This window comes from Calypte anna, chromosome 1 (genome assembly GCF_003957555.1).
Source record: "Calypte anna isolate BGI_N300 chromosome 1, bCalAnn1_v1.p, whole genome shotgun sequence".
Lineage (NCBI taxonomy): Eukaryota > Metazoa > Chordata > Aves > Apodiformes > Trochilidae > Calypte > Calypte anna.
The window spans coordinates 29,418,465-29,562,643 of NC_044244.1; the positions used below are offsets into that span (position 1 = coordinate 29,418,465).

Sequence of the window (144,179 nt, forward strand, 5' to 3'; positions counted from 1 at the left end):
TATAGTGGCCTTCCAGTACCTGAAGAAGGCCTATGGGGAAGCTAGGGAGGGACTTTTTACAAGAACATGTAGTGAGCATGAGAGGTAATGGCCTTAAACATGAAGAGGACAGATTCAGATTAGACAGAAAAAAATAAATCTTAATTATGAGAGTGGTGAGACACTGAAACAGGTTTCCCAGGGAACCTGTGGATACTCCATCCCTGGAAATATTCAAGGACAGATTGGGTGGCGTTTTGAGCAACCTGGTCTAGTAGAAGGTGTCCCTGCCCTACATGATCTTTAAGGGCCATTCCAGAAGAAACCATTCTAATGATTCTATGCTTCTGTGATCCACCTACCCACGTTTGGCACCCCCTGATAAGCTGAGGAATTGCTCTGAATACTTCTGTTGGCCTTCTTAAATGCTGCCCTTGGTGTTACTACACTGTTAATACAACTGGCACTGGAGCAGTGACGGCAATAGGAAGAGTGACCATAAATTTTTCTGACTTGCTGAGTAGGACTTGTCACCCTAATTTGAGCCTATCTGGAGCCAAGCACCTGCTCTATGTCAGGTGTCTCAGCTCCCCCAGCCAGTGGACTGTAGAGGCCCATGGGCTCTTCCAAAAACTGTGGGGGGGACCTTGAGGGTAGATCAGACAAGATACCCACCAGAGGTTCCAGAGAATGCTTCCAGCTGATTCCCATATGCTTTTCCATTCTGCATCTTCAAAACACCTATACTGCAAGACAAGCAAGTAGAAGTCAGAATAAATTATATTTTCTACCTTTTACAATCGCTGACAGAGAAGCTGAGCCAAGTTATGGTCATCACTTGAAACTGGCAGCTAAGCACAAGGTGAAGATAGTTTCAAAGTGAAACAAAAAGATCCTGGATGTTTTCCTCATGATGAAATTATTTGAATTTGTGAATGCCAGTTATTTCACAAAATAGGTCAAAACTTATTTTCTATTTGACTCAAGGTACTCTGATTCCTCCAGGAGCTGAAACAGAGCCTGACACACGTCAGTCACCCTGGCCAGAAAAAGCTTCAGAACAAACAGCAGAGCTCAGAAACCATATCCATTGGGCTCTGGCCAAACAGTGCCTGTGATAAGGGAGGTGACTGAGTGGGAAAATTAGTTTGATTAACTTTATCAGCAGGAAGGTAAGGAGTGGAAAATCCCTAAGCAGGAGAACAAAGGGGCAGAGGTGATAGAGCAGCGGTTGAAGAGCGAGGCAGCTTTGGGCAAAAAGGAGGAACAAAGGCACATGACTTCATAGAGAAGGCTTTTCTCCCCTGCACCATTAGACAAAGAAAGAGAAAACTAGCTAGAGAGAAGGGGGATCCACAGAGAAGGCAGGACAAGAGTGTCTGCGTTCTTCAGGGGAAAAAAAAAAACATTTGAAGGTTGGGGAGAAGGGGTAGGTAAAAGGAGATAAGTGTTAGTGGGCTTCTTGATGATTTTCAACCAAAACATCTCTGACTTTTTCCAGATGTATCTACTTTTCTTCTCAACCGAGAAACCTTGTCAGGAGAAAGTAAGACAATTTTTTTCTCTATTAAAATGGCTGTGCAAAGAGGAGAAAGAGAAATAATACCAACATAGCTGCCAGATTTCCCAAAAGTCCTAGACACATGGTTATTGCACATGGCAGATTGACAAAGCCCCACATAAAACATGTCATTGAGCTATCCCAGGCACATTAAACCCCCTGTATGGTTACCCTGCATACATACACCACCAACACAACTCATGGTCCAGAGAGTGAAGATATTATATGCAGTGCCTGCCCTGGAAGATGTTTAGAGTTTCTTCCAAAAGATGGCCCAGAAAGTCACAAAGTCCCAGGTGTTGCTATGTTGAGATCTGTTTTTTTCCATGCAGTCTTATCTTTTCCATGCAGTCTACAGCCAAGCAGGATTGTACTGAAGTCCTTTGCAGAGCCTGGGTGTCATCACTTACCTACTAGAAATTGCTTCAAATATTATCTTACTTCAAATATCAAACATCTGTTAGAAGCTAAGCTATAAATTAAGACTGGAATGCTATTTTTTTTTTTTCACAATGATTTTGCTTTCCTACCAAATGTACCAGGATAAGACTTAGGATGGACAGAGCATTATGGCTCATTTTTATGAGTAAGACACAAAGATTGTGCCCAAGAAATACAAGAGAGACTAGGAAAAATGAAAATAAATAGTACCTCAGCATATCTGTAAGCAGGAGAGCACACAGATCAAGCATTGTCTCAGTAGACAACAGTCTGACAGATAACTAGGAAGGGAAATTGCATTAAGGCTTAGCTAATTGCTTTTCATCAAGAAATATTAAATATCTCTTCCTACAGATGAGTGACTGAAGCAAAGAAAGGGGAAGGGACTCCTCCAAGGTGACCCACTAAGTGAAGCACAAGAGATAAGAATAAACTCTGCCTCTCAAATCCTCACACAGGCAGACCTGCAAATATCCATCACTTGTGCAAGGTTAAGGACACCTCAAGTTTGCTGCCTGGAACTAAGGCTGACTTGCAAGAGAGCACTGTGACTACTGAGGCACAAGGCATTTTTTCAGGGACTGCCACAAGAAAGGATAAATGTGGTTAAAACCGGAGTGAAGTGTAGTGTGTTAACACAAGAAACAAAGAGAAGAACATGGAACAAATGAGCTGGAGAATGTAAACTTCTGTCATGATGTCTTAACCTGCTTCAGAGGAATGTGAGGCACCATCCAAGGCAAATTGCTGCTCTAATTGGGATGCGCTGTGTCTCAAAAACACCTTTGCCAAGAAGATTCCCCATCTGAGGAGGACACTGGTACATGGCCACTGATGATGTGGCAGTTTCCAGGCCACAGTTTCCAGGAAAATATTACTGTCTTTCACCCTTCACCTTCACAAATGACCACAGCACTGCAACTACCTCACTTCAGTACTTTTGAAAAGACATTTCACCCCTGAGTAATTCTTAACTGGCCGTGCACATACCTCACATCTTTGCCAATTCGCATGCTGTATTCTACAAACAGAGGGTTTTTGACACAGTTCTGGTTATACAAAGAAAGAAATCTTGTACTCTGCTACTGCTGAGAATAAATCCTGTCTTTGGAGGCAGTGAGTGGCAGATAACTGGTACAAAATGTGACAGAGTGGACAGTGAAAGCAAGAATGCATTCTGGACTAAGACAAAAACTAACAACAAACTGCCAGCAGCAGCAAGCCATGAAGATACAGGTGGACATTCTGCTGTTCACAGTTTACACCTCTGTGGCTCCTGTGGTTGTGAGAAGACAACTGAAATAAACGTTACCACTCTCCAGTTTTGATAAAATGGATTTGACACTTAGAGGAGTGTAAAAGAAATTCTCTTAAGAGACCAAGGACAGCAAAATGATGGAGAGTGAGCCCCCCAGGACAAACCAGAATAGTAAATGACTGGGTGCAACTGAGGACTCCATCACTTCATAGAAGAAGGAGATGAGGTCTCCACAGTGCTCATCAGCTGCAGTGTGCACAGATCTGCAGCCCTGTTCTTTTTCAGTAAACAGATTACTCCAAAAGATTGTGACTGCTTACTGCAGTAAGGGAATAAGATCATTTATTTCAGCAATGGCACTGCATACCACCACAAGGATAGGGTTCCTGCAGCACAGTATCCTTGCAATACCATTCTGTTATCAAGCATCGTCAATCTTTTTGATGAAGGGCAAGCTATTAAATGTGTGGAGCTTAGCTAGTAATGTGCTAAAAGTGTATGGGTGATGTTTACTGCTTCCTGAGCTCTTTCTTGGGATGCCTGTGTAACCTTTCCTGGTGTCAGATTCCTTCAACCTTGCAGTATCTCAGCAGCAAATAAAATATTCCAGAGTGACTTAATTCATTGCCCTTTACCTCTGGGAGTCTACGGTGAATTTGTCTCACGTCTTCGAAGACTCTGTTCTTGGTGGATGGATGGAGAACAGGTGTACTAAACTCACCCTGTTTTCCTTTATGTGCTTTATCCTACAGCTGAAAGTGTTCAGCTTGGGGCTGCATGTCAACATCTCCAACCACGAAAATCTGACAGGTTGGGAATCACACACGCTCCCAGCATAATCAGTTAGCCATAGAGATTATGTCAATGCTGTGGCTGGGAAAGGGACTTATAAGGACAGGGTCTGGGAACACAGATGGTCTTCTAGGAATCACTCAAATGCAGAGTTAGTGCTGAAGAGGAAAGTCATTTTAATGATGTCTTTGGCTTCTGAGAATGCAGTCAAATAGCAAATCAGCCTTGGTCCAATGCATCACCTAATTTACTCTGGTTTTGCACAGGTGGGAGTTGAGAAGGATGGCAAAAATAACATTAAAATGATTCTTTTCACCTCTTTCATCTATTCTTCATTCTTGTGCAAAAGCTAATGGATTAATTTAAAGCACTGGCACTTTCCCTTTTAGCCTCTTTGGACTGGAGTGAAATATGTAAGACAAAAAAGTGGATTCAGAGGAAATTTCTGCCCCATAGCTATTACTGGCAGAAGATTAACACAGCTTGCTGTGCATACTGCACAAGGGAAATTCTCCTGGCCCTCTGCTGATCCTTGGTGCCCACTTGCTTAGCAGGGACCACGAAAGTGGGTGGCAGGGTCAGAGTTCAGAGGTTGAGGAGGTGTTTTGGCTATGAGGGAGCACCTAATCTGGGGCTTAACCAACACTATGGACCTCTCTGTAGCTTCCAGTGAGCTACAGGTCCATGTCATTAACAGGGATTTGTGTGAGAGGGAGCTTGGCTCTTGCAAATGGAAATGGAAATAAACAATTGTAAGTAAATCTTGGCCAAATGTAAAATAACACAACAGTGTCAAAATACCCTGCTTAGAGACTGGTAATGTCCTCCCCTAAAAAATTAAAGGAGCTGCAAAATTATTATTAGAGAATAATTTTGAAAATTTAGCTTTAAAATTACTTTACCTGAATGTAAAGGGGTCCCCACTTTTACACCAGGTTAGCTCTTGCCTGGCTGCCAGTCAATGGCCTGTACAGCTCTGGAGGGGCAGGAAAGGGAAGGAAAACAAGAAGGACTCTAAACCCCTGAGATGATTTCAGTATTCAGTATAAAAGAGAGTAGGCTCTTCTCATCCTGTAAAGGTGATCACCAGGGCATAGGAGTCTCCCGTATTTTTCATCTTGGTGTTGAGTTGGTTGTGGGATGCATTGTATTTGTGGAGAGGCCATAACCTTTATAGTATTTAGAGTCTTCTAGATAAATTTTTATGTATAGATAAATAATTAAAATTTCTGGATAAAATATAATCTAGAGATTTATCTAGAGTAAAATCATCCATTCATGCCTGTTCAGGTCACAGACATTTGCCTGCTCTTTTCTGAAGGGAAACACAATGTCATTTACAGCTAGCCACATTTATTGTACAAATGAATTACTTAAAATTTTAAATGGGAGTAGTTGTATTAAACAAAATCAAAGCTAGAATCAATTCTACCATCACATGGTTTCAATGAAATGCCTTCATAAGTCACTGAGCACAGCTATTGCCCACCTTCCTATCGTGATCTTGTTCCTGCAAGGTCATAGGGCAGCATGTTGAATTTGGGAGGCACCTGCAGGGAGCCCTAAGTGATGTGAACTGCCTTGTTTCTCCACCTGATTTATAGTCTTTCATTCCACTTTCAACCTGTGTTATGTCTTTACTGCAGCTGAGGGCAGGGATTGCAAATTTTTAAATTACGTGCATTCCAAATTATTTTGGTCTCATTTTAAAAAATATTAACACACTCTTTCAATACTTTCAAAACCCATACCCTTTCATTATTTGCTGCTTGGATGCTAATTTTTAAGAATGACAAACAAATATGACAGCCCTGTGAAAAAGAAAGATGGTTAAAAATAGCTCTAGTGCTACATCCATAAATAACAATCATTCGCTCATCACCTCCACATCCAGCACAACAGCACCAGGCCAGCCACATCACTTCAGTGCCAGATGCCTTATGCAAGCTCACTCCTGTGCTGGAAGAGGAACAGAGTCCCAGTGGAAAGGGAATCCCACAGATGAGGGTGGGAATTGCACTCGGGGAAGATAAGAGGAGTGATTTGTACGCTGAAAGTGCCAGTGGGAAAGCAGAGACTGGAGCTTGGCAGAGGGCACTGACACACAGAGGTGGGGAAGGTGATGTTCTCCTACTATAGGCAAAGTTCCACAGGAAAAATGATAGCAAGGACTGAGGTGCTGGGGTTTTTGTGTCTGCTCCCGCGACAGATTCCCCCATGTGCCTCAGACCCTAAGCAACTTTGGGATGTAAAGCTCCTTGCTGAGGTAGCTTATTGTCTCACATGTCTATGACAGGGGAGGGACACAAAATTGTCCCTTCCAGTGTCAATAACCACTAGATCATCTTCCCTCTCCACAACAAGAACAGTGATTTCTTGCTTCAAAACACTATTGAGTAGTTCAATTTTTTAGCAGATGTTCACATGCTAGCATTGAGGATGTTCACATGCATGTACAAACATAGGCAGAAAACAGAACCGTGTTCATTACATTGCTTGGATATTACATTTTTTTTAATGGGCAAATTATTTGGCTTAAGGCTTTTTTTTGTGTGTTTCCTATCCCTTATTGCTCACTGTTCAGGGCATGCCAAAGATACCACACTGTTTAAAATACTAAAACTGTGAAAACTGCATACCTTACATCTAATGATCTATCTAATGATCTAACAAATAGATCATTAAGAAAACCTACTGTAGGCATTAAGGAGATGGAAATTGCAAACACAGTCATTTGCATTTTGTTTAGTCTGAATTGAAAGTATTCCCCCTCCCCCCTCCCCTTTAAACACCAAAGAAAAAAAAGCCATATTATTGCCCAGATATCAGAGAGTAAGGGAAGTTAGCTTCTGGTCAAAACCTGCTTAAAAGATTTATGTCATCAAATACACAGACGGAGCTTGGGGCAAGAAAATGATGAGTTGTAGGAAAGGGTTGGTTGTAAGAAAGTGTTAACGCATTTATTATAGCTCTAGGGAAAGGTGTATTTTACATTCTTATCAGACCAGCTGTTAGACTATAAAGGTACTAAATTTTGCATCTAGTTTTGAAAACCCAGACAGAGTCACATGATTGACACAATACTGAGCTGATCAGATCTATTTTTAAACAATAAAATTCCTTGTTATATTAGACATATAACTGAGGAGTTTGGTCATTATGGCCTATACACACCAGTGGTATTTTGACTTGTATTTATTTTGTTGCTAAAGATACAGCTGTTCAAGGAAATATTTTGAATTTTTAGTACCATCTGGCGTGCTGAAAGAAGAAGAAGTGCTTTAAACGTTGGCATAAATCCATTTTCTAAGTGGGTAATATTGGTGCTTTGAAAAAGGGGCTGTCAGAGCACGAGATGAGAGGAACTGTTAATCAGGGCTGTTTTCATTGCTCGATCACACTACAAACCCTACCCTACCTCAATTAAAACAAACAAGTTTATGACTCTTACAGGGTCCTCAGAATGGCTTATCATTATCAAATACGTTTGCATTATCAACCATTTTTTTCAGAGTTTGATAGGCTCTGCTGGGAAATGACAGGCATGAGGATTGCATAAGGCAGGCAGCAGAGGAAGCTGAGACCTTACTCTGGAGATGTAGTTAAAGTTATAGTTATAGATCCATGTGGGGGGTAGGAAAGACCTTTTTGAAGCCCATCTGTAGGGCTTGTAACTCTGTTTGCCTCTCCCCACTGTCAATGTTAGTAAAAATGTCACTGCTTCATCTTGCTTTTGTTATGCAGATAACTTCTTGAGGTTGACCTTTGTCATACAGTTAGTTCAGAGAGAAATCACTGAGCCCATGCAGAAATGTTAGATCACTGTCCATATGTAATTTGTCCTGAACAAGAGTCATTTCCAGTCATGATGACTTGGTTTAGAGGAGAAGCAGCAATTCTGATGCAATGGTGCATTTCTACAGAGGAGTCCTGACATCTTCATTCTCTGGTGTAACTGTGAGCATTAAGACAATCCTAAAACCACAGAAACTGAAGATGCCTAAAAAATAAAGCAATTTGTTCCGGGGCAAAAAATGGTATGAAAAGCCCCACATAAATATTTTCATTCAGTCTCCTTCTTTTGGAGGCAAAACACAGATCTTGCTGTCTGGGTCCTTAAATCTATACAGTCGATGCTGTAAGTGCCTTTTCAGTCAGGGAAATGTTGCAGTTGCAGGCTGTCAGTGTCCCTCCATTCCTACAGAGTTTTGGGGGAAAGCTGCTGTAATCCCAAGAAGACAAGGCACTATGTGTGTGGAGATGCAGCTCCACCGCAGGTTGTGTGTTTGTCTGCCTGTCCAGGGCTACACTCAGAAGCATCATCACAGAGTTGAAGGGGAGTTACTGGGGAAAATAATGTGAAAAGGAATTTTTCTTTCTTTCTACAAACTACCAGTTTTGTACACCACTACCTTGTTGCACAATTAATCTGACCAAACCATTATATTATTTTTTCCTTAAACCTGTTCGTATCATCTCTTGCTGTTCCACAAATGATCCTTTGGGCAGACAACTGGTTTCCTGAGAGACACTGACTTATATCCTTCCTCCCTGTGGGATACTTTCTCTTTCCCCTATACTGGGCTAAAAGTTAACTTTATTGAGTCTACAGTACTGAAGATCTTCAACAGTCGATGGTGAGTATATATTTTATTTTTCCTTTTTATTCCTCTCTTTTACAAAGCCATAATTCAGATACACATCCTTCTTCTCAGGCAAACCTCTAAGGTGAGGGCAGAGAAGACATTTTCTGTTTTTACTCTCAGTGCTCACTACAATTTAAAGTCGGCCCAAATGACAGCTGTATCACCAGACTACAGAGTGGAAATCATGTCCAGGAACTGGAAACAGGGCTAGAACACATCATAATTATCTTCCCTTGGAAAAGCACTTGGTTTTGCTCTGGCATTTTGCAGCAGCAGGAGGCCATCCTGTGATGATATGCCTTTCTACCAGCATTATCACTTAATTCCCTTCTTTTTGAAGGTTTTTATAGGGATTGGGTGCAGCTGTTCTTCATCAGTCCCTTCTTATTAGAGTTTCTAAGACTCCTGATTAATTTAGAGCCTGTTTCATCTGCTGTTTAAGAAGATTGAACATTTTGCCCGTACCCTTCTCAATCTGCTTTCCCAATAGCGTTTAAACCATTATGTGCGGTATTATGAATTTCTTCCAGTTTTCTATCAGCAAATACATGCATAAATTTCTCCTGATTGGAGACATTTGTCTTATTCTCAGGAGCTTAGCTGTCTCTTTCTTCTTCCATGACTTTTAATTTCCTAAAATGTGTCTAATTTGTAGCGTGGTACAATGATGCGTGGGAGTGAATTGAAGCTCTGAGGAGACTGTTACGTAGCCCAATGCTGGAAGAGGCTGAGTAAGAATAAACTCTGCCTGAAAGGAGGACACTCAGTACCTTGCAGGACTTCCCATGGTTCTTCCCCAGCTGGTACTTGTGAGATTTCAGGGATTTATCATGAAATAGTTCTTAAGGAAAAGTGTGTCTCCTCTCTCAAAGAGTCATGTAGCAATCCCATAAAATATTTCAGACACCCTTTTGTGTTACTTCCCTACTGAACAGTTTTAATGTCCCTCTTTTTGGGTGTTGCTATAGTTCTGCTTGTTGCTGCAGTTAAAAGCAAGTCTGAGGACTCCTGGTCTCAGGGCTACCAGCAGGCTTGAGCTATGAGGAATGTTCACCATGTTCTGCACACTTTCCTTTACTCTCAAAGCACATGGGTGAAGTGGCAGTGTTTTAAAACACCTGAGGACTTCATTCACCAATAAATTTCAAATGTTATTTCCTTGTAATCACAGGATCACAGATTTGTTCTAGTAGGAAAACACCTTTAAGATCTTCAAGTCCAACCATTAAATAAATAGTGAAGTAATAAATAATATTTCTGCTACCATTTACTCTGCTTTTGGGGCAATGGGAATTTGCAGCAGTGAATATGAACACAGTAAAAAAATGTTAGAGGAAATGTTCTGAGAAATAGCCAAATTATTAATAATTATGTGGTGTGATGGAGCCCATGGGCTTCTACATAGTTCTCTGCTGTATAAATTCTGTATATTGCATGACACTTCTGCCAGCTTCTGGAGGGAAAATGCTGATCAAGAGAGAACATTTTTCTTCTTAGATTGCTAAAAGGGCTGTGCAGAACCATCAGATTCTTGGTTTATATACTGTTTATGGTTTTCTTAAGTTGTCCATGTAGTTTGTAATATTTTAGTTTTATACAGGGTATCTAATCAGTCTTACACAGTGAGTATATTATACAAAGAATACACATTGCCTCTAAATGAGGGGATAAGATCACGGAGCTTGAAGTTTTGTAACCTTTTAGGCCACATTTGTGTTTCACAGTAATCACATTTCAGTCTTTTCTCCCCAAACAAGAGTTTACCTCTGTTTTAAAGTGCCCTAAATAAACATCTCAGAGTTACTGCTTTCAATTTCTCATCAAATTGCTCCTCTCACTTTCACATTCCTGTGGAGTTTCCACCAAGAGTTGTGGAAACTGAGTAACACTAAATTTAGTTACATTTCCAAAGCCATCTTGTTAAAATAGGTCAGAAATTTGCTAAAGCAAGCCTGATGTTTTCCCCTTTCCAAAGGAAAAATATGATTCCTTGAGGACCTTACTGCACTTGTGACTAAAAAATTCTAGGGGACAGTCTGTGATAGGACTTTATTGTCAATGATAGAGTAGCTCAAAGAAAAATCCATTTACATAGGGCCATTAGTTTAAAAAAACAAACATCAGATCTGTAATGATATCACCTCTATGCTGTATGAGATTCACTTGTCTAATCTAATTTCATCCCCAGGTAGTGATTTGGTGTCTAAAGTGAAGAGCCTGGGATGATGATGATGGTGAGACCAATTGGGGATACTTACAAAAATAAAAAAGATACAAACTAGTCTCATTTTACTGCTACAAAAAGAAGAAGCTGAGGAAACCTGATAGCAAGCTGAGAGAAGAGAAGGGAAGCTTACTGAGCAAGGCAGCATTTTTGATTGACTGATGCTTCGCTTAGCTGAGCAAATGAATGTGGGTTTTAATAAAAGAATTAGTAATGCTTCTGGTAATATCACTCTTCAGTAATTTTGTTAAACTGTGTTAACTGAAAGTTAATTCATGTTAATTGACTCTGCTGTTTGCAGCAGGAATATGGTTCAGTTCCAGTTGGGGTGCCCACGGAAACATGGGCAGCAGAAGGGATGTGCAGTGGCACAGCAAACACTGTGAGGTCTGTGTGTGGCTCCCGTAACACGCTTGCTGCTCCTTACAGACTTCTGCAGGTACGGCTGCTGGATGATATTTACACATGATAAACTTTATTCTTCTGTTTGAGTAGCTTTGGATTTTCTGCTGCTAAATCCAAGGGCAGCTCAGAGATGCAGGACTGATTTACTAACTGGATGTTTATTCTCCCTCTGTCTTTTTTTTACTTTGCTATCAAAACATATTTTGTTTCTGCTAATCTAGAACATTAAGCTGTAATAATCTAAGGCTATTTACCCTGAATGAAACTATTCACATGGAGTTTTAATATGCTATAACTTACATAAGCTGACTTCACACCTTTAGCTGGTTGATTTATTTAACTTTCCTGAGTAACCCTGTGTAGGCAGCTCAAACTGTTTCATTATTAAAACGAGGACTGCCCTGGAAGCTGTATCTCCTACAGCTATTTTCACCCGCCTGCCCTTTTTCATTACTCTGAAAATTTAAAAGCTTGTAAGGGGCCTAAGGCCAGCTTTAGCTCATTGCTGTGGACTACACTTCAGACCAAGCTCCACAGGAGCTTTGCTTCCACCACGTCTGCTTCTGCAACGCCTCCTCCTCCAACCTAAGCAGATTTTCAGGGTCAGGCCTCCCAGCACGGGGCACCAGGATGTCTTCTAACATTACCCACGCACCTCCATTTTTCTTCTTTCCCTTTCTGACAAGTTTTCTGCTTCTTTATGGTGCTGTGTTAATTTGTTGGGTTTTTTTTCCTGCAACCTTTTTCGTCGAGGAATCTCTCAGATATCCTCCCAGCTAAAAAAGTGTAAATCAGGAGCCCTCGTGTAGGAAATGCATGAGTGCCCCCTCTTGTCTGCTCTCAAGTAAAACAGCTCTGTCACCTTTTCTGTATACAGAGAGGAGAATAAAGTAATTTTGCTTAATCAGTCCATTTTTTATTTCTTTACAGACTGAAATGGAATAAATTAGAGACTTCCATCACCTGATAAATGTAGATGTGTGCACATACTTGCAGACTGAGGGGCTGTGCTTTTCTGCTTCTTTGGCGTGGAGGGAGTTCAGAAGTACAGGAACACACACAAGTATTATTGAACGAGCATTACGTTTTCTGCCTGCTCCACATTCTTCATTGTTTCCTCTGTAGACAGAGAAATGCTTTTGGTATTGCTTTGATCAGAGAGATCGTAGATAATAAAATATTCTCTTTTTTCTTCAGCCCTGCTTGAACCCTGGGATTCGCTTTTCCTTGAGCAGCGATCTTCAAAATGGTTGTGCTGTGATACGCAGAAGTCTGATTTCCCAGCTAGTCAGACCCATAAATATTAATATTTTCACAGCCCCTCTAGAATAATTTAGGAAAAGAAAATATGTCTACCCTTTTGAAATGTCCTAGGTGATGAGAATGGAAGCTTTAAATGAAGACCATAAAAGAAATACCAGGAGGATCCATCCATGGTTACTGTCACTGTGCTGTCATCTTCAGGACATCTGCAGTGCTATCAGAGCTGCTGTCAACACTCTGCCAGGTGGGTCTGAACAGAGAAGGCTGTGGGGTAGAATCCAAGGGGATGTAGATCCATGCAATGATCTGTGTATTCAGGGGCAGCCCCCAGCCTGGAAACCATCAGCTTTTCACAGTTAGATGAATGGGGAGGACTTGAACTTGAAAATTATGATCTGTGGGTTTATGTATCTCCCCACAAAGAACCCTGCAAGGTTTTCATATCTTAAATTGAAGGTCTGCAACACAGCCTGGTTTTTTTTGTCTCTCTTTGCCTTGTTTTTGTTCTCCTGCATAGCTTTCAGTTTCCTGGCTGGAAAGTGACCCCTGAGACAAAGTTAATCTTATTTCAGGAACAGTGCCTGCAAAACAGGGAGATGACTGTTGAGTTCTGGGTAATATTAAAGAAAAACAAAATGCAAGGCAGCATTGAAGTCTCTGAGAAGGCAGTGCTTGCGAGCAGTGCCACGCTGACATTCACAGAAAATAAAGGCCCTTATTTATCCCAGTAACACACAAGCCAAGAGCTATGCTATCCTGCTAGCACTTCTAGATGTCAGGGCTGTGCCTCTCCCATTTAATCAATATCACAGAATCACAGAACTACAGAATGTTTAGGTTGGAAGAGATCTCCAAGGTCACCCAGTCCAACCTTTGACTAACACCACAGTCAACTACTAAACCATGTCCTTAAGGACCAGGTCCAAATGCCTTTTAAAGGCCTCCAGGGATGGTGATTCCACCACTGCCCTGGACAGGCCATTCCAATGCCTGGCCATTCCATTCCAATGTTGCACCATGCCTGGCTTAATTAGTTTCATTTCTTTAATTAGGCCAGGTAAGATGTTACAGTGCTGTGGCAATGCTGCTTTGGGATCTCTGTGAGTGTGTCTGCAGGACAAGGAGGGAACTTCACCACGTGGACCTCTAAGCTTTCTGAGGCTTGAGATCACACCACAGGTTGTGTAGATCTTCTAGTGGTGATTGATCAGTGTTCAGCCCCTTGCTGGCCCCCCAAGATGGTCAATGACTTAGGAGATGGTGTGCTTTGTCCATGCTGGAGACCTCTCTTTGGGCAGCAAACCATCCTGGAGCAAGCAGTGGGCCCTGCTCTGCAGCAAGAACCTTTCAGGGCTTTGCTTTATTCACCTCCAAATCATTGACTCCTCGGTCACAGTTTCTTTCTCCTGGGGAGAGTCCACTGAGGACAGAGTTCATACCTCACTCTTATTAGAACTGAGTTAAAAGTCAGTCAGCCATGAAACATGAGTCCACCAGAGAGAGGGCTTGATGAGTCCCAGAAGCTGAAGAAGGGATGTCTCTCCCAGGGCTGCCAGCTGGGGTGGGCTGACACCATCCTCCTCCTCCTCTGCCCTGCTGCTCAATGAGCAGATTCACTTAGCTTTGATCTAATTCAGTTTTTTCATTCAATGTTAAGTTATTATTTTTATTTTCTTTACAGCTTTCGGGTATTTTTCCTTCCCTAGGATTGTGTTCCGAGATGAAACTATACTGTATTGCCTCAGTTCTCTGCCAGAAAAAATTACAGATGTTTCAAAGGAAATGTGCAGAAACTATGTGGCTGAAACAGAATAAATTATGCTTACAATAAAGGAAATGTCCTAATAAGTGAGAAATGCACCAGTTTCTCTGTGAGCTATTTTCTCCTGCCTCTACCACCTGTGTTTATTTTTGATTTTTTTTCTTTTTTTTTAACTTTACTATGTGGTACAACAGCTGATTCTTCCACATGAAACAGTAAGGCCAAAGTTTTAAAAGACTTTTAGAATTTCTGAAATATTCAAACTGCAGAGTACTTTACTAAAATGTGCAAGTGTATTTCCTTGTTTGTACAATAAGAAAATGTGGTTCTGGAGCAGCTTTTGGAACTGCAAGCCCACCTTGACAAAGTACAGATTGAATGTTTCACCCAGTCACCAAGAGCTGGAGTAAAGGTGAAAGAAATGTTCCCACCTTGAACCAGTGGAATGAAATGAGGAAATGAGTCCTTTCACTTAGCTCCATGACATATCTCATTTTCTGCCTATAATGTGCTGCATTTGGAGAGGAGCATTTCTAACTTTCTCCTTTAACTTCATCCCAGGTGAATCTGCAAACTTTTGAGGACAGGCAGTAAGTGGTGTGCCTTGGTTCCTTGCTTTACAATGAGCTTTTCCCTTACGTAGCAACACCAGTCACTTACACATATGGGTACTAAGGCAATAGCAAATACTTCTGTCTGCTAATTTTAGGCTATACCTTAACAGACCTTAGAAACAAAAATACTCCTCAAAAAGTTGGCCTGAAATCTCAGAAAACCTGGTCCAACAGAATGTACCAGATTTTTACACCTTCCTTGACAAACAACAGCTATTAATCAAATACCTGATAGGATCTTCACCTAGTCACCTGTTTCAGCATTTGCTCATTCCCCTCAGTTGCTTCTGAAGAAAAGTTATTTCCATCAGTTTCAGGCAGGAAAAGTAGATTAAAGTTTATCCAAAGAATTCAAGGTATTTTTCTACACAGTTGTTCTGTTTGCTGGATTTTCCTCTTCTGAGTTTGGTTTATTTAATTTACCATATTCTCATACTATCAAGCCATACCTGAAGCTCACTATCTTCTGAACTTCCCTGGAGAATTGTGGTAGTCACAGTATTAACATTCATGAGATGAGATGAGATCATCTGGCCTGTTATGGAAGAAATATGTAATTCCACAGGAATTTTATTGTAATTTAACATGCATTTCTGTCTGCTTATTTGAAAGTTTATCTGGATAATGAATTGCATCCCTAAGGCATTCCATAATAGTTCTTATTTTGGTAATACTATATCTTCAGTGCATTTCTAATTCCAAAAAGCCCTTGTCAAGCAAAATGATCAAAACTGAATGTAGTTTCCTGAGTGTAATTTAGCCCAAATTTGAATTCCTTTCTAGTTATGTATTTTAATTATGCAAACGAGGGACTCAAAAGTTTTCTTCAGTATTAATGGAAAGCACAACAGATTTTCCCAATGCTGAAAAATGCAAATCCCCTCAGCTTTTGCTTGGCTCCCAGACTTTACTGCATTTCAGTTCATCTTGATCCTTAAAGCTCATGCATAACATTGCCTCTCACACAGCCAGGATCTTGCTGTCCTGCTTTTGGTTTGTAAATATGTAGTTTGGTTTTTGTAGCTCATGAGTAAGCCATAGCCACCACGTTGTGATCCCTGGTCTGTGTTTAGGAAGAGGTTGAGTTTTCCTCCCCGAAGACAACTGTGTTGGAAACTACTGAGTCAAAATTAATCCTGAGCCTATTCCCAGTGCTCCTCCCTGTTCATAGCACAGCTCTGAGCACTGGGCCCAGTTGGGGCTCTTACGTTGCTGAGGTCTGAGCATGACCCATGTCACTTCACACACTGCAACCGATTGTCTCCCTGTGTCCCCCTCCCACAGCAGCTGCAATCACACCATCCCCATGGCCACACGGATTGTTTTCCTTCAGACTCCAATAATAAGTCAATTAGAGCAGGATTAGCCTCCGGGAAATGAAACCAGTTACTCTCCCTCTCCCAGAATGAGGACCTTAAATGATCTGCCTGAACATTTTGATTTCCGTCCTTTGTTTTTCCTGCAATCCAGAGAATCCCTTTTCTTCTAATTAGCTTGCCAGTAGGCATTGATCAAATGTTTCTCATGTTAACTTACTGCCAGAAGAGTGCTTTGTAGCATCTTGTCAGGATACAGCCAAGTCTGGTGTCTGGTAGGGCTGGAAAGAAAACAAACAATCCCTCCTGCCCCCAAAAACTCTCTCCCTGACTCAGTGCTGAGTTTCCACACAGGAACAGGCTCATTTTCTTCCCTGGCTGATGCTCTCATTTCACTCTGCAGGCAATTGGGAAGACTCATGGTGGAGCCCTCTTTCTAAACACTGACATGCCAGTGTTTAAACAAGGGAACTACAATTCTGGTCACAATTTTCATTTCCTGGACTAAGATAAGTTTTGCTCTCATTATACGATGATTTAAACACATTTAAAACATCAGCCAGCCTGCTGTGTCTAGAATTTAAAAGATCAGCACCAGCTCCTTACCATCCCACCTGACCCTTGGCCCCAACCCCAGGAAAACACAATCCTCTTCCAGGCCAGGCTGATCTTGCAGGATATTGTCCCAGTGAAGCATCATTTGTGCTGGAGAACCCTTGGGATTATGAATTATCCAACTGCAGTGTCCCGCAAGCCTCCCTCCATCCAACCCCCTGCCAGATGCAGCAGCTGAGACCTGGAGAAGCACCTACAGGAACAGCATGGAAACAACCAGACAGGCATTCCAGCTGTGAGCACAGCTGTGCAAGGTCTCCCTGCTCCCCTTGATACTGCCCTAAGCTTCTCCATGGCATTTAGGACTTTCTGCATTCACTTTACATGAGACCCATGATGCAGGTTTTGCCTACGTGGGCCACAGCCATCAATAAGCAAGAGGGTGAAACAGATCACAACAAAAAAAATCTGCTGGCAAAGGAGTTTGTGAGAAGCTGTAAGAAAAAACCCTGTCTAGACTCTGAGACCTTGATGTGGACCCTTTAAACCTAGAAAATGCACATCATGACCCCCAAAAAATCACTATAACTGTAGTGCTCTAAGAACTGGTTGTAATGTTGGCCTTAATTTTTGCAAAGAGCATAGCAGAAGAGTTTTAGATTAAGAGAACCACAGCATGGATTTTTGCAAGACAAGCTGCTGAGAAACCTATTGGCTCTCAAATCTGGAAATACAGCTTCTGCTTTTAGCTTTTCTACTTGCTGTCCTCTGCCTGCAAGGAGATTTAGCTGGATACTCCGGCTGTTTTGCTTGGTACCCTGCTCTGATTTGCAGAGTCATGAATCTTCATCTTCTGAAGTGTGAAATGTGTCCTGTATTTTAAAGTTAATAAAGCGAATATCCATTGGCAGGGCGTGAGAAGTTCAAATCAGGTGGAGCCAGTAAGAGAGACAGATGTAAAGAGTTGCACACAGAAAACATTCAGGCAGTCACCAAGCACCACTTAATTGACTCTGATGACAGCTTTGCCCATGGCCTTCAGCAGAGTTAGTGCCCAGAATGGCTGCCTCCACCAAAGAGCTCCCAGGTGTCCAGGCTGGAGTCGCCAAGCATCAGGCTCTTCTCAGCATCCTCCTCCTGGCAGTGGGACTGTGATTAACAGCCTGGCCAGGCTGGGCCAGGGGCCTCATGATAAATTCAGTGCTTTTGAACAAAGCCATCATTCTCCAGAGCAGTTGAATGTGCTGTAATGAACTGAAATAAGGCAGAATGTAAAGGCAGGGAGATACAGGCACTCTGCTGGAAAGCAAAGTCATTAAAAATAATGAGCAGTCTTTCACTTCCTTCTTTTTATGAACTTTCTACAGAGGACAGCCTGGCACTTTATTCTTAACACAGTCTCCACTTTACTAATATCCGTTAAACAGATGACTAAAAATTTTTCTACAACATGCCCCATGATGTTTAGAAAAACAGTAAGAAAAATAAATGTCAAAACTTAGCACCCCCACCATTCTTCTCCTGTGTATTACTCAGCTGAATATATTTCAAGAACCTCTCTGAATTTGACGACTCCTGCCATGATCTGTAGTAATCACCTGAAAAGGGCTGCACTAAGGTGCCACATCCAGCAGAGATTGAAGCCTGTGAATACTAACCAGCAGTAACAATTAGTGAAAATTTGAATTAATAAAGTTTTGCAAGTCTTTCCTTGGGATGAAGGAATGTTTGAAGCTACTGACAGAGCCCCAGTGTCCTGATTCAGGTGGGGTAAATCAGTCCTGCCCTACAGACCAGGGGTGACGCAGGTGACAAAACTCCCCAAAGGTTGCACAGTTCAGGGTCCTTTTTAAATGACTGCTTAGGCACATCTCCCTGGCCCTTAGAAAGGTCTGCTTGCCAGAAACCAGGATGTATATAGCTCTAGCAGGTCTCTCTTCCCTTATCAGCACAGATACCTTCAGCCCCTGCTCAGAACCAGAAGTTCTGATCCAGTCCCCATTCCCTGGACCAATGCTGCCTGTGGGATGCTCTGCCCACACCAGCTGCCTGGGCTTGTAATGCAGAGATTGCCCTTTGTAGACACTGAGGTACTGAGTGCTGTGAAGGTTAAGCTTAGTTACAAGCAACCTTAAAATATGCCATAGCTATAATCAGACATATGGCTCAAATCACTGCCCCAGATCTTAAGGGCTGTCAAGTAGGATTTAGGCTTCTAATTTACACTAGTAACTTATATTTGTGGCAGATGTAAACTGAATTTTGTATTTATAACTGTGTTTCTACCACCTAGGTCAGGGCCTATTGGGCTCCTAAAACCCAAACCTCCCCTTGGGTGTCACCGGTCCCTGCTGCCTCTCAGGCTGAGGTTTTGATTTCTGCTGCTTCCCTCCATGCACCCCCACACAGCAGTCCTGCACTTGGGTTTTAAAAGTCTGCAACAAGGTTAGAAATGAAAATTCAAGGAGGCTGTGAGATAAACAGAGTGCGACATCAAAATTAATAAGCAACACCTTGACATGAGGCTTCAGAAGAGAGTAGATGGTGAGGGAACTGGCTGGAGATGAAGAGCAGTATCTCACAGCCCTGCACTACCTGCTGGCTGCAGCCCAATGCATGAAGAAAGCCATGGATTAGGTGGGGGAGGCAAATGGACTCAGCAGCAGCTCAGAGGCCCCCTGAGAGCATCCTTTACAGGGCCTTTCAAAAGTTGTTGCATAGCACTTTGGGGCTCTGGCATTATGCTCTAATGAGTTTGTATAACTCACAAAGTCTTTGTGATTTCTTTGGTGCAGGCATTCAGAGAAGTGATTGAAACACTGTGTCTGCCCTCAGACTTTGGTCCAAAAGCTGTAGTGAAGTAATGGATGGTAGCACTTACCCAGAGGATTTCAACTATTTTTTATGTAGCTCTGACATGTCAGTTCCTCTAGACCTTGCAAACTCTGGGTTGTGTCTCACATCTGTTAACTGATGACCAGTCACTGGTTACTCTTAGTCTCCTTCTTCTGCCTCTTCTGTGAGCAGACCATGATTTCTGCTCCCTCAAAGCTCTTTGTTCTTAGCAGAAAGAGTGAGCTATAATGCAGGAGGAAACCATTTCAGAACCATGGGATGAAGACACATCTGCCATAGGCTTTTCTCTGAGGTGAGTTTGTGGCTGGGGCTGCTCAGATTTCCCTGTCAGTGGCAGGTCTGGTCTAAGCATCCCCCTTCCTGAGTGACATCTCCAGCCCTCTCATGCCCCTCCTTGCACCACCAAGGGCTGATGCCAGCCAGAAGAATGTGCTGATGCCTCTAAATAGGGCAGCACACCAGGGATGCTGAGACCAGAATCCCCTTAACACAGACCATGACTTTTCTTAGCTGTCTCTGTGGACCTGGGGCATCTGTTAAATATTTGTAGTCCTTTTGATCTGTCATTGCCAGAGAAGTTTTTGGAGCCTGGTGGGAGCCTGAGGGATGGGGCTTTCACAGTCATGGCTCAGCTACTAACAAACCCAGAGTGTGTGCTTGATGAGGATGTCTCTCAAGTCTTTGTTTCTCAGTTCAGCGTGTTTTCAGTCCTTCTCCAACATTTTAAATGCATGTATTTCTGCAAAAAATTTCCCAGTACTTGTCCCAGTATTTTGTATAACCCAATTCCTAATCCACACAACTCTTTCCTACACCACTTCAGGGCAGCTACCTATTGCTCATGTTAGCTCTGATAGTCAGCATTTACATGGCTGATGCTGATCAGATAAAATATTTAGCAGATAAAATATTTAAGTTGGGGTTGCTGGCAAATAGAATCATAGAATCACCTTGGTTGGAAAAGACCTTTAAGATCATCAAATCCAACTATTAACCTAGCACTGCCCAATCCATCACTAAACATATCATGAACAACTAAACATATCAACACATCTGCATACCTTCTAAATACCTCCAGGGATGGTGGCTTCACCACGTTCCTGGGCAGCTTGTTCTAGTGCCTGACAACCCTTTCTATGAAGAAATTTTCCCCAGTTTCCAATTTAAACCTCCCTTGGCACAACCTGGGTTCATTTTGTCCTGTGCTGTTTTTGTTATTTGGGAGAAGAGGCTGATCCCCACCTGGCTACAGCTCCTTTCAGTAGTGTAGAGAGCAACAAGGTCTCCCCTTTGCCTCCTTTTTTCCAGGTTAAACAACCCCAGTTCCTTCAGCTGCTCCTTGTAAGAATACTTGCATTTGATCTGTGTTTCCCAGATGTAGATGGTAAAATGTGCACTGTCATCTCTGTCAAGGAAGGTCTGAGGACTTTTTAATGTTACCTTCCAGTGGCATTTCTGTCTGGCTTTGCTATCCATACTCTGTCTAGTTTTACAGACACTGCCAGCAGCACCAGAATGGACAAGAGCATTCACCACCTCTGCATTTCATAGTGGACATCTGGTTTTCTGAATAAAATATTTTTAGAATTTGCTATTGGGATCTGCATTTAGACATACAGCTATGTATAACAATTATGCCTTTCCTGGTTGGGACTGAGTCAAATTTCCAAAAATCTCATACTTTCATGAACAGAATGAAACAGCAGAGCCTTTGTTTCAGTCAGCTCACTACAGAAGGCCAGAGGAAATTCAATTAAGAGAAAAATACTCATTGTGTTTGAATATCATCATATATTAGTCTTCTTCCTCCTGTTTTACAAATTGCTGTGGGCAATACTGTTATACAAGGTAGACAGCAGCTGAGGATTTGTTTTCGTAAATCCCTTTTGGGTTTGCACTCCAGCAGGACCTGTGCCAGTGACTCTCTCTGACAGCCCAGAAGAGATATCAACTGTAATTGATTGTGCCCCTGAGAGCTTTTCTTCCTGTTTGTCTCTGTGTGTGTGAGAGAGAGACACCCTTTCATCTTTTGCCAAAAGTGGCTTTAATCCAGCACTGAGCTTTTCTTCTTCACGCTCGTTCCCCAAAGCTGCAACATTTTGTGTTTTCAGGGTGGGATCAGCAGAAGGCAACTCTTGGAGAATATCTTGCTCCAGAAATTTCAGAAGGCAGCCTTTTTTCTTTAGAAGAAAGGTGAGGGAGGCTGCAGAAGTGATGACAGAAAGAGCTCAGTTTTGGAGACATGAAGGAGATGGCATCGCTGCAGTGCCATGCCAAAAGGGCTTGGGCAGCAGAGCTCTGTCAGATCTTGATGAGGCACTTAGAGAGGTCACAGCTTTTCCCCTCCTTGCCCTTTACGTTCCCTTCCCCTGCCAGAAGCCTTCACCCAGGTCCACGGGACGCAGCAGAGAGAGCTGCATTTCACACTCTGCCTGCCAGCTTGTGAGGAGGAGGAGGATGGTCTTCACCAGGCTGAGAAGAGCAGTTGAGGGATGGGAGCTGCTTTCCTCTCTGCCATGTCTCCCCCAGAGACAATAGTGATTGGAGTGACCCACCATTCCTCAGCCCATGCCTGCTCCCCTCATCATCACTGCCTGGGGCTTGGGGGGCTGCAGCCATGTGCTGCCTTGCCAAAGCAGCTCATCAGCACCCCCCCAGACTGGAGTTGTCTCCTACTTCAGCTCTAATTAGCAATTTCCAGCTGGAGCAGACCTGTGCTGAGAGAAACAAATATCAGGAATAACATCCACTGGAAGCTAATAGACTATGTATCACACTACCCAAAGGGAGAACAGAATAAGGGTCAAAATCAATTTGACCTTGTACTTGGATAAAGCAGTGACACAAAACTTAAGATCTTATCTTTTCCTTATCTGGGCCAATTTTACTCTGTAATTTTCTTAAAAAATCATAAATTAGTACCTGAAAATAAAATGATCTCTTAGTGCCTGTAAATTAGAATCAGAATTACAGGACAGGCCTGGCTGGAAAGGGGCCTCAAGAGATCATCTGATCCAACATTTTGTGGGAAAGGGAGACAAGATCTAGCATCCTGTCCATTTGCATCTTGAACTTTGCCACATCCTCCTGTGGACGTAGTTCTAGTGAATGGCTGATCACACTATAAAAAATTTCTTTCCTATATATCAAGATGAAATCTCTCCTTGTAAAACTTGTTCCTGTTGTCCCTTGTCTTACCTAAGTGGCTCCTTCTGAAGAGAGATCCTCCAGCCTCTTTACAGATGAACTGTAAGTGCTGGTATCAAGAAGAGATGGCTCTGTAAGGAACATGACAGTAATCTCTTCAGAAAGAAGAAGAGACCTAAATCCTTCAGTCTTCAGAGCAGGTGTTGCAGGCTTGTGATCATCTTTGTGACTCTCCTTTGGGCCCCATCCTGCCTGTCTGCATATTTTTGGAATTGTGAGGACCAGAAATGGGCACAATATGGGGAGAGTTATGCACTGGAAGAGAGTGCCCAGAGACCATGGAATCTCCATTGTTGGAGATGTTCAAAACTCAATTATACAAGGACTTCTTGAGCTACCTGATCTAGTCATCCCTCTAGCTGGAAAGCCAACTGAGAATGAAGGGTTGGGGTCTGAATTTTTTGTGGCATTTTTCCATCATAGCTTGACTATTTTTCCCCCTCCTTGCTTTATATGGTCCTGTGGGGTCTGACTAGAAAAACAGTCATCTGAGGATGTTTCTCTACTACAGTTACATTTTTGTTGTTTCTGCTAATGAAAAAACTCACTATGGTTGCATTAAAAGCCCTGCAGAAGCCTAAATAAATTTTATCCTTTTACAATTTTAAACCTTTATCAATGAATCTTACTTTGTTATATCATCCATATTAAAATGGCCTAGCTTTTCCCAACAAAACCATATCAAGTGGTATGGCTGATACTATTCTGTTTCAAAGAGAACTCTTTATCAGTAACTGATGCTTTGCCCAGGAATGATGGTAAGCCTAGAACCCTGCTTTCATGTCACTGTATTTATACCTTTAAAATAATGGCAGAAAGTTGAGCTTTCTTTCAGGCCTGTGGAAATGTAAGCCAAAACTCTCTCAGCTAGCTGCCAAAGACTGCACATTTGAGTAATACCTACAAAGGCCATGGGAATGGCAGATGCCTAAAATTAGGTCATCTTTACTTATATGTTGCACATGGATTTAGGCATCTAACTTATTATATGAAAATTATACAAGTGTGAATATCCCAGTTCCAGACAGGCACGGTTGTGCTTGTGATCATTCACTTTGCTTATGTGAAAAACCTTCTAAAAGTGTGTGCAGACAGAAGGAACTCGTTCAGTGTGGCTGTGCTGGCAGGGAAGGACAGGTTTTCCTCTACTTCCAGGTGTCAGACACAGCATCAGACAACAGTGGAGGTGTGGAACAGTGTAGAAGATGAAGATGCACCTGCGTGGGATTTTGCCACAAACCAGTCTGGGCTGGAGATTACATTGTGTTTGAAGGAAGAGACACAGAGTGGGAGGGAGGGAGAGACAGAAGGTGGGAGAATAACACTTCAATTTACAACTAAAGTGGGAAAATTGCAAGTCCAGCCAAGTCCTGCTAATCTGCTGCTGCTGAGGACAGGGCTGCCCTTGAGTTCAAAACATCTCACTTGCTGCTGCTTTCACTGCCATCAAAGCCTGGTTTTCCAACTGGCTACATCCCATCTCCCAGGGCAAGAGCTGACCAGTGCCACAACACATCCAGCTGAATCTCACATGTAGCATTTAATATCCCAAGTGCATTGCAGTCAGCCTGTGTTGATTCTGGCCAAAATCCATAGGGAAGAAATTCATAGCAAATGCCTCTGCAGGGCTGAGGGTGGGAGGTGAGATTTTGGAGATGATTTAAGTACATGCTACAGCAGGGCTGATTTTCCTGGGCAGGATGCCCTGCCCATGTGGGTGCACCTCTCCTGTTAGCCAAACAAACTTGTTCAGAACAAGCTGGGTGCCTCTGCACAGCCCTGCTTTATCACAAAAGCTTTGCGTTTAACATTGGCTGAATGCATAAATCATTTTAAGTAGTATTGCTAGCCAGAAATGGGACATATTTAGACATCAGATTCATATTTAAATCACTGGGAATTAGATGTCTAAACACCTTTGAAAATCTGGTCCTATGACTTTCAAGTCACTGAAATTCATCTGTAAGTCTCCTCCAAAGGACTAGTCTGATCTTGCCATCTATTGAAAGAAAGCCACAGCTACAGCTGGGAATGTATTTTCTTTACAATCTTTTTCAGGCACCTGAATGGCTGGAGTCATTCAGTCTATGAAAATCATCTTCTGCTTTCACTGAAATAGGGAGCTAGCATTTACACAGTGTTTCTATTGTCCCTTGATAGGCTAAAAAAAAAAGACTTTGGTTCCTCTATTGTTCCTAAAACAATAGGACCCAGGGAAGCCACTGCTTCTAATATTGGACAATACATTTACCCCCAAAAGACAAGCAGTTTGTAATGTGGGATGCCTGCTCTGTCTCCAGTGCCCAGTTTGAGGGCACAGTTTCCAAGAGGCAAATTCTGTAGTTCAGGCCCCTTTCAGGTTTCTCAGCTTCATTGCCCTAAAAGAAGCAAATAGCCAAAACTGATAACAGTGTAAAAAAATTTAAAAATAACAAGAAAGTCTGATAAACTATTTGGAGGCTAAGGGTAGAGGAGATGATTTCCAGCCTTCCTGTGTTTCTGGAGCTTCAGTTCTTTCTCACTGTGTTTCTTTCCAGCCTTGCCTCTGGAGAGCGTGTACCTATTCTACAGCTGTCACCTTCCTTAAGCTTAATTTACTAAGACTTTGTTGTTGTTGTTTTGGTTTGGTTTTTTGGGGGGTTTTTTCATGCTGAATTCAGAAAGGAAAGCATTTATGTACCATAAGACCTCACACAAAAGAAAAAAACACAAAAGGAGGGAGGGGAAGCAGTCTGGCAGGAGGACAGATCAGAAGTGATATAAGTGCTTTTCTTCAGCATTTAGGGACCTTGTGACTCTTAATGTGGGAGGAATGGAACTAACTATGTAGTCCTGAAGTTAATTTAAAATACAATCACCAAAGTACTTAAAAGAATGAACCTCTGCCAAATGAGTAAGACATTAATATATGACTAAACTATGTTATATGAACAGAGTTTAATGTAGCTGATGGCAAGGAAATATTTGGAGTCACAAAGTCTGTATGTGCCACAAATCAAAGTGTTGTGAAATTAGAATTGTTTTGTCACCATCTTGTGGGACATTAGAGTAACATCTGGTGTGCTCCTGATTTCAGCTTGTGGCTTCAATATGTGCTGAAGAAAATGGTAAGGAAGTGATTGCTCTAAATGTTACACTGGTGTTAGTGCACACAATACTGTAAAATGAGCATTTTAGAGCTCCTGGAGTTTTACTGTGCTGCTGAACAAACTTTCCAGATTGCAGGCCAAATATTTCTTCCAAAAGCTGTATGCAGATTCTTATAAAAGTTGGCACAACAAAGGGGGGACAGAAACCAGATTGCTAGCAAAAACAGTTACATCTTCTCAGAGAATGTCTCTGTTTCGGTCATTTTATTTCAAATGGTTTCCTTAAGCCTTAATTTATTACTTCAAGTTCAGAAACTGTGCCTAGTCTGAAGATGCTTGAGAAATACACTCCCTCTCTCATCAGCCCAAGCAGTTGGTGTCGGATGCAAACTTTTCTGGGTAAATGTGAACCAGATGTCCCCTAACCCTGATTTGTGAACTTCTGCCCTGGGTTTCTACCCTGAGCCAGTGTGAGTCACTTGGAGAGCTTCACAGAGGCTGCAAGGCTCCAGGCCCCTGTTTGCTGAGCTCTCCTACAGCTCTTCCCTCTCATCCCACATCCTTCAAAATCCAGAGCACATTCTTACCAGGGCCACTCTGCAGCACCCAGCATGGCAAAAGATATTTGAAGTGAACAAACACATGGGCTGTGAGTTTCTAGGGAAGGTGCTGCAGCAATCCCCCTGGGCCAGCTCTGCCCATGGGTGCCTCCCAGCCAGCCCTCTGGCCACTGCTGTGTATCTGAGGGGTCTGTGAAAGAGAAATCTGGAGTCAGATTCCACTTCCCAACTGTTCATAAAATTTCTCCTGGAATAAAAGTAGAGGAGCTGGCGCCACTTTTTGTTATTCAAAACCACAAATTTCCTCTCCCTTGCTATCTGCCAGAGTTACAGACTCCTTTGTAACTTCTTAAAAATTCGAGATGTTTTCCTACAGTGACCATCCCCCTACTTTACTTCAGCACCCAGGGAAAATTAGTGATGCCATTTAGTGTTGCTGCTTATGGGAAGAGGGAAGGCTGAAAGTGAACCAGCACAGCAGCCACAGACACGGGAATATATTAGCAAGTATTTCATTCCTGCATCTTCTCTGCCTGGGGATGTTAAAAGTTTCTGCATCAAAAGGAGATGTTGGTGCAAATGATGCTGCTGGGGCTGAGGTAAGGAGCACAAGCTATGTGTGAGAGGGGTGAGAAGGTTCTCTTTCCCCTCAGTCTCAGGGATGCTCTGAGGCTGGCAAATTGAACAGGCTTGGGTCATGGGGAGGTTCAGACTGGATATCAGGAAAAAATTCTTTATGAAAAAGAGAGTCAGGCATTGTGATAGGTTGCCCAGGAAAGTGGTGGAGTCACCATCCCTGGCAATGTTAGAAAAACCCCACGTGGGCACAGCACTTGAAGACATGGTTTAGTGGGGTGGTAATATTGGGTTGACAGCTGGACTTGATGATATTTAAGATCTTTTTCAGCCTTAATGATTCTATGGGCTGGCCTCTGCCTCATTGGCTGTGGCATTAAACTTTTGCCACATTTCTTGGTGCTGTTTTGGCCTGTACATCTCTCCAGACTGTATGGTGGCAGGGGACAAGCCCATACCAAAGGATCCCTTTAGCAAGCAGGGGCTTGTGCCCATAGCCGTATGGAGGTGAATTACATCATGCCAATACTTAGCAGATGTAGCTATGATGGCAAGATTTTATTTTTAAATTCCTCCTCTAGAGATAGACCTTTAAAGCAAAATATACCCTCAGACTTGCATGAAATTTCTACCTTCAGAGTAAGTGAATCCTGCTATGAGGAGCTTAACTGGCAACATTTCTTCTGAGATGAGAATTTTGAACAGCAACTCCTGATTTAAAAAAAAACCTCAGCAGTTGCTGTGTTACACCACATCTGTAGTTGAAGTACTAATTGCTCCAGAAAACTGTTTTAGTTAGAAAAGTCAGGCTCCTCCAAAGTAGGAAACAGTGTTTGTGGTGCACAGAGTAAAACATACAAAAAGAAAAAGACACTGCACAGTGCTCACTGCACAGGAAATGCCTGTGGATATATATTTTTATTACAATTTTATGATATTTACAGCTTATATATAATTTGTTACGGCAGTAATAGAAAAAAAAACAACAAAAAAACAAACAAACAAAAAAACCCAAACAAAAAAACCCAACAAACAAACAAACAAACAAAAAAAGGCACTGGTAATAATGGTGGATTTTTTGTTTGATTATGGGCTAAGTCAGTTTTTCAGGTATCCAGGAGCTTGTTTCCATCTTAGAGATGGAGCCCTCCCTGTCCCTCTGCGTGGTCAAGGGTGTGAGTTACTGCTGGAAACAGCATTTCAAAGTTCACTTCCATTGCAACTTTGAAAATATTTTGAACACTGAATTTCATACGAAGCAATGCTGTCCACAGCTGGCCAGGCAAACACATTGCAGGAGGGTGTAGTTCCATTCCAAAGAATATCTCCCTCTTTTATACCTGCCTATTTGCGTTATCCATAGATCTGCTTCAAAATAATCCTTCTGAGTGAATATTTGGCAGCAAAATGCCAAAAATACAGCTCACCCCATCAGAACAGCAAAAAATCTCCAATCTTGGCAGGGCAGAGAGAAATCTAGAAGTAAAAGTACATTGTTTTTACTGTCTAGTACTATCTATGTTTTTCTCTCCTCTTTCAGAAAGAGAATTTAGAAAGCAAGAATTTAGTTAAGGAACCAGGGACGATGTTACTTTTATGGCAAAAGTAATAATAAACCTAACACAGAAAACAATAATTGCAAGGCAAAAGAGTTCTTAGCTAAATACCTTGTAAACCCTGATGAAAGGGGCTACTGGTTGCCATTTTCTTCTCCCTTACTCGCAGACCTTTTAGGAACTCAAATACAAGCAGAGCTGCTGTTTTCTTTACTGAGGTGTTAAATAAATATTTTTACACCAAGGCTTTTCAGCAAGTCATTTGAAAATCAAAGCCCTAAAATGAAATTTTCTGCCCCCTGATTTTACAAGCACAAATTTCAACTTGTTTTCCATCCAACTACATTTTTAATTATTCCAGCTTCCAGAGGAGCATCAGAAAAATCATGAAGAACGATGAAATGGCCAAAAATTTCATCACCATGATCAGTGAATGACTGTCTGGGACAACTAAAGTGCAAAAAAAGGATTTCATCCCCAGGCATAAATATATGCTTCTGCTATGAATCATTGCAGTCTTTTGCATATAGAAAATTCATGAGCTCTCCTTGACTGTTCCTTCCTCCAGTAAATCGGACTGTAAAAGAAGACCATGCAGTGATTTCAAAAGGAGTCTTTCAGTATTCATAAATGCAGGGGTTTGCTTTCCAAAAACAAAATAGTAATGGTGTGCAAGACAGAAATAGCTTGTTTTATTTCAACTACTTGGAGAGAGAGTAATGCTCTGCCATTTACAGGGTGGGCTCTCCCTGTTGCATGCTTTGTTTAATTATACAAATAAGATTTGACAAACACATGTGGACAAGAAAATCATGTTGCAGGAACAGAGATAAAACTCACACACAGATTAAAGAAGAAAACATTTGTTTATTAAAAAGGAAAAGCTTCTGGATGGCAGCACAGTCAGACGTGAGGCAGATGAATGTATGCACAGCTGTTCATGTTTAAAGGCAGAATACAGACATAAATACAGTTAGATCTTTGCTCTGCTATGCTGCTACAGTATTTTTATACAGCCAATTCAAAGGAATATCTGTCATAACTGAACACAAGGAGAAATTTATAAGAAACAGAGCACAGATTGCTTCTCTAAAGCCAGGATAAACAAAGCCCAGAGAAGCCTCTCAAGCTATGGTATTGCAAAATAAACTTAATTGTGCAGAAGAAAACCACCTTCTGTGGATGAGAGGATTAAATATCAGATTCAACCCCAAGTCAGACAGCTTGTTCTTCTGTTTGAATAACATGCAGGTAATTTTCCCCTGGTATCATCACAGTTACTGTTCTGTCTGAAGGAAAGCCAGTACTGTAAAGCAGGAATGCACTTTAAAAGGAATACTTTATTTTTAATATCTATTTAGCCTATTTTCAAAGCACTCCAGAGAGAGAGAGGCTGATGAGGGCCCCTTCAAAGCTTTTGAAATGTGCAGATACAATGAGACCATCCTGAAAAGTCAGAAAGGCTCAGGAAAAGATCATCAAACACTACAAAGCAAAGCAGGGCTGAGAAGATTTGTTTTAGTTTTTAAATAAAGCCAACAAAGATTTATTTGCAATATGGATTACTATGAAATACCAAAGGCAATGTTTATATGGAAATTCTCATTTTAACATTCATTTTATATTTAAATATTCAATTGTCTTGCTTCAAAACTATTTTTGCACAGAGTTTTCCTGTTCTCTATTTTGAAAATTAAAATATTACAGCCTATTTTGTTTCACTTCTACTAAGTTCTGTTTTCATAGCTTTCAGTTTTCAGGAATCTATTTGTTTTTTTACAGAAACAAACAAACAAACAAAAGCCCAAACCCTCATTAATCTTACATAAAGCCTCAGCAAAACTGAGAAGTTATGCTAAACATATTCCAAGTTACAGAACTGGGACAAGAAACCCAAAGCCTTCACTCAACTTTTGAATTAAGTCTTGTATATTACAGCCTTTCAGTTAGAGAACAGAAAGAGGTGACCATCCATCAGAAACCTGTGTAGACACATAAAATCCCAGTCACAACACAGTGTCACCAGTCAGACACCTGGGCAAATTCTGTTCCTCCGTTTAGGGAGAGCAGCACAACAAACCATGCCAGGATTAATTTAGCTAGGATGGAAACCTCTTTGTGGATGCATAGCTTGGATTTCCAGCTCCTCTGCTCCCTCTCAGATATCACCATAGAGAAATACAGACAAAAGACAACTAGATGATCACTGAATGGTTTGGTTTGGACCAAACTGGTTAAAGACCATTTAGTTCCAACCTTCCTGCCATGGGCAGGGACACCTACCTCTAGGCAAGGTTGCTCAAAGCCCCATCCAACCTGGTCTTGAACACTTTAAGGGATGGGATATCCACAACTTCCCTGTGCCAGTGGTTTTCCACCCTCATAGTGAAGACTTTCTTCTAATGCCTAACCTAAATCTACCATCTTTCAGCTTAAAACTGTTCCCCCTTTTCCTATCACTACAGGCTCTTATAAAGATTCCCTTTCCAGCTTTCCTGTAGGACCCCTTCAGGTACTGGAAGGATGCTGTAAGATCTCCCCAGAGCCTTCTCCTCTCCAGGCTGAACAAGCCCAGAACGAGCCCAGCTCTCAGTTGGCCCTCACAGGAGAGCTGCTCCAACCCTCTGATCATCTTTGTGGCTCTCCTCTGGACTTGGTCTAAGAATTCCATGTCCTTACTGTGTTGGGAAGCTCCAGAGTTGGACGCAGCATTCCAGGTGGGGTCTCCTGAGAGCAGAGCACAGGGGTAGAATCACCTCCCTCAACCTGCTCACCAGGCTTCTTTTCATGCAGCCCAGGGCACCATTGGCTTTCTGGGCAGCAAGCACACATCATGAAGATGTGACCTCTTCACCAAGAGATGTCACAGTTACTGCCACCTCCCAGTATACCCTTTCATAGCAGTGGCATTTTTGTTAGACTAATGTGAGCAGCAATGGTTTTTTACATCTAGTCCATCTCCAGCATTTGGGTTTCACATGAGCACCAGATGCACTTGAGTGTTTGTATACAAGTGTGTGCAGTTGTCTCTTCATATTTGATGCTATCATAGATGGGACTGAAAACATCCTAGAGGACATTTAACAGGCAGTATTTTTATAATCATCTTCAACTATCAGTGTTCTGTAGTCATTATTTTCTCTATGGCATAGTGACAGGACTGTTGAGTGCTTCATTTTTTAAGCATTAACCAAAGCTGAAGAGCTGCTGTGACCAGCTCAGCACATCAGACCCAAGAGGTGGAGCTTCCAGTGCTCTCACAGACTTCCTGCTGCTCTCACACACATCTCAGCTGTCCAACACAAAGGAGATCCACAGCCATGTCAATTAAAGGAGATGGAAACATGGTAATCCAAAGTACAAACCATAATTCTCAATTGCACACACCTTCTAACATGTCAGCATCATCCCATCTCCAAACTCATCAGCTCTGATTACCAGGCACATGCTATCCTTAAATTGCTCTCAAGATGCAACTACATAAACTACATAAACTGAAATAGAGTGACTTTTTTTTTTTTTTCCCCAACAGCACAAAATCCTAACACAAGGAATTTACAAAATGCCAGAACACACAAGTACTTTCTCCCTACACCAGAGCTGAAACTTCAAAGCAAGTATAAAATAAAGGATGCAAAAACCTACATTATAGTGTTGTTTTATGCAGGATTGATGTTGGACCACGTGGTTTATTCTAAGTATAGAAAATCAGTTCCTATTAAAAATGCCTTCTCTTACCCAATAAAAACATTCTGTATTTACTGTTGGGTTAAATGCCACTTTGTTTGCTAGTGGATTTTCAGTGACTGTGTGGCAACTGAGCTGAGTGCTTCCTAGCCCTTAATGGGACTTTCAAGGCTGAAAAGAAAATGGCATAGAAGGAACTGCAGCTTCCCTTCTGCCAATGCAATTGTTGAGGCACCGTGCTATAAATTAATTAATCTGAGTTTAGCACAGGGAGAAGGAGGATTATTTCATATTTCTATTTTATTTCAGTGAATGATTTACAGGTTAACTTCCCAAGAAAGGTATAAGTAAGCACTTAGGGGAGGATGATTCCAAAGAGCACACAGACATGGATTTTGTGCCTCTAAAGTAGGATTTGCCTCCATGGGAAATACTCATATGACTATAATTTGTGTTATTATCAAGTCTATGCATATTACTGTAAAGAGCTGTTACAAATACAGTGACTCTGTGTATAAAAAAATCAAAATGTCCTAAGCATTCAATAAAAAAATCAAAAGTACTCGAGCATCATTCACACAAGCATATTTATTATATAAATATTTTATAAATTACACAATTTTAATTAATGTAAACATTTCTAGGAAAATAATACTTTGTATTCTTATTAACGTTTACAACTAATACAAGGCACATAGTGCAAAAATACATTTCTGATGCAGAGATCACAAAATAATTACCTACACATGTTATCTAAAAAAGTAGCTGCTTACACTTCTGTGGCACCATATTGTTTTTAATTAATATATATTGCTAATATATGGCTGTGTGGGTAAAAATATGATATAGCTTCCACTTGATCTATCAGTTTTACTGGCATGCAAAATAGATATTTGGGCTACAGAATGCATAGTGTCAAAAAAAGCATGTATTGTTATCTGGTATGTAATGTATGGATTATGCATTTAGAAAATTTTACTCTAAATACCTGAGAGTTGGCCTTGAAATGCATTGTGTTGACATGCAGATATTCCTACAGTTGTGAACTGTAAGTACAAAAACCACAAATCAAAGAGCTAGATGATATTTTAAACCTTACAACTCTCATACGCTTGTTTTTCTGGAAGAAATAGTTTTAACTAGTGGATGCTAGAACTGCTTCACAACCACTGAAAAATTAAACTGAGCCAATGGTGGACACCAAATACACTGTGGGATGCCTCTGCCCAGATTCTTCTATAAAGGTTATTGAAAATTATGCTGAATTGTAGCATAAGAGGGACACACAGTACAGCCTTCAGGAATATGGCATTAGCCAGTATAAAAGGGTAAGGTTTATATGGAAAATGTTTAAGTAAATGCATATTGATACAATCAGATGCAAGATGCTACAGTAAACAGAACAAACTGCTTTTACAGTATACTTGGATGAGAGTCAGGGATTTAAAGACAGATTTCCAAGCAATTTGTTTCCTTATTTTCTTTTCCTGTAACCACAACAGAACTAAGCCAAAATGTTTAACATATGCTATAGAGACTGCAAAGGTTAAACCACACTCCAGAGGATTACTGCTAGTATTTGAGCACCAGGAAGAATATAATGAAAAGGATGAGGGGGAAGAAATGGTTGGACTGACAGAAACACCAGATCCATAGAATCTCTCTCAAGTTTGTTGGCTATATACTTTTCTTCCAGAAATGATTGACAGAGAATCCCTAAAAGTTTTCACAAAATGGAAATATTACCTGTCTTCTCTAGAAAGTAATAGCTTTTTTCTTTCTATATTTTAGTACAGTTGATCAAGAAAATCAGTAGAATAAAAATTTTACTGAATACTGCAAAAGGAATTGCACTGATTAGTTGCAGGTACAGTATTACAAGTATCATACAATTTAGGGTATTACCCATAGTAATAACCTCAGTGCAATTTATTTTCTAGTGTATGCTGTTCATTAAATTAATATCTCTCCATGAAAAACTGAAGTTTTATGATTGTGATTTATGCATTTGCTAATCCAGAAATATTATATATCCCTGAACAAACACCAAAGACAACAGGAATTATTCTTAGTAGTGAGTATTACAGTAATGAGCATTGCAGAGATGAAATAATCAATACATATATACACACAGCACCTACAGTTTGCACCTAAATGGCGAATGTCCCAGTTCTGATGGTCTTACCACATCAGAGTTCTCACTGTATTTGAAGTTGGAGGCCAATAATTGTGTTAGGAACACATTTTCCACAAAATCCTCCACATCTTCCATATATTTTAGTACCATCCTAGGAATTAGACAAAGAGGACAGTCAGTCAAGAAATATGATTGAAATCACAGTCCTATAAAAAAGGCCCTCGAGGTTTGCACACCACAAACCTTTTGACAGATTGTACCTATAAATACTAAACCAAGAGACATCATCAGATTAGCAAAGCAGGCATGGAGATCCTTATATAATATATATATATATGTATGTGCATATTATTTATTTATTATATACCTTCTTTCCCAGCTTACCATTCACTGTTCTGACACTGTGCATGTTAACTTCTTCTTCAGTTGGGTCATTTGGTTTCCCATACAAATCAAGTTGGAGGCAAGCAATTGGTAAGAAACCTCTGCAGTGGGGTATCTTTGATAAAATGGAGTTTTCAGGTGTTGTGGTTTCTTTTTTGGGTTTGTTTGTTTGTTTCCTTGGTTGTTTTTTTAAAGCATCATTAGGTGTCTTCAGAACTTCTAATAAACCTGATTACCATGATAATTGGCTCTTAAAGTCAATAAGAGAAAATGCTAGACAGGCAGTGTCGATTTGGATAATATTCTGGGTGCTGTGATTAAATGTGTCACAAGATCTTTAAGAGTAAATTATCAGGCCTTGTTTTTGCATTATCTCTGGGAGAAGACTTAGATCTGAGCTCTACACCTTGAGTGCTATTTTTGATTCACAACAAGCTTGCATTAGGGAGTCATCACTTGCACCTCTGGAGGCACAAAATTCCAAACTGTAAAAAGGAGGTGAAGGAAAACAGCATTGACTTACATGGGATTTGTGTATGTCAGAAGTTGCATAGTTGCCCTGAGCAATCCATCTAACTGTACTGGATAATCTCAGACCTGTGCCAGCCAAATTAATGCTGAATTGTCCCTAAAAAAAAAGAAATGTAAGATACAGAGTTGATAAACAGGGTTCAAAACACTAAAATACTTGACACTAAGATCACCTAGGATATACTACTATATACACTAAGGACTGAAAGGTGTGTACATAACCTGGATTGGTTACACTGCATTACACCCTTTTTTGGACACTCATGACATGCACACAAACAAGTTATTCTGCATTAAGTTGCATCTGTAAATCAGAATCTGTCTGCAGAGTGTGAATGCAGAAATAATATCAGACAGTTCAAGTTATTTTAGCCTCTTAACTCCATTAATTTTAATTTGCAAAACGTACAGACTTGCAATATGCAAGAATGAGACTGAGTTTCTTGAAAGACTGCTGTGGTTTGGGTTTGTTTTTTTTCCAAGTGCCTGAACGTTTTGGAATTAACATCACCAGGACCTACTGCTACCTGGAAATCAGAGACTAATCACTTCTTAGCTACCTGATTCCCATTTTTTACAAGCACACAGTTCAAGCATCATTATCTCATAATCTTCCATTTCTTTTTCAATACACCAAATAACATTGTTTAGCATGAACACAAGTGGAGGTTAAAATAAATTTATGGCTAAATGGAATGTTCTGCAATAAAAAACATCCAAAACAGTTTATTGATTCTAAAATATTTGCCCACACAAATACATAGTTTGAAAACTAGATGTAAAAAAGAGTCAGTTCATACAAGAATAAGAAATACATTAACAACAAACTCCACTGCCTTTGTAAAAAAAATGGTGAAGATAAAATGGTTAAATTGCAGTCACATAGAAGTGCAGTATGTCGGAAAGCAGCACTACCTACACAAAGACCCAAACAGTCAGTTTAGGCAGCATTACAACCAGAAAACACTTGCACAACTCAGCCTCAACTTCTGTATTCACACCTAGTTAAAACAGCCTAACTCTTGAGATATCAGCTTTAGCAAAGATTACATTTCTATTATATATGGTACCTTCTGCATTTTATTACTTAATATTGTCATGAGGAGATATATATATATATTTTTTATATATATGTAAATATTTGTGTGGGTATATATATGTGTGCATGTATTAATGTACAGCATTCAGCCCTTATTATTATCCAGCCACTGAAATTCCTTCAAACTGAGTATTATATTGCTAAAGAGAATTGATTTCCTCTGGTAGTCTCCAAAGATATGAAGAGTCAGGAGAGAAATGGAAAAGATAAAAATTCTGCAGGATTATAAAAAAGGAAAGGCACTTGAAGAGAACAAAGACCTAGAAGGGATTAGGGGAAACAAAGGATACATTATATCCACAGGGAAGGAAAGCAATACATGAAATAGGTAGAAAGATAGTTATACATATATGGATCCTAGAAAGAATAGAGGAAACAATTTGAGGGAGAAACGGGAAAAAAATACAATGGTGGAACAGGAGAGCAAGGAGTAAAACTACTCATTAATTTAGTAGATTAGGCAGAATATGAAATAAATTAGAACTGTGAAGCTCTAAACCAGTTCCAAGGTTTTTGTTTGTGGGTTTGGTTTTTTTGTTTTGGTTTTTTTTGTTTCCTCTTACATGCACATATCGAGGGGATAAGAAATCAAATACCTGAGGACATCTGGCAGCACTGTAGCAATCTCCAGCTGTAGCAAATGGAACTGCTCTCCCAAGTAGAGTCTGAGCAAAAAGAAAATCTGTGGCTAGAAAACAAAAAATTACTCAAGACTGAAACTGCTGCAATAGAAAGTCAAGTGAAGACAGCATGGAAAGGCAGGAACATGCAAGGGGTTTGGGTTGGTTTGGGTGGGGCTTTGTTTGTTGGGGTGTTTTGTGTATCTTGGATTGTTTTTTAACAAAATATGTTTTTAATAGTCTGTTTTGGTTAATGCAACATCAAAACAACATATAGGCCCTGTTTTCTTTCTGAGCTAGGAGTGGGGTAGGAATTGGGAGGATGTGCACTACATCCACTGCTTGTGGGCCACCTTGGCACCTTCAGGCACCTTCAGGCAGAGGCTTGAAAGTGCTGCAAGATTCCCTCTCTATCTAGAATATCTATCAAGGTCCAAGACCACCTTCAGCATAGCAAGATTTTCTCCAGAAAACTATGTCAGGCACCAGTAGGAAATGGCATAATGGGAATATAAACTCAGAAGCTGAAGGTAGTTCGCATGTAAAATACAATTCTGCAAGATTCATGCCACTTGAGACAAGCTAACAAGGGAAGCTGTGGTTTCTATTTTATTTTCTTTAAAATTCCCATTGAGCTCCTAAAGAGGATTTTTGTTTGTCCAAAAGTGGCATAATTGGATCTATAATTAGGTCAAATGACAGTTTCACATTCACAATGTTGACTAATCACAAATTTCAATTTAATGCTTAGAGTGGCTAAAACTGCCAAAATGCTTACTTTTAATTTGCATGGACGTTATATCAAATCTTATTTTGCTAAAAACTGTGAAGCCAGCTGCAAGGTAATCATTTCGACAGGCACAGTCTTGCCTTCTGCTTCCATTGAAAGGACATTCGTATGGATTCTGCAACCTAGACAGCAGCAAAGATTTAGTTTTCCTTTGACATTTTTACATAACATTGCAACACAACACAAAATCATTGCATTGCATTATGCTGCATAACATTAAACAACAACTACTGAACAAAAAGCTCAGCTGTTAATATTGGCTCAGCTGAAACAGTGATTTCTACAACATCTCTACTAAAGTCTAGATAGAATTTTTTTAATAGAATGGGTTGGGTTGGGAGGGGCCTTAAATATGATCTAGTTCCACTTAGTGCAATTAACAAAAATTTCAGCCATATATTTCTGCATTTCAGCCAAAATATTTCTGCATTTTTGAGTTCATATACCTGGGTAACCAAGCAAAAAAATCAAGGAAGAAAATTCTACTCATCTATACTCACAAAACTAAATATTAATTTATTCTTTTATTTTGGAAAAAATAAATGCCTTTCATAAAGTTATAAACCACTTTTGTACCTGAATCCATATACTTCAGAGAAATTGTCTGCTTCACCTTTTACCAGTGTTAAATATTCTTTGGGATTCTCTGAGTGCATGCCTGAGCAATAAATCTGCAAGGGGAAATACAACCCTTTAGCAAAATCTTTATTAGAAGAGTACTATTTCATAAAAGTATGTGATTAAAACTCAAAAAGATGAAAGGTACCTTTATCATCCTTCCCTTAATGTTAAGTAGGTATTCACCATCCTCTCTAATCCCTTTTTTAATTTGGATATCTTTGCAGGTGGTAAAAATTTCACCTTAAAATAAATGATAAAATCATATTAATATTTCAGGAACAGAGCTTAGGTTTCAGACTTTTACATTATTGTGCTCCAAATAAATTTACAGCTACCTGAGAAAACATTAAGTGCAGCTGAAAATTGCAGCCCTCACTTACATTTTTCCTCATGGCAGATCATTCTGGCATCTGGTTTTAAATGTGGAAGGCACAAGTCACTGGATAAGCCATTTTCAGTCATACACTCTACAGTTCTCTCCTTTATCCCCACTCCACAAGACACAGAGCACTAGATGTGGAGAGCCATCAAGAGTTAGTTTAGAATTAGTAAATAATCAACAGTATTATGCCAGCAAATTGGTCTTGGCATCCATTTGTGTTTGAGACAGCTGTTAAAATTGGCTTGCACATCTCTCCTCACCTTGGTCCACTTTCCCACTCTCCAGGTGGCTGCTTGTGAGCACCCTTTGATATTACATTTATAAATGTATGGGGATGGCTGTACTGGGCATTCCTGGTATGCTACAGTCCGAAGGCCACGGGTGTGATAATTTGGAACAGAATGGGATCCAACACAGTACGTGATCCTCTGCTGGTAACCAAACCCACAGCTGGCTGAGCACTGAAATAAAATCCCCAAGAACAGGCATTACTCCTGCGAAACTGAAACTTTCTGCAACATTTGCTAAAATGTGGTTTAAAGTAATTTAAAATAGGTTTGAAGTCACTTTGGTTGGTTGGTTTGTTGGTAGTGTTGGGTTGATGGTTGGACTTGATAATCTTATTGGTCCTTTCCAACCTTAATGATTCTATGGCTGCAATTACAGATAAGCCACCTCTGATCCTTGCTTTGGCAAAAGCCTCTGCTCTGCTATCTGGCACCTTGGGCTGGTTCATCAGTGTACAGGAGAGAAGGTCTGACACATTTTATACATCCAGGGAGGCAGAATGCTGCCCTTTTCTCAGAGCTCACAGAGGTTCCAGACTGGTTCTCCCCCAGCTGCCCTACACACACATTCACACACCTTTAGTCAGTGTAGGTGTGCAAGGGAAACAGACACTGATCCATCACTTCACTGAAATCAAGGAAAAGATGCTTGTTAATTTCAGTGAGATCAGCTTGCAGGAGAATTCCCCTGGGAAGCAGCAAAAGAATCCTGTGTCAGGATGTCCATGGTGTCCTTGGATCTCAGGGAGCTACAGGAAGACTGATAACAATCACTACAATGAAACATGGCTGACTGGAAAGTTCAATGCAGAGAAACTTTAGGCCCCCATATTCAGATGGAAATATATGGTGGGGGTTTTTTGCCTGCAAGCATAATGCATTTACAGCAATACAATATTCTTAAATGTCAATTTATACAAAAGGTGTGTAAGCAATATAATTAGTTTACCTGGGACAGGTCTCCTGTAAGCACAACATATTTAGAGGGAGCTGCCCTGCAGTTTCTGGTTGATGGAGGCTTCGTGGCAGGATCACAGAAGCTTTCATCCACTTGGAGCTGGTTTCCATCCACACACTTGACCTTCCGGTGTATTTTCTTTCTTCTATTTGATGCTGAGCACTGAGTGTGAGAAAAACACTCACAGTTTCTGTACTTAAATTAGCCATGTGCACAACAAGTATTTGCCAATTGCCACGCACCAGAGAAACACAGGCAGCAACAAATCTATGGCATCTGTTACTAGTTTCAGACTGAGTTAGCCACGGAACCAAAATCCTTTATTTTTTCAAAGTTTAGATATGAGCTAAAAAGCCACTAGTATATAGTGTATAATGTATATAGTATATAATGACATGAAATGATACCCTAGTTGTTGGGTGAGACAGAAGAAAATTAAAACAAGACAAGGTGACGAGCAAAAAAGGGGTTTAAAGAAAAATATGAAAGAAAGAAGTTGGTCTTTAAAAAAAACAAAAAGAAATGCTGGAAATGTGTAAGTGATGTTACAGTGATTTAAAAAATAAAAATAACAAAGGTGTCTATTAATGAGGTCAGTAGCAGCTTTGGGCAGCCATAGCTGTTGAGTCTGTGCCTTTTTCCTCAGTGTCCTCAGACCTCCCCCTGTGGAGTTTGGTGGCATGGAAATTCATCACAGTCCTGGTAGGACAGAATAAGACACTTACTGCTACCACAATCCAGTAAAGTGGAGGTACAGGCTAAGTGATACATGTCAACAACATCTCCCTAGCTTCTAGCTTTGTCCTCAGGGGAACCTCCTTGCTGTGGACTTGTATCAGGTGATGGAGTGTGGATATAATTTGCTGGAATAACTTACAGAAACACTTGATCTTTTAATCACAGAATCATAGAATAATTTGGGTTGTAAGAGAGCTCTAGAGGTCATCTAGTCCAAACCTCCTCCAGCAAGCAGGGACACCCTCAGCCAGATCTGGTTGCTCAGAGCCTTGTCAAGCCTCACCTTGATATCTCCAGGATGAGGCACTGCCTGCCTGCCTAGGCAACCTGTTCCATTATCCTAATACCCTCATGATAAAGAATTTTTTCCTAACATCCAATCTAAATCTACTCTTCTCTAATTTAAAACCATTGCCCCTCATCCTATCACCACAGGCCCTTGCAAACAGTCCATCTCCTGCCTTCCTCTGGGTCCCCTTCAGGTACAGTATTATGTGTTTTAATGGTACATTATATTAAATATAATTTAATGGCTATTAATGTCATGGAGCAGCTCAGAATATTAGGCACATGATGAATAACCCACTCCTGAGGTTAAGGGGGACAGGCAGAGCAAGCTTTTTCATTCTGCTCTGTACATTGGTCTTGTAGACATTCTTCTCTTTAGCATGAAAATGCACATTTGGTAGGAGAATGCCAGCAGCTGCTCTCAGCCTCCTGACTGCAAGCTGGAGAAATGCTTGATCCAGATTTTTTTCCGCTATGCTGAAACTGGTGAGCCGAGGAGATGACAAATGAGCACTCAGAGCTGAGACAGCTGGGTAAAATATTGCCAGTTCAGTGGAGGATGTAATAAGCCAGGAGTGGAAGACAGATGGATAAACACTTGAACTACTATTAATACTTGATGTACAGGGCTAGATATGAATCTGGTGAGAGGGAGAACTGAACTCAGGGATTTCAAGCAGACAGCAACATCCATGTTGGAGAAGTTACAAACTAGTTGGAAGCACTTATAGAGGAGAGCTCCAAATATCAAGGCAGAACAGAGAAATGTTTGATGGGACAGGAAAATTTACCCTCATTGTCTGAAAGTGTATATTTGTGCTAAAAGGACATTCTAAGCCATTTCCACTAATTCTTGATATTAATAACTTCTTCGTAGGAGAAGAGAACACTTGGAAGAAACATACATTGTTAGCTTTTCCTAAATGTAGTTTAATGAGAGACTATGTATATCCATGTATATGTCACTCTTTAGCTTGAAAAAAAGCTTTACTTTCAAAACATCCAGCATGGCCACTTGTTATTCTGCAACACAGCAGCTATTAGAAATATATCCAAATGTGAAAAAAAACCAAAACCACCACACCAAACTAACCAAACAAAACCTAAAAAAACAAACCAAACCAAACCAAACAAACAAAACCTAAAAAAACAAACCAAACAAAAACAAACAAATCCCCCCCAAAATAAAACATCACTCAGTTACTTCATCCAAGTCAGAGTTTGCTTACCTCCTCCCATTGATCTGCCACCCAGTGGTACCAGGTGCAGGCAGGCAGCCAGCAATGCCTCTGGCTCACAGGCCGGGTACCACGGGCACACATTGCTTCACTCACTTGACCAAACCCCTTCAGCTGGCAGGAGATGTCCCTCTGCTGAATCCCCACTCCACAGGACACTGAACACTAAAATTAATTAAAATTAGTTATGTCAGTGTGAAATGAGACAGTCCTTGGAAGGTGGTTTCCTCCAGAAAGCTGCCAAGATATTGCTCCAGTACCACCTTGGAATGGTGGTGCCATTATTACAAGTACTAAGAGTATTAATTAAAATACACTTCTCAGCCTTTACCATGCTTGTGTTTCATTGCATGTGAACAATTAATGTTGAAAGTTAATGATGCCATCTTGTGCAACCACCTATTCTAAATGAACCTGCCCTGGCAGGGGGATGGGACTGACCAACTCCAGAGGTCCCTAACATTCTGTCATACAATTTAACAGATTTCATTGCAATGTGTGAGAGGTTCCAGTCAGGTTTTGCCTCAAATGACAAATGGCAACTGGAAGCACTACACGCACCCCCAGTACATGGCCTACACCAGGGGAGCGGGGGGGAAAGAAATTAAATCATGCAGGTGGTGATGCTCTTAACTGCTCTTCTCTCTATAACAAGCAGGATGAATGATGTACTCATCTCAAACATTCTAAAAGCCTTGAGAAGAAACTATTCAAGACCTTGATAAAAAGAAAGACAATACAGCTTGTGAAAAAGACAGCTACAAAGCCAAAGATAATTGATTCTCTGTCTCAGGAGATCATAAACTAAGTTTTGCATACTCTAAGGGATGCACTCAGCAAAACTTCATGAGCAATAATTGAGTAGCAGTTGTGGCACAGTAAGACATTGATACTATAAAAAAATGAGAGACTCTGAACCATTGTCTCTCCTAGGATTGGACCACCACCCCCTTCTTGTCCTCCACAATCCAACTGAACACTGCTGGACCCTTGGGTGGTAACTTCTGTACTTTTTCTCTCCCCACTCTACCTTTGAGTGGTGCTTTTACTTTCTTGCCCTCCGTCCCTTCCTTTCCTTCCTTCCTCTTTTTCTATCTCATTGTTTCCTTATAGGATTAGGTTAGCAACTACAGTTTTAATGCCTACCAGATCTGATTATGTACAATAAGATAATGTAGTTGCACCCAGTACTGTTATTTTTACTTAGTCCTTATGGGATCCAACAAGAACACCCATGTTTCCAGCCTTTGGAACATGACAACGTACATTAAAAACTTCCTGGCATTAATTTCCACCGAAGCAGTGTATCATGCATATGATCATGTCTTTTAGTCTCATAGAATTTATAAATATGGCAGATTTTACAAACCTCTTTCCATCTGCTGGCCTTCCAAACAGGACATCTTCCAGCTCTACATGTTTTGTATGATCGTGGTTTTTTCAAATGTCTACAGTTTCCTTCTTCTATTTTAACTTGGAAGCTATTAAAACAATGCACATCACGGAACTTCAAGCCTTTTCCACAGGAAACAGAACACTGAAAAGAGATGTATACTTCATTACTTTACCAGAAGAAACTGTGGCCTCATCCAAAGCAGACTCTAAGATTACAGGATTAAGTTTCTGATTACGACACAACATCTACTGCACATATCCAAAATTCCTGTGTAAGCTCTCTTGTACTGGGTGTCACTGATCAGATGCCAAACATCTCTCATGTCTTGCTTATTCAGTGTTGTCCTTGACAAATACCTGAGCTCAGACACCCATAGCATGCAGGTGATAGCTTGATATTGTGATTTCACAAGAGCATGCACCAGTTGCTTTTTATTTCCAGAATGTATAATTGTTATTTTCATGAAAGCATTATACTTATTTTAAGCATGAGATAAAGGAAAGTGTATGTCTCCAGCTGTTAGGCTATGAAGTCAAGTTTGGTCTGACATCTCCCTTCTTTGAGCTGTGAATACCTTGCTGTATGTGAGAAAGAGGCAGGAGAAGAGCTATAAAGCAGCCATAGTTTATGGTGCAGTCCCTGGAGCCATGGCCTTTCCCTGACACCCCAGTGTTCTGCTTCCTCCAGAAAGCTGCTCTGATACTGCTCCAGTAAGTTGCTCTGGGACCTCCCTCCCTCCCACATAAAGCCAATAAGGCTGCAGATACCTTTTGTGAACCTCACCCTGGCCGTAGGCATTAGGTGTGATCAGAGACTGTCTGACAGATTGGTCTCTTCTGGAGAAACAGGGGGTCGGTCTCTTTTCCCAGGCAACTCTCAGCAAGACAAGAGGGCACGGTCTCAAGTTGTGCCAGGGGAAGTTTAGGTTGGATATTAGAAAGAATTTATTTACCGAGAGGGTGATCAGACATTGGAATGGGCTGCCCCGGGAAGTAGTGGATTCTCCATCCCTGGAGATATTTAAAAAGAGACTGGATGTGGCACTCAGTGCCATGGTCTGGTAACTGCAGCGGTAGTGGATCAAGGGTTGGACTTGATGATCTCAGAGGTCCCTTCCAACCCAGCCGATGCTATGAATCTATGATTCTATATTCCTGGACTCCTGTGAGACTTCAGTGAGGTTTGAATTTCATATTTCAAATCAAAGCTCCCCTATTCACCTGCAGAGAAGAGCTGTCAGTCCTAGGGAACTTGCAGTCAAACAAAGGACATCTGAAGCCTTTCCAAATTAGAAGGCTACTCAGCTGACTTGTCTTGGATCATGAGCAGTCTGAATATAAGCACTTTAGAACCATTATTATTTTAATATTGCCATTCATCTTCATATTTTATGCCATCCTATCCAAGAGTTCATATAAACAGTTTTACTCTCTTTCCAGTCTGGACAAAGAACATGTTTTTTGTTCTAGGACTCCCACTGTACTTTATTTTACACATGGAAAAGCACTTCCTGCACAGTCAGGTAGAGGAATTAATACTGAAATGAAAATTAATTTTGCAGTGGATGTGAAAAGGATTAAAATAAAGACTTTCCTCTAAAGCCCCTAAGATACTTCTCTCCCTTTTATCTTGCAGTGTCATCTTTATCACTGGTATTGCACACTAATGTAATCAAGCACTTTTAAACATTTATCTTCTATTTCAGGAAATAAAGTTCATAAGATCCAACTTTCAGTACAAAATGTAGCAAATACATTCTTGAAAACAACATCTGGAGAAATGTTTGAGGTTTTGTTTTGTTTTGTTTTTTAAATACAGAACAAGCAATTATAATAAGTTAACCTGCTGGGAAAGAAAGAATTTTCACAAGAACAGTATGTAGACTTCAGTAAACAGAATCTCAACTGACTCACTTGTCCTCAAATACATCAGGGATGCCTATGTGTACTTAAACTTTTACATGTGCAGTCCTAAAGGTTTGCCTGAAATTGCCAATGTGTTTAAAAAGAAATCTTTGCAGGATAAAGCAATGAAATGAATATATCACACAATACTATGAATAGCACGTTTCTCTTAAGCAACTATAATTGCTTTTGCAAAAGGACAATAGTACTGATTTGGTCACAAATATGTGTGCTGTATGTCTGCTGTCTTATGTCAGCTTCACAGTTCCAGTAAAAAGAATGTTTCTACCTTGTCATTTCACTCTCAGCAAAATCTTTACACTTAGAATTTAAAAATAGTGTTCATGTAGTTTTACAGTTTATGTTTCACTACTTCAGAAACTACTTTAAGATAGGAAAATATTTCCTAGAACAGAAATTATCTTTAGGGCTATATATTAAATATATATATATAACATATATAAATATATATATATACAATGTGTGCAGATATCTTTTATTCAGCAAAAATGTGACATATTGTACAGGGCTAATGGTTGCTAATAGCAATAGATTATGCAAAGCAGACTTTTAGCCTGTGTAACAGTCTTTGAAAGATCCTCTGGTAAGATCTCTACCCACTGAATACAACATTACATGTTTATTTCTACATGGCTTGGAATTGAGAGTAGTTTTTCTGTTGATGGGTTTTGTTTTCTTTTTCTCTTCACTGGTCCAAATTCAACTGAGTAACATCTCTTTTATATTTAAATCGACTAATTTAATCTTTACAATTTGTATTACTCTTTCCTCTAAAGAAATTGAAGATTTGTGTGTGAAGTTAGCCCATTACAATAGTAAGATATTTTTAGTAGGCACAGAGCAATGAATAGAGAGATTATTTGCAGTTCTCTTTCATAAAGAAGTTCTACTGAATTTTGTAATTAGAGTACATATAAACAAATACTTAATTTATAAATAGTTGCTTCAAATACTTAAATTTTCTTGGACTCAAATACCATCTAGCTTTGATGACTCAAGCTAGCTGAAACCTATTGTTATTTTAATGTTAAATGCAGAAACACAGACACTTAAAAACTGTTGGAAATTCTTTTCAATTATTTTAAAATATTTTTGCATTAAAATTATTAAAATATTAATTTTCCAGTAATGTAACTTTGCATAAGCCATCTGTTTGATATTTTTCTTGCTGTAAGAGACAAACAATATGTTATTGGATGCTGTCAATTCATACAAAGAAAATATTCACAGCTTAATAGCTTTTTTCCCATGGAGTTTTTCACTCCATGTTAATTGTATCTTTGACAACTTAAAAAGACATATTCAACAGGTTGGGATTATATTGAAAAATCTTAAAAGCATTAAATCCTTACAAAGTTAACATTTTCCAAAAACACAGAGACAGTATTTCTGTACATATATTTGCTGTCCTCTTCCTTCATATATTCACCTAGCTACACACTTGATTCTGTGCTTCCACGTAACCAAATCTCCTGCTGAATAGGTCTGATACTGAAAAATAAATTTCATAGTGCAAGAGATAATTCATCAGTGTCCTAATGTTATGGGTTTTGACCTATAAACTTTTAAAGGTTTTGGGCTTTTTGTTGATTTTTTTTGTGTTTGGTTGGGTTTTTTATTTGGGGTTTTTTTTTTTGATTGGTTGGTTTTGGTTTTATTTTCACTGGTATCACAAAAGAACATTGAAGATTAATTCCTTAGGTTAATGTGTGCTTTTTGTTCCATTGAAGGAACAAAAACTTTTAAACTTTTAAAGCTAAAAAAACCTATCAATCCTTGCACTTAAGCATCTTAAGTCTCTGCTTAAATATGATTGTCCATACTTAAAACCAAATAAACCACACAGCTAAGAAGTGCCTCCAAGCAGCTTTACAAGAACAACAGAATGAGGTGTTTGGAATACTGCATCTCCTGGAACTTTGTGGAGCAGCTCCTGACTGGAACCATGCCAGGTTCCACAGGGTTAGATTCTTGTATCTGCTGCAGTGACTCTCACTAATGTCGCTGTAAGGAACAGAAATCTGAACATCTCTAAGGATCAAACCCTTTCCAATTTTTAAATGGTTAAAATTTAACTGTTTGCTAAAATTCAGACAACTCTTTCCAGGACTGTAATTCTCAAAGTCTTAAACATAAAGTGCATAAGCACCCAGGCCATCCCAAGCCTAGGGACCTTAAAAAAGATCTTTAAGACCTTAAAAAGATCCTTGGGTGCTGAACAGGCCAATTCTACAAACACAGAAAATTCTTTTAACAGACTATCTCAATGCTTTACATGTCCATAAGGAAAACTAGCATCCTGTTTCTACTAACAAGTTAAAAAGGGGTACACTAAGAGTAGACTAAGAGCATGACAGAGGAATGAGGCACAAACACAGCGAGATATTTATTGCAACCAAAGAAAGAGAAATGTTCCTATTTTTGTTAACCTTTATACATGAAAAAGCTAATGCACTCATTCACGATGTAGATAATCCAGGATCATTAATAGAAAGTTCAAGAATGTATATTACTCTGTAGGTACAATATTCTGAAAATGGACATATTATGGCTTCATTCCTCAGATAATACATTAAAATAGCTCTTAAAGGGACTGTTTCACCCCAGAACGACTTGGAATCAAATGGCTCAGTTTTGTTCCTTAATAGATAGTGACCCACCTTTAGCAAGAGAAATGAAGATTGCTCCTGTTCAATGCAGCTTCTCACTGGAGCCTCCTGACAAGAAGGTAAGGACTGCTGATAAGAAGGTAGGGACTGCCTGTCCCCCAGCAGAGAATGAATACCATAGAAAGGAAGCCAGGTCTCTCAAAATGCTGTATCAAAAGCTTTAATCAGTGTAAAGGATTTTAAAGGGATGCCTCTTTCAACTTTTCTGTAAGGGCAGAGCTCCTGCTCAGTTCTTTGAATGAAAAATAAAGATTCCATAGAAGCTCCATAAGTGGGATTCCCAGGTGACTAAAGGCACCCAAATATAACTTACAGGGAGGTGCCTTGCACTGAGCTCCATTCCACCATCAGTGCTTTGGGAGATGCTCAGACAGTGGTTCTCCCAAGGCTTAACTCTCCTGACTGGGGAAAGTACAACTACATTCAATCCTCTTGCTGCTTGACCTACTTCCAAATTTCAACATGGTCAAGACCAAAGTAGTCCTTACAGCTCCACGTGTCTATAGAGTGGCTTCACCAGTACAACTTCCCACACAATTGGAGGCTTATGGAGAGTATATTTTGCATACATTGTTTGCAGACAATGTGTAGGGAAAAAAAAAATCCCTAAGAACTTTAAATCTCAAATGTGAATGGCTTTAAAAAAATGCAAGTTGAAAAAAGAAACATCCTGTAACCACTTTCCACAGAAACTCTAGCACTTGTCTCAACATTGGCTAAACTAATATTTCCCATATGTTGGGTTCCTTTAAAAACATAAAATTACAATAAAAAGCTGGACTTGATTACTATTGTTCAAAGTCATTGCATAGCACTGGTAACCAGGATTCATCTGTTTGGGTTTTTTTCATGGTAAATATTTTATTTATTTTTTTCCCCTAAAATTCTCCAAGGATCAGCCTGACAGGAATCCTGGTGCTTTCTGTGGCACAGAAAGGCTCTCAGACAGACACACCATCATCAGTTCCTACCAAATTAAGGCTCTTGCTGCTACTGACATGCCAAGTTTCACTAAAAACTTTTTTATTCTTTTGCTGGTGTTATTGTTTCATTGAAAAGCTCAAGGCCTTGGATTATTTGGTGGATTTTGTTCTAAGCTTTCTTAGCCTTTCCCTTTCAAGGGAATGTTTTGTGTAGCTAGAGCTGGTAGCTCAGAGGGATTCTAGATAATGAAAAAAAGACCAGTAAATGCAAAACATATAGCAGTTTCACTTTGTATTTGTATTAGCTGTAAAGGGGCTTAAAATATAAATGACTGTGACTAAAATGAATACTGCAACTGCCTTAGCTTGGGGGCTGGGATAAAGTTAAATTTCCTTATAGCAGCTAGAACAGTGCAAGGTTTTGGATTTACGACTGAAATGGTATTGATAATACATGGATATTTTATTTAGTTATTTTTGAACACTACTTATACAGCACCAAGGCCTTCTCTGCACCCCATGCTGCCCCACCAGTGAGGAGGCTGAGGGTGAACAAGAGGTCTGGAGGGGACCCAGTCAGGAAGGTGACACAAATGACCCAATTTCCACACCATGTGACCTTGTGTGCAGCAGTAAAGGCTGAGGGAGGAAGGGATGATTGGAGTGATGGTGTCTGTCTTCCCAAGCAGCCATTATGTGTGATGGAGCCCTGCAATCCGGGAGATGGCTGAACTACCTGCCTGTTGGCAGAAGGTAATGAATGAATTACTGATTTTAATTTCCTCAATGGTGCAGCTTTTGCTTAACGTATTAAAATCACTTTATCTCAACTCATGAGTTTGCTCAGTTTTATCCTTCCCATTTTCTCCCTCATCACATGGAGGAGGAGTGACTGAGAGGCTCTGTAGGGCTTAACTGCTTACTGGGGTTAAGCACTGAAAAAGGATAAAACATATTACAAATGCTAAAAGGCATTTTCTTCTTCCCTGTCCATCTTTGTCAGGCACTTCTGTGACTACACAGAAACAGCAGTTTTAAAAAATGACTAACATATAATCAATCAGAATACTTACAAACCCACCAGGTTAACACAGTGTCTGCTTGAGTTGTCTGACACACTGCATTTTTATAATCTCTGATTGAGCCAAAAGGCTGCTTGGGCTCCTTTCAAAATATGCAAGAAGTAGACTTTGACCACTACTGCACAAGACACAAGTAAAACATTACTTTGTTAGACACAAGTAAAGCATTTACTTAGTTGAGACTTCAGCTTTTCATTTGCCACATCAGAATGGAAAGGGACAACTTTCTGCTGCCAACTGCCCACCAAAGCCAATTCCCCACTGCCAACTCTCCTCTGGATGCTTCTCCACCACAGACTCCCTGCTGGTGTAACTCTCTATGCAGATGGGCAGATGGCACAGGGTGCTGGGCACACCGATGTCACTGCATTGCTCCTTCTCACCATGATTGTCTCCAAAAAGCCCTTCAACATCAGCAGGAGTCTGCATGGTCCCCCAGGGAGCCCTGAGCACCTGGCAGCAAGAAGTCTCTGATGGGAGGCAGAGAGGGGACAGCAAGGGAGAGCTCATCCTTGCCCTGCCTGCAGCACACCTTATATTAGGGACAGAGGGAGGTGAGAAGGGGAGAAAGCCTGACACGTGAGCAAGGCTTGGCAGGAAAGCCAGCTAATCTCTCATGCAAGCCTTGCTGACTTGAAATACAAACTTTAAAAATAATGGCCAGCTAATGCACAGGCAGGACGGAAGGTGGGTAGGGAGAAATACAGGATTTTTTTTCCTTGGGAAGCTGGGGAGCAAGTGACTGCCCTGCTGCAGGGAGGACCAGCATAGCAAGGATGAGGACCAGCACAGGAAGTAAAATCACAGCACCTGTACCATCTGCCCATTCCTATAGAACTGTTCCGGTGGAAAGTTGTCCCAGACCCTATTAGAACCAACTTCTTTTTGTGCCTGCCTCAATTATTATTTGCAACTCCCCAGGGGACCTTGCCATACATGAATTAGCATTTTCCAGGTAAAAGTATTCACAAAGGATGTAGACAGTTGTCAAGAAGCAAAATACTCTGTAATTAGGTCCTACTGCATTCTTAGATCCAAAGTCAGTAATTCTTCACTAGAACAATTTACAAACATTTGTGCCATTAGCTAAAGCACTTCACACACACTCCATTTGCAGGCATTCCATCACTCCTGAGAAAGAGTGGACTGAACTCCAAGGGTATGGGCATGATCTACTGTTACATGTAAGTTAGACCTATGTTAACTACAAAAGTTGTACTGAAGATATTTTTAGGTCACTTCATTGAGTGCAGCTTCATTTCAGTGTTACATCACATTCCTGTGGTGTTCAGCAAATTTAGGTCCTTGCAGCTGCAGTCTGTAAATCTGCTTTGCCACATTGCTAAATGTGCATTTGTAGCTATGGCAATGGAAGGGGGAAAGGCCAGGCTAATGTAGACTCAAAGACTTCATCCAATCCATCCCACTGCTCAGAATTTGGATCAGCTATACCTGGACTATTACTGACAGCAATTTGTCAGTCTTGTTTTCAAGGACAGATCTACAGCCTCCCTTGCATGCATTTTTCCACTGTATAACCATAGTTATTGTTAGAAAAAGTATATTTGGATACAATGACAGACTGTTCAGATGGTTACTTCTCATTCTACCCTTAGCAGACTCAAAACCACTCACCTCTTTATAACCACTGTTTATGTGTTGGAAGAATACCTCATTCAGTCCATTCTTCTACAGACTCTGTCTTGAAATCAAGACCCCAGCCTTTCCTCATTTGTCACTATGTCCAAGCCTTACCATTCATGTCACTGTCCTCTGAACACTCCAGCTGGCTGCAGGTGTTTACAAGGAGGTCTTTTTTTGTAAGACTGAATTCTGTGTATCACCTGAAGCACTAGAGTTAAAACATGCCACAACAAAAAGCTTATACCCAGTGTAATTACTCTTTATTGAAATTCTTTGTGGCCTTTTCACTTTGTAGAGTTCCAGATGACATCTGAAAGATAAGATCTAAAGTAAAACTATTTTCTGCAGTAATATTTGCAATCATGCTCCAAATGACACTGATCTTTACCATAAATTAATAATAAATGCACTTCCCTCCTATGCACATAAGCCATCTTCCCATCAGGAAGGACTAGGATAGGACTGCAATGCCACCCTTTGATACAAACACTACTTACATGACATTCCTACCACACAAGGTGACTGGATCCCTATAGCTCAGTAACATTTTTTTTTTTCCATTCAAGTCACAACCATGAGGATAGATCTTGAAGACAAGATGATTTCATGTCTGAAGAAGCCAAACATCTACTGATGATGCTACAAAGGAATTTTAGACAATATTTAAAGTTACCCACCACATGGTCTGAATTTTTTTGTCCTGTGCAGCTGGCAGTAGCTTAGAGAGGGAGACGTCTCAGCAAACCAGCAATCTGTCTGGATTCCAGATGAACAACTACACCCTTTCCAGCTGTTGGAAAAATCTAAACCAGAACTCTTGAAATTCCATGTAATGGTCACACACAGAATTTCATCAATTCATTCTAGACAGATTTGTTGAATAAGTAAGTGTTTTTATTTGGCCTCTCAAAGCACTATTCATTACCTCAAGCTAAGCAAAACAGATGACCAAGCCCTCCTTTGAAAGGACACCACCATCAAAAAGCCTGGTGTCCTTTCTGGTGCCAACTACAGAGGATTTGAAAAACAGGCTGTTACCATGCTCAGCTCCCTACCTGCCATTAGGCATTAGGAAGTAGTTCTCATGATGGTTTTAGGCATCATGGAAGGGTCTGAATGTACCTCTGCTAAGAAATTCACTATCAGCCTTCATTCAACATGTCATTATCACTGTAATCAATGACAATACATATTAAAACAATGAGAGCTTATTAATTGCTAGGAGGGAACAGATAAGTTACATTGCTCAGCCAGGATTCTGAAACAACATATCTGGTATGTGTACCTAACTTTTACAAAACTTCAGTTCAATGGGACAAGCAGATGGCTGAGGCAAATCACAACTAAAAATAGTGGAACAGTGGTAAATTTTAAAAAGTCCACACCAAAACCAAAACAACAAACAATTCTGCCTTACCTCTCCTTCTGAAATCAGTGGCAAACAGGAACAAAGCCAGATCACCACTGGGTTTTTCTGATAATCATTATCTACAATTATAAATTTGTGTCAAGCTAAGACTGAACAGCAATCCTGTTCTTTGCCTTCAATATCTCCTAGAAAGTATTTAGTACAGGCACTTTTGTCATTACACCATTGCAGACATCAAATTGCTGACTTGGCCAGACTTTAGCAAGTCTCATCTTCCTTGATTCCACAGTCCTCTAATGCCAGGAACACTTTTAAGCAATTACAAGAAGGCAGCAGCACTGGAGACAAACAGTGAATCAAGTGTAAGCATCAAGAAAGGAGGGGCAGCAGAAATGGAGATTGGAGACCCCAGGGAAATCCAATGTAAGGATTTTTTATGTTTCTAATATATTGATCTTACATTCTAAAGAAATGTAAGTCTTTTTTATGTTTCTTATGAATTGGTAGATTTCTGGACACATTTCCCAAATGCAGAACAGATGTAGCTGTGTCCATCCAGCACTTTTGCTCACAAACCTCCACAAACCCAAAACAAACAGCAACCTAAGTAAATCCAATGTTTCCTTCGCTAGCTGGACCCAGTTTAATGGACATCACAGAGGTGACAGCCTGCTGCCTCTTGGGAAGTTCAAGAAAACTGAACAAATGAATGGAAATTACAATCTGCATTCTCACTGAAAACTAATGTTCCCCCTTGAGAGTGACATTTTATTAACAGGTCTTCACAATAGAAGTTGGACCATATTTTTTTAACATGAAGGATCTTTAGTGTGGAAGCTACATTTGCACAATCAAAGGGGCTGCACAGAAAAAATATTGTTTATATATTTTTCACAATTTAAAATGTCTTTTTATCTCAAGATATAGGATCCATTCAATTCTTAATTGAACTGATTACAAAAAATTATATTACAAAAGAAATTAGAGGTAATACAGTTGTGCAATGGCAGGCCAATTAGATTTAGCTGAGCTTACAAAAATTATACATGAGCAGAAGAAACACTGGATCCCAGGCAACTGAAGTCTCTGATTTACCATTTTTAATCATATTAGCAGGAGCAAAACAGTAGCTTAGGAATTAAAGAAATAAATATCTGTGAGTTCTGTGTGTCTGTTTGCTCTATAAAAAGTATCACACATAACTTGTTTTACTTGATTTAAAGCTAAGGTTATGTAGTTTAACTTTAAAGAAAATGAAATACAAAGCAATATAGACTGGAGCCATACTGTACTGTTAAAATTTTTCTAACTTTTTAGAAGCAAAAAAGAATATAACTATGTCTATGGCACTTAATTAGCTGTCAGCTAAGGAATAATCAACAGAAATTATTTTAATATTAATCTAGCAGAAAAAAATGTTTGTATTTTATACAATAAGAAATACAACATTCTACCTACCTTCACACATTGAATTCCAGTTTGGTTTTAACCTAAGTCACTCTTCTGTGTATTTTCAATTTCCTCACAGATAATCTTTCCAACATTACAATCATGTGCACAAATGTGAGCATGCACAAAGCCTCTGAGGGGCTGACTCTGCAGGAACAAGTTTCTGATCCTGCTCTCATTAGTGAAAGGGCTATAGATAGATGCATGATATTACCATATTGATCAGAACATACATTGATCAATCCAGTGGTCTCTCTTAGAGGAGTCACCAGCCTCCCTCAATTACCAGTTTTCAAGCAAAAAATACTTCCAGGGATGGTGACTCCACCATTCTTTCACTAAAGAAATTCTTCCTAATATCCAATCTAAAACTTCCCAGGCACAACTCCAGGCCATTTTCTCTAGTCCTATTCTTATTTACCTGGGAGAAGAGGCCAACCCCCACTTCACTACAACCTCCTTTCAGGGAGCTGTAAAGAGTGATTAGGTCTCCTCTCAGCCTCCTCTTCTCCAAATTACCAATCCCAGTTCATAGAATCATAGAATCATAGAATTAGCCGGGTTGGAAGGGACCTCAGAGATCATCTAGTCCAACCCTTGACCCACCGGAGCAGTTGCTAGACCATGGCACTGAGTGCCACATCCAGTCTTTTTTTAAATGTCTCCAGGGACGGAGAAACACAGTTGCCCCAGCCTCTCCTCACAGAACTTCTCTAGACCCTTAACCAGCTTGGTTGCTCTTCTTTGGACATGCTCCAGCCACTCAATGTCCTTCTTGGAGTGAGGGGCCCAAAACTCAGGGGCACAATCACTTCCCTTCCCTGGTCACACTATTTCTGATACAAGCTAGGATGCTGTTGGCCTTCTTTGGTCACCTGGGCACAAGGTGGCCAAGATATTCAGCAGGCTCATATCCACAATGGGTCCTTTTCCTCCAGGCAGCTTTCCAGCCACTCTTTCCCATGCCTGTAGTTTTCCCTGGGGTTGTTGTGACCAAAATGCAGGAGCTGGCACTTGGCCTTGTTGAACCTCATGCTATTGGCCTCAGTCAACGTTGTGTTATGTCATGATCCTCACCTTTTCTATGGCTTTTCTCACTGAGTAAGTGGAAGCAGAACTGGTCCATAAAATTATAGCTTCAGTGAAGGGTTTAGCAGCTAATATCTTTAAGACAATATAAAAGACAATGACCCAACTACCTAGTTCCAGGCCAGCTGTCCAGTGACATCAATTGCTGCTGTTATCAGTAATAATTCTTTTTTTTTCTGTTCAAGTGTAAGACTTCTCCCATGAAAACAATGTCACTAAAACATCATATGAAATTCATTGCAATGCAGAGATAAATAGATGGTAAAAAAACCTTACATTAAGCAAAAGTAGTTAGTTCCCATACTCTCCTCCTTTTAGAATTTTTTTAAAGCACTTTAAATATTAGCATTCTGTAACAAAGGTTAATATTAAATATTAACAAAAAGCCACACAACATGCATAAAAAAGAAGGGTTAAAATGCAATTGTATTTGACAGACACCATTCACAGTCATTAAATTAAATTATCACACATACATTATAACTTATTTATTATTTCAAGCTATACAGGCAACATAGCACCAAAATGGAGACATTTCCTCTGAACTTGATGAACAGAACACAAATATTTGTTTTTATTTAATTTTTGAAACAGGTATTTTCTTTCACTTTTATCAGAATTACCCTAAATGAAATCCACTATCCCATGTCTGTTTTATGACATTATTTGGGTAGTGACATATGTTATCAGTTATCTCCGAAAGGGCAGCCCCCATTTTCAAAGTTTTAAAAAATGAATAGCACATGCTAACATTTTGATTTCAGACAGTGGGATATTAAATAACTGTGCTGTACTGGTAATGAGGTATTCTGAAGTTTGACATTAGGCAGCAGCAGAAGTAGAGGTAAAAGACTGAAGCTGGTTTTGAAAACCAAGTTCACTGACTCTGTACTCCCTTTTAATATAAAAGATTATCTTGAAAGACATAAATACTTTTTACACATTACAAACAATTAATGAAGGCACTTATATAGCAAGGATTTTTGCATATTTGCATTTTGACAAGAAATAAATATTTCAAGTTTGGGTTGCTCCTGCTTCTGCAGGAGTCAATGGGATGCCTAGCAGTAACAACACTGGAAGAGGACTGGGATCTCAATTCTTTAAAAGTAATTAAAATTAATTAATGAATTAAAAGTAAGAATCAATTTCTTCCACTAGTGCAAAGACAGAATTACACTGAAATTATTGTAGCCACTAAAAAGAAACTTGAAGAACTAGAAAAACAGGCACTTCAAAGAACATTACATTATGTGCCTGAAGTACAATAACTAGTAGCATCATGATACATTTTTGACACTTAAAGGTAACTTGAAAGATGGGCTGATTCTCTCTTTTTATGTCTATTTTCTCTGAAATCACAAGTAATACTTATGAAGTTAAATCAAAATCCTAAAAGTAAGAAAACCCAAAACCACATTAAAATCTTTATTTTTTCAACACTTCAGACAGTATAGTTATCTTTTGAAAGAGTAAAATCTTTCTGTATCACTGGTCATAAGGACACCTCTGCACAAACACATAGATTGTTCCCAAAGAACTCAGAAAAACTGTTATGTTTAAAGTGTAGTTTTGGGAAACTTCTTTTTTTATATATATAATTGGAAAAGTCAGTGAAACACTTGTCTTTGATACTCAGTTCTTGACTAACGACAAAGTACAACTGATATGAGTGTTTTGCTGTCAGTGTTTTGCTCAAGGTACCTTTAATCACCATAAGAATTTTTTAAAATATTAAAATGGTTAAGATAAGAATTCTACAATTATTATCTGGCTTCTCAACTGGTGTATGGTAAAGTTTTAGGACAAACTTTTGGTAAGACTTGAAAGAACTACATGTAAAATATCTTCAAATCACAATATAAATGTGAATTAAAAAAAGCATGATGAAGCCCAACATGCTGAGAAAGCAAATGTAGGAAAACAAGGACCTAACAACTGCACTACAGTTAATTCCTCTCTTCCATTAGTATTCAAATAAAATTTCATATGTCAATGTTTGCAAGGAAACCTAACTGAAAATAAAAACCTCAAGATGGAACTTAACTTTGCCATGTTCTGAGTCATAACTGGTGACTCTTACCATAAAAAGGTGTACAATGATTATATGTGAAACTGTTCAGGTGAGGAAATTAGAACACCTCCAAAAAGACTGAGGTAAAACTCAGGATGGTGCAGAGCAAGGGCATAATTGTTTATTTTTTTGGCAATAGAACTCCAAGTTCCTGCAGCTTCCTGTGCTGCATCTGCTGAGATAAGAAACATAAAGAAGCCATCTGGTTGCAAATGTGCCATGGTAATGGACTCCTGCAACAACCTTTAGGTGGCAATTACTGTCTGGATTCAGTAATCCACATTCTTTAGAAAAAGGTCATGAAGGGATAAGAAGCAAACATATTTGAAATTGTGATATACTTGGTTAAAATGTCCCTGATAATATTCACGTTGCTACCTACAGTCATACAGGAATGGAAACCTTGATTAAATATAAAGCTTTCAAGATACCATCAGCTGCTTAAACATCAACCTTGCTGTCTGGCTACCTGGCTCTTCAAGGGTTTTGGTGAGCACTGAAAAACTGCACGAAGGCAAAAATAAAATCAGACTCCTAAATATATCAAAATACTTGTCATCCAGACCAAGCTTTCATCACTATGTGAAGCTGAAACATCCTGTCTTTTCATATATGAATAGCCTATTTTATTCCTTCAGTATATTTTCCCCTTACACTCCATAAAACCTTTAAGAAACTATATAAAAGGAAAAGCATTTATGTATCAGGAATTTTGAGAAAATTACACTTGTTTTCTGTTGAGCAGCAACAACCAAGGAGGCACAGAAAAAGAGACTAGAAAGGATGATATGACCATTTAACCATGAGATAAATACCAACATCTTTAAAAAAATTGAGATTAAAAATGGAAGATTCAGTGTAGAGAGACAAGATAAACCAGGTGCCTCAAGTTGCCAAAGAGTGGGTGTGAGTCCACCTGTGCCTGGTTAGGGCAGGCCCCCTATTACCAGGGGGCCAATAAAGGTGGGACACACACCCACAGAGGACAGCCCAGCTCAGCTCACTCTGGTGCGAGGCAATGGAGAGGCCAGCAGTTCATCGAGCCTCAGGAGCAAGAAAGACTCTTCCTGCTACAATTCAGTTAGCAGTCAAATGCAATCCTTGAAGTGAAGGCACAACAAAAAAACTCCATTAAGAAAAGCATGAGATTTCAGACCTGTTGAATAGCAGAAGGAAGAATAAAAAAAAAATGTATGTTGACATCACACATTTTTTGCTGTTATAAACCCAGGACCTTGGCACTGGAAACCTCCTAGCCTGCTACTGTTTGTCAGATTATTTCACAGACAAGTACTGCTAAAAAATAGTATTTTATTCTCTATTATAGCTACTTTACATTGGTGCTATTTGTGAAAGTTTTGTACAATTCTATATGTATCTGCAGATTTGTTGTATCTAAACAGAACCATTGATCCAAGTAGTAGCTGATTTAATTATATTTCCACATATATTTTTGTCAGGTAACTGACAATTGTTGGCTAAGAATACTAAAACCAGGACATAGAATACTAAATATGGATATGGGAAATGTTCTAAGGGAAAAACCTTAGTATTGACAACAAGACTGATGCATGTCTGAAGTCAACAAAGACAGATTATTCCTACAACTCTTCCAGCAGAAAGTAGTTAAATCTAGCCATTATGGTTCCATTTTAAAACCTTATGGTATCTTTGAGAATTTATAATACTCTCTTTTTCATGTTTTAAGTAAGAAAAACATAGATTTTGTCATTAGCATCAGAAAACCTGAACCACTCTGATGAATCTAGTATAATGAACCAGAAATCTTACTGCATGGACTAAACACAAAAAAACAAGTATGCATTGTGGAAAGAAGGGATACAATAAAAATCTGTGTTAGAAAGGAGTACTCTTAGCCAACTGTCAGAATGCTATGGAATTTTCTTGACATTATATAATGTGACATGTGGTTGCCATACTTTTTAGCTGTAATTTATCCATTCTTTCATGAAGTTTTGGATTGTTGCCTCCATCCCTTCACCAATAAAACTAGAACATTCTAAAAGAAAAGCATCCAAGATATACAGGCCAAATTTACTGATGGTTTGAGATTTATTTGCTTCACATCCCTTTGGACAACTGCAGAATCCAGCAACAAAGGAACAGGTAGCCTTTGAGCTCTTTAATGGTCAGCTGCAGTAGCCACAGACATTATAAAGCCTAACAGTCCAGAGCTGCTAAGCTCCAGAAAGCATCAACCAGAATTCTGGCTTCAAATCTTAAACAGAGCCTTCTTTGCAACTACCTGATTGTGCACTTACAAGCTAAGTTTTATATTAAAAACAATCTATTAAAAAAAAATAAATAATTTTTTAAAAAATTTATTATTTTATGACTTTGTTTAAAACTAATCAAAACCTGAAAGGAATGTAATTACAAGGCATACACCTGTAAGTCTTCTAACCTCAAAAATATAGTGATTGCAAGTGGAAGAAGTCAAAATGCCCCAGTATGGAAGAGAGCACAGAAGACACTGATAACTGATAAAACAACAACAAGTCTCCTGAGTGGTGGATCAGGTTATTGGCTCAGGATTCTCAATTTATCTTATCTACTCTGACTTTTTCTGAATCTATTTCTGCTGGAATCTAGAATCCAGGAGGAAATTATCTGGCTATGTAAAAGCTAGAATAATCCATGAGCAAAGCTTTTATCTCAGACATGGTTTAGACAAAGCTACATCAGAATGAGGAAAAGGCTTTTTAAGCAAATTTGATACCCATTCCTGAACTGGCTGGGCCAGGGCCAGGGCAAATATTCATGGAGGTCAAGGAGTTCTTCCCTGTAAAACAACCTCTCAGAAATTCCCTTCCTTGTGCTCACCATGTATTACATTTGTGGCACACATGCCAGAAGTAAAACTCAGCAGAACCTATCATGGCAAGTTATACTGCCTGTGGGAAGTCTCACATTTCAGTTTCTGCATAAATTTTGACATTCAAATCTCTCTAGTAGTTACATTAGTGGAATGCAGTGCTGCCCAGACACATAAATATTCCTCACGATTTTTATGAAAACAATATCAATAGTGTTTTACTTGGTTCTTGCTGTCTTTAGAGAGAAGGGATTAAGTGACATGCTTAATGACCTCAGCCTCCACTATATCAGGTCGCTGTATTAGAGCATATTGGCTTCCACAAAAGCACAAGATTGGCAGAGCCATGTTCTATTGCCAAACTCTCATATCCCTAGTCAACCACCCATAGGAGAAGGCTAAACAAAGCCACTTTTGCTGGGCTACAGCAAGGTTTTTGTGACTAAAAACTTTTACTGCTCTTTCACAATAGTCATCCTCAAGGAATATGTTTTGATCTGTTTAAACAACAGCAAAAATTAACTGAAGTCTGTGTGTTGGCAGTCTTCAAACTATTTCACTTACTAAAAAGTGACAGCAAATTCCATATGTGAGCCTGCTTCTATTTCCTGAATCTGCAACATGACATGTGACACTGTGATGAAATTGAAAGTATTACTGAATAACCAGAGTTTGTTTGAGGCCACAATCTCATTCTTGGATAACTAGATGCCATTCTGCATTTATGTTTTGAAGTATTAAAGTGGCTTTTTGTGTTAACTGAGATAAAAACCAACACAAAAATCTTTGCAAAACTAAGCCATATGAAACCTTTACAATAGATAACAAATGCTTACAGGTAACCTACTAATGCAGGACAAACTGCATCCCTCAGGGGACAAACAGGCTGGGAATCTAAAAGGAAAACACTGAGTTCAAAGGCAACTGTGTGCTGAACATCCTGCTTATCTTCTCAGCACCTGAAGTACATACACTGATTAATTATTAGGAAGTCACCACTAATTACTTGGCTAATTGCTAGATAAGGTATTCTAGTATCTGTTAAACACAAACAAAAAAACTTTGTTTTGCACAGTGGAAGAAAAAGGTGTGGTAAATCATTAATTCAAACTTTTATTTTAACTCTATTTGCAATAAATTAGAATCTATTGTATATGTACTAATAAACTATTTTAAGTTGTAATTGGACAATACTTAAAAACAAAGTTTCCATGTTAATTCAGAGAACTAAATTATGTAATTTTACTAATAAAAAAATTAGAACTTTTGTCCTTGCCCATCTCCCCAGGTTGTTAATGATAGGTATTTAACTGGTTTTGATGGAACCAGAACTGGATCCAACTTCTTTTGATTGCCATCAGAGTTGAGCACAATAATAAATATTGTTGTCAAATTCACAGCTTGGGAAACATACTGTACTCTATATGGTAGAGCTCCTACGATTACTTCAGTATGTTAATCATCTGTGAGACAATTTTAAAGATTAATTGTGATTACTGTAGGGATTTTTACACATTAATAGACACTGACATATAGACAATAACATGTTATAGTTACATACATAATTATACATAGACAGCTTTAATTAGTCACTGTTTTAAATCCACAAATATAAACTTTTATACACAAATGTACACGTAATATGGTGTAAAATGTTTGATGAGAGTGTAATATACATGTGTGAGTTATTTTGTACTTAAATATACTATTACAAAAAAGTTGTGCACTAATAAAACTTTTTTTTTACAAATATAAATATGTAGATCATACTACCGTATAATTTACAGCTTATACTTTTAAATTTAAACACAGAACAAACCATAAACCTTCAAAATAGAACAATCTATTAGGTATGGCTATTGGCTATGATGATTTCTGCCAATATTCAAAATATTCCCTATGCTGTTTTACACAGCATGATACTGTTCCCCCTGAAGGAAATGGCTGCTTCCCATTTAATTTGATAACGGCAGGAAAAATTGCTTAATAAAACTACATAGCCTATATTCTGCATGCATTAATTCACTGTTATCCAAAAAAAAGTAATGATATAGTTTTCAAAAGGCAAGGGGAAACAGAAAGAACAAGAAAGCAAAAAATATTAGTGAATGCTATCGTACCGATTTCCACGGTCCCCGATGCCATGAAACATCACCAGGGCAAGAATGCACATTACATTGTGCCATATTAGGTGGCTTGTCTAGAATTTCACAGTTTTGATCACCCAACATTTGGCCAGTAGGAAGCTGACAAATCACCAGTCTTGTCATTATTCCATCTCCACAAGTTTGAGTACACTGAAATAAAGAATTTTATATGGAATAGTGTTGTTAAGAGAGTCATCGCATAGCATTAAATCAAAAAGACAGAATAAAAAATCAGTACATGTTATAATTTACTGTGTTTATTTTCATGTTTTCTGGATATTCAATTTAAGAATAAGGACTTACAGTCTTATGTCATATAATAATAATAATATTGTACATATAACAATAAATTCTATTGCAGTGTTTTCCAAACTACATTTTTATAGTGTATCAAGTGATTCACACTACAGTTCTGGATTTGATCAAAGTTCAGATAAACAGGTTGAAACTCATTCTTTTCAAATAAACTAAGAAAAGAAAATGGTGTCGCATTGCATTCACAGTCAAATAATTATGCTACTATTTCTAAGCTTATCTGTAAATGTTTCCCTTTGAAAGTGAAATGATCTTACTTCTCCCCAGTTCCCATAGTTCCATCGTGGGCAGGGTCCCGAATCACAGTGTCTTGACTCTGGAGGTTTTGTTGCCTCATCACAATAACCAGCACTTCTTCCTTCCTCATCTTGACACACTACAACTCGACGGTGAAATCCACCTGCACAAGTACTAGAGCACTACCAAAATATGTAAACACATGTATCACCATTGCAGAATTAGAAAAATGTGAAATAATTTGGTTAAAAAAATAGTAATAATAACATTTTATAATAATAAAAAATATTTTAAATGTTAATATTCAAAACTGAAGTTCACAAATAATGACTACCATGTAGAAGTACTTTAACGTTGAAATAGCAGAAAAATTACATTTTGAATCAAACATATTCTTAGTAATCACAATAACAGTAATATTTTAAAAAATATATGTGCTTTTCTTTTGACCAAATCTGTCCTACAATAGCATTTTTAGAAATAGTAACACACATGGGAGAGAAGAAATAATATTTTAAAAAACAGAATCTTACTGCTCCCCAGGGTCCAGTTCTCCATTGAAATCCTCCCAGAGAAGGCCTGTTCCACTGGTTTATATTGTCTTGAGGCTGGTGTTTTGGAAGGTAACCTATTTCTGGAAAGTGGCTCGGCTGGTCACGTATTTTTGGAATATGATGATAAACTGGTGGGCATGGTGGCATGTTACATTCTTGCTCTTTGGGAGGTTGGCCTTCAGGATCACAGTAATTCTCGTTGATTTGTTGATGATGGTTGACACAGATAACTTGTCTTGTTACTATTCCACTATCACACGTAACTGTGCACTGACCGAAAATTAATCCAGCATTTGTGACAGAACATTGACAATTAATAGCCAAAACCAATAGCCAAACTATTCTTATTTTGACAATAAGAACGTATACTTTGTTTTTTCAGTGGATACAATTTCAATCACACTTGCACAGAATATGAAGTCCCAATTTCTAACCAGAAATGTAATCTAAATAGACATATAAAAAAATAAAATTACAACTAATACTTACGGGGGACCAATCTCCAACTTGCCACTCTCCACATGGGCTAAAGCAGCTTGAAATTTCAGCTGGTCGTGGTAAATGGGCACAGAAAGATTCATCTGCTATTCCTCCATGAGCATCTCTACAACTCACATAGCGAGCCCGATCACCCTTCCCACAGGAGGCAGAGCACTGTCAGAGAACAATCCAAGCTCATTGCACTTCAGGAGACCAAAACAAAATCATGCAAGCATCTAAAATACTAAAATGGCTTGGGTTTAGCTTGACTTCAGAATTAAACACTGAGAACCAAATTTCCATCTCACAATGATAAGGCCATGCATTCAGAAAGAAAAGTGAAATGTTGGATGGATTAAGCCTTAAGAATTTACTTGGAACTGAGCTGTCTAATTCTTGTGAAGCAATTCAACATACCTGGACAGACAGAATTTCAGCTATAACATGGAATCTTTATCCAGTTGCAAAGATTTTTCTATCAACAGCTACTTCCAGAACATTTTCGTTATTACACAGTGATGCAATATTTACTCCAATTGATATGACAAAGACTTCACAATCTATCTGCCATTCTCATTTACATTAGCATATTCCATTGAGCCCCTTCTGATGCCTTTAGAGCTGAGAGTTTCAAGGTGGAAAACCTTTAGTAAAGATTGAGTAGCCTCAGCTTATGCACTCATTATCTCTATTTAATTAAAATAGTCGTTAACTAAAAAGAAGCAGAATTCCTTTAAAATTCATTCCAATCAGATTTCAGTCTGAAAAATATATTGAGAGCTTTATGGAAAAATGGGTGAAGGAATGAAAGACTACCCTGAAATATGTCACCACTACTCCATTACATACTGGGGTCCATGATCCATATCTCCATTGGGTCATCTTCCCCACATGAACTAGAGGAAGCGATGTAGTCTGTAATTTTGTATTTTCTGGACAAGATGGTAATTCACACTCCTGTGGAGGTGAGAAAAATAAAAAACCCTCTAAATTATACAAAATATATATTTTGCAAGAGTCAAATGTAAAGCAAAAGGCTCCTACAGAGATAGATCCTACCATTACAATATGTCAGAAGATAGTATTTTCTTGTTAATTAATGCTAAATTTACCCTGGCATTATTCAAAAGGTTTTTCATTGAATTGTTTTGTTTCAAATTGAGAGGCAAAGAAAATTTACTTGATGTTAAATGTTCATTAGTAATAACTAATATTTGCATTTTGAGAAAGAACTGTGCTGGGGACCTGGGTGGAGACAAGGGGCACAGAGGTTACTGCATGCTGCATCAAAGCCACGTGCAGTACATGAGAACTGAGTGAAGATAGTGGCTGTGCTGCCTTGTCCTGCAAGTTTCCCAGGCAACAGTTGTATTTAGGTGCTTTTGACTAAAAAGTATCATCAGCTGAAACTTACTTGGTTATCTCTAGGACGAGTAGCAGCATTACATTCCCTGTCATCATCCAAAATAACTCTGTAAGTCCCAGTAACACATTTGACTGCACGCATCTGGTACCCACGTCCACATGTGACAGAACACTGTTAAAGTAAATTATTACACACGTTTGAAATAGCCCTATTTATAATCAAGTTTAATTTTTTAGTAACATTTTTCATTTTAAAACTCTTTATAGAATGAATAGGAATGACTACTGGAATTGTGTTAACTTTCTTCGTGGCAGACCATACGGTGCTTAAACAGCATCCTTAACACACCAATATTTTGGCTACTGCTGATCAATGGTTGTGCAGCACATGGGCTGTCTCTTTTCCCCCTCTTTTCCCCACTGTAGTGAGGCAGGACACTCCATGGGATTACAGCCAGGACAGCTATCCTGAACTGAACAAAGGTACAACCCATATAATGTCATGCTCAGCAACAAAAAACAGGGTAGAGAAAGTGCAGTGGGTGTAAGTAAGGAGTGGCTTCTAAATGAATCACTCACTGCAGCTGTTAAATGTCTTTCCCCTCACTATAGGATGTCAAGAGTGCACCTAAAGAATGGCAATTAAAATGTTAGATGGCTGAAAATATTAAAATATAAATCACATCCTAGAAACGGGTTGAAACACAAATACTGGTGAAAAATCTAAGTTGTGAATAGCTGGAAAAACTGTAATGGAAAGCTCACAATTTTGGTTTTTTTTTTTATTCAGAAGAATTATAACATGATTGACTGAATTAATTTTTGATTTCACTTTTGCATTTAGCTTATAAGACTGAAAAGTCAGCACCTTGTGATCAACTGATTACTCAAATGGAACTTAACATTTTGTTAGACAATGGTGTGGTCATATCTAACATAAAAAAATATGAGAAAAGCTCACTAAAAAAGAAAAGTTTAAGTTAGAAATATACTTAATTTCCACAGGTATATTTATTCTGTGATTTACTAACAGGTTATATGCAAAAAAATAAATAATAGCTTCTGTTCAGTTATGAATTCCCATTAACATCCATGAAACACTGAATAATCCAACACTTCTGTTAGCGTGGATCTTATGAAATCTTGCAAATTTGAGTACCTTATTATTTTTTAGTAAATTCTCATCTATTTGGTGACAAATGTTTCCTTCACAAATTAATTCACTTTTTTCCAGAACCTTGAAGCCACTCTGGTATAAATTTAAGACATTACACACAGGAACATACTTTTCAACAGAACATTCACATAAAGAAATAACAGATCTTTTATCACTGAAGGTCAAAATAAAACATAACAACAACATACTAAGTCTTTTCATCTGCAGTTATTAGCACATACTCTTCTATAAACTAAATTAAAGCTACCATTAGCTATACCCATGCACCTACACATATTTGGTCTTTTAACCTGTCTCAGATTTGCTACTTGTAACTTAATCCTTGTGGAAATATAATACACTCATCTTAAATCAACTTTGATATTAAGGTAATGACTATTTTAAGCCTTTAAATCGTGTGTGGGTGTTCCTAAACTACAAGTTAAATTAGGACCAAACATACATGTGAATCAATTGAACTAACTGCTTAAGGTTCAATTAAGATGTTTAAAAGGTATTGCTTTGCCATCACTCATAGACTGAAGTAGAAAATAAGAAGCCAGGAATCCTTCTGTACTCACTGATCCCCAAGGCCCTACTTGCCAAGATGCACAGTCATGAAGTTCACATGTGGTTATTGATTCTGGTCTATCATTTGGATTGCAGAAATCATCTCGGACTTGTTCATCATTAGTTTGGCACCACACTTGACGATGCTTCAAGCCTTTGCCACATGTCACAGGACACTGTAAAATTATTAGTAATCAGTTTGCAAAGGCATGAATCTGCATTAACAACTTCACTTTCTGTTAGCAATCTGTTGGATTTTAAAGATCACATAAATAACAACTATATTCCATGAATATTAGTCCAACAACACTATTTTTTTTTTTTTTAGGAACTTTCCATTTTCTGTGAACACCAACCCAAATGCTAATACAAAGAAATCTCTATTAAGTTTTTCAAGCTACAAAAATATCAGAGCAATGTACAGATCATTTATTTCCATTAGAATAAAGAATACTTGTTTAAAACATGAATGGAAACTGAGCAGCTTTCACAGGAAAAAGTTTTAAATTATCAATGATTCTTCTATACCCTCTTGATTTATAAGCTGGATATACTTCTGAATAGAAGAACCATTCTGAACTGAATGGTTCTCCTTGCTTCATGAAAAAGGAAGGTATGCATATGCATATTACTGTAATTAGATTTAGTTTAAGTAGCTTCACTACCATATTTTAATGTACAAAATGTCAGAGAAAAATTAATTCTAGGCATATTTTTCAGAGCTTCTCATGGCATTTTACATCTGGAATGAATACCAGCCAAATCTTAAAGCCTCAGATTGTTTCATAAAATCACAGGATCATTAAGGCTGGAAAATCCCTTTAAGATCAAACTGTCAACCTAACACCACCAGGCCAACTAAACCATGTCCTGAGGTGCCATATGCAGAAGGTTTCTTTAACACTTCCATGTATAGTTACTCCACCACTTCCCTGTTCTAATGCCTGTTCTAATGCTTGACCAGTCTTTCACTGTGGTCAAGAAATGTTTCCTAAAATCCAGTCTAAACCTTCCTTGGTGCAACTTGAAGCTATTTGCTCTTCTCTTATCACTGGTTATTTGGAAGAAAAGACCAACACCAACCTTGATATAACCTCATTTCAGGTAGTAGTAAGGAGTGACAAGGTCTCATCCCCTCAGCTTCCTCTTGTCCAAACTCAATAATCTCAGTTCCCTCAGCTGCTTCTTGTATGACTTGTGCTCTAGAAAGTTCACTAGCTTCCTTACCCTTCTCTGGACATTCTCCAGAAATTCAGTGTCCAACATATATGCCCCAAAACAGCCAGACCAAAAAAAACCCCAACACTTAAAGCAGCTTATTTTAATACTGATGACCAGGACCAAAGGCATCTTAAATTTTGCATCATTCATTACCTCACTCCAATCACTAACAGACCAGATCGGACATAAGAATTCATTACAACTCTGTGTTATAACTCTGGGAAGTTCCTGGCATTCTCTGTCAGGAAGATGACGACCCAAATTGTTCATACAAAAAGCTTCTCTGGTTCTGACACCTCTTCCACAGCTCCTGGAACACTGTAGTATGGAGACAGCATTATAAAACAGAAAACAGTTGATAAAACCAGGTCAAAATACATTATCAGTCTTAAAGGTGAAATACACTAATGATTGTGTTAGACAAATGTATCCTACATATAATCCACACACCACTAATATGTCTAAATAAGAAATCTGTCACTTTATTTAGTAGTTCCAAGATCAAACTCTTTAATCAAGATAAAAGCTGAAACTGTACTTTTCCTTTTTCTCCAAAATACTCTCAGAACTAAATTATTGAGACTGCAAATAAAGTGTACACCTTTAACCGTCAGATCTTCTCTGCTTACTTCCAAAGCCAAGCTGTAAACAATTTAGCTATAGTTTTGTACAAAAATGTGAGGAAGTTGCTTAAATATAAGGACCAATACCAGCTCCTCCTACAACTTCACATTAGTCAAACATTATTTTTACCTAGTTACTTAAACTAAAAAAAAAATTACTCTTGAAACAAAAAATTGCTAAGAAGGCTAACGAGAGCCATAAAGGTACAATTATAAGGCTTTGTATTTGTACCTCTGACCATTCTGTGTAGTGCCAACTTGTTAACATACAGTCACCATGGCAGGGCTCTCTGGTTGGTGGTTTCTGCTGATCACCACAGAATTTATCATCCACTGGAGCACTGAGTTGCTTTGAAACAGAGTACTTCATGCAGCGGATCTCTAGGGACCGATATCCTGGGCCACACTTTGATGTGCAGTCACTTTTGCCAACACTGTGCCACCTGCAAGGATAAACTGTTATAGAAGGCTAACTATGTTTTAAAGAACAAGACCACAGTGAATAAAATAAAAATGCATCAGGAATTGTCACATAAGTATAGATTTGCACTTCAAGGAAAGGTTAAAAAAACATAAGATCTATCTCAGGACTGGAATTTTCAAAGCAATATGAAATAATTTGATTTGTGGGAAGATGGGAGAGACAGGGGAGGCAGAGAGGAGTTGAGGGACAGAAGCTGAAGCAATCTGAATTATTTGGTTTCAGTCTCTATCCACAAAAATACTTAAAAAAAAAAAATGCTCCATCAGTTAGGAAACTCTTTTTACCTTAATTCACACTCTGTATTACATGTCTCAAAGACTTCTGGTACAGTGGGTATAAGTTCACATCTTTGATCAGACACTACCACATGATCATTTTTACGGATGCATGTCATTCTTCTTCTTCGAATTCCTTGAAATGGAACAAAAAACAGCAAAGAGGGCTAAAATAAAATTGCCTTTTTACACTAATAGATTTTGTTCATCATTTAGGAATTTAACTGAGACAGTACACTAGTTGCTTTATACAGAAGATTCTGCTGTTATGTGCAGCTGTCTACATTCCAAGTACTGAACAACCTTGTCCCAGTCACCTCTGCCACCTCCCAGCTGTACTACAGTGGCCTCATAAAGACATTAACTTCCAGAAAACTATCTTTGAATAGTTTCAGCCCATGTAAAAGATAATAAAAAAAGACTGATAAAAATAAAAATGAAATAATGAAGTAATAAACATGAAAACTACTAGACAAATTAGTGACCACATGGTAATAGGACAATTGAAGACCAATACATCTTTTTATGTATATATATAAAACACCACTTTCTAAGGATTCACTAGATTTGATTCAACCTTTTATAATCCACTAAACTATGGCTACAAAAGAACAGAAATGTGGTTTTGAATATAGAACTGAACTACACAACTGAAAATAGCAACATAAAAGCTGAAGCCATTCTGCCCTTAAAAGCTCTGTGCACCTGAAGTTTAGCGAGAGTACTGAATTCCTCCAAAGCAAGGGTGAAAAATCTGATTGTTTTAGACCAGTCCCTTCCTCAGTGCTGTCAGCTTTTTAATTCTGGTGATGAAAGAATTCACAGTACCTTGGCACATGCTGCTACAGTCTTGCCATGGCCCATAAGGATCCCATGTAAACAGATCATTTCCATCTTCTATTGGGATATTGAATGAGTAACGCACGTCAGGGTTGTACAAATTCCCTACACACAAAACCTTAATTGAGACAAAACGATAGCTGTTTGTCAGTGAATTTGAGCATAAGATTATGAACATAATGTTTACGTAGCAAATTTTCAAACTTATGAAAAAAGTAAACATGCACCTGTAAGATTAGCTCTTCTTCGATTCTATCAGTGCTGTTAATTCGTTCTATCGTACTGTTTGAACCACTGTATTCAAAAATGGCTCCTTGTATATTGATTTCTCTTTTTGACATGCTTACAACGAAATTTCCGTTCAAGAGAAAATTTCCATGAATATCAGATAAAGCTATAAGCAAAATAAAATATTGGAAATAAAGCATCTATTTAATTAAAAAGTTCTAGCAATAAAAATTTTAATAATATATATTCGCATCAACACTTAATTATATGTGGCCATGTGTAACATTTTAGAATTGTATTGAAGTTTCTAATGCATTAATTCAATCCTGACCATCAGCAGTTTTCACCTGAGCAGCTGTAATGGATTTTCTCTGCATTAACAACACAATTTTAATAATATTTGCTATGCTGAAGGGATGACTGCAATAATCACTTTTAAGTTTGGTTAGGTTCATATATTTCTGGCCTGTTCTAAAGCCCAGTCTTGTATTTGCTAGCACTACCTTGAGTGAAGTAGCTTTTAAATGTAAATTTTAAAGGTAAATTATTAAGCATTTCTAATAACAAATTTACAGCAATAAAGGTGAATAAAAAAGTAAGAATAAAATGTAAAGAACAATATTTAGTAAAGGTAAAGTACTCAGGCAGTTCTACATTTGAAATGATAGGTAGTGTCAGAGGGTGAGGGCTTCTTCTGTGTCCTGTGAGATGCATGTGCAACAACAGGGCAACAGGTGGCAAGGTGAACATTTTGAAAACTGAAGGCTGCTGACTAGGATGATAATGGAAAAAGAGAGAAGGAAAATATGCACCAGTATTCTCTCAGGCACATCAGAGATAACACAAATACTGTCTAACAAAGCAACCAAGATATCTGGTACAATGTACTTAGGAATTCTTCGCTCATCTCACACACTTTAAAATCTCTCAAACTGATCTTGGGCATGATAGGGAAAGAGAAAAAGACAACTGATAACTTTGCTGAAGGTCAGACTGCTTCATTTATAAACAGAGTGTATGCTTCCAAGACTTAAGGCCACAAATATCTGTATTATTCCTGAGTTCACCTGTGGAGTTTTAATTAAAGTTGCCATAACAAAGCGAGAAAATTGATGACACAATGCAATGTGCTGTATTTCCTATTCTCTGACTAATGAACACACACATTTAAGAATTAGAAACCCAACACCTCATTCATTTTTCTGAAAGCAAATCTCTACAGCGACTCAGACAAATGCTGATACGATGTAATTAATCTATAGACCTCATTAGACTTTGTAAAATGTACATATGGAGTAGACTTCTGGCAAGAGCACAAGAACTATCCATCAATTTTATATACAGGAGGCTTTTACCAAGGTAGTTGTCATCTTCTGGTTTCCCTGAGTAGCTGTGCTGACGAATATCAATGTTTGTTGCTCCTTTGGGAATATTTACTACTACATTGTAACCTGCAATGTAATGATTCACAAATATATACAAAAATAGTCAAATACTAGTAAATGTAAACATTCATTTAACTAGCTTTTTTTACAAAACCTTACAGTGCACCAGTGACACCAGCTGCTGAATACCCTCATGTTTCAGAAAGGAAATGTGAGTATCTTCATGCTTATTAAATTTATCTCTGGGTTTTGTTTTGGGTTTTTAATCAGTGAACTTTTATTTTCATATCTCATTAGAATTAATTCTTGTGTTTGGAACTGTGAATTCAATTCTTTACTAATAACATGAGTTCAACCTACTCAGAAAAATCTCTGGAGAGCAGCACTACCTTTGGAATCAGTCAAGTATGTCAAAAGTGGGATTTTGCAAACACTGTGGCTCCTCACAATTTACCCAAAAAACTTTTATACCAGTCTGAATAAGACCATATGACATATGTTCACTCACTATTTTATACAGTTGGGTTAACTTTTCTCTATCTCATGAGCGCGTTGTGTGACAGTCCTAAACACTCAAACCCTGCAGGGCTGCAGGCCATACATGTAGGTAGATTCATCAGATAAACCTAATAATACTTAATCCACATTCTGCTGATTAAATGTTACCCTAGCATGTGCTCTTCAAAATACAAATCTTTAACAAATGAGACATTTTCTGTACTGCCTCCAACTATACTAGGCAGACGTCTGGAAAGGTGACAAAATAAGGTCCATCAGGATCTATTTTTTAGAATTGTTGATCTGAACGCAATCACAGGTTAAATAAAACCAAAAAAGTTGTTTCTCACAGACACCATACACAAATTCAAAAGGATTCTTATGACTAAGAAAAACTGAGCATGGCAAACATTGAAAACAAATAATTAAGACAATTATGTAATCTGAATCATAAATATAACCTTTGCTAACTTTTTCACTTATTTTTCCCGTGTTTAAGTCTTACTGCAATTTACCTTTAGCCAGCTGACTCACCTCTGTGACTAAAAATTTAAATAGCAATATTCTTTTCCATTTCATAAGTCATTAACTTCCCACTGCTTTTAATTTATTAAAACCACACCATGCATACAAATGAACATTCACTCTGATCATAGGTCCACCAGATTTACCAGCTGGGGGCAGCACTGCAATTGCAAATTGACATGCTGCATGCTCTGGAAAGAGACAAGGTGTTTGGACAGTCCTCCTAAATACTGGAAAGAACCCCAAAACACACAAAAAAGCCCCTTATCTCACCTTGTGAAGACTTTGTGGTAATAGAATGACAAAATAAAACACATAGGAGGAAACTATAAACAAAATTGCATGTTGACAAGGATACAAGATCCTAAGGCACTGAGAATTACAATTCTCCAGGAAATCTGCTAATTTGATAGAATAGTAATAGCCAAAAAATTAACTATGTGTACGTTATTAGATAACCAATCCCAAAAATGGTACTAGATTACCAGTAATTAAGTCAACGGGAGATTAGTATCTCATTGTAATGATTTTCTGATTATTATTTCACTACTGTTTAAACACTTAATGACAACACAGTTAACTGTATGAATACAAGAACATACCACAGGCTGCTATTGTCTAACTCCAAATTCTTCCTTAGTAGAATGACATGTGTCAGTAGGAAAAGAACGAGGTGAAGTTAAATGAAAAAGATCCAAGTTCACCAACTTATTTTGTGATTCTAACTCAAAACACTTTGGAAAAGAAAATCTCCTCACACAGTGTTTTCAGCCATTAAGCCTAGGGATGTCACAGGCCTCCCTCAGACACTGAACTTTCCTTGAGCAGGTAGCAATGACCTCCTGTGTGCATTGCTGCACTCCTACTTGAGCACACCTGAGTGATGATCCCAAACATTTAGCATACTCTCCAGTAGTATGATTCAGTATCATCTTTATATGCTATAATTCCAAGAATTTTAACATGATTTTAAAAAATTCAACTAAGCATATAATCAAAATAATAAATCAAGATTTGCACCATTCCAAAATGTTAATATGTTCTTTCCTCCAACTTCAATTAGAAGCAAATACATCTGTAACAATATAAAGTTGATAAACAGCAGAAAGTGACAAGCTCAACCATATCTGTACAAATAGCAGTTCCATTGTAATGGTCACTGTATCAAATGTATTTGTGACAGAATTCATGTGCTACCTGTAATAAAAAAGATCTCACATAGTGGTGTAAACCAAAAACATTGTCAGTCCTTCACTCGTACTATATCAAACTACTCATAATTATCAAAATAATACTCTCCTTTCCTGAAGTGTTTTGACCACATACTCATAAATCCAGTCCCAAATAGCTGCTTACGTTTCTTCCAGCTTTTCATGATAGACACAAGAAAGTTACATGTATTTGTATGGGAAGGGTAGCTACATCCCAATATTAAGGTTTTTTGGTACTTTTTGCAAAAAAAAGAAAAAAAAAAATGCCAACAGGCCACTGGATATACTTTCCTTTTTGACCATCAGTTCCTTTGTTCTGTGAAGATCCTATCTGGCAGCTCTCTGTGTATCATTTTCACTTTGCCCATGAAACTGCATGAAGGAGTCTTTAGGAATACAATATTAATCTGGAGACTTCTGTTCTTATGTTCTGTTCTCTAATTATTTAACTGCACTGCTACACATGTCCAATAACATCTCCATAATTCTCAAAAAGGACTAGATAGAACTATCAGTAACTCCATCACAGAAACTAAATCAAAGAAATAGGGATTACCAGGGTTACTTAGAAGACTCTCATTCACTACATAGCACTGAAAATAATAGAACATAAATGTTGCTTCCCATGTTCCCTGGAAAGAGAAGACTCACATTTTTCACATTTTCACTGTAGGACAAAATCCTCATCAGTTGCTCACACTACAGGCTTCTTGCTGTCTCTTTACAAAACCAAAAGGAGAGGGTGGAATAAGCTTTATAGTTTCAAACAGAAGAATGCAAAGTGCAAAGTAGGAAGCAATGCTTCTTTAAAGTACTTTTACCCTCACCCTATCTTTAATTTTTGTCTTTGAACTTTGAGCAGACTGATTTTTTTTTTTTCTTTTGAACAGGCCAGGGTGTCACAGTGTTTACCTTTGCATCCTTGAGAGGGCACGTGTGCCTGATAATCAAAGATATTTCTTGTTTGCAAAGACCTTAGTGAACATGCACTGCAATTCCACTTCCTCTCATGTAAAATTTAATTTCTAAGCCATACTGGAATGTGCATTAAGTTTTAAATAAAAACAACAATCAAACATACCATAACGAGCACTGTTGAAAGTACCTGCAAGAGTCCTACATGAAGAATTATCACCACCACAAATTCCACATTTGTCTCTCCTTGCTTTGGAATTCAAAACATGATCACAGCCTGCTTGCTACAAAGAAAAATAAAAATAAAAAATAAATGCAACAGCTCTGTATCACTCAGTCCAAAGGAAAATAATGAAAACAATGTAAGCTTCCCACTCCTAAAAAATATTGGCTGTATATATCTGGTCTTCATTGGCAATTAATCCTTTCCTGGGTTTGGTGCTGTGGTGTATAGGCAAAACACAATAGCATTGTTGTACTAATAATGTACAATCCAATGACACTTAGTATGTCAAAAACTGTATGAGAATACATAAAAATATGTAAAGATGTTTTACAAAAATCAACATAATGTGTAAATTTTAAGTTATATTTACATTAAAAAGTCTTAAAATCCTAAAAGTAGTTTGCACGTGTACATGGTCATAAATTGCTTTGAAGTCTGTCATTATTGCAAAATAAGCAAAGAAATACATGTAGACTGTGCTGCTTGAACTAGCATAAACCCAATTTTGGTTGGTTTTTTTTTTAATTATTATTTTTTTTTAATTATGATAATCAGGTCAATTCTCAGGTACTTCTTTCCTCTTGATTCAAATAAAAAAGGCTGCATTTTCTCCTCATATGAGTTTACTCAGTCTCCTTGCAGCCAGAAAAACAACCTAGGCTTGACAAAAAAATTTTGAGTTATCACAGAATGGTTTGGGTTGGAAAGGACACTAAAGATCACCTAATTCCAACACTCTGCTGTGGGCAGGGACACCTCCCCTTAGACCAGGTTGCTCAAAGCCCCATCCAACCTGGGCTTGAACACTTCCAGGGAGGCGGCAGCCACAGCTTCTCTGGGCAGCCTGTTCCAATGTTTAACCAGACATATCAGCTTTCTTGTCCCAGAAAAATCTTCTGGCACATCCATAATCCTTATTTAGCAAAAAATGCTGAAAAAATCTCTTTCAAGAGTCAGTTTCCTCCTGATTTTGTGATTAAATAATAAATACATAATTATCTACCCTTGGATCGTCTACTTTTTTGATAGCAGTTATTTCATGGCAACAACCACACAGGATGCTTCTTTCCTCCACTTATGTAAATTTTTGATCAGTTTCTCTCTGCTCACTTGGACAATATTAACTCTTTCATATATAAGGCTTAATGGGGAAAGACTGGGTCTTTAAATTCAGAACTTTATGTTCTTCACCTTATTTCCTCCATTTCCAGATCTTCAATTTGCTTTACGTATTTTCAGCAATGGTTATTTGGATGAATAGTTAACATTTACTTTACCATTTGTTAAAATTTATTTTAATAATTAGTAAATTTAGATTTAAATACCCTGCATAAGCCTTGAACACAAAGGTCATTGGTTTCTGCTCCACAGGGAGTACCATCAGCAACTCTGTCCTTCAGCTGATAGTAGGAAGTTGTTCCAGAAACTCGGCAAAAAAGTTTACAGCGATCTTTCATAGAAACTGGAAAGAAAATCCAACAGGTTTCTTGTCTGTTTTAAAACTTTAATGAAAGTAACATTTTCATTTCGTTCATTGAAAAAATTTAAAATAACTTACTGCCACTGTATTTTGGGACCCAGCGAACAGCAGATGTAAGACCATTGATATTGAAGTGTTTGCCATCAAATTCTGAGCACTGTTGCTCCCGGAAATCTTTTTTGCCTTTTGGACACGAATCAGTATTACACGACCGAAACTTCATCCTGCGGCCAACACAGTACTTCCCTCCATTTCTTGGTCTAACAAAAAGAGATAAATGTAAAATACACTCAGTTTCTAAAACTGCTGCTTTCCACCAAAAGTCAGAGTGGCTTGAGTCACTAAAGGGGAAAATCTCATAGAGCATTTTGCCACGTTTTACTGAAATTCCCACACACTTTTCTAGTGCAGTGTGCATATATAACCACATGAAAAAAAAAATACTACTGCTGAGGAGGGTGGTAATCAAGCTAGTGATGTTTATTAAAGTCTGTTATATTTTTATTTCTCTTATAATTATTTTGCCAGGGAAAAAGCATCATTAACTTTAATCCTTTTATCAATTTAGCAGGGATTACAGCCCTGTTTTTACAGAAGGAGCACCTCCCTCCATCATTTGAAATTATTATTTTAAAGAGTGAGTAAGAAAGAAGACAGAGTTAGGAGCTGACACACTCTTCTGTAGTCCTTATATGATTTTCAATTAGAGGACCAACCAAAAATGGAAAATTGTGGAAAATACCCCATTTACTATAAAGTCTAAAATATATTTCCTAACTGTTATAAAACCGTGCTACACAATTATTCAATATTAGTAGGTTCTTGGAACAGAAAAAAGACTAAATCAATGGTATATTGATAATATCAGTTACTACTGACTGACAGGAGTATCTGTATCAGGAATATAGACTTCTGTCTCTTACTTAACAGACAAAATAAAGCTGGAGTCAGACTGAGGGTTATTCTTCCTACTGATACTGTCAAAATGACATGACTTCTCAGTGAAATCCTGAAACAACCCAGGCTCCTGATATGGTTCTGCTTCTGGAGAAGTTAAGGGTAAAATTCTCATTGAATTTCACTATAGGGAATGAAATCCACATTGAATTATTCAGTCAATAAAAGCCTCTCATTATAAAGGTAAGCTGTAAATGAATGCTGTAACCAGTGTTCCTTGAGGGCACTACTGGTACTGGTGATGTGAAAAAAAACCTTAAAGTAAAGGAAGATTACCAGGGAATATGTATGTTTATATTTATTTTTGCATCTTTTACTCCAAGCATATCAATGTTTAACTTGTGCAATCCACAATACCTTCCTTTCATTTCAAACCAATCTATTTTGTCAGAATGTCTTCATTACGGACTAATGTAAAATGGAATAAAAAGCATACTCTGGTCTATTACACAGCCTGGTGGTGCTCTTGATTCCACCTCCACAAGTTCTGGAACATGAGCTATAAGGTCCCCATGGTCCCCATTCTCCATCTACAGGACGTGTCTCCATTTCTCTGCTCACACAAATTCCATGGCGACAGTGCTGCACAGTGAAACAAAATAAAATGTGTAGGTCAAGCAAAAAGTTAGTGCATATTTTAGGCACAGGAAGAAGATTTAAGAGCTCACTGCTCTTAATCTGGGTCTGGACATTTTCTAAAATATTCACATTCTTTTGAGATATCTTACCCAGAACCATATTTTCAAGAATGCTGTCTAGAGTTCTTTGCTCTCTATGAAAGCTACTGGATGCTGAATAGATCTGTAGGTCTTGTCACCTTATTCAAATGCCTACACAAGAATCTCAAAATCCTGATCTCTAATTCCTGTTACATTTTCATGTGAAAAACTTCAAAAATGGGTTCTCATTTATGAGATTATTTCCACTTCATTTGGTAATTCATGCTGATATAAAAAAAATTAAAAGACACGATAAGAAACCACAAAGAAATCCGGGGTGTTTCAAGCATTCTGAAAAAGAAAAATGTTATGGAACTGTTTGGGAAAAGACCATAAACCTTCAAGCATTTAGAACCTTCTTTATCCTAAAGCGAGGTGATGCTATAGATTCATGCATAAACTCAGATTTCCACACATGTAACAATAAGTGTAAAATATTTTATATTATTTATTTATATTTTAAAGTTTTATACTTACTACTAATTTGACAAATTTACTACTACCCTTAAAATCACAGAATGACAGAATTGTCAGAGTTGGAAGGGACCTCTAGAGCTCACCTAGTCCAATTCTCCCAATAAAGCAATATCACCTACAGCATATTACATTAAAATGTAATTAATCCTTAAAGAAATAGTAATTCTTAGAGCAAGACACTACATTGATACGTCTATTGTGTGACTTCAGATTTTATTCCTGCTGAAGAACTACCTATTTTCAATTAAAAACTTAAATAAAGGAGCAATTTTCATTTCATTTGCTGGGATGTACATTATTAAGATGACAAATACTGCAAGACTTTTCTCACATCAGTTGGGAGACTTCACCTGACATCTGCCAACTGTTATTATTTATAGAAAGTTGTAAGCATTAGCAGGTGGTTTTTTTTTCAGAAGAATCAAGTGGTCAACCTCTTGCTTCTATGTATTGACTGTGCAAATATTATACAGTTTCTCTCTGACTCTGCAAATATTATATACTTCAATGGTTAATCAAAATGTACATGACTAAAACATCTAAATAAGAATCTTATGATTGGTGCATGCGTGACTTTTCCCAAAGAACTTCCAGGAATTAGTAGCACAGATCCTATTGATCACTTATGGCAGTTGGAATTCTAATTCACTTGCACACTTTAGAAACCCCCAACTGATATATTTGATCACAACTTAGTGGAAAAGTTTACGTACTAAAACAGAATATTACCAGATATGACAATGTCAGCAATGTGTCTCCTGCTGACTTCTATGTGGATAACATGTCCTCAGCTTTGTCCTTAACTTACAACACAATCTGAGGCATCAAAGACTGACCACATCTGGAGACAAGACACTGAGCAGAATGGACTACATGTGTTCAGTGCTCATACACAAGAGAAATAATTATTTTTTAGATGATTTTTGAAGACTCTGGATTAGACTGAGTATGTTTGTTGTCAGGAAGGGTTCTCCTGGTTGCGTTGTCAGGGAGTGGCTTATTTCATCTCTCCCTGCAGTACATTCATGAATCTGTCACTAGAATCATCAGAACAGATTATATCAAGTAAACTCCTGCCTGTTTCTGAAGCTTAGGTTTTACCTCTCTGCTGCCTGTGACACAAAAGGGCTTTCAATTACTTTAAAGTCTAGAAGCATTTTGGTAACCAAAGTCTCTGCCATATAAAACAATTTAAGCACCTCTGATGCTCAGTAATCCCAGGATTCCACCGCGTTTTAAAATTAATCTAAATGGTGTGTAGAATTTGTCAGTATTTATTACCATGTTATAAATTAACTGTAGGATAAATTAACCAATTTTGCTGAACACACAGAAATTATATCTACAGTCTTTGTGAATTTCCATGAATGATACAAACCTCAGTGTGGTTCAGTGGATTTACCAGTGCATAAAATAATGCCTAGAAGCAATTCTTTTGTGATTAGTATATGCTTTTATTAATATGATACTTCTGCTCAGATGCTAACAATATTTTTACTTTCGAGAGAGGAATTTGTTACAGAATCAGATTCTCCTTTGAATGCTGCCAGAGCCCTTAATCCTACCAGGTGATAAAAATTACCTTCCTATATATTTCTTTGTCACACCAGATCTTGCATGCAAGACATATCTTCTTAGCCCTGAGTGACTTCTGCTAAGATTACAACCACTCAAGGTGATTTTCAAGCTCAAAGCAAACACAGAAAAACTAGATCCATCTTATTACAGTCCTTTAAGCAATAAATTCACCAGGTCATCATTTGCTTGATGCTAAGAATAGTATTTTGTCTTAACACCATTATTTCACTGTGTATCTGCATATAATTTTCTCACTGAAGTGCTTACTGTTAGTTTTTATTATTTTTTCTAAGGTGACTATAGGGTACCCTTTGTACCCAACCTTTCCAGAACACATAAAAAATTTTTTAAATGGCTGCATTATGTAAAAGTCTAAGGTAAATATAAGGAATCAGTAAGACGTTGCCTTTCCAACATGGTCAATTAGAATCTTAGGAAACAATTTTTTACTACTATTGAATGAAGATTGTAGATCCCACTTCACAAAATGAATATTGCATCCTAATATGGGACAGCAACCTAGACTTTAGGCTCTTTCTCTATCAACAAAAACATTTACAATAACTTGAAGGGAGATTTGAGGAAAAGACAAAGACGTAAACTGAAATTTTATATCCACAAGAGCATTATTTTGATCCATAGAAATGCAAAGCACATGTTCACATCTGGGATTTTAATAGCTTATTCAACAAACTTGTCTCAGCTATTATTCTGCTGCATTCCTACAGAAGCAACATGATGAGGTCACAGTAGAAAACTCCAGCACCAGACTCATTCCAGATGTTCCTCTGTGCTTGCCTGAATCATTGCTTTACTGAAAATACTATAATACACAGAACTTTCATGATCTTAAATATAATAATTAATATTTTCCCTACATTTAAAAAGTAAATATAAACATATGCACATCAAGAAACATGGTTATAGAATCACAGAATCTTACTGCTTGTAATTCCAAACATACAGATCACAGCAAGTGGAAACTGGTCTAGGCAAGGTCAACAGTTCAGTTTTCTGTAAAAAAGGTAGAAATTCTGACCTAAGTCCACACGCAGTTACTATATCTTCAGAGATGAGAGGGAGGTGTAATGGTTCAAATTTGGCTTTAATGAACCTACAGGTACTCAAAGTTTTATTTATTAATCACCTGCTTATAATAATCAGTTTAACTCTTTTGTATGGATTGAAACTATGATTTAATAAACTAATTTCCAGTACTCCCAACTTTTAGCTTATTGAACTTGCTAAATTTCCAAGAAAGCTATTTTGAAAAAGTTTTTACAGCGTGCCCAAAACTGCTCAGTTTTGACTGAATCAAGGACAGTGACAGACATATGCAGAACAGAACAGAACTAGAGATCTTCTGAAATCAAATACTTCATACACAGCCTGGGCATAGCTGGTGCCACAAAACAGATTAACACTAAATAAATGCAGTGCTGAAGCACAAGACCTGTTCACTATAAAGTATCTGACCTGTAGCTGAGGTCTGAGCTTAAACTGTCCAACTGTTCCAGTCACACAGAGCTGAGAAGAGTCTGCATCTTAGAGGTTACATAGATGCAGCACCTAACCCCATGAGGCAGGAGTGAGGATGAGAACATCCACTCAGATCATAGAATCGTAGAATCATAGAATAGGCTGGGTTGGAAGGGACCTCAGAGATCATCGAGTCCAACCCTTGATCAACCACCACAGTCACTAGACTATGGCACTGAGTGCCATATCGAGTCGCTTTTTAAATGTTTCCAGGGACGAAGAGTCCACCACCTCCCCAGGCAGCCCGTTCCAATGTCTGATCACCCTTTCCGTGAAAAAATTCTTTCTAATATCCAATCTGAACTTCCCCCGGCACAACTTAAGACCATGCCCTCTTGTCTTACTGAGAGTTGCCTGGGAAAAGAGACCAACCCCCGCCTGGCTCCATCCTCCTTTCAGGTAGTTGTAGACAGCAATGAGGTCTCCCCTGAGCCTCCTCTTCTCCAGGCTGAACAGCCCCAGCTCCCTCAGCCTCTCCTCATAGGATCTGTGTTCGAGTCCCTTCACCAGCTTGGTTGCCCTCCTTTGGACCTGTTCGAGGACCTCAATATCCTTCTTGAACTGAGGGGCCCAGAACTGAACACAGTACTCGAGGTGTGGCCTTACCAGCGCTGAGTACAGGGGCAGAATCACCTCCTTGGACCTGCTGGTGACGCTGTTTCTGATCCAGGCCAGGATGCCATTGGCCTTCTTGGCCACCTGGGCACACTGCTGGCTCATGTTCAGCTTCCAGTCGATCCAGACTCCCAGGTCCCTTTCTGCCTGGCTGCTCTCCAACCACTCTGTCCCCACCCTGTAGCGCTGCATGGGGTTGTTGTGGCCAAAGTGCAGGATGAATACCAAAGTCCATTAGCTTTGGCTGTATTTATCCCTGTGGGATGATCCCATTCACTCCCTTAAATGCCTACAGACCTCTCTCAGCCTTGGCTACTGCAAGTGGAGGTAAAGAAACAGTTCTGCTGAACAGATCTATGCCTGCTCTCTGATATCTTCATATAATACACATACTTAAGAAAACACATTGCTCAAAGAAACAAGCCCAAGATGAGAAGTGGGGCTTACAGCATATAAGAACAGGGAAAAATTGAGCAACTAGCAACCCTTGGAGTTTGGAGAAATGTCTGACTGAAATTTCAACTATAGTATCTTAGGTATCTTAGTAACCACAGCAAGGATTGTCAGGTGAGCTGGCATTTGTTATTTTGGTGACGTTAATTATCAACAAACCCCACAATATTTTAATCTTTTTTCCACATTTTTTTTCTTGCAAAAACTATGTACTTTATTTCTCCCCTGATTTGTTCACACAGAAAACTTATTTTTTCTGAAAACACATCTCATCAGAAAAGTATTTTAAAAAATCCCAGTCTATAGCAAAAATTATTGGTTTTGGCCCTTAAATACACTGTTTTCCACTGACAGTTTACAAGATCTGCTCCTGCTTCCCAGATGGTGACATTATCCCCCTATACCTGATTCTTAAAATCCATCCAAAATTTTTAAACTTAGTGTGTATATATATCACACACACATAACAAATTCTTTCGGATTGACTATCTCCATGAATTACATTCCTGAGGTATTCCAGCTAGGCAATGATTTTTAAAGAAATCCATACATTGTGTATTTTTGCTTTTATTTCAATATCAATAAAAGTCTTAAAAGTCTTGCTCTGAGAATGTCTCTCCTGTTTCACCAAATATTCTTTGGATGTGGGTTGTTCTGGGGTTTTTTTGCTCAGATGTGCATCACCAACTCCAGCAGATGAGTTTCCATATATTACCACGTAAATTACACTGCTAAAACCTCCATCACTTCATTATACAGAGTCCATCATTCTGAGCTAGGTGTAAGCTGAAGATGGATACAAGTAAGGAGAGTCTGTATACCAGTTGGCTTGTAACTAATTTGTTTACACATAATAGTCTAGATGTTTCCTGTCCATAATACTACTATCTTACTACTTTTAATTAAGTCCTCCATGCTTCAGTGAAGGTCTGTGTGATATCAGAAGAGTTGGCTGATGTTTATTCTTACTATAGGTCTCTGTGTTTACTATCAATGGAGTCAATTGCTACCTATAGACTACTGTCAGACCTAAGCACTCAGAATGTGTAAAATGAGTATGCAAAGAAATTTTCAGATACTTCAGCAGAAGCCCAACAAACAAATATAATTAATTTTTGCAGTAAGTCTAGGAAAAACAAAGTACAATTTGATCAGGTCAAAGAAATTTGACTAGAAAGCCAATTGTAGTAAAAGTTTTCTATTCTAATATTAATTCTACATAATTAATAATACTAACAATATAAAGTTAATCCGGGAACTGTTGAAATTCAAGAATATATTTTCTTTCTTCTCCAAGACATTGGAATGTTAGGCTGTCTTTTCAAGCAAGACACTACTAATATCACATATATTAAAAGTTACTGAGTTCTACTGGTGTGTGCACCATGAGACATACAAAACCCAGTTCTCTTTCAAAATGCCTGCATACTGGTAGATTGCACATGGCGAGAAGATATTCCATTAGTAAGTGCATGTGCTCTGGAAGAGCTGTTTGCTTATTCACTTCAGAGTCTTCAATGTTATTAGATTTGTATCTGCTTGAATTTTGGGGAAGGACAGATACAAGGACTCCTAGAGCAGTCCAGAGAGCAAAATCCACTAATCAGACACCCAACCTGAAGAAAAATTATAGGTTGTTACAAAAATAAACTCAAGTGTGAAACCTAAACTTAAAATGTAAATACTAGAATTACATATGCCTTAAAGGGTTTGTTTCTATACTCATCACAGTAACAGTGCTGCAATTGCCAAGTATAAATTTATTTAGAATGCTGGCAACAATTAATAACAATTAGTAGTCACCATATCTTAATTCCATTAACATCAACAGAAACTTGCTGGCTGAGCTTGAAAGGAGCTGTCCCTTAGAAAAGAACAGATGACAATTTGTCCAATTAATTGCTGTTCTTTCTTACATCTCTCAGAGGTAATGACTGTAATTAGCTCTTCACTTCCTAGAGAAAACTGGTTTCACTGCAGTAATTGCATAAAATAGGTTTTTGTATTCTAATATAAAAGAAATGCTCTGATGTTGGCAAATTAGAGTCAAGTCAATTGAACTAAAGGTTACACATGAAGCTTTATATAAAGATGAACTTCCTTTCTTTTCAGTGACTGACTGAAAAATAGGTTAAACATTGTAACACCAGCTGCATGCATAGAATTTAATCAAGCAAAGCTTCCACTAGCAACTTCAAATAACTTTTCCTAATCTTGCAAAGGAGAAAGAAACCTTCTGAGATTTTTTTATCAGCTAAATTGTTATGCATTGAGACAATATGTTCAAATTCCTCCCTACTACTGAATTACCAAATTCAGAAAAAGGAAAAAAAAAAAAAAGCAATCTATAAACATCAAAAGTTACAGGGGGAAATTTAGTAACTGAATGATATGTGGCATGCTATTGTACATAGAAATGAGACTAGGTATCTTCTAAGTTATCTTTTAAACTATAAAAGTATTAAAAAATAAAAAATTAACATCGGTCTCACAGTCCCTGAAGCTCCCAAAGAACAGCACTATTTAAAGCAGCTCAACTTAATAAACCAACCATACTTGAGATAATGGTCATATTTGAGCATGTCAAAAATCTCTGACATATTTATTCTCACAGTTGCCTGGCAGGTAAGAAAGTATTTCTATTTGCTGGTGGTGATCTGAGACACAGAAGCCAGACTAGATCAGCAAAGAACCTTATTTCTGTTAATTTCTGTAAATTTCTTAAACTACACACAAATTCAAAACTAAATCTATCAAATTCTCTCTGATGACTTTGGATTATAGTTGTCTCCACCATTATTTCTATTTCTGTCAAGGTTCAGTAACTGCCCTGATTTTATCTTGACTAATTAGATATTCATGACTCTTACAGACAGCCCAAAACATCTTATATCCTCAGACAATGCAGCTCAAGACCTGTATTCAAAAACAACCTGATGGATGAGGAAGTAGTGAGCTGACCTCTCATTGCCTAAACACTCTATACCAAACAAACTAATGAGAGGGGTGTAGGAAGTCCAGCTTCCATTTCTTCTTTTTTATGTGTCAAAGCATTCTATCCATACCTCATCCACCCAGGTAGAATCCTACACATTAGGGTAAAAGTGAGAAGAGAGGTGCCAGTTTTTAGCACTGAACAGATGGCAGTATTCTGAATTATGTTAAAATAGGCAAGACAGAGTATCAGTGTGAGTTATGTGTGGTTAGGATACTCAGGGGAATAGATGAGGAGGAACTGATAGATACTTCCATAGTATGCCTTAAACACACAACATACAAATACCTCCTGGAAACAGGATCCTAATCCAAAGACTTCCTCTGAGAGGCAATATTTAATATATATTCCTATACCTATGTCAAAAGTACTTAATTTGCTCTGATTCAGTGAAATAGCCTCAACAAGGCAAACTGGGGAAAACACACTTTTGGAATGCCTTATTTCCAGGAAATTCATCTTTGGAGCTCCACGGAGGAAAAAACCCAACCAGTTATGCATCATCTGAAGTTTTCTACCAGCAGGGAAGATGAAAACTTTTCCTTGAGGTCTTCCACCTGTTTTTAACCAACGTGTCATGTGCAAAATTTTATCATTACCCTGAACAGACATCCTATGTTATTTATGCCATGACACTACAGGAGTAAGAGAAACTGCAGGTAAAGCCAGGTGGATATTCTTTACACAGTCAGAATGCTGCAGGTAGAGTAAAGCACTGATCTTTCTCACCTGCTTCAATGATTGTGCCACATACAAGCACCAAGAAACATGTGAAGGCTTACCATTCCCACACCACAAGCTGTTCCATCAGCCAAAGGCATGTGCTGAGTACGACAACCCTTGTGAATTCCTTCTGTGCTTGTGCACCATAAGCGTTTGCATTGTTTCTAGAAAGAAAACAAGATCAGCTCTGTTGTACCTGTAACAACATTTCATACTTTAGTCGATAGATTTCTAATGCTTTCATGTGTTATGTGAGTTGAGTGTTTGCTAGGAGCACTACCTTTTTTCACAGATAAAACCCAAAACACAAAGAAAATATGAAAAATGGATTTTGCAGAAGGCCAGAAATGTAGAATATCTGCAACTCATCTCATTAGCAATAACTGATAAATTTCCAATTCTGTAGATAAGTTCATAAATTAGTGATTGCAGCTATACTAGGCAGCACAGTTTGACTACAATCCCCAGATAATATAATAACTGGAATTATTTTTTAAAATACAGTGACTAGAAAATTATGAAGAAAGCCTCCTTTTCTAATTGTTAAAAGATTCTTAATGGACAAATAACATTTGTAGCCTACAAAATTTACAAAGTATTCTTTAGTAACATCATCTTCAGGTCTCTGAATGTTCCTTTGCTTTTCTGTATTTCCATAGAGCCTGACTCTCACTAAACAATACTCTACCTCACCAACAGCTTCACTTAATTCAGTCTGGTTTTACATTTTCTCCTTTAAAAAACTCCAGCAATCTATACAATCCTGGTAGAGATATTAGACAAGTTGTTCCAAAATCTACCTGTGTGATACCTCAACTGTAAGGAAAGAAGGCACAATTTTAAACTGCTATTTAGGTTATATTTCACTGATCACATTAAGTTTTCAAAATACAACCTAAGTTTATTAATCAGCTCAACTTTTCTTTCCAAATCCCAAATTTGACTATTTGACAAAGCAAAGGTACCAAATATTTGGAACAAAGACATGAAAAAAACAAGTTAGTTATAAATTTTTAGAAAACACTGCAAGAAGCAGATAAGGGAGACCTGTTAATGTAAGATAGGGGCTATAAAGTGTAAACATTCTGAAGAACTGTTGAAATAATTCCCTTTCAGTAGTTACAGGAAGTCTTAATTTACACAGCTAGATCTTTTAAAGAAATTATCACATTCACAGATGTGTAAAACCAAATGAATTAATCTTACCTCTTAATTCTATATATTTTTATATTTATTTTTATTTTTAATTCTATATGGAGCTGCAACGCTCTCCACAGAACTCTTCCCCCTCCAACAGAAAAGAACCTGAATTTTGACACATTTCAAGATAAAATTCCTCTGAAACCAGAAGTCCTGAGATTTAATTTCTAAACCTGCCTTTCAGTAATTTTTTTGGTATAGATTTAGCATGACTTTGTGTGCTGTTCACTCACCAGATATGGGCACACTTGAGACCCAAGACCAAACATAAGTTCACACTGCTTGTTGACATCATACATTGACCCAGGCAGCTGAGAGGAAAGATCATATATTCTTCCAGTAGGTTTGTCTAGGAGACATTCACCATAACCAGTACTGTTGTAAAAACAGGAACAAAATGTGAATAAATCACTCCAAATTAACTCATTGGGAGCCTACTCACACAACTCTTACACATGCATCTCGGTGGACTTAAGTGTTTTCATGCCTACCTGCCTTTATAATGACTTTAATTAAAGTAATTAAATAAACCAGATCACTTGACTTTCCTTCATTGGATTTTACATTATATCCAACAAATCTTAAGGTTTTGTGGTTTTTTTTTTTTAATTTCTTGAAGTCATTTCTCATTGTCACAGGAAAATTCTTATTTCTTACAGGAAAAAAGGATGGTGCTGCCTAAATTATACCTACCACTTATTTAAAAAAAAATGCTGACAATAAAGTGTGTCTATTCTGGACTACTAAAATCCCACTGAAGATTTTTTTCAATAGCCAACACCACTACATTAAAAAAATATATAATTTCTTAGCTGTACATGTTGAGTGCAACTTGAACAAAGCCATGAGTCATCCAAAGTATTAAATATGTGTGGTTTTTCTGGAGGACTGAGGCCCTGCAAATCAGTGGGTAAACCTAACAGCAACACAAAGTAAGAATTTAACCAGTACTTTTAAAATACTTCTCAAAGACATGAAAGAGAAAAACATAACATATAGAATTATATTGATACTTACTCAAGAAATTCAGTGATATATTTTTGACTGCATTTTGACCATGTCCATGGGCTTGTATGGTAATTTAAAGTTGGAGCCATCACATGGTATTGATGTTTAATTCCAGCTTCTTTACATTTAAAGCTGTCATCATGAGGGACATTAAACCTAAAAAGCAAAATAGAAACTCCAAAACAAATTCAGCAATACCTAATTGAAATTCTCTTTGTTGCAGCAGTAAACGCTTGAGTTTTGGAGTTTGAAAATGCCTTATAATTGAACAGGACTCACTTAATATGACTACCTGATACTATGGCAATAGTTATCTTTAAAATGCTTCACAAAATTCTCTAATTCAAGATGTCCCTAACCATTAAGAAGATGGGCACAGTAAGAATTTTACTAAAAGTCCAGTGCTTTGTGAGTATGCCACTTTATAAGAACAACCCTTCCCCTCAACTGAACATATATACCATCACGAGACTCCCTATAACATATTACCCTGATATTCAAATAGTAAAAGAAAATACTTTCATCTCCTCTTATTGTTCTGTGTAAAGTATTTCTCTTTGTGTTACTCGACTGTAGTCTGACAGAATCAAACAAAAGGAAGAATATTACTGTTTTATATTAACCTTTCTCTTCTGTTAAATTCCTATCAAGGCTAGAATGCAGTTGGAATGCACAACTATGATACCTGTCCCAGTGTCCCAACATATTACAAAAGGACAGAACACAGCTGTATGAACAGTACTTCCCATAATTCACAATACTAGCCACATTATAAAATTTGTGATTCCTCTGCCACTGGGTCATGGGCAGAGCTGGTTCTGGCTCACTGCAAGAGTCAACAAGAATGACTCTTCTATAATTGCAGAGCAGACATCTTATAGAGCCTACAACTGGAAATTGGTCATATATGAAAGGAAATTTAAAAAAATATATACCTGCTGGGAGGTAGGTACTTACACATGTCCAAGTTCATGTGCTATAGTAAAAGCAGCACTAAGTCCATTTTCTTCACTTATAGAACAGCTGCGTAGTGGGTCACACATTGTTCCCAGCTCTGCTAAACCTGAAAAATTGAATTTTTCATGTAGGAGTGACTAAATAAACAAATACTATGGCACCCAAGTTGAAAGTCATGCTTCAACTATGAAACAAACTTACACAAAAAGAACAACCACCTGGCACCAAAGTATGGGCCAGGGCTGAAAATAATTGAGAAGCTGATTTATTTATTTATGCCTGTGTGACTTAAATTTTACATTTATTTTCCAATTTTTTCCTTATTGGTTTTATCCCTACAGCAAAATTCTCTTGTGAGAGTCCCTGTTAAAAGATCATAATGATTAAAGAAAAGAATAACTCACCAAGAGTATCACACTTCTCTCTAGCTCTGCATATATCTTCCCTTGAAGAAAAAGATATTAAATTATTACAGCAAATAAGAACATTTTTATGGTATTTCACTGTTACTATATTAACTGCATGAACTGCAAATCTATATTCTAATTCTAATTCTAAGTTTTTAATCTTACGGTCCATTAAAAAAATTTGTTTTCTAGAGACAGAGTTAATTTAAATTCACCATATTAAGTTCACAGTATTGCTTTCTATCTAGCTTGCAAAGAACAAAAATTCAAATACTGTGTTATTTCTCTACAATGCAGAAGGTAGATCAGGCATGAAATGCTGCTGCAGAACATGCAGATGCCAGCATACTTGAAATGACTTTATGTAGTGGACAATTTGCCAAAACAACATTAAATTCAGGACAGTATCAAAGAGCTCTAAGTGCTGGAATGCGTCCAACTGGGGAGAAAAAAATAAGGAAAAGAAACAGCAAAATAGAATATGTTGTAGTGCATGACCACCAGAACCTTCACTGATGTGACTGGTGTGCAGGAAAGACTATATAGCAATATTTAAATATATGCCATTTGTAAGTGTTGGGTAGTTCCAGTTATGCCTGGAATTTCAGAAGTTGACACTCACTTGATCCTTAATACCATTTGTACAAGACTCCATCCCTATCACAGATGTGTACAATGGTTAAAGACTTTGTTTCCTTGTGACAGTTTCAGGTCTAAGTGATTTCCACCATCTTTAATGGAAGAGTCACCAGAGTGTTAGGCAACAACACAGCACTGTCAGAATAATTGTTCATGTATAGAAAATCTGTGGTTTAGGAAGTGCAAGATAGACTGTATTCATTTCAATTACATGTGAACAATATCAGTAGAAACATCAAAATGATGTAAATAAGAAAGTGAAGCATTTGTCTCACCTCGCTCAGCAATTATGTCTATTTCAGATACTGTACCTAGTGATAAGAACAGCAGTATCATGATGAGAAGGGTGAGCATCATCCAAAGTGTTTTGTGCTTGCTGCCATAAGCAAAAATTACGAAGAGTGGTAGCTGCATTAAAAGTGATAGCTGGTCCTTCCTAAACACAACATGGCCAAAAAAAAAAAAAAAAAAAAGCCAAAAAACCAAGGGTTTTAATATTCATGCACTTGCACTTATCACTCTGTCATTTGTGCTCCTAATCTGCAAAACAATGACTGTGCATTTGAAGGAGGTCAGCAGGACTCCATATAATAAATGACTCAGGCAGACTTGTTTGTAGGATCAGATCTAAGTTTAGCCACAAGTCATCAGTTATGAGAATGAGCATAAATCACACATTAAATATTAAAAATATAGTGGTATTTATAATAAATAAATACTAATACATATACATGAAAAGGGTACACACCTTACAGACTTAAAACATTCAAGCTGCTAGTGCTGAAAACCCTCTACCAAACCCTTTCTAAAACCTGCCATTTTCCTGTCATGTTTCCATGTATGTATATGTTTCCATGTTTGTATACTACTACTTTGAGTAGTTATATCATAAGCTTTCATATTGCATCTGATTTGTATTCATTTAGGTCAATGGGAAGAATAGAGATGGGGAAATACAGGCACTAAATTAAGGCTCTGCAGTTTACCTTACGTTTGACATTTAGTCTCCTATTTTAAAACAGAACTTGATAGTGTTAAGAAAATATATTGTATTGCAAACTAAAATATTTTAAAATTTGGAATTACAATGCAAATTCACATAAATTAATTCTTTATTAGAAAGAAATCTTGTAAATACTTATTTTTCCTACCTGTTCATTGTGAATTACAATTAATTTTACAATAACTATATTTATAAGATTTCCAATACTTGAATCTTTATAAATTGCTGCAACCTAAGGAGAAAAAAGTCAAATTATTAGAATATTAGACTTATCTGATAAACCATATCATGTCATGCAAACAAGCTATCAAAGAAAAACAACTTGCTATACAACAGATGTCTCATGCATCCATCTGTATCTTTCTACCCCAGGATATGGTGACAAAACCCAAATGGTTACCCAATTTTTAAACTGAGATGCTACCTCAAAATAGCTCATGTTCACTATAAATAAAAAGAGTAGAAAATACACACATGCTGTTTTTGCAATACTAATATCCACATAACAAGTAACTAACTAAAATAGCCTTCTTAAATGAAAAAAAATGCAGCTTTTAATATCCAAATAGCTATAATTTTATATTCATTTCTAGACATTTAGACACCATAATGAAATGCCACTGTAAAAAGGACACTTCTTATACATTGTTAAACCTGTAATTTATTGTTAAAATATCAACAAAAGAGAAAAATTAGTGTCATTGCAACTGTCACAGACATAAGCTGTCTTACATACATGATGTATGGTTTAGAATGTTTTAGAAAGCAATTTTGAATTAAAAAGGTTTGTCCTTGTTTTTAATGGAACTTGGACTGAGTTCTAAATCTGTATTGAAAATATATGCTACATATACAAAAGTTTATTTCCTCATTCATACAAGGCTGTATGTGCATACCCAACAGATACTTTTTATGCAATCCTGCAGCCAGTTAGTAAAACTCATGAGTCAATTCAATATGCCCCAGTAAACCACTTTGAAAGTTATTATTCATAAAAGCAGTAAAAAGGTCACAATATCTTTTCAGACTCTTAAAACCAGCATCCACAACACAGAACAGTTCAGACTGCACAACAAAGAAAGCAAAACATAATAATAATTACTATTATATATATATATATAAATGGAGCTAGTTACCTGCCACTGTTGTGATATTAGCTTTCATTTTGATGAAATTTTCAAAGATTAAATCAGATCTTGTAATTACCACATCTATGGCTATCAGGTGACTAGAAGCAGTTTGGTCACAACAAAGTTTAGTTTCTTTTGAGATCCCTGTTGTAACTGTCCATTAAACAGACTGAGAACAATGGCAAAATGCCCTTTTTAACAAAAAGGCTAATAAAGTAGCAAATATATCTAGAGGTTGGAAGATAAGTAAATGATATATCCAAATTGTATGTGACTTCTTCAGCTCTATTTTTCTTAAATATTGTATCACAAGACCTCTCTTTATTTTCTCATTTGTTACTCACAACTATGGCACCAGAACAACACAAACATTCATATCCCTTGAAAGAAGTACAATAACACTTTCTCGTTCACATGTCTTTTACAGACTCCAGTCTCTTATTTATCAGTGTAGTGCTGAAAGGATGTAGGATACTCAGAATCTGGGAGACTTCTTCATTTCTTCCATTATCATATCCTGATTCTGGAATATACTCTTTGTAAGACCCCAGAGTTGCCTGAAGGCATGAGATAAAGAAGTCATGACAGCATTTATTGCTTTGCTGAGAAAATAAAACAGAGCTGAGTCATTTCTGCTGGTGTTAATCCTATTCCTACAGACAAAATGAGCCCCAGGTATCTCAGAGCAAAGCCTTTGTCATAACTAAACAGTACAGAGGCTTCAGTACAGGGACAAATCTTAAACACTGTGCTACTTAAGAGAAAGTCAGAAAAGTACTAGTCTAAGCATTAGCTATCTAATTAATATCTACAATTATCATCCACTAGGTAATAGTAGTAGTAAAGAGCATTAATAACAGCAGTGAAGTGTAAATATGGGCAAGTATGTGCCTGCCTACATACTGCAAAATTTCATAAGTCATAGAATCATTTACACTGGAAAAGACCATCAAGGCCATTGCATCCAATTGTTAACCTAACACTGCCAATTCCACCACAAAACATGTCCCTAAGCACCACATCTGAATGTCTTTCCAATATCTCCAGGGATGCTGACTCCACTACTTCCCTGGCCAGCCTATTGCAATACATGACAAACCTTTTGTTGAAGAATTCTCCCCTATTATCCCACCTAAACTTCCCTGCTGCCATTTCATCTTGTCCTATCACTTGTTACATGGGAGAAGAGACCAACCCCCACCTCACTAACACCTTTCATGTAGACATAGAGAGTGATAAGGTCTTCCCCTCAGCCTCCCTGTCACCAGGCTCAGCTTCTAATACCATTTTATAATGGTAAAATTATATCATCTCTCACTGCAAGCTAAATGAGGTGAAGTGATGCTGTCTCAATCCTCTCCTTGAAAGCAGAGCTGCCCCCCTGCCATGCTCCAGCTCCAGCTCTCAGGTGAGAGGGCTGCCAGCCAAGTCCATGAGCTGAGCTCATCACAGAACAGCCTGGGCATGTCAAGTTTTCTTTTCAGAAAGGCAATATTACAAAAAGTTCTTGCTGCAAACAGATGAAGAACAGACCAGAAAAGTTTTCTACTGCCAAACTAACTACATAAAAAGTAGTACATTTCTTTAAAGTATATCAGTAAACAGGCACTTGATTCAGAAAGTGGGGGCAGTGTCTCAAGCTGTATCACGGAACCAAATTTTATTTTATTTTTTGGTGCTTTTACAGTAAAGTTCGGTGTCTTAATGAATTATTTCAGTTGCTAAGATCAAGCCTTCATGAAAGGGACTTTGAACTGTCACAACATAATGTGCCTAAGATACAGTCCTCTGGCTACTAAATATACTAAGGCAGCATCTAATGCCTGCTTTGCTGATACAGTGCTTGGAGGAAAAAGAACAAATGTTGTGAGTTAAAAAAAGAAAAAGTATGTGTTTGCTTCTCATATTAAATAATGCCATTCTTTATTGTATTTCAGCACAGAAGTTTTAATAAAGCCCTATGGTAAAGGTATTCCTTGTACTTATAAATAAATATTTTAATCAGAACTAGTAAATATTTCTAAGACATCACATAAATACTGTGACTACTCATCTTGCCAAGATTTACAGTTCTAAAGAAATGAAAAATGCATTTGGGTTCCAGTTCAATGGGATTACTTGCATGCTGAGAGTTAAGACTTTTATGGTTAAATTGGATGAGTGACAAGACACTTAAAATCCTAAAAATATTTAGCACTTATTTCAGTTCCTGGTTTCCACTCATAAAACATTATCCTATAGCAGTGAGTTCAGTTTGGTGGCATGTTTTTGGGGGGTTTTTTTGGTTGTTTTGTTGGGGGGTTTTGTTTATTTGTTTAGGATTTTTTAGCATCAATAAGAAAAGAAAAATGGGCAAGGGTTACAAAGATTGCTCTGGAATCTAGATGTCTGTGTTTCATTAAAATGAAATGGGATTTATTAGCTTAAACTTTTTGGGTTTCTTTAAAATCCAAGCCAAAAGTGAATATCCTTAAAACATTCATAATTATTAAAAGAGTACAGTATAATGCTTTATTCATTTAAAATGCCTGTAAATAGAAAAGTTGCTTGACCAGACACAAGTACCAGATAAATTCAATAATCAAAGCTATCGGTATAATGGCAGAAAGGATAAAATTAAAATATTAAATTTCTCCACTTTATGGGTAATGAAATAAGATTAATAATGGTTCTGTTTCAAACACGAATAGGCTGCAGGTCAGAAAATGCTCCCCCCTGCACACTGATGAGTTCTATTACAGATTATATAAGAGTGATAGTCACTTGTTTTCCTATTCCTCACATCCATTACTCACTTTCTACAAGACAACTATTAAGGAGAAGGAGAAGCAAGAGCAAAGAGAATAATGAAGACTATCTTGATATGCATTATTTGATTTGCTTGACAAACAAATATACATGTGATCAAAAAGTTGTCCAGATGACTTCCAAAGGTCCCTTATAATTTAAGTTATTCTGTGATTCTATACAGTTGGCAAGATAGCATAGTAGATAAAAGATAGATAATAAAATACTAAGTTTTCAGTGAGATTTAATGCTGTTACCTCAAAGCCAGCAATAACTGCCATAAGCCCTACTTCTATAGTACAAATAGGTAAGCAGAGGAAAAAAATTCACAAGCTTTTTAGCAAAGAACTGGTATTTATTCATTCATGCGTGTGTAGGTTAAATGCTAGATCTTAAGAACACTTCATATGCATTCACTTGAGCAGAAATGATACAATGCATATCCTATTTACCTAAACAAGAATTGCAATATAAGGAGGAGTGGTTGAATGTACAACTACAGATGCAGGATCATCTTAAAGAACATCAAGAATTACATTAGCAATCATAACAGATCCTCATTACAAAGTTTTGTAAAAAAAAAAAAAAAATTCTTCCATTTTAAAAAAATGTTTTAAACACTTCATTTTGGTTCTTAGTACACCTCTCTCCTAAAAAAGTAACTTTACAAAACATGGCATGTGTAGGATCAGTTGTTTCTGAAAATTCCAAATCAAGACCACTACAAGGTAAAGAAAAAATCCATCTTTCAACAATCATTTTTGTTTTAATTCACAAACTTTCAGACCTTCACACCACTACCAATAGAAAAACGCAAGAGTTTATCAAACTAAAGTATGCCATTTTACCTTTAAATGGCATTATTTTTCTTCTAAACCAAATTAAGAAAATTCGGTTTTCCAGATTTAGGTGCCCATATGTGTGTAATAGGTGTCATCACTTGCTGCCTTCAGCTGGAGATGCAGACATGAGCGAGCAGAACTGAGTTCAGCTGCCTGACTACACATTATCTCGGGTCCCTTAAGGTGCTGTAGGTTATTAGACATCCACACAGAACTGGCAGATACGACACATGAGCTGCACACCTTTCTCAAGCTGTAGCTGAGGCCAAGTCAGATGACCAATGGCATATTAAATTGTATTGGACACTTTTGTGAAGCAAATAACTCATCCCAATAGAATATAGAGACCTCATATCTTCAGCCAAAAGTAGATGTCCATCAGTGGTTAATAGCTCTCTATTATTTACAAGAGATGTCTATAGATACCAATATGTAGATGTCTTAATTTGCAAGCTCAAAGTTAGGTGCAGTTTCATATAAATTCAGCTTCTTGAATAGATGGAAGGACAGAAATCTAGAAATAATTACAATGCAGAATATCCTAGCACACCTTACCCTAAAAAAATGGCTCTGCAGATGTCATGGTAAGGCTTTTGATTTTACAGTTTCATAGAATCATGGAAATCAGAGAATGATTTGGGTTGTAAGAGACCTCTAAAGGTCATCCAGTCCAATGCCACTGCAGTAAGCAGGGACATCCTCAACTAGATCATGTTGTTCAGAGCCTACTCAGGATTTATTTAAAATATGTCCAGGTATGAGGTGTATTGTACTGGTTCCTGAATCAATATAAGTGACTTTTGGTTCAAGAAAAAAAAAATCACCACAGAGAAAGCCGAGTTAAATGATGCCAACTCAAAGTCTGACCCATATTAATTTGAAATTACTTTAAAAAAACTATAACCAAGCATTTTTTCACACTGCCTTTTGACCTCTGTCTACTGTAATCATTCCATATGTTCAACTCACTGAAGCTTAAGAATTCTAATGCAACAGCAAACCAGGAAGCAGATCACAGCAGTTTACCTGCAGACCATACTTACTCCAATAAACTGAAAAGATCTAGTATCAAATCTGAAGTTTTGGCCCTCCTTTTTTTTTTTTTTATTTAAATGTTTATTAAATATTTGTTATAATGCAGAATTCAATCAAATGAGAAGACAGGGAAGTTGCAGACAAGAAAACTATAGAACAATAACTGAAACTGCTCACACTTATGAACTTAAGTCTACTTACTATTGACATCAGTGTTAGTATGTAGTGCTGTAAATTCTGCCCGTGGTGACGAACCATTTTGGTGTCAGCTGTAACCATCACTTCTACGTATCTTGGATAGGAAAGAAAACGTTTTTTCCTGGAATGTGGATTTCCACCATCCTCTATAGATACGTTACTGAAAGCATACTTTAAAGTGAGAGGCTTCTGTAAAACATTGCTCTCTTCTTCTGAACTGCCAAAGACTGGATGTAGTAAAGTGCTCTTCTTCAACTCTTTTTCTGTAAAGTAAAAGAAGATTAACTGTTGAATGCAGTTTCTAAATTTAAAAAGGGAAACGGGCAAAAGGCTGCCCAAAATAAACAAAGCAAACTTATAGTAATGGTCTTATCTCCAAGAGAATCAGTGCAAGAATTTAAAACATATATTAAATCTAGAAGACTGTTACAGGAACATCCAATGGGAAAACTTGTACATTGTCATATAGTTCTATCATATATGGATTCATTTTTAAAACTTAATTAAGAGATAGCAGTATTAAACATTTCCTAGAATGCACTATAATTCAAATAGGCAGGCAGGAAGGATATGATCATCACAGCTTGAACAGACCACCAAAGGAAGCAAGTTCAAAAAAAAAAAAAATACATATTCCTATACACAAACCTTTGACACCTACAGAACCTATCAAAATAAACCATAAAAAGTATAAACCTGAGTCCCAAAATTAAGTACCTTTTAACTTGTCTGTTTATATACCAACATATATGTATATACATACAGCATTTGATTCATAAGCAAGTATGCAACCAAAGCCTTCAGTTACTTACTTGCCAGCTTTGTTAATATTCATGAAGTAGCATCAAGTTCTAAAGGAAATATAGAACCTACTTAAATATCTCCAAAGTAAGTACTATCACACTTGCATTTATGCTGTATAGTCCAGATACCAGAGGCTTCTGATGCCCAATACATAAAACCCCTACACTGATCATGGAGTAACCTTTGCAATGGCCAAGAAAAATACTTAATTGAGAAGCATACCTGAAATCTCACTACTCTCCAGAACTTAAGCACCTAACTAGGCACTTCAGCCCCCTCGGAATAAAGCTCCACTGTCTTTCTGGAAGCTAGATATCCCCTACAAGTATATGCTAAAAGATGTGTCTCATAATCCCTTTATTTTAAAGACTTAGTGGCTACAGAACTGATGCAAGAACTCAGAAATTCCTATTCTGTCAACCTCAACTTGAGGATTTAAATCTATACATTCCATATTTCAAGGGAAGAGCCCTCATCCATAAACTCTGAGCTACGCTTAACAGGTCAATAGTCCTCTTTAAAGTCAGAGCAGAATACAGACAGAAAAAAGCTGAGGGACAATAGCAAGCACCTTAAAATTTACTGAGGAATTCTCTAAAAGTCAGTCGCAAAATATATCTGTATTAATCACAAAAACTATTGTCACTAACAATAATGAGGGAAGAATTTGGGGATAGCCTTTGAAAAGGAACTTGTGCATAAGTACCCACATATATAAATTGTGCTTAGACTGAGTTTGATGCACAGAAGAGAACTGGCAGAAGCAACCTTGTATGCAGACTGCCTCTACTAGGTCATAGAAAGTGTCTGAGATTTCAGAGTATGGTGAAACAAGAAACAGCCTCTATATTTACAGTGAGTGTTTAAAGACCATCTAAATTTATGGACCAGCTGAGACAAAGTCAATACCAGAATAGATCAAATTGATTTTGTTTATAAAACCAGAAATCAACAAGTGAATGAGTAATAGCTATACTAATTATCAAAAAAGTAATAAGGCAAACTGGGATGAGCTTCCCTGTACTAAGGAAATGAGATTTATGGATAGAGGAGATACAGCAGATATCTTATCCTGACTTGAGCAAGCCTGGTAGCCAGGGTTTCCAGTTAACTTTCATCAGAAAGTTAGCTTAGAAGAAATCAGTACAAAGGAAGGAAAAGATTAGTTGGACAGTTTTAGAAGTAATTATCACAGCTCCATTTTAAACTAAAAAGATTTACTGAGTGTTATGCCTCTCAATATCCCCTGTCAAAGTTACTTAGTAGAGAAAAAGAAACTCTGATGATCACAAGCATTGCTAAATGCACTCTGTTATTTTTTGAAGGGAGGGTGTGCATAACCAGGTAAAACCAGCATTAAAGGAGAGAATTCTTATCTTTAGAAGGATAGAAATACAACAAAACCAGGTTTTTCTCCATGAGCATTTCTGCAAATTTGCTCTCCCCTAAGTGACAGTAATCGCCCTGGCTCACAGTCTTTTATACTTGCTACAATATATGAATACAGGGAATATGGCCACATTCCTAATACTTGGATTATTTTTCTCACACTAACTCGTTTAGTAGAATTCTTGAATGCAACACAGGAAAAAAATATCCAATCCACACAACAAACTTGTTGTAAAGATTGTGCTTTAGTTAAGTACATATTATTCATAATTTAACAAAAAATTTGGTGGTTACACCAAACTTGCTTGATTTTTAAACAAAGAACTAATGCCTTCTTCTGCAATGACAATCAATTAATAAATACCACCAGCTTCCTAAAAACCAAGCTAAAGGAAAGAATACCTTTCACTAGAGTTTGTTGAATACAATGTGATCATAAATGCTTGCTTTCTGGCCTTAGTATCCACAGAAAAGCAGAATTCTCAATATATTGTTTCTCAGCATAAAGTATGTTTTAACAATTTTCCAAAATTAAAAACAGTAGCTGCCCAAGCTACACTATTATTTTTGCAATTTATATTTTCAAAGACATGGACAGATATTCCTTAATAAATTTTATTATTCCCCTCTTTTTCAGATAGTCATTTTTATGCACTCAGCCTTGCTTAAACATTTGTGAAGCGCAAGTACATTCAAAAGGCCTAAGTGCAGATTTCAGTCTCATGAAAGGTGTAGAATCTTAATTAGATGGCAAGTTTCTAAATGCCAAGCTGAACCAAATTTAAGCTTTCTCCCACTGTGAATCTCCACCCATTTCTGTTTTCTTTGAAGCCCAATCAATGAAGCCTGTATCCTTTTATCAAAAGCAAAAACCCAAAAACTTTTATTATGTCACTAGGCTTAAAAACAAACAAATTTTTTTCCAACATGGTGCAAATTATTTTTTAAAAAGCATTATTATAATAATAGTTAAAAAGTGCACTGCTTTGATAGGATCTTCAAAGGCTTTTACATTATTATACCCCAAAGCAGATGGTATCTTAGTGTTTAGACTGAGTCTGTGGACACCTACAATTTGAAATAAATCCTTTCTAATCTCAGTCTTTTGTCTACTTTTTGTACTTTGATGACACCAGCAGGTGCCTTTTTCACATTGTACTATTTTCCAACTATTAAGAAGCATGCATAATTCTGAAAAAAAATACAACAAAAAAACCAAATACTGAAAGTTCTCTGTGCCACTAAAAAAACATCAGTTTACAGCACAGTGTTTTCAACTCACTGCTTCATGGTATTAATGAAGCTTTTTTGTCTTTCATAGTCACTTTCCCTGCAGACATTCTTGCTTTTAAGTTACTTTGTTTAATGACTAACCTACATGCTATGAAACTATGAAAGTACAATCATTCACTTGTCATGTATCTTAATAGCATTTCACAAATTAATTTATTTTAAATAAAAGCAAATTATATGAATATGTAGGATGAATTCATTATTAAAATACAAGGTGGGAATTTTGCATTAATGGGTAATACTGGATACTTCCACTATTAAGAAAGATATGATGTCCTGTATTATCTGTTAGACTTAAAGTACGTTTGTTACCTTTTGCAAATAAGCAACTCCTGTGAAACTACTTTTTAAATATTTTCATATAATGTAGTGCAGGTCTAACAGTAAACCCACCAAAAAGCTTCTGCAATACCATGATTTTTTTTTTTTTTTAACATGCATATTTTGTCCTATATTTGAATTAGCCACAGACAATAAAAGAAATGGATGCAAAGCCTGCATGAAAAAAATGTGTAGGTTCTAATGGAACAATCTGGAGATAAATGCTATTTGTGAAACTTAAACCTTGCCTTTTTTTAATACCTGGCATTTGAAAAAGCCACATTAAAATTTAAAGTATGACTATACCTGAAACTTCACAAGGTTTATGGGATTTCTGATAGGTTTTTTTAAGTTCTTCATGCCTGTATATAAGATGTGGTTTGTTATGCTCATCTTCATGTTCACCTCCATCCGCTTTCATCAGAGGTTCTAAAAAATATTCACCATCATGTGCCTTAAACGTGCCCATCTGAAAGTAAGAGAAGCAATTTATTCATTTTCCACTACAAATATTGATACAAAAATAACTTTAATTGAAATATTGAACTATTCATGATAATATTTTGAAATTAAGGGAAGTAAATTTACACACAACACCGAGGAAACTTCAGTGGAAGCTGAAGATGTAAGCTTGCAGGTAGGCAAAGAGAGGTTTGCTTTCAGAGACTTGTCCCACAGAAATAACTTGTAACAGACTACCTTATTCAATAAAAATGCAGCATAGGTAATCACTACACAGATTTAAAACAAAGATCACATAGGCAAAGGCAATCCAAGTATAAACAAGCAGGACCAGCTTGGAACTGCCCAAGAAATTCAGGATTTGAGTGCTACCCAAACCCTAGGCTGATTTGTTGCCTTCTGTCCTCTACATAAATTATATAATATTTTTCTTCTAAAATTGCATTTTGCCCATGGATTGGAAACAGTGTTGGCCTGATACTCTTTTTAAAGACCTTGAAAGAAGTTCCAGGAATTCAAACTTGACAGTTTCATTAATGCATTTTTCTCCCCGATTTTTTTCTCCCTCTATAGCAGGCACACATGAGTAACTATGTAATGGGAATGAAAGGAACTTGATTACTAACAAAAGCACTGGCACATATACAAAGAACAAAAATTAAGCTCCTTTCCCCCACCTTTCCACCCCATGATCCATTCAATTATGAAATCCTATAAACAGAATCTCTTCTTTCTCTCTGTACTTTAACCAAATTCACAGTTTCCTAAGGCTTAAGTACCTTATTTCAGGAGACTGTGAGGAGGAAAAACCATGGAAGAATTTAATCTGTTATTTTCAGACTTTTTGGCAACTGCCTCACTTCAGCCAATTAAGCACCTAGAGCCAGTAGGTGCTCTGCATCCTGTTAGAGGTTTTGCCGTATCATTGTTACATAGGACAAGAGGGAACTGTTTCAAGATGAAAGAAGGGAGATTTAGGATGGATATTGGAATGAACTTCTTTCCTGTGAGGGTGGTGAGGCCCTGGCACAGGCTGCCCAGAGCAGATGTGGGTGCCCTGTTCTCTGGAAGTGTTCAAGGCCAGGCTGAAAGGGGCTCTGAGCAACCTGATCTAGTGGAAGATGTCCCTGCTCACAGGTGGGGGACTAGAACTAGATGATCTGTATCCAGCCCAAACAACTCTGTGATTTTGTGTTGACCAATATGAGAATAGTGATAATCTACATAATACAGTCTGAGAAATTAAGTGTTCAAATCAACCTTGAAACTCAGGATTATGGAAAGAGTAGCTGTGGAAGACGCTCAAGAACTGAGAAGAGTTCAGGGTTTTTTAAGCAATCTACAAACAGACTTTTAAAATCTGTTGCATCCTAACCTTAGGATATTATACTAGAATTCTAATGTTCCCTGGAATTTGGGATGCTTCTAGCAACTACCAGTTTTCAGTGTTTGGAAGTCTGCTAGGCTTCAGGCATACATCAGTCTACTTGTAATCTTGCCTGGTATATAGCATATGTATCATCCAAAATCACAGTTAGTGTAACCCCACTGTGGTTGGATCTTCTGCATCACCTTTGCTGCAGAATGCAAGACTTTAAATCTAACCTACAGAAACCCATTTTCCCTTCATTTCCATTTAAATCCTTTGCCAGTAGTCTTTGTGCTGGATCCTTTATATGCTCAGTTCAGGTTTCTCACTTCCAGTGATTCCAGGGCATTGGTTTCTAGAGGACAGCAGATCAAGAATACTGAAAACACTATGTCCCTCCCTGGCAAGAGCCTCACAAAAATAGACATGCCACAGCTTGTCAATCCTAAGTAGGTGTAACCTTCTGGACAAAATGAAAGGGACAGAAAAGAGCCTGTCACACAGACACAAAGCCTCAAGAACTGATGCTAAGATTCATGTTGATGTTTTTTTTATATAAATTAAAGTCCTCCTGTTTCATAGTTCTTCATTCAATGAAAGCAGTATTTAACATGTTCACAGACCCTGATGATAAAAATGGAGCCATTAATATGTGTTAGGCACACCAGGAAATGGCTGTAAGATCCAAAAGAAAAATACTTCTGGTAAAGCCAAATAAACCAAAGTCAGTGAGATGAACAAAGGAAGGCTTCTGAAACAGGAGCCCAAGCATTTTCAGGAAATGAAATAAGAAATTAAATGGATTTCCTTATTATCTACAGATGCCTCTCAAATCATATAGCAAGAAATCTGCCTGAAACATTCTATTTCTGTTCTCAGATAAAGAGGTAAGTATACATTTAAAAGATGTCTTCAGTAGAAGTACAGCAAAAAAATTGAAAGTGGTCTCTTGCACATCATAAATAAGTAGTCCAAAGAGAATGTGCTACCCAGGGTTTGAGGAAATTTATGAGAAAAGCCACACAAGAAAGATAATTTATTTCTTCAATCTAAAACACTGGATGAGTTAGACACTTTATATTAAATCAAGGCCCAATGGACCAACACTACTTTCTATATATGGTACATCTTAGTGGTTTAAAGTGGCACAAAGCTGTATGATCCTAATCAATGTATTTGGTCTATTCCAAGAACAGTAGAAATAAACACTGCAGAATTTATGGTTAAGGTATGTACCATGCCCATATACAAATTACATCCTTGTGTATAATGGCAATGTCACAAAACACATGGAAAACATAAGGGGTAAACAGGAGGTTTCAGAAGCATGGAATTGATCTTAGTGTATCCAACAGCAAAATTAGAACGGTTTCAGAGAACTGCTAGAGCAACTGAAATGCTGGAAAACATGGATCTAACCTGGAAGACTCCTTCCTAGGGAAGCTCCACTCCTGTACTCCAGTATTTTTTTGTGCCCCCAGAGAAGGGCTTCTTAACTGAAACCCAGAAACCTGCAAATAGTTTACAGCAAGAGTACTTTCATAGTCAAAATATATTACAAAATACCTCCCTTTTATATTGTTCTCTTCCTTACCTCCCTCGCCTTGTGTTAATTCAAAGCTCTTCTGAACCATGTGAGAAGCCCTTGACCCTCTTCTTTCTGCTCCACTGTTACAATGTTTTCTAATGAAACACTTAAACACTTAATTAGTACAGTGAAGAGTAAGTACTAGAGGTTATCTGATCATGGTGCACTGTCAACATCTGGAAAAACTATTTCTACTCAAAGATAAGACAGCCAGAAACACAAGTGGTAGTGGTTGCAAGCTAATCTATTAACTGAAACTAGAGCTACAATAATAGAAATGACAGAATAATAAATAACACACCAGCAACAGCAAAGAAGTATGTACCAATGAACAAGTTGGGTTTGGTGGAATACCTTTCTATAAGTGACTGAAAACAACATTTTATTTGAAAATTTTAGAAACAGAATAAAATGCTTATTTTATGGAAAAAAATCTTTCATCATAAATTTAACTGTCATCTATCTACATTTCCTTGCAAATTCCATAATACTAGGATTTCATAAGCAGACAGTAATCATGCTTAGTATACTTAATCACACCTTGAGCAGAACTGATAAGGCACCCACATATACTCAGAAGTGTCTCAATCTGCAAAGACACATAACCACTGGTTAAATACAATCATAAAAATCTAGACTGGAACTGAAATTCTATGGAAACTGCAAAGGCATCTTACCTATCTGAGTGTTCAGATCACACCTGATCTAGCCATGCTGACAACAGTTGCAGTGGATCCAATGTCCTTACTGACAAATTATTTTAACTCAGAAACACACACACACACACAAAACAAACAAACAAAAAAAATTTTAAAATTTCCATTTTGCATAATGCACAAAGGGGAAGATTATTCTTGCAGGTGGTGTAAATCCTGGCACTAAGTAATTCAAACATCACTTTGTAAGGCTATTCTAGACATGAAAATCTGTCTGAAGCCTGGTAAAAATGGCACAGTAAAAATACAGTTTATAACAATAACAGACTAGCTACATAGCAGAGAACTTGAGAGAATGTTACAACAACAGTCTCAAAGAGAGCTGGAAAGAGCAGGGATCATGGCAATTAAGACTCTTTGAAGTGGAAGGAAGAGAGAAGGGCAACTTACTTTTAAATCTAATTCAGAATGAACAAGCTAGACAGCTTGGTTAAAATGATACTTAACAGCTTTTGTCATGGCTATCTCATTATGGAAAAGCAGTTATTCTGTAATACCTGTTGAAACTGGTAAAACAAAATTTATATATACATGAAAGGGTTCTTTTGGGTTTTTTTTTTTATTGGTTTGTGGGGTTTTTGGTTTAGGGTTTGTTTATTGGGTTTTGTTTGGTTTGAGTTGTTTGGGGATGTTTTGGGGGTGGAGTTGGCTTTGATTTTTGGTTTTTAAGGATTTTGTTCAGGTTTGGGGTGGTTTTTATAACACATAAATAAACTATGGTGAAGCTAACTGTTCCCATAGAACACAGACCTAGGGGATCCTTAATATTGAGGAAATACCTTCTCTGACTCAGAACACACCAAGCAAATGTACATTTGCAACTTATCTCTGTTTAAGGAGAAATTCCTAGCTTTGATGTTTCTAAGTACACTTAGAACCACCTTTGTTCTCTCAGTGGGAGATGAATAGCTCCAAAAAAAATCCTTTCAACCTCATACACACCAGAAGTCAGTTCACTCAAGTACATGGAAGGTACGGCTAGATCTTCACCTGCTCTAGTCAGCAACACAGGAAGTTCCCTTGAGCACCTTGGTCAATACATGTATAACCAAAACCTATCACCTGCCCTGTGTCTCACTGCTCTCATAGTCTTGTCATTTTCCAGCAACAGAATGACAACTGAGACTATTGCATATAGGCATATATAATGTATCTATTCTCCAAGAGCACAAGGTTTCCTGAGATCCATGAAACATCTCAGGAATTCAGCTCACCTACTGACAGCAAAGGGCTGGCCACACGTTGTATCCTCTGCCTACCCTTATCACTTATGTTCATGCACAGTACCTGCTCTATACTTCATGGAAGTTTCATGAACATGTGCATATTTTTTTATACACGTGCACACACACACATATATAAGTATGTACACTTACCTTTATGTATATAAATCAAAAAGCTTGAGGCTGACCATAGCTTACCAGAAAATTCACCTGTGTGAAACTCACCCTAAATGTTGAAGAAAAGATTGTGGATCTCCCATAAAAGCAGCAGTAAGAACAGGCTGCAGGCACCAGAACAATTTACCAGGCACACAGAACACACTCAAGCAGCTACCAAACACAAAAATGGACAAAATGTAGGCCAGTGATGGACAAGTACCCCTGACATAAAACATGAGACTGGGACATGCCTGTGCAAAGAACAGTTCATGCAAAATTGTGGTGGAAGGGTAGACACATACTCAGGTCCCACTGCCTCCAATAGACACATTCTGTGACAGACCTTCAGCCACACACTTCACAACCCCATTTATTTTCTCAGCTTAAAATTACAGTCACCACCTGTACTTGCTGTGTGGTCCACACATAAAAGCATCCAACTGTAGAAACATTTTCCAGAAAACTAGAGATGTCCAGAGCTTAGGTAAAATGTACTGGGGATGTTTCAGGTTTTTTCTAACAGGAGTGCCTAAGGTGTCATACAATTTTATAACAAATTATGTGGTGAATAGAGATTTTGCCCTGGCAAGCAGACAGAAATTCTCTGGGGTACAGGATCTGGGGTCAGGATACCCAAGTAAATTCAAGTGTTATTGTCCACTCTCAGATGTATGTGAAAGACATCTAGTGTCTACAAAGCTAAAAGGAGATGTGATACCAATGGTAAACGTACCATTTACCCAGTGACCAGCACAGCAATACAAGGAAGACTTCAAGCATCAGCAGTCATTAAAACAGACCACTCTCAAAAAATGCTGGACCAAGGGTCACAAAAGTGGAAATATTTAAAAATTGGTCCTGCTTGTAAGAACACATACTAGGGAAAAGCTAACAGGGAAACAAAGAGAATCAAATTGAAATTACAAATGAAACTAAAAAAAGAATAAACACTGAAGCAAGCATAAAAAAATAAATAAAAATTCATATAAAGCAGTGTCAATACATTTTTTAGGCCTGTTCAATGTAGAAAAGGTAGAATATGGTCTATGAGAAAAATTTAAAGAATTACAAGGGCAAGTTAAGAGTCTTGCATCTGGGTAGGAACAACCTTAAGTGCCAGTGCAAGTTGGAGACTGAGCTGTTGGAGAGCAGTGAAGGGGAAAGGGACCTGGGGGTGCTGATGGACAGAATGACCATGAGCCAACAATGTGCCCTTGTGGCCAAGAAGGCCACTGGAATCCTGGGGTGCATCAGAAGGGGGGTGGCTAATAGGTTGAGAAAGGTTCTCCTCCCTCACTATTCTCCCCTGGTGGGACCATATCTGGAATATTGTGTCGAGTTCTGGGCCCCTCAGTACAAGAAGGGCAGGGAACTGCTTGAAAAAGCCCAATGCAGAGCCTCCAAGAAGATCGAGTTGGAAAACCTCCCCTATGAGGAAAGGCTGAGGGTGCTGGGTCTCTTCAGCCTGAAGAAGAGGAAAATGAGGGGTGACCTCATCAATGGTCTCAAATACATAAAAGGAGAGAGCCAGAAGGATGGTGCCAGGCTCTTCCCAGTCATGCCCAGTGATAGTACAAGAGGCAATGGATATAAGCTTGAGCATAGGAGGTTCCATATAAACATGAGGAGAAATTTTTTTACTGTGAGGGTAAGGGAGCACTGGCACAGGCTGCCCAGGGAGGTTGTTGAGTCTCTTTCTCTGAAGCCATTCAAAACTCACCTGAATGTGTTCCTGTGTGACCTGGTGTAGATGATCCTGCTCTGGCAGGGCGGTTGGACTAGGTTATCTTCCAAGGTCCCTTCCAACCCCTAAATTTCTTTGATTCTGTGTGACACTTCCTTATTCTTTTTTGTTCTGCTTAGCTATACAGACAACAACAAAAAAAAAGAACACTCTATCCTCTACTTGTGCAGTCGATCCTTGTATTTGAAATAGTTTTGTGCTGGTGAAAGACAGAACGAATGCACAGGGTGATGACAGAAGAACTGAATTTTCTGACTGTTGCATTGCAGACATCCATGACTAGAGATTCATCTTATGCACCTATAAGAGTTTCACAAGTGAAACCAGAACTATTATGTTGAAGTCATCACATCAGCCAGTCAGCAGCAATAAGACTTATTTCATTCAGACAAGAATTGATTGTCTTGAGTTGGCATTTTAGTATGATTTTTCCTAATTTATGATGGAATCCCCACAGATTAAGATTTTTTTTTAAATCTCTAAAAACTAGTATGTGACTTAGAGATGCTCACGAATTTATACCTGTAGCCTGAATGCTGAAAATGGATCCATCTTTGAGATTGAAAAGGTAACCCTTTCTGAAGCATTAAGTGATATGAAGTTAAGCCTATCTTCCAGTTAAAAGTGTTAAATTATGTTTTCCAAAGAAAGCTTTATCTCTTAGAAGTTATTAGTACTACACAGCACAAAACTGGGGAACAAACATCTGGAGTCTGTTACCTGCACTAGATCTCCACAAGAAACTAAATGCTAACTCTGCTAGCACGAGCTTCTAGCAAGTCTTGTGGTTTTCTGGGGTTTATTTGTTTAATCCAAACAATATAAAAATTACATTTCATTAAAATAAATTCCAGGACTGACTTCTTTTATTTTAAAGGAACCTCTGCACTCATCCATAGTAGCAGACAGAACTGTTTTCAAAATCTCTCAGAAAGATGATCCCCTGACCTATTTTAGTAAAAAAAATAAACACATGCTCTTCTACTGAGGAAACTCTGAAGATCCACTGTTAAATTTATATTCCTGCCATTATCCAGAGAAAAGAAAGCTTGATGTGCAGTAAAGGAGCGTTACCAAGGGGCTTCCTTGGGCTCCCAAGGAAGAAATTTGTCACACAGACCTTGTTACACTCCAGATGCTCCATTAGAATGGGGCAGTTCTGCCTTCCTGAATTGCAGAAAGCAAATAGCTAGAAAATCCATGCAAGATTCACATGTACCCACCTACCCCTTAACTTCTGCCAGTCAGTGAACGTGTGTGATTGCTCTATACTCCAGAGACTGTACACCCAAAAAGATGAAAACTTCCTCCTTTCTTACCTTTCCCTCTCTCACAGTGGAGTCACATAAAACATCTTTTGTTCTTAGGCATTCTCCTAACTCACAAAAACTAACTTTAACTATCCTTAGCACCAGTAAACATATTCCTATCTTCCTTGAAGGTAGAGCTTCAAGAAGGACTACCAGTCTTCTCAAAGGACTAAAACATTCATTCGGGATTTTTAAAATCAAAAATAAAGTTCCTGTTACAAATTGAGAACTCCCTCATTTTAAGACACTTTATTAACATGTAAACCATGTGCCCTTGAAAGTTAGTTTGTTTCGGTTTGTTTTGGTTTTACCTCTTTGATTTTGCTCTCTGGATAATATTTGAGAGGTCTTTTAGTCTACATGTATCCAGAGATATCCTCAGCAATCTTCTTTCCAGTGCTTGTAGGAAGATATAATTTGCCAGTTAAAATAAAAAAATATAGACCTTAAGAAAATAAAGCTAAATAAAGTGTGACATTTCAAAAATCACTCTAAAGATGCAAGAAATACGCCTGTATGTGATCAGATGTTCAACTAGGCAACCAGGCCATCACTCCAAGTGACCTTCCGCCTTTGATGGCATCTCAAACTTCCCTAATTACACACTCCCTCCTTGCAATTACTACAGACTCCCCGCTGACCTTCTAACCTCCCTTTGCCATTTGCATCCCTGAACTCAGGGCATGCTCTGAAATGTAACACAACAGAACTGCATACAGGGTGTCAGGAGCCATTAAGTAATGCTCCATGGATATTCTGGGTTGCACATGCTCTTGGCACACTCAGAAAAAGGCTTAGCTGAGGGTGAAAAGGGAAAGCAGAGTTTGAGGGGGAGAACACAGAAAATGAGAATTAGAAAAAAAAAAGAAATTGGCAAGCAGGAGTTAAGGCAGTGAAGAGTTTGAAGAGGCATACAGGAGAAAGAGAATTCAAGTAAGTGCTTTAACTTCAGATCATTGAAGCACATACGCAGAGAAATTTTTTAAATTTCATTAAGTTTAATCTAAATCCATGTTCTTTTGTCCTCTCTAGTTGTTACAATGTTCATCTACAGCAGTTGCCTTATTTGTGCATAGCCAGAAGATAATGTTGTATCTAATAGTTCAAAGCAATCTCAACTATCTTAATTTCCAAACACCAAGCTCAAATTCAGTATTAAGAAAATGGATCCTACAAATAGAAGAGATTTTACTTAAAATAAATATAACATAAGGCTGCTGAGCCACTGGTCCAGTTTCCACTGTCTCACTCACAATAGATAGTTTCTTACCTTGGCAGCAGGCAAAGCACCTAAGCAGTACCTTACCCCTTAAATCTTTACATGCACTCATAAAGCATTATACTGTTCAGTGAAGGAGAAACAGCAGACCAGCTTATTTTTGCAGTTACAAAGCTATGGGCTATGAAATGTTTAGAACCTTGAGAGAAAAAATACCTTCTCACTAACTTTTGAGGGTAGCCCCACCTGAGAGTGGGGAGTGTATTCAGGGAGCACGTGATCACACAAGAAAATTCTGCTTGGTCTGTATCTCCCTTCTTTTACATCCATTCTTCTCTCAACTCCAAAAAACCTTGTCTCACCAGACAGTCACATGAAGAATGCAAGGTTTACATGGGTTCATGAGGATGATGAAGAATATTAGGTTGAAGGCTCTCAGTCAGGCTGAAGAATACTCCATGCAGATACAAGCTGCCAGCTGGTTATGACCTCCTCTTCATTCCCACTCAATGCCTCCCTGGAAAACTACAGGCATTTCCCACAAAAGGAGCACCATGCTAGGTTCTGCTCCCTCTTCTGAAAACCACAGCAGCTCCACACTGGGCCAGCAAAGCCTTTGCTGGTGGCTCAGACACTCTGTCAGCAAGGCAATGATTGAGGACAGGAAGTCCAGATGGAAGCAGCAAAGTTCCCAAGGCCCAGTTTAAAGGCACTCAAGGATTCCTAAGTGGAAGCATACGTGATGCAAACTGTAAGGTATCAGCCAAGAAGGGAGAGGGAGAAAGAGCTGAGAGGTGTTACAGAGAAATTCAAACTGTTACAGAGAAAAAGATGAGCTTGTGCTGAAGAGTTCAAGAACTGCTGAAGAAGTAGTTGTGAAAATTTATAAATGTGTATATACTGCAATTAAAAGAAAAATTATTTTCAGCACATGGGGTCTCTTTAAGTAATGAAAAATGATGGTTTGCAGGGACAGAATTAAAGCAAAGAACAAAAGTTATGAAAAAAGGCTTCAAGGCTGCTCATGTTTGTTCTGTATAGACTATGACACTGTTCTCATTGCCATGGTATATAAGCATCTACTAGAACATGAAACAACATGGAAAAAAAAAGTTGTGATTTCTCCTCTTTTCTGCTCCCTCTGAAAGTTAGGAGTACAACATATCGGGAGGTTTTGGCATAGGTTTGAATTGGGGTTTGTATAATGCAGACAAGAACCAGTGACAGCTGTTAGTAAAGCAAGATATATAAGCAAAGCTTCGATGAATACAGGATTACAATTTTCAAATGCTTGCTTTTCCAATAATTTCTAAGGGCTGCCCCAGGTCTGGAGGCCTCAGCTCAAAGAGAAGGTGACATATATCCACACTTCCAAGAATAAGCACTGGACAGAAGCGTCTCTCTCAAGTATCAATTATTTCTGATGCTACTTTCCATCATGTATCACCTTCTTTTAATATGCATTACACCCTCTTGCACATGGCCAGCCAACTCCATTCTATTTTCTGTAGGCTACTAGAAAGAGACCAGAATGCAATGCAGGATTTTTTTCAGTTTGAAAAAATAAAAATGTTTTGCACCTTTACTTTCCTTAGTGACTGCGGAAAAAACCATGGAACTTCACAGTAATATTTACAACATCGTATTTTTACAGTGTGCATGTCACATATATTTGTCCTCAGCAATCCAGTAACATTATGTAGTAATGTAGTATTCTTGTTCCTAGACATGAAACTATAAAATTTAGCAAGACAGTAGAACTGTTTTGATAGACACTAGCGTGATAACGTTTAATCATTATCACTTCAGAAAACATCTGGAACGCTATCAAGGGATAAATAAAGAAAGCAAAGCTCTTGAGTTCTGGTTTGTTTGCTCAATTCAGTTCTTAAAAAGCATTTTATAGACGCACTCCCACTGAAGCTTCCCATTCAGTTGTAACAGAACATGACTGGAGAGCACTGCTACAAACAAGCCTCTCAGAACACAACACACCTCTACAGCACTGCTGAAAGCAGAGGAACAAGAAAACCCAACACCAGTTCTCTCTTCAGGTACCACTATTCCTCAATCCATAACCACACAGTGTCTGTAAAGCTACAGACACAAAACTCATGCCAATTAACAGCAGAGTTTTGTCAAAACAATAGCTTACTGTGTTTCTAAGGCATGTTTTTTTCCACTGTTCTAATGCTCTTGGTGTGGAGAGTCACATCAACCAATTCTATTACAGGCCAGCAATAGATCCTTTGAAAGCGGCATTTGTATAACCCGCCAAAAACGTATCATCATGCCTGCACTCTGCCAACGCCAAGGCATTTCATGACCAACTACTTGGAAAAATGCCTGAGAATTTTCAGCTCAGCTCTGTGGCAAAGGCATCCCACTACTGTTCTTTCAGGGGGGAGAAGAACATGAATGGAGACAGGAGGAAGTAACCAACATGCTTACCAAGCCACCACAGATGCTGAAGACAGCCACGTGAGTCTCCTGCGCGTTGACATGCCCACGGTAGAAACAGTGCCGCAGATCGGGGGAGGGATGCTCCTCCTGGCCCCCTACGTGCACCACAGTGTACTGAGCGGCAAGGAACCCTGCATCAGCACTCAGGTTGAGCTGGAAGACCTGCCCATACGCGCTGAGCTGATAATGCGTTCGGAAAGCGGTGGGCTCTGGTGGTGCCTCCAAGCTCCTCTTTCTCCTGCTGAAGTGATGCGTGTGCGGGAAAACTTCTCCAAACTCATTCACTCGGACAGGTGTGACGATTTCGTAGTAGGACAGCTGCTTCACCAAAGTCTCTGCAACAGAAAACGAGAGACAGCCTCAGGCAACACCGCAGAACCACTCTCACTCACACCTAGACGGCTCAAGGCGCGGCAGCCCCTGCGCTACCCCGGGGTACAGTGACAGGAAGGTTGGGTGCTCGCCTCCAGCGCGGAGCTTCCCCCGAGACGCCGCTGCGGCTGCGGCCCCGCCGCCCCAGGACACCCCGCGGTTGGGCACCCCGTTGACCCCCGTGGGGAAACGCTCCCCCGCCCCACCCGCCAACCGAGGAGCGGCGAGTGCCCCGCAGGGCACCGCGCCCGCCGCGGGGCCAGCACCGACGGGGCAGCCACTGCCTTTGTTGCCGCACGTTTACCTTGTCCCGGGTGGAAGCGGACTCCCCACGACCCGGCGAGGAGCAGGGAGAGGGGACACAGCAGACCCGCCAGCCACCTCGCCACCCGCATGGCTTGCTCCGCGGCGGGCGTGCCCGCAGCGCCCCCGGGCCGCTGCCTCAGCAGCCGCCGACCGCCCGGGCCAGCCCCGCACGCCGCGGCTCTTCCATGCTCCCCGCGCCCCTCCTCGCTGCCCCCCGCACTCCCCTCAGACGCCCGCGGGAAGCCGCCCCGCGGCTGCGCTCCCTCTCCTCCTAGCCCCTCGCTCCGGCTCCCCCAGCTCGCTCTTCGCCACCGGGGTGGGCGAGGGCGGCCCTTTCCGCCCGTCCCTTCCTCCGCCTCCCTTGCCCCTGCCCCCGCCGCCGGCGGGGAGGCGAGGAGGTGCCCGGCTGCCCTCAGGCCGTGGCCATCTCCGCACCCGCACTTCACGGAGGGCCGCGGTGCCCGGCCCGCCCCCGGGGCAGGAGCGCACCAATGGCGGAGGGCAGACCCCAACCGCGGCCGCCTCTCGGCGCCTCCCCCTCCCGCACCGCCCTCCGGGCAGGGCCCGCAGAACCCCCGGGACGCGCAAGGGGGGCCCGGAGCGGCCCCGTACCCCGGCCCGGTGTCCCAGCCTGCCGCCTGCTGCACCCCTCTCCCCCGCCCTCCCCTCTCTCCTCGGCACGGCGCCTGGTGCCGGTGGCGTTAGAGCCCACCAGAGGTGTCATTTGAGGGGAAAAAATAAAATAAAAGGGCTTTTGAGAAGGCTGACAATGCCGAATTCACTGAGAAGGGGAAAGGTACTGCTATGGCAGTCGAGGGTCTCCTCAGGGTCAGTGTCGCCCATACGCACCCCAGCACCCATCACCTCCCACCTCAGCTCCAGGGTGCAGGCGTTTCCACGTGCAAGGAGACCTCAAAGCGGAGACTGACACAGGGGGTCTGTCCCCTGGCAGGAACTGTTTGCTGCCAACACCACCTTCTGCACTTAGATTATTCTGGCTGGGCAAAGTCTCCACAAAACTGCTTGTACCTGCATCCAGGGAGCCCTGCATCCCTTACATGGAGCCTGCGGATTATCAGCCCTCCTGAAAACAGGTGGTCTGCAACTGCTGTAAGAGCACAATCCTTCCATTTCAGGAGAAGCAGGCAGTTCTAGAGCTTGTTTTCATGAAATTTTGTTGGTTTTAATTGTTTGGTCCTCAAATTTAGTTTTCATAGCTGTGGTGAAACCTACATCTGAGGGGAGAGGGAAGGAATCTAGTCTTGAATTCAAAATTCCCCAAGCTGGAAAATCCATTTATTTGATGGGTGATCACTGTTAAAGGTGAGGGAATAATTTTTAGCATCATCCATAAACATGAAAGTATCTACAATGCAGATAGATGCCTATGGTGAGCCAGGTTTCTAAGCTGGATGGGGATCTGGTAAATACAGACATATACATCTGTCTATCTATTTTGATCTATCTCCATCTTCTCTGCTTCAACAAAAAGTTGAAGATACAGAGTTTAAAAAGGTGTGTGCACTCTTGGCAAGTACAGTGCCCATGGTTTTTGTTCATCAGTTCACTGGTGGTCAAGATTTTATGAACTTCAGAAGTGATTACCTGCTTATTGTATGGCTGGAGGTGTCTGTACAGCAGGGACTGAGCTCATCCAGCTTTTTCCTCTATCTTTACCAGGGTAGAAGAGAAATCAATGACTACTTTGTCAAAGGCTAAATGGCCTCAAGAATGGCCTTTGAGCTTGAAGTGCCTTTTATGTCTTAAGAGCCTGTTTTGTGGTCTGACTCACCCATTATTTTAGGAAACTGCAAGGTAGAAACAGAGGTGGAGGATGTGTTTTCTTCTCCTGAAATGAGGAAATGATCTGATCAGGCTTTGAATTAAGGAGAGTAGTACTGGAAGAACCTTCACTGACAGAGTAAAGTCAGAGATGTCTCTTGTCAGGGTCCAAGACTGTAGAAGGGATGCCTGGATTGTTCTAAAGTATGTTGGTATATTTATGGAGCATAATCTTGAGAATACTGAATCTTGTTGGGAACACTGAGATGTCTTTTTGCATACTCTGAAGATGGCAGCTCTCAGATGGATTAAGATGTTTTCTCTCTGTGGGTCACTGATAAGCACTGTCATATGACAAGAAATAAATAGCTGAAATCTGAGGGCTTCTGCAAAGTTAGAACAAACAGAAAGCCAATATCTCCAAATACCACAAATATCAAAGTAATCCAAAAATGAAACGAAGCTTCCAAACTATTTCTTTTAAACTGCTTACACTGGAGAAGACTGATCATGAGATGTAAACAAACTTGACTCCAAACCATTGGGTGGTGAGAAAGAGAAGGAGGTGGGTGGAGAGAGAGGCCCATCTCACTCTCAAAGAAGCAAGAAGTCTTATTTTGGGATGTTGAGATATTCCATTGCAGAAAGCTAACACATAGGGTACTCACATAGTAGTACAGAAAAGTTTAAGGATGAGTGCTTCAATTTTACTGACCATTGTAAAAAGCATGAATAATGTGAAAAGTTAGAGGGGAAATTGATGCACATACCTTTGCACATCTCCAGCAAATGAAAATTTGCTACGTTTTTGAATGTCACTTACTGAAATAGGAGTCAGAGTTCAGCAAGTTATCCACTACTTCAATCAATTTAAACAGTTATCAGTGATGAAGTAAATGGGCATTAATTCACTGAGCATAACCAAACACCCATTGATTAAGGTGTGATGACATAAGAGGGGGCATTTTAGGCAGTTCTGGTAGTATTTGTGGTACCTGAATGGCTTTATGGAATAAGCTGCTGTCATTCAACCTGACCCCTACTTCATATGGCATCAGTTTGAATCTTGAGAGGAGTAAATATAACCCTGTATATCAAAGGAAGGGGCGTATTTCTACAATGAAGTAATACAAGTACATCAGAAAATTCAGAAAGCATGGAAATAGTATGGTTGGTGCAAATTAAGGAGGTAGAAGGGTGGAGACAGGCACGAGGAAGAAATCAAGTTGGAGAATTATGGAATCTGTTGAAAGAAGAAAAAAAGATACACAATGAAATATTAAAAATAAAAATTCAAATGAAGGGTTGAGCACTGGAACATGGGCACAGAGAGGCTGTTCAGTCTCCATCCTTGTAGATACTCACAACTCGACTGGACAGGGAAGCCTTGAACTACTTGAACTATGGAATTAGCCATGTTTGCACAGGAAGCTGGTCTTGATGACCTCCAAAAGTTCCTTCCAGAACAGATAATTCTGTGATTCTGTGGAACAAAGACAAAAAGGTTCCTGGAGAAAGCTGAAGATACTGAACTGGGGAGGAAGAAGAGAATCATTAGACCTACTAAAAGAACAGGGATATAGGGGGAAAAAATCAGGAGAAAATGGGCTACGGAGAAACAGAAGTGGAAAAAAGGAGAAGGAACTAATATTTGATAAGATTTTTCAAGTCTAAAATCTATAGACTGGCAAAGCTCCAGTGAAGGCAGTGGCACCATGCTGGTTTCCTGCAAATGCAGTCTTCAGCAATGTGTCATATTCTGACTTCACTAAATCTGCATTGACATTAAAGCTTCCTGCTGAGCAGTTGCCTTTTAAAATGCCTCCTACACTGATGAAATAAATCCATCTATTTACACTGTTTATTCTTTTCACTTATCTCTTTATGTTTGGAATGAAGTATGTTGTGCCAATTACTTGGCAAATGAATGAAGTACAAGCATATTCTGTGTTCACTGAAACCACTTGTCTTCCTTGGGGTTTCACTGGGATTGCATGGACAAAAGCAAACTGAATTGCAATTATGTCATGATTAGTCAGATATTCTTACAGTGCACTTAACATACTGCAGGAAAAAAAGCTCACCAGAAAAAAAAGAGTAGGATTTGTAAAAATGCACATTATTAATTTCTTCATTAAGTCCAGTACAACCTACCACAGATCAGCTATTAAATCACTGAACTTGGTTTTGCCTCTATTTTTTTAAAGTGGTCTTTTGTAAGTGGTCCTGATTGAAAATTCCAAAGTGAAAAATGGTAGTAGTATAAAAGCTAACTGTTCAGAAAAGACAAAGGCAACATTTAAGTGAGTGAAATTGTGATAAAGAGCAAGACTTAATAGACAAATTTTGTTTGGAAAAGGGGACTATATGAAGTATATATTTTACTTCCCTATTATTATACCTCAGCATTGTTTTGTTTCATGGAATATAATTGAAATCAACCCTTCAGGCTCTTTATTTAAGATTCCTGTCTGAACATTAAACCCACTGCAAAATCTTTCATTTGTAGTCACTTCTCTTATTCATCACCTTGTCTGATGCTTATCCTGAGAAGTCCCAGAGGTTGTATTTATGCCATATATATACATTTACACATCATGGTGCCACCTGACCCCTGGCACCAGGACAAGAGTGGCTTGAGTCCCCATTGATGACAGGCAACATCGTAGCAGGTTGGCTTTGCCCAGGTGCTGAGCCATGAAGCAAGACTGTGTGTGGACACTGAGACCAGGGGAGCAATTCAGGGTGACCCTGTAGGGTGAACCCCTGAACCCACAGTATTTAAAAACAGTGAAGCCAATAAGATTTTATAGAAACCAGTAGGAATCAATAGATGTTTTGAACCACGTTATAAATTGATTCAACGGTTTGATTCTGTGATATGATATTTTTCATTCTTAGGCTGATTCAAAAAAAATACATTGTTTTTTTTCTCCCTACAGTATGTATACATTTACACTATAATAGTCTTTGAACAATGGTGATTTACTCTAAGGTTAAGGTCTACAGATTTCCTCTTCCCTTAATCAAAGATAACTGAAAGTTCATTACTTTTGTATCATTTAACATGAAATCTTTTGCCAAGTTTTATCCTATGAGATGTGGGCTTAGGTAAAGACTGAAAGGTATTGTATACCATACCATGTAATTGGAAATTGCTGCCCTTCATTTTTATTGAAATCCTGAATTACTTTCAACATGAATAATTTTGCAGCATTGTCTGTGAAATACTCACACATTGGCAAGAAGTATTATTTGCAAATAATTAAATATATTCCAGCAGTCATAACTACAAATTTAAGAAGCTTATGATTGATTCAAATGATTTCTATGTGCTGTAAGTGAAGACAGGCATTCGGCTATTGTTAGGAATCCTAATCCTTGATAGGAAGGAAAATGAAGAGGCACATGCCAGCTACAAGGCATTACACCCAGAGCTGAGCAAGCACCGTGGATGTACCAGGGCTCAGTGTCCCAGGACAGAAGCTGGCAGACGGATCTGTGCATTCTTCTAACCCTGGGGCAGGAATCCTGCTCTGAACTTCAGCCTGTCTGTGCTCCACCAGCACAGTCTTGTACCAGTCAGGGGAATTTCAGCTTTCCAGGGAAGGCAAGCATAGGTCACCACATGCTTTTGGAGAAGAGTGCATAAGAAAAAACCTCTAACCTGAGATGTACAAGTGACTCCATGCAAATCATTCAGAAAAATACAAATTATTGTGCTGTGAAGATAAAGGCATGTGCACTGACTCTGCCAAAACAGCAAGCTTTTTTTTTTTTTTTTTTTTTTTTTTTTTTTTTTTTTTTTAAGTCACAAGCACACTGCAGCTGTTACTCTGGCTCAAGAGAAAGTATTCCCTCCAGTACAGAGACATAGGGCCCAATTCATCCCTCGTATCAACCCTGTTAGTTATGCCAGGGATAATTTGGCTCACATAACACTCTCCTAGCTACCAGCCTTTTCTAGAGTCCCACTCTGCATAGTACCTAAAATTAGTTCACTAGAGAATATAAATTTAACATTCCAAGACGCAAACAGCAGCCATAAAATGTGAGAACCAAACTGTTAATAGCAAGTGAAATGGCTCCTAATTGTGCTAAGTGAAATCTGTGTTTAGCCAGTGATATCCCACGCCCTTTAGAAACGCTAGCTGTAGGAGGAATCAAACTCCTGAAAAGCAGAAATTTGCATTAAATTATGTGTTCATGCAAGTGAAATGCACACAAAGACTAGAAGGATCCAGAAGCATCTGAACCTGATTCACTGTGCTAGGTGGGGCTCTATAGCAAGCTAATAAAGATGGAGCACTACACTAGCATCATGAGACATGTGCCCATCACAGTGTTGTTTCAGAGGAAGCATGAGCTTGTTTGGCAGTAATTTTACTGTTCTGATAGAATACAGACATTATGTGCATGTGGGAACACCATAAATCCAAAGATCTTCATAGTATCTCACTGGGTAAGATATTCTCTGTCATTATTAGAATACCATTTATAGCTCGGAATTCCTAACTCTGACTGTGCAGTTGCTGAAGGCAAAAGGAGAATGAAATTGTGTTTAGGATTCACAGGCTGTTCCTGGACAGTTCCTGGCTGTTCCTGCAGAACTTCTTTCTTTATCACTGGAGTAATCTCTGTGTCACTGGAGTAATCTCTGCTCCAAAGAAATGGCATCAAAGTGGAAGCTTTTCCAGTTTTCCCTTTTACATTCTCTACTCAAGAATTTTGGGAATAAAGTTAGGTCTGAACAAAGGAATGGAAATAAAAAATTGGGTCAATAAAAAAGATACTAAGTTCATATAGCACAAAGCAGGACCCAAAATCTTTGCTGTGGATATTTGTGTTGCTGAGCAGGTTTGAAGATAAAACTGATGCACGGTCAGGTCAGCAAGTCTACTAAACTTGAAAGTCTTGGGAGTTTGGTGAAGAAGTGGAAGGATGTTTCCCTCAGTGCTTCAAAAAACAATTTCATAAAACCTGACAATATTTTCATGAGATGCCACTGTTCTACTTAATAAAGGACTTAAAAGCCACTTCCAGCAAGTAAAAGGTACAAAACAGAGCCATTGGGTTACAAACAATATTCAGAGAGGGTATTTGTACTTTCTGTAACCCAGGACACAAACTTTAATGTTACCAGCAGAACCCAAGTAACTATTATTGACAATCCTAAGACTTTCCTGCCAAGCAACGGGTGTTGTGTTGTAGACCCTCTTTGCCAAGCCCTGAAGCAAAGTCATCAGGTCATTTGATTTAAGACCTTGAAGATCCCCAAGATGGATGATATTTGAATAACAGTACTTTGAATAAAACTACTTTGAATTTGGGCAAATAAGACCCTTTCATTCCCTCTTTTTTCCTCCTAGGACTAGTTCACTTTTCTTTTAAACATTTTCGCTTCCAAACCCAGAGAAGTAGTAAGCTGCAGTACTCAATAATGTATTTGTTATTAAAGAATGAGAAACCCTAAGCAGTTCCTCTGTGATTTTAGCATTACTCTCCCACACATGCATAATGATAAGCTCTTTCATTACACTTCAGAACAATAATGAGCAGTTTTATTCAATACTTAATAAAATTATAAGATCATTCTCTACTCACAGAATTACCTAGAGGCCTGAAAAGGACTCCAGTAGTCTGCTCACAGGGAAATGCATTTTGCTTTTTTGCACACTTATTCCTGAAAACTTCTGCTACAAAGCTACAGATAAGTGTACATCTGGAGTTACCTGGAAATTAACAATCCCTTAAGACTGGCTACATTAAACCAACACTCACAGGGAGAAATTACATGCTGCTCTGTCATGTTTGCATTCCTGTGAAACTATTCAGAGAAAAAGAGTAGTTAGAGGAGTTCCTAGATGGCTGCTTGTTGCTTTTTCTAAAGTAGACAGACAGGTACAATGCAATTTATGTATAATGAGATGTTATTATTACGGATGCTACACCATCCTCCATAGCATGGCATCTTGTTGCAAATTAACTCTATAGAAAACAAGAATAAATTTAGTAAAAAAAAAAACAAAAAAAAAGGAAATGTCTAAAGTAAATTCTGTATTTGAATTTGGTATGGAACCAAACAATAATTATGAGTAAGGAAAGCATAATTTTTAAAACCTGGGTCATCAGAACCTGAATTTATTAATTGAGATTTGTAGCATTTTTAACTAGCTAAAATTAGGAGTAAAACCTGGGAAAGCCCCTAGATTAAAATACAATTTTGTCACCAGTATATAAAAACATCATCTGAATTCCAGTTCTGTTCTGTACAGCAGGTGGTAGAAGGAAAGAATCTGATACAATGATCCCAAGTTAGTAGGTGTTAGCATCGGTCAGGCTTTTCAGAAAAAGCAAATCAGATTCATCAAAAAGATTGACCATAAATAGAGAACAGCACCATTCTCCCTTAACATGCATTTTTCTGAGTCATTTCACATATAATTTAACTAGTTTTGGTGGCTCAAAAACATATAAGTGAGGAATATGTCTTAATTCATAAGGTAAAGTCACTATAGATCACTGTTGTTTGCTTATATTCATTAGTTCTTTTAATACTCAATCTATAATATGTTCTTTAAAATGAATGTAAAGATGCTGTCAAATGTCCACTACTCCATGATCCATCGGCCATCAGTGGGTCTGTGGACCTCCTCATGCTCTGTCTGTGCCTGCAAATTCCTCTGCTCAGGGTGCCACAAATGACCTTGCTGGTTACTGTCCTCTTCCTACCTGCATTGTTCTCCATGCCAGCACTAAGAAAATGTTACTCTAAAATAAATATACAGCTGTATTCATTTGATGAAGTTCTACCATGTGCTCTGTTATTCCCCGTTCCAAAACAGTATTTTCATATATAGAGTTTATGGGGCTTTTTTCTCTTTTCTTGCAGTTAATTTCGTAAAGCATATATTGAGTCCATATTCCATATTCCCTGAGAGATTTTTAAAATTTAGTAGATACACCTGTAACAGTTCTTTATGTATAATGCACTTTGTAAAAAACAGCTTTCTTTTAAATAATGAAGTTCTTTAAACTTCTGTTTCTGAAGGGCTTTGCTGATAAATATACTCCCTTTTTAAAATAAAGGGAGTATATGCACACACATTATTTCTATAGGAGACTCAAGGCTGTACACTGTGTTTTTTTAGTAGAAGCTATTTTATACTCACAAATTATGGCCATTAGATACAATCTTTCTGATTCCGAAACATTTTGCATCCAATAGTCTCAAAAGCATGCTAGGGAGATCTATGTTCTCTAGTTGCTAAAATATAGGGTTTTTTTCTAATACATAGAAGCTTTTCCTACAGATTTTAGCAGCTTGGACCCACGTAGCTTGCATTAGTGCAAGCCCTAACTGCACTCAGTAGTGCTGTATGTGACACTTCAGGCACAGTAAAAGACTCCCTCCAAAATATGGCAAGTATTTCATCTACCTGGAGGTAGAAACTACCCTGTGTTTCTTACATACTAATACTATTATTTCTGTATCTGATTCCTCTTTGGACAATAATTATCACTTTCCTCATTTAGAGAACACCCAGGATCAAACTTTTCTGTGCAAGGCAGCATCCCTGCCTAGAGAACTCAGCCAGCTTTGTCTGGTGCCTCCTCAGTGTCATGTACAGGGAGACACCTGATACCTCATACAGGGGTACTTAAATGTAATTACCTGTAACTTCACTACACTGTCTCAGAGTTGAAAACCATTACCCGCAAAGACTGACTGTGACAGACAATCAGAAATCTATCTTACTCAGGTCATTCATTCAAGCAAGTGACAAAATAGCTAGAACTTGATCTCTTGTAACCACAGGAAAAAGCCTAAAGGTTAACAGACACATTCCTTGCTTGGTGCATTAAATCCAAATATATTAAGGGAACCTCTTATAGCTATCATAATTGGATGCAAGATTTTATCCTCACATGTACAGAAGACAGTCCTATCAATATAGTATTGTGGTAATGTTTCTTCAGCTTTGGTCAACTTACTCCTTATAGTTTTACATTTTCTCTTATGAAACTTTCCAGTTTCTGAAAATTTGCAAGTTACATTGACCACAGACAGTATATGCATTTTTGTATCATTTATGTAATGCATCAAGCATAAAATAATCATCAAAAAATTTACAAAAAATTGAATTGTTAGATTTATTTTTAAACTAGATTATCTTCTATGCAGTATTATTGTCTTAAATAATCTGGACTTCTGTTTATAGATTTTTCATGTAAATTTATGTCATAAAGTTGGAGGCAGCAGCAGAAAGCTTCCAACTTCAATGAAACAGAAAGGTCCTAAAGCTAAAGAGTTAGAAACTGGTGTCCTCTTACAAGAGGTTTAAAAGTAAAGTAGACGAAATGTCATGTATCCAATGTGAGTTCTTGCCAAGAAAACATCCTGGCAGGAGATTAAAGGGAAGATCACCTTCTGTCAGCTGGTATCCCAGTGACCTGACAGAGCCCATTGAGGTGGATTGGCACCAAGGTGGAGGTGAAACACAGGCACAGAGCCACTGGCCATCCACAGCAGAAACATAAGGGCAGGAGGCCAGGCAGGACCACAGGATGCTATCTTTGTCCTTACTGTAAACCAGAGCTGGCTAAATGCAGCAAACATATCTTCCCAAACTCTCAGGTATTTGAAACCAATGCATATGCTTTCTCCTTAGCTGGAACTTCTTTGATTTGCTCCTGGCAAATAGGCAGCAAGGTCAGCATCTCCTGGTGAAATTCTTTGTGCAAGGTGAAGGAGCTAATTAGCATTTGTGTAAGAAAATATTTATGCCCTGAAAAACTGCTGGAATTATGAAAACTCTCTGTCCTTAGAGCTCCAGATAGAGGAGTAACATGCAACAATTTGTGCTTGGAGCAGCTGATTCTAGCAGGCAAATCAAACCCAAGGACTCCCTGTTCTCCTCTTATATATTCTCCTGTATGTACAGAAAGGCAGAGGGCAAGCACTCATGTTGGGGGACCTACAAGCTGGTGTCACCAAAGACAGCAGCAACCAGAATGAATTGAGGATGGCATATTCCTCTCAGAGGAGGGGAAGGCATCACAGACAGTAAGCTGTGGGGCCAACTAAAAAGAGTGACAGTGAGCAACAGCTTTGGGATCCAGCCAGTGGGGGATATGTTGTTTAACTGACTCTGTTTTACGTGGTGCCTAAGTTAGGGCTGTCATGACTCACAGCACGATTAAAGAACATGCCTTATGTTTCCCTCAGATACTCTGCAGGACTCATGCAGCAATGACACTGACTCTTCTCAGCAGAAATATTGACTAGATGATCATCACATGATGTGAATAAATATATTCTCATTGCTGCTTGGGTTTTTTTAAACTGTAAACTCTCAATCCCTAAAAAGAGTTACATCATGTAAAACAGAAATGCAGAGGAAATAGTTCATTATTTCTGAATGTTGACATTAAACCACTGCTTTATTACTATCTGCTTTTATCTAGCCTGTTTTAATACAGGGAAGGAGATTATATTGATAGCTATAGTTTTAGTAGTGGCTTGACTGTACCAAAACCTGACCCACAGATCAAGTCTGCTCCTGTTAGGATACACCAGAAAGCACTTTAATAAGAGGACATGTGACAAATGCTGGGAATTTAACTTTTTAGCAAAAACTGCCATACTCTAAAAGAGCCAAAAGCAGGAATGTGAAACTGCATTGAATGTGAAACTGCAGGAATGTGAAACTGCAAGTAACTCCTATGATAGTGGGCAATGGGAGAGGACTGCATGAAGCCCACCTCCACTTTTTGAGTGACCTGCTAGAAACCCAAGCAATCCTCTACCTCTCTCAGCAGCTGAGGTGGTGCTTGCTTTTTGTCTCCTTTAAGGGTTCCCCATCACCTAACAGGGCAGATATATCCCATTTCACTCACTGCTTGTGCTTCCCAGAGCAAACAGGAGCTATAAATAAATGTTACTGTAAGCCTCAATCCTTGCTCTGTACTTTGGGTAGAGGGACAGATCCAGTCACACAAGAAGACACATTATGGCCTCAGTGCTGCTCCTGACAACACCAGTGGCAGTTTTGTAATTAACATTAAGGACAACAGGATTTAATTTGGTCTGAAGTAATAATCCATATTATTACATATTATTCCATAATAATGGAATTATTCATTCACATATTTTTCAGAATAATAATGAATTTTTGCTTCCACACAAATTTACCAGTAAACATAAGTAGGCATAGTTTCATGAAAGCAGTAAATTTCCATCATCTCCTAAAACTTTCTATCTTTTCTAGCTACCTTACATCTAATTCTACTATAAGTTTTAAAATTAGAAGTGACTGAAGTTCTTACAAAAATTTTGCATTTTTTATTGAGAAATAGATGTAATATACACCAAGATCAAAAGACATTTTACTGGCTTAAATATTAAATCCAGAGGACAAATTTTATTATTTGGAGATTTTTTTAAGGTTCAGAAATTGCTACCAATTTTGAAAAATCATTATTTAAAAAAAAGAAAAAATATATATTTAAATAAATTTTAAACTGCTTTGAAACAGATGTCATTAAACTGCAGGTTTTAAAAATATAACTGATGAATATGATTCCATTTAATATTATTTAGTTATCTGTGTAGAATGAAACGTAAATTACTTGGCACACATGGCAGCATAGAAACACCACAATATATTTCAACTGTTGTAGAAAAAATACCTCCTGAAGAGGATTATCAGTTACAGTGCGTGTCGGGTGATGGGGAGAGGTTTGAGAACAAGGGTCTACATAATAACATTTTTCTATTTTCTTGATCTCTAATATCATTGAAGTATCAGCCAAGTATTTGAGCACTATGACCCAAAATTCCTCAGGTACCAAAGCACATGGGTGATTTGCCACAGACTTCCAAGTTCCCAGACAGTCCCAGCTCTACAAAGCATAACCATCTTTTCATGTTGCTGCACACCTTGAAACTCACCAAGGGCAGTGGGATTTGGGGGTGCAACTTTTTTTCATGAAAGCCAGAGCACTTTTCAGTACCAAGTTGAGAGTGTGAGCATTTGTGATGGTGCTCATACATGTCACAGTCATATAGGACTTTAAGCAAGTTTTCAATTCCAGTTAAACTTTTTGGGAGGGAGAGCTTCCACTACAGCTGTTTGTTACAAGGGTGTGCAGATGTTGCACAGGGCTTGTACAAACCTGTGCCTATGAACAAATTAAAAGCTTTTAAGATCACAGAGGAGTTTTTGAAGTTAAAAATTAGCCATGATTACATACACAATAACCTGTCACTTCTTTTATACTTCTGTAAAATAAAATGTTTTCAAGAAGAAACAGTGTTCTGAACAAATGTCAGAACAGAACTTTATACTTACTTGAAACAAAAAAAAAGCTGCTAGAAGTTGATTATTAAAGTACATCTCTTAAAAAGAGCTATTTGATGTAATTTTGATCGACAATAAAATCTTATGTAAGACACAAAATTACTCACAGCACTGTAGAAAGGATGAAATTAGACAATCTATTTTTTTTTTTAACTTATGACCACCAATTATAGTAAAGCTAGTTTTCATGAACATCTAGTAGTATTAAAATATGCTAAGATAAAGGTTCAACAGCATTCATTGCAAGTATTCCACTTTTTTGAGTATGACAAACTATTTAACCAGTGGAATGTGCTTTATTCTGATCTGCCTGCTTTATTTATTTATATATTTTCCTGCTTCTCCTGGAATGAAGTCAAAGATAGCTCAAAGCCTCTTAACTTCACGCAGCAAAATAGGAGAAATTTTGCTTGAATCTCAGGAAAGGGCAAAGGAGAGAAGGGAAAAGAGTAAGAATGAAGAGGAGATGCAGAGGAAGAGCTCCAGAGAGCTGGGTTCCCATGCCAGGCATGGCCAGTGGTGAGCAAGGAACCAGGCTGGCAGTGGGGTTGCTCCTTTGCCCTCTGATAGCTGCAATCCCCTCTGCTCTGATGCCTGGTTTCAGACTCCCTAAAGTTTTAACACAAAAATTATGATCTATAATCACATTTTGATTTCATTTACACACAAGTTAGTCTGGTTGACTTTGACTACCAAAAAGAAAGGGAAAATGTGAGATCAGCCACAGGGGTGAAGAATATATTTCTACCCACTCATTCAAATTCCAGCTGGATCAACTAGCAGGAACTTACAGACTCAGGTGCAGAAAGACTGTGGCTCACCCATGTCAGTAATATACAGACACAGTTCTCTGTATTTTAGGACTGGATCTACAGAGAACATTATCCTTACCACTGTTCTAGACAACTGTTTTTGGAAAGACTCCTTGATGCACCTAAGCTGCTCTGGAGATGCTGCAAGGGCATGAGAACTAAAATAAACATATGCTCCTTTTCGAGCTCCATAAGGCTGAGTGGGGGAATGCTTGGTGCCAAATACAGCCTGGATGAGACTCAAAACTGTTGTGCATTGGACAAAGTTGTCGATGCCTGCAAAGACATCATTTAAGGATGCCAAATTACAGCTCTGCTCTAACCCTGCTCCCTTTCCACTTCTAGAAAATTGGAGCAAAAAAAAAAAAAGCATAGTGCCAAGACTTCCATCGACTGAGAGGTACTCACTTTCTAAGGAAAATCCTAAAGAAGCATTCCTTATGAATGGGCTAAGGCTAAGAAGCCAGAGGATCAAGATTAAGGACTGCTGGCTCTCACAACAGCTGTGGTTTGGAATCCACTGTGTAAGAGATTTAGAATGTTTTATTTTTACCTTATTTATTTAACTATTACCGTTAAGTTTTCTATGTATTCCCAAATGCCCATGTATTTTCTAAATTCCAAATGTACGTGTGTAAGTTATATTTTCCATACCCTAAGGCAGGGAGAATATACTTTATGATATAGGTAACTGATTTTGGATATTGAACTATTTTTAACAAAATAGCAGTTCATGGTTGTTGTTACTGCACATGCATACTGGAAGCCAAATGCCAAATATTACTGCTTGTTTTCTATAACAGCTGAAAGAAATAATTTTTAAAAAAATATTTTGGTAACAGCTGAATGGCTCTCCTTCAAACTTGTGGCTTAAGGTGGATATCTTATCTTTGCAGCCCAAGATAATCAAGAAAAGCCACTTCAAACAAAGACTTCAGATACAAAGTAGTATCTAAAATATAACCGTAGCATCCCCTGAGAGTAAATAAATTACCCAGTTACAATAGCAATAATACTGAATATTTATATATCAAGTTCCACCCAGAGATTTCAAAATGCTTCAGTGGAATATTAATCATCACAACCTTTCTGATAAACAGTTGTCATTATCCTCATTTCAGAGTTTAAAAGAAAAGCAGTGCATAATGGTTTAAATAACTTCCTGGCTTCACTCAAGAAATTCATTGCAGAGCCATGCAACATGCCCAGATATTAGAACTACTCATTTTGAACTGTCAGTCTAAAGTCTTACACTTTAGATACAATGTGCTTGCTTTTGAATTTGATCTTTGTCTAGAAATTCAAACTTAATTTAAGCTCTCAGTTTAAAGTCTTACCATTTGTGTGCTATTTGGGCCTACGAGAAAATTCTGAGGCAAGCTGGAGATTTTGTCTGACCATTAGATGAACATGCCTTTCCCACAAATGTCTTTAGCTAAATCTTTAGCACCTTGTTATTATACCACTTAGCACAGCATGCACAGATCTCAGACATGGTGTTAAAGTGAAGAGAGAGTGAAGTATGTGCCCATACATTCTTCAGGGAGTTACAGGACCTCCAGTATGAGCGAGACCACTTTCACGGCCCTCTGTGAATGCGCCAGGGGTTATGTGAGGCATGTGCTGCGGGTAAGAATGTCCTTCAGCAAGATCCAAAGCTGATTTTAATGATTGCAGTTCTGTGCTCCTATATGATGGGTACAAGTTACATCTTCCACTTCCCCTCCAAATGTGGGAGTTAAAAACTGTAGCAAGGCAGCTCTTTTCTTCTAGAAGTGTTTCTGTTGAGTAATACCCAAGACGAGCCTAATTATCACTCTTGCTAGACACATGGAGGAATTATAGTATGTTGCTTTTTTTCTTTCTTGAGTAACAGTGGGCTTCTGTTTGCCTAGAAATAGGCATACGTAAAAGAACTATTCTTAAGTTGTCAGGCCCTGAGATGATGTGCTTTATTTTGTGACTTTCAGAACAAATTTTGAGTTTCCAGTCCTGCAAGCTCATTGTCTGAATTCTGGTATCAGAGTAATGGCTTCCATAAGGAAAGGGAAAAATCCTGAGAGACTGAAATGCTGAGGAACTGAGATGGAGGAGACTAAAATATTGGGAAAATAGACATACAAAAGGAACTTTGGTAGAACTTACCTTTTTATTACAGCAATTAGAAAAAACAAACTTGGCCATATAGGGTCACCTAGAAGTAATTCTAAATAAAAGTTCTATGTTCTATTTGTACCAAATGTTAGGTTTCTCTGAGATGTGCTCATTGGATGAATTCAAAACCTTCAGGAAGTTGACAAATGGTCCTGGGTAGAAATGACTATACACTGATGATCAACCAGAACAATCTCTTCAAGTGCACGGCAAGCTTTGAGGGGATCCTTGAGAGATGCCTTGGGGAGGCTTTTTGGCACTGCCAAAGATGCTGCATACTTCACTATTTATAGGCTCAACACAGCAGCCCTGCCAGTCTCTGGGGGTCTCCCTGGTTGTGCTGGTAACGTTGGACAATCACTGAACTTCTATTCCCCTAAACATGAGGAAAGGGAAATCCCAGCATCCTGCAACTGAAAGAAAACAGCAAACTAATTCCAGTATGCTCACGAGCACCAAAAGACCCCTTGTGTGCCTGGCCCACAGTTCTCCTTATCACCCTTTGTGTCATGAAACTATGGGCCCTCTGTTGGCCCTGCTATTTTGAATGAAATTTGTCTACATGGGCATAACGCGTTACTGTTATGGACAGAAAACATAACTGTGGCCCTACAGAACAGCAAACCCTAACGTGGCGTGCCCTTGCTGGCTGGCAGTTGTTGGCAGAACAAAACTATTTGCAATCTTTTCCACAGCTGCAAAGTAGCCTTTGTGCATTCATTTCTCCCGGATGTAATGCTATGAGGAATTCATTTTTAATTTAAATGGTTGTATCATTTGGACCATTAATATGACTGCTGAACTATCCCATCTGATACCTAAGCAACATTAAATCAATATTATGTAGCAGACATGTGCACCTTTTCAGGGGCTAATTTTCATATTGTTTCCATTTATTCTGGATGTGTTCTGCTGCAGATAGCATACACGACATTTAAAGGTTTTCAAATGGCATTAAATTGTTTGGTCATAACCTGCAGAAACAAGGCAGAAATGTTGTGATTTATTGAGAGAAAACTGAGGTCACAAACATTTCTTGAAAACTGGAATGCTTGAGTTTGTGACTAAGATTCCCTGCCTTTCCTGCTATCCCAGAACTGTAGCATTTGAGAATTCATAGTGTTCAACACAATGTGGCACACAAATATCCCGTGTGAAAATATCCCTCTAACATTCATCTCTTTACTGCCATCCAGAGGCAGTATAGAACTCATATTAATAATTAATATTTGTAAACACCATCCTAAAGACAGAAAAAATTGAAGAACAAAATAAGCCAAGGGTTTTGAGCCCCTCAGTAAAGCAAAAGGAAAGAATGGAATTTGCTGCCTGTATAGAATTTGCATTCCAACAGTGAATGGCTAAAATGGCAATAATAAGTTTGAAATAAGATTAAACAGCATGAATTTGGAATTCCTAGAAGTTCACATGACTGAAGCAAAAAAGGATTATGAAAGGTATTTCAGCCAAGTGCCAATAAGAGCTTCAGCTCCTACCAAATGGATCATTTTATTCCTTTACCTTTAAGTATTGCCATTAGCAATGTCTGCATACCACCCTCCAATGTGTATGTTATTCAGTGTCCCTTCCAAAAGCTTAGCTTGGGGAGAAAAATCCACTGAGTCAAATTTCTGCCAAAACAGAAAAGTTTTACAAAGCAGTAAAACAATGAAAATACAGTTTTGCCTTGAGCATATAGTCAAAGCCCATGTGTTTGCAAGGCACGTGGCTACAACTGCTTGATAAATTTCCACATCATCTGAGTTAAAATGATGCACTGTGGGTGCTTTCTTGGACCTTGGCAGATATAAAAAGTTTTTTTCAGCTCTTTCATCTTTTATTTTAATCATCTATTCTGAAAAAGAGTGTATTTTCAAAAATTTACTCAGTTCTCCCTACTAACTCTCTTCTCACATACAGTAGAAATCTCATTCACCCATGCTTTCCAACTATCCATCTTTCCAAGCAACCAAAGGGACATCAATAGGTAATTTCTAATATTTTTACTTCTAATATTTTCTGCTTGTGAAACTAAACGCACCATTTATTATTGATTAACTTGTTTACAGTTCTTCTGTACCTGCACAGTTCACCCCCTGTCCTAGCCCCAACCCAGAATGAGCAGAAATTTTTTGTCCTTCCAGAAGCAGCCTCCACATGAACAAGTGAGGCTGAAAAGATGAACTCAAAGAAGAAAAGAAGATCACAGTCCCAGAAGTGCAAAATACAAATAAGTCAGTTCAGGGTTATCAAAATTGCTGAGAGTTCCATCTCAAGTGGGGAGTTGTTCACCCCACAGGGATGAAGGAGGGGCATGAGGGTGCCTGGGGAAGGGGCAGCCGTGTGGCTGTTGCCAACACTCTTGATGCTCAGTGGGTTTGGCAGAGCATGGCCAGTTCAGGCTCTGAGGAACTGGGGACCAGAACTGACACCCTGTGACAGAGGAGGCTGCAGACCTTGTAAATCAGAAAAATCCAGAAAGGAGGTAACCAAACCCCCCAGGGAATCCTGGAATGACAGAAGTGCTGCACAGTTTTGTCTGCTGACACAGATCTTGGCTGAAGCTGAAATGCTGAGAGTACCCAGAACCACAAATCTAAAGCCATCCTGTCCTGTCTGGAGATGTCTCTCTTGGAAGTGCTATAGAGACATCTCTCATGTTTTTAAGGAGCTATTTAAATTGCTGAAGCCAAATTCATGCTTATGTGCCTGTGGGATTATAATAGATGATAGTCTTTCACATCCAAGTATGTTTGCATAAAGCATAAGAGTCAGTAATAAAATCAATTTCAATTGCTCATGTAAAAATAATCATATGTACAAGACACTTATGTAAGAACTTGTTCTTCAAAGTTTGTATGAATGTTAGCTGTTCTCAAAGGTTAAAGAAAATATGGGCAAACTGAGAGTTCAGAATTTAAATGGCTGTAATGTGATGTTCAGGACATTTTATAACACTTTATTTGAAAATACTAATGGTAAGAGGAAGAGTATTTTTGTTTTACCTATTTCCCTTTTCTCTATTCCTCCTAGTAACAACATAGGAAATGCTATGGTAATAACTTGGTGTAAAGCTGTGAAAACAAAGAAATTAATATTACTGAAAATCTCTTTCACTGCTCTCCATTGAGCCTTAATAGTTGCAGCAAAGACTCCTAAACAAGGGTAATCTGCCTTATCTGATTACTACAATGCTTAGTTATAAGGAGATGGGTTAAGCAGTCTTTTGTAGTCTCAGCCTTCATAATATCTACCTCTCAGGGGTTGAGTAAAACCTTTCAGATTTTCTGAAGACAGTTTTGATGCCTTAATTGCTATCTTTTTAATTTTTTTTTCCTGGGCTAATTAACATCAGTTTGCAAAAATCTCCTCCAAGACATTGTAAAACGTCACTTGTTAAAGAGATTGTTGGCCTTGCTCTTGACAAATGTGAAGTGACATTCTGCCAGTGTCTTTTGTAAGATCATATAAAGGAGCTGGTTCATCTACCAGAAAAAGAAAAAAATCCCACCAGGAACCACTGAAAAAGACAATACTCATCATAGAGAGTCGCAGGGCTAAGTAAATGGTTCACACGTCTTACTCACATGAGATGAAAGGGAATGAATCTGAATTCATTTTACATTTGATCACAGACAAGGAATGCTCCAGATCAAAGTGTGCCATAATAATGGAGACTAACTAAATGCAACTAAATCCAAAAACATCTGTCAGGGGTTTGATGTCTAAAAATGGAAATCTTTTATATTAATACATTATTACATAACCACATGAGAACTGAAAGGCTCTTGAAGTCTTATTTTGGTGTTTTGTTTGTTTGGTTTTTTTGTATTGTGGCTGAGAAAATTCAACTAACATAATCCACCCCAAAACCCAAATAAATCCAACACAATGAGAGAAAAGAGAGTGAAATATAATGATGAGTCTTCAACCTCTGTTCTCTTCGTCTATGATCAGAGAGTATTTTTTAAAAGGCTAACTGCAGAAGTGCTGGTGACCTGAATAAAATAATTCAGCAGCATAGGAAATGAGTTTGATGGTTGTAATCCAATTTTCAGTGGACAAGGGTGCACATCACAAAAACCTTCTCTACAATTAGCACTAATTGGCAACTTTTTTGGCAGTCTCTTTACAGAGGCCAAAAATTGAATGGACATGGAGCTTAAACTGTCCTTTCATCCCTACAAGTACTCTGTTTGAGCAACAGCTGAGATTTATTGGTAAAGCAATGTGGAAAAAAGTGGGTTTGTGACTGTGTTGTACCTGTTCTGGGGATGAGCAGACTTCATCTTTCAGGGTTGCCAAGGCAACATTTATATGCCAATTAACTTACAGCAGCAGAATAAATAAATTTCTATAACTTTTTAGCTCAAAGTGCTTAAAAGTCACAAATACATGAAGGCACGGTGAAAAAGTGCAGAACCTTAAGCTCTGCAAAGGTGAACAATAATGGGTTTGTCTTTTTCTGATGGGAGAGGCATGTGCAGAAAGCAGCAGTTTCTTTCCCTTTTTCCTCCAGGATCAGTTCTTCAGGATCAGTTCTTCACTGATGCTTCAGTGTAGTAGGGACACATCTTTTTGAGCAGTCTGGGTGCCCAGAAAGACCATTGCTCCTTCCAAACTGTATTAAGGCTACTGAATTCAAACTGGACACAATCACATCACTGAACCCATATTGTTTCCCAGAGAAAGAGGCATGTTTTGCTGCAGCCAGACATGCTCCTGAAAAGCTTTTGGAAGTTGTTAAGCTTTTGGAAGTTGTTAAGCTTTAGAGCAGCTCTTGGCTCTGCAGTAGTTTGGGACTGGTACTGCCACAGAGGTGACCCTCGTATTTCTGGGTGAGTGAAGCTACAGTGCAGCAGAGACTTTGATCCATTACACTGTAATGCAGTTTGCAAAGAAAACCAAGGGACAGAGTTGAGTCCTGTTTCTGATAGATTACAAAATCTACCCACTCTTGGCTGCAGCTCTCTTTATTGTTGCCATTCCCAATAAATTGTGTTTCTTAACCCCAGGCCTCACAGATCTCTGCAGTCTCAATGAAATGCTGCTTCTGTTGACAACATTCTCTGTTCTGTTCTGCTAGCATTATTTTGATTTATTCTGGAGTCTGGTCTCTGTTTATTTCTGACCTAAAAGAACTTTCCTTGCTGTTACATGGGTGTAGTCTAACTGTACTGATTTCTAGAAACAGCCCTTGGTTCTTCCTGAGAGCTGTTTATTTTCATGGGAATTTCTGGACTTCACAACTTTTGTGTCATTCTGTTTTTCCTGATCTTTCATCCCTGTGAAAGATAATTTTTTTTTTTCTGAAACTATTAAGTGCTGACAGTACATTTAGAGAAGGCTCCTAATACTTTATGTGCTTCTTCTCCAAGGATTTGTTGTCTTCAGAAGGCACAGGATAGGAAAACTAAGAGGATAACACTGGAATTTTTTTTTCTTGTCTCAATGTTGCCATTTGCAGAAAACAACCTTCCTGGAATGGATTGAAAAGCATGTGAGGCAGTGGCTTGGCAGAAGTTATTGGTTATCTCTTGCAAATCAAATGTAAAGCTCTTCTTGAGCTGTTCCCTCTTTTCAGTCATTACAAAAAATATATTAAAGAATCATTATAACATTATATCAGTGAGATGTCAAGATAGCAAGTGCTATTAATAGCAAGAGATTACATAGTATTATTTTTTGCCAAATAGCATCCAAAGAGCTTTGTTTTGAACCAAGGCTTGTGTAAGGGATAGGGTAACAGTGGGCTGTAACATGAAAGACAGCAGCTCTCACTGCTACAGATCTTTAATGAAGCAAGATGCAACAGTGTTTGATCTACCCTGACAAAACTTCCCTTTTAACTTTTTCACACTCTTAGGTTTCTTTTACTTTTTTTTTTTTTTCAAGAGCTTGTTACTTTAATGGAAGATGGACAATAAACCATCTTGGTTTTCCATATTCCTTTATTTTTACCAAGTTTTTTGAAGAAAAGTGAAAAAAGGATACACAGCTGCCTACAATGAAAGGGCAAAATATGCAGCAGAGAGGTTTCCATACTTCTCACCCTAGACTTTTCAAATGCTGTTCATATTCAGTCCTCCCTTGCTATATGTATTCTATAGATAATGAAAATCAGTGGAAACCACTTCTTCACCTTTAGCAGATCTGCTGTAGTAAACCAGAGCCAAAGCATTAGCAAAGAGTGGCATTGCAGATAAAGATGTCTGGAACAGTTTCCAAGCTTTAAACTCCAAGTGTGACTCAAATATCAGTTGCTGGAAGTGACGTTTGTATTTCTTTGACAGAGTGATCAATTTTTTTAATGCACATTGTTTCAATTTAACAAGAGTTGTTAACTAAACTCTTTATTGTTCCATGAATAAGCATTATGTATGCTAGTACTCCAGGCAAGCATAAAAAAATACCTTAATAAATCCAGCTTTATATGCTAACAACAGTTTCCAGACTTCTGGAGCTTTGGGTCATTCCATTTGACAGTGTTTGCAGTGTCTTTTTGGTATCTTCTGACAGTAAATTACCCCATTTTTATTAGAAAATAAGATGAGCTGTTATTTAAAACATATTATTTTCCTAAATCAAACTGAGTTGTTTTATTAAAGTGCTAAAATGTAAGAAAGAAAAGAAAAATCCCTTTTATCCCTTTTATTTATTAACATTAAATTGTATCTTTTTTTTACCACACTAAGGCTTACCCTGACCTCTCTGGCAGTCAATTAATTCTCCTTATATAATGCTGCCATAAGAGAACACATGGATGAAAAATTCTGACTCCACAAATTCACCAGGGATTTTTTCATTTCAGCAAGACCAGGATTTGACTTAAAATGTCAACTGGTACACACATGATCCTGTTTTGTCCTGGAGGCTACACTGAGGAATGTTGTGACTTTACATATTTTGTGCTCTGTGTGCATTTGGTTGCCCATAGTTCATGAGTTCTCCTCTCCTAGAAGGGTTCTTGGGGCTGCCTGTGTATGGAAGGGTGAGGGGGACCCAAGGAAGCAACTCAGACAAGATCACAATCCAAAAACATCTCCTTTTGCATAGCTCTGTACCCAACATCTGAGTAAATAAAATAAACCTGAAGCAATTGCTTTTATCATCCCGTGACTTCAAAGACAGAAATGTTACAGTGATTTTACAGGGACTGGATTTTAAGAAAAATTGAACTAGAAAGACCCATAGTGAAAGAATCTACACCTGAGACCTACCAGCCACTTTCCAGGTCAACAGTTTGAGGGACATTTTTATTGACTGGAAATCTCCCAGCCCTGCACCTTGGTGGCCTTAAGGAGAGGTGCTAATGGGACCATCCTGCTATAGAAGAGGTGACTGAAGAACAATGCAGAGTCTTCTAATAATTTCCTACTATCCTGAGCATCTTCCTTCTGGCTTGCTCTAAGAAATTCCATTTCCAGTCCTTCTGTCTCTCTTCATCTCCTCCATTTCGTCCTCAGCTGCTGTTTCTGTCTCCCACACACCAGCACATGAAAATCTAGACTCTTCTTTCTCCCATTCAGGTTCAAAAAATCCCCATTTCCGATCCTTTCTCTGTTAATGCATCTATAAACAGGTGACTAGTGGAGCTTTTGCTTCCACATTGGTGTAATTTAGATATGATTTTAAAAACCGCAGCTTGGTAAAAGAGATGCCAGAATGAGTGATGTTACAAGCAGCAGGCATCCTTGGAAACTATGGGTGGTTACTGCCAGCAAAACACAAGGTTAGTTTAATACCTGTAATAGTGTTGAGGCCCTTTTCAGAGACATTTAAATAGTGAATAGTTCAAATACTGAAACAACATCACATAGGGAAATAATTAGGAAGTGCACAATTAGTGTCACATCTCTTGCTAATACTCAATTTACATTTTTTGCATTAGTAAGCAAGCAGTTAATGTTTCAAAGGAGTAATAGTAATAATAACAATAATAAGGTTCAAATAAATCAAGGGACTTATATATGTTGTACTGAACTTGGTTTTAATTCAGGGCTTTAAGCTGCTTAGATAGCTCTTGTGCTTATTAAATTCATGCAGGTTTTGCCCTCAATATGTTTCACATTACTGTCTGAGCAAAGCTGAGCTGACATGTTCTGAAAGCAAAAAACAAGAACTAATGCACAGTGAAGTCAAAGAGATACCATGCAATATAAACATCAGAACCATCTGATGGCAAACAGATCATTATAGAAGGGAATTTCAATTTCCAGAAATTGTTCAGGCTGGGTCTTTAGTAGTAGTAGTGGATAGTAATGGATTCCCTATCCCTGGAGATATTTAAAAAGAGACTGGATGTGGCACTCAGTGCCATGGTCTGGTAACTGCAGTGGTAGTGGATTGAGGGTTGGACTTGATGATCTCTGAGGTCCCTTCCAACCCAGCCAGTTCTATGATTCTATGATTTTATTTTGATGTCCTTGAAGGCTCTTGATAGACACCCAGACAGGCTTTGACACTGCCTATTTGCCTGTTACAGTGCACTTCATGGAGCTATTAGTGCTACCATTTTGTTGTCTCTATCCTGACTTTATCTTTTTATCAGGTGAACTAAAATTTTTCTGAGATAAATTCTTAAGTGTTATTGAAAATGCTTACAATGGAAACTTTGCATGAGTCAGCTCTGATGTTTATTTATTGAAATCTCAGTGGATTTACTGTGATATCCAGAAATCCTCGCTCTGTGGATCTCCTTACTTTTATGCACTGATAGAATTCATTTCCTTCTGAAAATTGAGAGTTTTTCCTTGTTATCTCGTTCTGCCAGTGAGTTTAAATAGCAAACAAATGACTTATTGGAAATCCAAAAGGCATGGAACTATTCTTTTCATTACTATTTCTACAGCAACCTGTATTATATTTCTTAATAGTTATTATAAATGCACAATATAAAACTTAGTTCTTTTCATTCTAGAGGGCTACATTCAATGTCATTAATCCAGTAAGATTACTCATTCCACTATTAGACTTATGGATTCTCTTCTAAGGATAAAAACACATTGCAATGCAAAACGTGCTCAAGAAGCTACTTCTGAGAAGCAAAGGATAGATTCTTGAGCAACAATATTTGAACACTGTTGATTTAGAGGGTTGCTGTTTGTTTTACTAACTTCAAACTTTTTCTTTACTCTTGAAAGCTAAATATTTTCAAGTTCCCTGTAATGAATTTTGAAAACATCATCACTGGTTTTATTTCACTTTTATAAATTTTGTGACATTTTTAAAAGATTTTGTGTCTTGAAAAATGTCCAGAATGTGTGTGGAGCAATGTGCAAACGTGTAAGCTCCTTCAGTGAGAGCTTTCACTTCTAATGGGCCTCCTATCTTCATCTTCTGAAGATGCAATTAACTGGGTTAAAACTTGATCATTAAAATTTCCACATAAAATTAAAATACCTGTGATACTGAGACCCTTTGGCTGCCTTTCACCCATACTGCAGGCACTTGCTGGTGCTCTGAGGGTGGCTGCTTTTTAAATTTTCCCATTAGTAGATTCTGTCTTTGCAAATTCAGCACCCAGAATCTGATCTCAACTCCATGTAATGCAATTTAAAAGAATAATGTAAACTATTGTTGTTATTTAACCTCAGTATTTAGTATTTTATAAGCATTAAACCAATAGCTGAGGCAATAGTTAGTGGATCATGGGAAGAATCTCCATCTTTATCCTATCTCTTGCACCTCAGCTGTTCTGAACGATCTTTCCAGAATTCAGCATTTATAACAATCCACTCTGAAATTCAGCATTTAAAAGAATCTCTGATTCCAATTCCTACAGCAGCAGTTCAAGATTATTTCCTATAAGGAAGAGTCCAATTTATCACATGAATGCTTTGCAAGTGTCTGCTTCACCCACAAATCAAGGTGCCCTGGCAGGACTCTCTTCTCCCATGAGACCAAAGACACAAAGCTGAGAAGTGGTTGGTGTCCTTTTATTAAGGCTGATGACCCTGCATGACCCTGCCCTACATACACCACCATATTCCTCTTCTCCAGCTATGGTGTGTTGATTGAAAAGGTATTTATTCTTTCCTGATGCTTATATTTCTCACTTCACCTAAGACAGGGATGCAGGGTCAGATTTGCAGCCACAATGCCCAGATTTCACACTCCTGATGTGACACGAGGGCAAGATATCTCAACTGGCTCTTGTCAGCGGCTGAAAATATAAATTGTGTCATTCTGCTGGTACCTCAGACCAGAGCATCACTTTATCCAACCAGACTGATTCTAACTGCCTACGGGGCACCTCAGTTAAACTCAAGACTAAGAGCCTTGGAGTGACTTGAAGGGAGGGACTTCAGAAACCTGGAGTTTTAAGCTCCCTCTTTTCATAAAGCAGGAGATAAATAAAAGGTGGTGAACTCCTTTTGGAAAGTGCCTCCACATCTCCTTCAGTGTTTTTTAAGGCATTCCTCTGTTTCATTTTTCTGTAGGTGGAACCCTGATGCTCCTCATCTTTTTTGGTGAACTCTCTAGGGAGAGACAGAAGAAAATCCACTTCCATAATAATATTTCAGCTATAAAAACAAGGCACCACTAGGTGTGAGAAAAAGGATTACATCACCCATTGAAACTCTGTTCTTGTACCTGAAGATTATGAAGTACGGTCCATAGCATTTTCCTGTTTGCATAGGATCCACTTCTACTGTGAAAAGAACTGGTTCAGGTCCAGCTTCTTCAGTCACACCTTCAGACTATAGACTCTTATCCATTGCTCAGTCATCTCATATTATAGGAAGGAGCACTGGGGCACATTTTGGTTTTATCTTGACATCTCTCTACCCCATGGACCCTTCTAGCCCTTCTTTAAATCTTTCTAATTCCAGCAGCTAGGTTTCCTATTGGTTTCTTCCTATGGGCTAGCAGCTCCCAACATAAAATGCAATCTTCTCCTTAGACTGCAGGTCAGATTCTCATCTCAAGTCATGACATTGTAAAGGACAATATATATTTAATGAAGGTTAAAGTCCACCCTATCATCTTCTCAGCCTCTCTTTCAAGAGCTTATGTTCACCTATTCAGACCAGATCTCCTCTCCAGAGAGAGGTAAAGGTTCCCAGCACAATGCAGACATAGGCTGACAAACAATTTTTTATTTAACAAAAAGGACAGAAACATTTACTTACAAGATTTAACTGTATTTGGTATTGTACTTTGTAGTGTTTTGTTAAACTTTGTACAGCAGGAAGGTCTGTGTATCCCCAGCATAAGCAGGGAAGAATTAATCCTGTTCAGTTTTTTTCTTTATGGAACATTTGTAGTGATACAATGACAGAAGTATCTCAAAAATAGACCTGACATACTCATTTCTATTGCAGGAATATTTGCCAGGGTCAAATGCATGTGACACAAGATTTTGCTGAGTCAAGCTGCTTCAACCACTGGGAGAGCTCAGAAGCTATTTTTAACATTTTATTATCATTTTTATTATATTTTAACTTGGGCTTTCTAAGAATCTAACTTTGTACACCTTTATACACCTTCAGCCCATATACAAGCTCCTTATCTCCCTGTATGTTTCCTTCAGAAAGAGTGAAACTGAGAAGGGCTGAATGCAATTGCCAAAGTGGGTTACAACCTATTCATCAGTGGAGTACATGTCTATAGGAAACTGATTTTACTTAGGTAAGGTGAAAGTGAAGAGGTGAAGACAGTAAGGACCAGTGACTCATTTAGTTAAAACCACTTTTCAAAAAATCTTCCAGTATAAGAAGGCTGCAAAATGATTTAGTTTTAATCCGGAGAGACAGGATTAAATTCCTAGTAGCTATTAAGAGGAAAACAGAGGATTTCAGTCATACAAAAAATTCCTTCTGACATAAAATATCTCATTCTTCAGATGATAATAGAATATATGGAAATCTATCCACATCCACAGCTGGATTTGTCTACCAACAAAGCACAAATACATTCCCTGCCTTTCAGAAAAGGATTTAAACACTATTGCTGCCCTGAATTTTTGTAGTACTTCTATAACTAAATATAGAACTAGTTTTTACTGTTTTTCTGATACTTTATTACTTTGTTTTTTTAAAAAAATTATTACAGTGTAAGGTGCAAGATCCTTCACTTGAAGGTTTTCGAACTTATGGATGAGATTTGTCTCTTGGCTGCAAACAGCTGAATCATCCCTTCATGTAGTGTCTGGAGAACAGCTGGTTTCATCTTCTCTTATAACAACAGAATCTGATATATTCTGAACAAAACTTTCAGTAGTCACACTGAAGGTATTAAAAGTGCTTGCTGTTGGTAAGTAAAATCTGCAGCTAGTAAGTAAAATCTGCAGCTCCACTTGAAAAGTCCACATTTGCTAAATAGAATTTAAGACCCTTCTGTGTTTCATGTCTTTTTTCTTCATTTCTTTTTAAAATTTTTCCTTGTTGTCCAACGAAGTCGCTCTGAGGCCTGGCCTTAAAACCTTTGGTGCTCTTTATATCTCCAGCTGCAG

The 144,179-nt window shown here is 38.4% G+C and overlaps 1 protein-coding gene across 1 annotated transcript; it reads right to left on the reverse strand.

Moving 5' to 3' along the window:
* Positions 1-34,545: 34,545 nt before the first annotated feature.
* ADAMTS20 (ADAM metallopeptidase with thrombospondin type 1 motif 20) lies at positions 34,546-115,700 on the reverse strand. Its single transcript, XM_030454724.1, has 39 exons — positions 115,610-115,700; positions 114,922-115,268; positions 102,987-103,149; positions 98,877-99,136; positions 93,030-93,113; positions 92,190-92,314; positions 91,237-91,277; positions 90,833-90,938; positions 89,885-90,031; positions 89,101-89,242; positions 87,727-87,831; positions 79,005-79,150; positions 77,690-77,871; positions 77,457-77,593; positions 76,072-76,189; positions 72,727-72,822; positions 71,371-71,537; positions 71,132-71,261; positions 70,313-70,439; positions 69,777-69,987; positions 69,075-69,239; positions 67,712-67,876; positions 66,024-66,146; positions 65,459-65,566; positions 64,619-64,783; positions 64,109-64,399; positions 63,596-63,757; positions 62,997-63,173; positions 43,790-43,957; positions 42,412-42,585; positions 40,148-40,318; positions 39,172-39,372; positions 38,910-39,039; positions 38,675-38,769; positions 38,485-38,579; positions 37,897-38,030; positions 37,095-37,186; positions 35,392-35,496; positions 34,546-34,635 (listed from the first exon to the last, which is right to left on the reverse strand). Exons 1-39 carry the CDS (start codon positions 115,698-115,700, stop codon positions 34,546-34,548), a joined length of 5,736 nt encoding a protein of 1,911 aa, XP_030310584.1.
* Positions 115,701-144,179: the final 28,479 nt, after the last annotated feature.

Bases quoted from the DNA above. Each gene is read 5' to 3' on its own strand.
- ADAMTS20 (XM_030454724.1), bottom strand. From the start codon at position 115,700: ATGCGGGTGGCGAGGTGGCTGGCGGGTCTGCTGTGTCCCCTCTCCCTG. The intron at 63,174-63,595 runs GTAAGATCATTT...TCTTTATTTCAG, and splicing joins ACTATGGGAACTGGGGAGAA to TGTACTCAAACTTGTGGAGA. The intron at 37,187-37,896 runs GTAAGCATTTTG...TTTGTTTTCTAG, and splicing joins AACGTCCATGCAAATTAAAA to CCACAGATTTTCTTTTTGCT.